General features: G+C 50.5%; 7 protein-coding genes across 18 annotated transcripts in view; 1 reads left to right on the forward strand and 6 right to left on the reverse strand.

Annotated features, from left to right (window-relative positions):
* Positions 1–42,613, reverse strand: part of REC8 (REC8 meiotic recombination protein) — a 61,886-nt gene extending 19,273 nt beyond the window's left edge. For 2 of the 3 annotated variants that reach the window (XM_029581980.1, XM_029581979.1), the window contains exons 1-14: positions 40,814–42,613; positions 40,306–40,374; positions 39,865–40,007; positions 31,117–31,192; positions 24,929–25,049; positions 24,659–24,725; positions 24,392–24,471; positions 24,130–24,268; positions 15,344–15,407; positions 15,033–15,133; positions 14,280–14,374; positions 12,139–12,285; positions 5,906–5,972; positions 926–1,074 (exon numbers count right to left, since the gene is read on the reverse strand). In XM_029581980.1, the coding sequence (XP_029437840.1) occupies positions 926–1,074; positions 5,906–5,972; positions 12,139–12,285; positions 14,280–14,374; positions 15,033–15,133; positions 15,344–15,407; positions 24,130–24,268; positions 24,392–24,471; positions 24,659–24,725; positions 24,929–25,049; positions 31,117–31,192; positions 39,865–40,007; positions 40,306–40,374; positions 40,814–40,869 (1,374 nt within the window). In that variant the 5' untranslated portion in view covers positions 40,870–42,613. The remainder of the gene's footprint in view (positions 1–925; positions 1,075–5,905; positions 5,973–12,138; positions 12,286–14,279; positions 14,375–15,032; positions 15,134–15,343; positions 15,408–24,129; positions 24,269–24,391; positions 24,472–24,658; positions 24,726–24,928; positions 25,050–31,116; positions 31,193–39,864; positions 40,008–40,305; positions 40,375–40,813) is intronic. The other variant, XM_029581981.1, reaches the window with a different exon arrangement.
* Positions 42,614–52,108: 9,495 nt separating this feature from the next.
* IRF9 (interferon regulatory factor 9) lies at positions 52,109–62,730 on the reverse strand. Of its 2 annotated transcripts, none has more exons than XM_029581983.1 (9): positions 61,930–62,730; positions 60,821–61,001; positions 60,437–60,620; positions 59,861–59,979; positions 59,371–59,467; positions 59,181–59,231; positions 58,112–58,495; positions 55,479–55,594; positions 52,109–55,367 (listed from the first exon to the last, which is right to left on the reverse strand). In XM_029581983.1, exons 2-9 carry the CDS (start codon positions 60,998–61,000, stop codon positions 55,254–55,256), a joined length of 1,245 nt encoding a protein of 414 aa, XP_029437843.1. In that variant the 5' UTR covers position 61,001; positions 61,930–62,730; the 3' UTR covers positions 52,109–55,253. The 2 variants fall into 2 exon arrangements, with proteins under 2 accessions (XP_029437843.1, XP_029437842.1); XM_029581982.1 differs by having other exon boundaries at positions 61,505–62,718.
* A 1,304-nt stretch (positions 62,731–64,034) lies between these two features.
* RNF31 (ring finger protein 31) lies at positions 64,035–88,706 on the reverse strand. 5 transcript variants are annotated; one of them, XM_029581968.1, is made up of 23 exons: positions 88,280–88,702; positions 87,425–87,533; positions 86,612–86,878; positions 85,942–86,088; positions 85,547–85,702; positions 85,027–85,086; positions 82,534–82,609; positions 80,760–80,949; positions 80,135–80,618; positions 79,690–79,956; positions 77,406–77,669; positions 77,083–77,265; positions 76,640–76,846; positions 76,190–76,363; positions 75,996–76,094; positions 75,564–75,653; positions 75,347–75,461; positions 73,353–73,471; positions 66,331–66,444; positions 65,134–65,191; positions 64,911–65,007; positions 64,582–64,750; positions 64,035–64,383 (listed from the first exon to the last, which is right to left on the reverse strand). In XM_029581968.1, the coding sequence occupies exons 2-23, from the start codon at positions 87,476–87,478 to the stop codon at positions 64,321–64,323; spliced, it is 3,453 nt and encodes a 1,150-aa protein (XP_029437828.1). In that variant the 5' UTR covers positions 87,479–87,533; positions 88,280–88,702; the 3' UTR covers positions 64,035–64,320. The 5 variants fall into 5 exon arrangements, 4 of the variants coding, with proteins under 4 accessions (XP_029437828.1, XP_029437827.1, XP_029437829.1 ...); XM_029581967.1 differs by having other exon boundaries at positions 87,425–87,654; XM_029581969.1 differs by lacking the exon at positions 87,425–87,533 and having other exon boundaries at positions 88,280–88,701.
* Positions 88,707–88,911: 205 nt separating this feature from the next.
* Positions 88,912–91,524, forward strand: EMC9 (ER membrane protein complex subunit 9). 3 transcript variants are annotated; one of them, XM_029581641.1, is made up of 6 exons: positions 88,912–89,041; positions 89,971–90,191; positions 90,348–90,430; positions 90,555–90,624; positions 90,721–90,815; positions 91,134–91,524. In XM_029581641.1, exons 2-6 carry the CDS (start codon positions 89,994–89,996, stop codon positions 91,315–91,317), a joined length of 630 nt encoding a protein of 209 aa, XP_029437501.1. In that variant the 5' UTR covers positions 88,912–89,041; positions 89,971–89,993; the 3' UTR covers positions 91,318–91,524. The 3 variants fall into 3 exon arrangements, with proteins under 3 accessions (XP_029437501.1, XP_029437499.1, XP_029437500.1); XM_029581639.1 differs by having other exon boundaries at positions 89,030–89,152; positions 91,134–91,514; XM_029581640.1 differs by lacking the exon at positions 88,912–89,041 and having other exon boundaries at positions 89,181–90,191; positions 91,134–91,521.
* A 4,005-nt stretch (positions 91,525–95,529) lies between these two features.
* On the reverse strand, positions 95,530–106,056 carry PSME1 (proteasome activator subunit 1). Its single transcript, XM_029581190.1, has 11 exons — positions 105,903–106,056; positions 100,806–100,838; positions 99,023–99,085; positions 98,814–98,921; positions 98,592–98,634; positions 98,298–98,395; positions 98,016–98,084; positions 96,339–96,406; positions 96,032–96,086; positions 95,847–95,933; positions 95,530–95,750 (listed from the first exon to the last, which is right to left on the reverse strand). The coding sequence occupies exons 1-11, from the start codon at positions 105,939–105,941 to the stop codon at positions 95,670–95,672; spliced, it is 744 nt and encodes a 247-aa protein (XP_029437050.1). The 5' UTR covers positions 105,942–106,056; the 3' UTR covers positions 95,530–95,669.
* A 2,019-nt stretch (positions 106,057–108,075) lies between these two features.
* Positions 108,076–110,010, reverse strand: FITM1 (fat storage inducing transmembrane protein 1). The gene is made up of 2 exons (XM_029582033.1): positions 109,614–110,010; positions 108,076–108,935 (listed from the first exon to the last, which is right to left on the reverse strand). The coding sequence occupies exons 1-2, from the start codon at positions 109,802–109,804 to the stop codon at positions 108,317–108,319; spliced, it is 810 nt and encodes a 269-aa protein (XP_029437893.1). The 5' UTR covers positions 109,805–110,010; the 3' UTR covers positions 108,076–108,316.
* Positions 110,011–112,242: 2,232 nt separating this feature from the next.
* DCAF11 (DDB1 and CUL4 associated factor 11) lies at positions 112,243–120,511 on the reverse strand. Of its 3 annotated transcripts, none has more exons than XM_029582018.1 (14): positions 119,534–120,511; positions 118,991–119,118; positions 118,611–118,729; positions 117,976–118,040; positions 117,679–117,779; positions 117,452–117,598; positions 116,443–116,497; positions 115,768–115,836; positions 115,519–115,576; positions 114,964–115,149; positions 114,675–114,828; positions 114,404–114,556; positions 112,651–112,757; positions 112,243–112,567 (listed from the first exon to the last, which is right to left on the reverse strand). In XM_029582018.1, the coding sequence occupies exons 1-14, from the start codon at positions 119,560–119,562 to the stop codon at positions 112,427–112,429; spliced, it is 1,512 nt and encodes a 503-aa protein (XP_029437878.1). In that variant the 5' UTR covers positions 119,563–120,511; the 3' UTR covers positions 112,243–112,426. The 3 variants fall into 3 exon arrangements, with proteins under 3 accessions (XP_029437878.1, XP_029437877.1, XP_029437880.1); XM_029582017.1 differs by having other exon boundaries at positions 119,511–120,511; XM_029582020.1 differs by lacking the exon at positions 118,991–119,118 and having other exon boundaries at positions 119,511–120,511.
* Positions 120,512–121,896: the final 1,385 nt, after the last annotated feature.

Raw genomic sequence — 121,896 nt, forward strand, 5'->3', positions numbered from 1 at the left:
AGTACAAAAGAACGATCTTTCATCATTGCTGGATCAACTATATGGAACACCATGCCCTCTGAATTACGCCAGGAACTCTGTCACAAAAAATTTAAACAAAACCTTAAAACCTGGCTATTTAAAAAAGCCTACTATCAATGATCTGTATCCTCAACTACTCTTCCTATCCGCCACAATCTCTCATATATTGCTTATATTCTTTTAATACATAGTTATATACTGTATTGTATTTGTTCAGTTACCATGTTAAATTGTAAAGCGCAATGCTGAATTACTGTTTGAATGTAAACCGAGGTGATGTTATTTACGTACCCCGGTATAGAAAAATCTATAAATAAATAAATAAATAGTAATATTTACAATCAAAGATCTAGTAACTGTCCAATCCATAAAACAAATTCCTGCTAGCAACATTTTGCTGGGTGAGGAGTCTTCCTGAAAATTCAGAAAATGCTGCTTGACTTGCTTTGCCTTTGGACTTGGCAGCAGAAGCAGTCCTGTGCTTTTCCCCTTAAATCTGCATATCAGTGCCGATGGCCACCGACTCCCCCAACCCCCCACTTGTTCCTAGCTCAACTAGGGGAGTATCTGAGAAACAAACTCCCCAATTTCCAGACTCTACCAGCTGCTAGAGAAAGAAATACTGAAGAGTTGCAGGTGGCACAGTATCCTTGATAGGGAAATGGCAATGAAAGTTTGTTCTCTGACCCATCTGCTGGTAGGGGAGAAAATCCCCTGTGCCTGCACTGGTCTGGTGGGATGATAAGGAAGAGTTCTGCAGCTCCTCATGCCAGCAGTCGCATCTTCATTAAAGAGACACCGTTAGTTTGGTTGTTTGGGTCTCTGGAGGGAGAGGAAACTGATTTTCCCCTCTCTCAATCTTCAAAGCTGTTGCAGAGACAAAGCGCCCCTCCTCAGTTCCCACCTCTGCCTCGCTAATTGTTTCCCGCTCTCTCTGTTTTTCTTCTTCCTCTTCCTCCTCGGCTTCTGCTGCCCTCCGGCGAGCATAATCCACGCGCTCCACTATAGCACAGCGAGCCCAAAGCCTGTGCAGTTCAGGTGGAATCCAGCGATCTGAGACACAGGGCAAAGACAGAGAGGATAGAGAGAGAGCTAAAGCATATGGGGAATATGAGGTTGGAGACTGTAAGCTCTACTGAGAAGGGACGATTTCTTATGGGGTTTTGTTCAGCACTGTGTCTGTCGAGAAGTGCTACAGAAGTGATAAGTAATAGTAGTATTAAAAAAAAAAAACAGGAAAGAAAAGGAAAATTGGTTCTTACCTGCTAATCTTTGTTCCCATTGTACCACAGATCAGTCTAGGGTTTTGCCTCCCTGCCAGCAGATGGAGACAGAGACATTTTCACGGACCCTGTACTGATCTGTACCCAAGCCAAGATGACAGCAACCATAAATTTCTAAGCAAACTCCCTCCCCTCCAATGAGCCGGAAGAAGGTGAAGTTGCCCAAAAAGACAATTGAAAACTCGTTTCCCAAATTTAACATAAACAATCAGCATTGAAAACCTCCAAAAACTCTGGCCTATATAGACAAAGCAACAATACGAGTGGCAGACTCTCCCTCCCAGTAAATGGGCGAGTCTCTGGACTGATCCGTGGTACTACAGGAACAAAATTTAGCAGGTGAGAACCAATCTTCCTTTCCCTGTACGTACCCGGATCAGTTCAGACTCCTGGGGTGTACCAAAGCTTCCATTAACTCAGGTGGGACCTGGAGAGTTCCACTCAAAGAACATTTTCACCAATGCACAAGGAAACCGGAGCCCTGACATCCAAGTGATAACGTCTAGAAAAGTGTGCAACAACTTCCCAGTAGCTGCCCTGCAAATTTCATGCACCTGTTGTGACTCGGCCCAGAAGGTCTGAAAACACGTCAAGTGTGCCCCTAAACCCTCAGCACCAGGCGCCCTTTAGAAAGGTAAGTAGATTCGATCACTTCCTTCAGCCACTGTGCAATTGTAACCTTAGAAGTCTTACCTTCCTTCTTTGAACCACTCCACAGTACAAAAAGGTGATCCGATCTACAGAAATCCTAGGTACCTTTAGATACCTCAGTAATGCATGTCTCCTAAGAGCCTAAGTTTCCTGCGTGAGGTATAGAGGAATCCAAATCCGGAAAAGCTGGAATTTCCACTAAGATGGAATGCCAACACTCCCTTAGGCAGAAAAGAAGGCACCATACATAAAGATACCCCCCCCGAATCAGACATCTGTAAGAAGAGATTCTTGACATTACAGTGCATGGAGCTCCAAAATTCTCCCGGCTGAACAAATAGCCACCAAGAGTCAAGTCCTTAAACATAGCCCTCTTTATAGTGGTTCAATCCAGCCTCATAAATCCTCTAAGGACTAGATTCAGATTTCAAGACGGACAAAAGTTCCACACCTGATGACACAAGTTCTTAGCTCCCCGAAGAAACTGTATAACATCCAGATGTGCGAACAGAGGATACCCTATCAATTTACCCTAGAGACAAGCCAATGTCTCTACCTGGACTCTCAGAGCGTTAAAGGCCAATCCCCTTCACCAGAAACTTCCTGTAGAAAAGCCAAAATATGCGACACTGTAGTCTGAACAGGCTGAGGCTGCCCTCGGTCAACAGCAGGCCAGGACAAAGACCCTCCAAATTCACATACATGCCAAGAATGCAGAAGGTCGCCTAGCCTGCAAGAAGGTGGAAATAACTGCTTCAAAATATCCCCTCCATCTCAGTCATCTCCTCTCAGAAGCAAAACTGCAAGACAGAATTGAGCCATCTGACCCAAAAATATTGGGCCCTGATGGAAAAGAGTTGCCAGATGTCCGAACCTCAGCAGACCATCTATGGCCATGTTGATCACATCTGGGAACTGTAGTCAACGTGGCCACTCTGGAGCTACCAGGATCACATTGCCTGGATGTTTCTCTATCCGTCGTAGTCCTTTGTCCACTAGAGCCATGGAGGGAAGATATAAAGAAAAATCCCTTGAGTCCATGGCAGAACTAGAGCATCGATTCCTTCCGTACCGTGTTCTCTTTGGCAGCTGTAAAACCGTGACACCTTTGTGTGCTCTTTGGTCACCATTAACTCCATATGGGGATACCCCCATATTCTGTGAATGAGACACATCGCTGCCTCCGAAAGCTACCATTCCCTGGGGTCCTTCTTTCGCCGACTGAGAAAATCTGCCTAAACGTTGTCCACCCTGGCGAAGTGAGACACCGCCAGCTGCTCCAAGTGCTGCTTTGCCCAGAGCATCAACTCCCAGGACTCTTGAGCCATCACCTGATTCTTGGTTCCGCCTTGACAGTTGATGTAGGCCAAATCGTCACATTGTCCAATAGGATCTGTACTGGATGGCCGCGTAACTGTGGTAGACATGCAAGCAATGTGAAATGCACCATTCTTGTCTCTAACTAATTTATATACCATGAGGCTACCTGTTTCGACCACTGGCCCTGCGCCAACTGATCTTGACCCCACGCCTTCCATCCGGAGAGGGTTGCATTGGTGGTGACTATTACACAATTTGGAACCTCCAATTCGGTACCATGCTCGAGATTGGTCCAATTACACCACCATGAAAGACTATCAAACGGGAGGCCCAGACATGTGATCCCTACATAGTAGGTTGCTTCACCTTTGCTGGGCACCCCTGCAGAAAGATCTGCAGGCCCTGGAAACATTCCACCCAGGAGGAGGATGGATCTATACTGGAGCCCATAGGCCCAACCTTGCTCTCTAACCTTTCTCTTTCAGGGAAGCTTCTGCCGTTGGAAACAAGGGAGGACGAGAACTGACCATTGCCTCGCCTCCCACTCTACTCTCCTCCAGAGACACCATAGGCCGAGGGGATGTCCCAACATGGGCAAAAGTTGTAGTAGTCAAATCGCTTTGAGAATCTGAACAGCGCTGACACGGACAAAGAGAGAATGAGGACTGACTTTCTCTCAGACAGTAAGCCTCACAGATAGCAAGACGCTTGGATCTGTTTGTCCCCTCCAGGATGCACGCAAATACGTGCTCCAGCCCAAGTCGCGGCCTTATTTGCACAAGTACCTATGCAAATATGCACTCTAGTACTTGCACAAATATGCGCTTAAGTCTAGGTCACAGGCGTACACACTCAAATCTAGGCTGCGGCCTTTGGCGCACAGGTCCCTGCACATGCAACTGCCATGAGGCAAGTATGTGCGCACATGCCTATTTGTGTGGGAAAAGAACTGCCGCTGCAGCCTACCACGAGGCTAAGCAAAGACTACCTGCACCTTCAGCTCGTTTAGGTCTGGATCCATTCAATATCTGGCACTGAAAATCACCCAAAGCCTGAAGAATTTCTCAACAGCTCAGGCTTCTTGACCAGCTGAGAATCCCTGGAGACGGGCCGAAAGCCAGCATCCCCCGCTGCCTGTTCTGCTAAACAAGCTTTGTGCATAAGTACATTACAACTGGCAGACGACCTCTACCAGTACCAGAGACTCCTCGGTGGAAGTGCCTCTCTGCACGTCCGCCTGACAGAGATAGTCTAGGGGGATTCCCCTGCTTCTTCTGCCGACACTGTTAGGAAATCTGAAATGGCCGCTGTTCCTGTGCTGACGGGGAAAGTCTCACTGCTAGACTCCGTTAGTCGCGAGACTTGTTTAGCCATCAGTCCAGCAATGGGCTCCTCCCGAACTGCCTTCCCCACCAGGGATGCACACAAACTACAAGCTGTCTGACTGCGAGTGTGCACACGAATGGCACTGTCTGCCTCACGCCATTGCCATGTGGCCTAAGCAGCGCGCTGTTATCACCACCCTGTCTACCTGAACCTCAGGAAACCCCCGGGTGACCAGTTCTGAAGCAGCGATCAAGGCCCCAAGTTTCTGGCACAACCATTCCGCTGCCTCTCAGAAGCTCTTGCTTGCTTTTTTTTTGGTTTGCTTGTTTAAAAACAAGCTTTTAAAACTGCATCCACTGCTGTAACTAGCCCTGGAACAGAAATTCAATGCTTCCCTGCTCAAACAAGACCTGAAATGAAGAGCTTCCAGCAGAACCAACGCTGTCTCGTGGCGGATAAAGGATATGGACCACCAGATATACACCCCATGGAATCTCGGAGCGAGCTGCCATCAAGGGTCACCAACCCCCTGCTCGTCCACCTCAAACCAAGGGGGTGGCCCCGCCAGGACCTAACAATCCCCTGGGAAGAACTGGAAATGTATTTTTATTTTTTTATACATGCCACACTGAGGGTTTTAACACCATCTGCTGGAGACAGACAAATACCGAGGGACCGCAGGTGCCACACTGGGTTATGTACAGGGTCAGTGAAACTTTCTCTGTCTCCATCTACTGGCAGGGAGGCAAAACTCAGTAGCCTGGGTACGTACAGGGAATATTTGTTATAACGTTTATCAAGTGATATTAGTAACACAGTAATGCACAAGATATATATCACAAAGTCCCTTCCAAAAAGAGCTTACAATGCAAGTTTCAGCACAAGGAGGTCTGGAAAAGGAGAGTATCACACTGATTTTGGTGGTACCTGTCAGATTGTAAATTAGGTCTTAAGATGTCAGTTAGTTTGTGGCAGCTGTAGGATTAGGTGAATCTCAAGGTCTCACAGTGAGTTGGTGAAAATGGTAGAAGTGGGAACTAGATCTCAAGTGTTATAATGAGTTGGTAGCAGCAGTGGGATTAGAAAGTAGCTTGTTATGTCTCACAGTGGGAGGTAGTGATGTTGGTGGGATTTGAAGCAGGTTCTCCCGCAAGTTACAGTTTGATGCATCAGGTTGCACTGTAAGCCAAAGAGACCCAGAGAAGAGAAGGAAGGATGAGACAGCGAGAAACTGCAAGCGGAAGGGAGAACAAATATGAAACAGGTCCCGAGAAGAACATGAACACTCAGCAGAAGTGACCCACCATAAGTTGGATTGTTCAGCAGTTCTGCCGGGGTCTTTCTCTGTCTATGAGGCAACACTATTGGGACCTGCAAAAGACAAACAATAATCTAGTGCTGGTCTAATGGCACAGAAGTGACAGTCACTCACCAAACATGCATTTTGTTAAGGGTAGTAACTGCCGCTCCAAGCAAGTTATCCCCATGAATTCTGTTAAGGGTAGTAACTGCTGCTCCATGCAGGTTACCCCCATGAATTCTGTTAAGGGTAGTAACTGCCGCTCCAAGCAAGTTACCCCCATGCCGCAGCCTTTCCCAGCCCGAGCTGGTGCAAGAGTATAGGAGCTCTAGGTGAGTTTTTAATCATGCAGCCTGCTCCCCCAGCACAACACTTCCTCTTAGCAGGGGCAGTTCTCCAGCACAGCGCTCCTTTCTTTGGTGTTATTGGCTCTGGTACAGCACCCCTCTCGGCCTCATGCTAAGCTTTATGCATTATGAATGATTTTGCAGTGCATATCCTTATTTTTTTTTTTTATCAGTTTTCCACATTTAGAGAAGCTTGTGGGGGTCTGCAAAACTTCTGAAGATTGAAAAGTCTATGTTCCCAAAATGTTTGGGAATTCCTGTTCTAGGATATACATCTGTCTCATTTCATAGTGATTATGGTGTTAACTCTTATCTAGACTGTCTGTAAAGGAAAATTAGTTCTTACCTGCTAATTTTCGTTCCTGGAATACCACAGATCAGTCCAGACAAGTGGGTTTTGAATCTCTACCAGCAGATGGAGGAAGAAAATAAAAACTTTTCAGGCACTGCTACATAACAGAGACTGCCACCTGCAGTCTCCCAGTATTGATCTGTACCCAAGCCAAGATGTCCAATCCAACAAACCCAAAAAAACTCTGGGCAAGCAGAGACTCAAAGCTGGAGTCCCATAAAACTAGTACCCCCTGTTTCAAACCAAGGGTTATAATAATTAGCAACCCTAAGGTATAACCCTATGTACAATCTTAGTAAATTTACATATGATTACAAACTGCCTTAGCAACATCCAGAAGTGAGGAAGTCTTTCAAAAAATCAAAAAGGGATGGGTCTCTGGACTGATCTGTTGTATTCCAGGAACAAAAATCAGCAGGTAAGAACCAATTTTCCTTTCCTGTTCATACCCCAGATCAGTCCAGACAAGTGGGATGTACCCAAACCCCTCTACACTGGGCGGGAACTCGAAAGACCCTCGCACAACTCACTCTCCCCATACGCAGACTCCTCTGGCACCCGCACATCTAGATAGTAATGTTTGGTAAAAGTGTGAAGTGAAGACCATGTCGCCGCTTGACAAATTTCCTGTAGAGAAATCAGTTGACACTGCCTAGAAGGTTGCTTACATCCTAGTAGAATGCGCTCGCATCCCCTCTGGAACTGACCGACTTTTGCAGATATAGGCTGAAATTATCGCCTCCTTCAACCATCTCACAATCATGCTCTTGGAAGCTTTATCTCCCTTTTTTTCCTCCACTAACAAAGAGATGATCTGATCTCCAAAAGGCATTCGTCAACTTAAGACATCACAAGAGAATTTGCCGCACATCCAATAAATGAAGTTTCTTCCCAAGTGGAGATTCGGAGGACAAATGTGGGAAGGCCGGCAGCTCTACCATCTGGTTGAGATGAAATGAGGAAACAACCTTGGGCAAAAAGGAAGGAACCATACATAATGATACACATCCTCCGAAAAGGGTAGGAAAGATTCTCTACATAACGCTTGAAGCTCTGATATCCTTCTAGCTGAGCAAATGTCAACCAAGAAAACGGACTTCAAGGTGAGATCCTTCAAAGAAGCCCTTCTAATCGGTACAAAGGGAGACCCACAAAGAACCTGGAGGACCAGATTAAGGTTCCAGGCTGGACACATCCTCTAAATCGATCTATGAAGAGTGCCCCAATGAGACTGGATAAGGCCAAAGGCCTCCTTCGATAGCTCCCATTCTCCCGGTCCAACTGTTGCCTGCTGAGATAGACCCCTTGCACATTGTCCACTTCCGCAACATGTGAAGCAGCTATCCCCTGCAATTGTCGCTCCGTCCAGACAAAAAGGTCCTGGGCTCCTTGAGCAACTGCACAACTCTTCATTCTTCCTTGCCGATTGATATAAGCCACCGTTGTTGCATTTTCCGAAAACACTCTGACCATTTGACCTCGGACTTCTGGAAGGAATTCCAACAACAGCCTGCACACTGCTCTCATTTCCAAGCAATTGATAGACAAGGATGCGTCCACTGGCGATTACAGTCCTTGGGCCATCCATTCTTGATCGATCACCCCCCCAACCCTTGAGGTTGAATCCGTGATCCCTATAACCCAGTCCAGAACCTCCAGGCCCATCCCTTTCTCCAAACTGGGCCAACACAGCCACCATGAGAGACTGGACCTGGAAGTACCTTGCAGCAGTAAAGGCCGATGAAAATCCTCCGACAATGGATCCAGCGTGACAGCCATGCCCCCTGTAGAGGGCGCATGTGGGCAAAAGCCCATGGCACCAAATTCAATGTAGATGCCATTGAACCTAGGATCTGAAAATAATCCCAAGCCCTGGGCACTGGTATCCGCAAAATCTGTACTACCTGGGATTGTAACTTCCAAATCCTCTCCAAGGTGAGAAATACTCTGCCTAGCTGAGTATGAAACTTTGCCCTCAAGTATTCCAGCATCTGGGTAGGGCTCAGGTGACTCTTCGCCAAATTCACCACCCAGCCCACGAACCACGACATATCCATCACCATGCACACAGACTGCCAGCATTCCTCCTCTGATTTCCTCAGATAAGCCAATCGTCCAGATAAGTATGAATTAGGATCCACTCCCTGCGGAGAGCCACAGCCACCACCACCATCACCTTGTGAACGTACGAGGTGCAGTCGCCAAACCAAACAGGAGGGCCCAAAACTGGAAAAGTTATCCCAGAACCATAACACGAAGAAACTTTGATGTACTTCCTGAATGGGTATGTGCAGATAGGCTTCCGTCAAGGCCTGAAAAACTCCACATGACAAACTGTAGCTATCACAGTCTGCAGCGTTTCCATATGGATAAAGGGGGAACTTGCAATATCATTTTTCACCATTTGCATATCGAGGATGGGACGAAAGGCTCCTTCATTTTTTGGCACGACACAGTAAAGGAAAACTGGTTCTTACCTGCTAATTTTCGTTCCTGTAGTATCACGGATCAGTTGAGTACCTCCGGCAACCACAGTCGCTGGCTGCCACCAGTACTATCATGCCAGCAACTGAAGGCTACACAACATGTCCTGAATTGCTGCTTGCTTGCCTCGGACACTGCAATGAGACACCATGAAAGCTTCCGTGATGGGCAAAAAATTCGAAAGCACAGCTGTACCCCGTTATTACCTCTAGGACCCATTGTCCGAGGTAATCCTAGTCCACTCTTCGTAAAACTGTGATAGACGGCCTTCCATCATCTAAAGAGAGTGGACCAGCCTGGCTTCATTGTGAAACCTTACTGCTGCCGGCCCCCAGGGCAGAGCCCTCTCAGGGAAGTCTACAGGTTCCTCGAAAGGACTGCTGCCTACTGGATCCCTGGTTCTGCCCCAAAGACAGTGCAGAACCCTTACTGGGAAGAAAATCGCTGCACCTTCCGAAACCTAGAGCAAGGCAGAAAAGACTTCCTGACTGTCATCTTATCCTCCGGCAGTTTATTCCCTTTTAGACTCCCCTCAAAACCTTCATCAACTGTTTCAGGTCCTCCCTGAACAACAATTTTCTTTCCTTTAAAGGGAAGATGACAGAGCTGAGACTTGGACCACATAGCAGCTGACTAATTCCGCAACCACAGCAGAAGTCACACCGAAACTGCTGCAGCCATATTCCAGGCCAAGGTCCAGCTCATGTCATATAAAGCACGTCAGCCTCATATGCAATCCTGGGCTCACCTGAGTTGCCTGGCTGTTAACCGAAGCGCATGCTGAAGACGTCTCCTGAGACTTCTGCATCAGACTTCCCTAGATTGCCGCTTGCAGGCTCAGCGCCAAGGCTTCAAACTTCCTCTCCCGATGAATCTCTAACTTACGGTCCTGTGCATCCTTTAACGCTGCCAAACCCGCAACCAGAATGGTTGCCTTGTTAGTGAACGCCGAGACCGAAGCCTGCACCTTCAGCAATACCAGCAGCTGCAGATATCCTCCGGGAGGGAATTCGGCTCTAGCCACCTTGGGGGCTTGCTTCTGGGAAGTCCCATTCCTGGGTCATCAGCTTCTTCATCCTTTTAAGGACAGGAAAGGCTTTTGGTGGGCCCTAGAGTCTAACCAACACCTCCTGGACCATCTTAATACCCAGGTCCTTCAGAACTTAGGAAATAAGGGGCCTCAACTCCTCCTTACAGAACAGACAAACCACCTGCGGTCATCTCCCTCCGTTATCGGGATCACTTCCGGATCAGCCATGTCCTCATCCCCGTCCTGATCAACATCCGCTGTGAGAGCTGCTGGATCAAACTGAGCCACCCCTGGCCCAACCCCAAGACCATCTTCCGGGTCATCGAGGTCTGAATCATCTGAGCTGCCAGGTCCCTTAAGATGATCCAGGCCCAGCTGGCGAAGGAGGACCCCTGACCCCCTGGCCAAGGAGCCCCTTGGTCTCTTTGCAGCAGGATGAGACAGCTGACAGAAATGCCCTTTTATAGCCAGAGCTTTTCCTGGTTAAAAAGGCCTTAAGCATAAGCAAGGCTAATACTGAGGAAAACTCCACGTCATCCTCTCCCCTGTCCGGCCCAGAGCTCGTGTCTCTTCCACCCCACCCTCAACGCGATCGCCAGAGTCATCGAGTGAAGGGAGTTCCTGGGCTCCCGGGAGTCCAACACCTTCTGAGCTGCAGCCCTTCTCATGCCTGACAGGCTGTCTAGGCTCCCAGTACTGATCCTGACAGGGCCTTGGGAATCTGTGACTCTCCTATCAGCCTCGTTCCCCGCCTTGGAGGGCCCCTCCCCTCCCAGCCCAACAAGCTTTCCCACATTGAGAAACCACTGTCTGCGACATCTTGTCTCCACGCGGCCGGGCCTGCTGCAGATGAACAGAAGCCACGTAATCACGGCGCACAGGAGAGGAGGGGAACACTGTCTAATGACGCCTCCAGCTCCCTGAGCAGCCCGAAGCTTTCTCACGCTGGGATATTGTTGTTGGAGCTATTTGTCTCCATGTGGCCGGACCTGTTGCAGAGGAACAGAAGCCATGTGATTGGGGTGTGCGGGAAAGGAGGGGAAGACTGCCCAACGCAGCCTCCGGCCCCGAGCAGCCTGAAGCCACGAACAGAGGAGCTACACTGCTCCCTTCCCCAGCCCGGACCTGCCCTGATGATCAAACCACTGCTGAAAGAAAAATGTAACACTTTGACCCCTGGCTGTCAGACCCTTGGATCTGCTGGGGGCTAAAGCTGATCAGGGATTACCCCCCCCCCCCCCCCCGCTCGTCCAGCTCAGCCTGAGGGGTGGCCCATGAAGGAACCTAACACCTGAGGGAGTGTCTTCCAACTTCTCTTCTTCTGTCCCTTCTTTCTTTCTGTCTTCTTAACTGCAGGTTTGCTCCTCTACCATCTACTGAGGGACTGCAGGTGCCACTCTCGGTTATGTAGCAGTGCCTCATCTGCTGGTAGGGATGCAAAACCCACTTGTCTGGACTGATCTGGGGTACAAACAGGAATAAGGGACTGCAGGTGGCACTCTGTTATGCAGTAGTGCCTGAAAAGTTTTTATTCTCTGCCTCCACCTGCTGGTAAGGATGCAAAACCCACTTGTCTGGGCTGATCTGGGGTATGAAGAGGAAGTTGTTTGTTTATATAATTTTGGACATTCAGCCTCTAGAACTGGATACCGCCATCCATCAACCCATCCACCCATTTACTCGCATATCTATCCATCCACCAAATGTTTATCAACCCTATCATTTACTGATTTATCCATCCACTCCCTCACTAACCTATCACTCCACCCCCATTCATCCAGCCAACTATTCATCATCCACCCATTACCCATCCACAGAGCCCTCATAAAACAGAATGGCAGACAAAGACTATAAAACCCAGAAAGTCTGCCCATTTTATTCCTTCTTTCTACAACACCAGAACTCTAATTGTCTCTAGGTTTACTCTCTCTTTCCTTCTGCCAAAGGATCCCCATCTTGTCCAACACTTTCCTGAATTCAAATACTTGCATTCCACTTTCTCCCAGCTTTGCTCACAAACTCACCCTCTGCTGACACTGCGTGAGCACGTCACTAATCTGCTCCTCCATCTCTCTCTGTGGGATCTGCAACACCTGGTCTATGAAGCGGAGCTGGCGGCGGCGCCTGCGTGGCATGGCCGGCGGCAGCTCAAAGATTTCCGGCAATAGCAGCTGTTGGGGACGTTAGACAGGTTATATCTTGTGCTGCATGAAACACTTGGGAAGCAAAATACTAGTGGATATAGCAAAGTTGCTTATCCATAGCAAGGTGTTCTCTGTGGACAGCAAAAGAAACAGCCACATAAGATGGGTGTCGTCAACACACGTTTTCTCTCATAACTCAGAAAATGAAAGTCTGCCTTCTCAGCAAACGTGGGCCTCCCCGTGCAAGCATCCCTGCGTGTGATTCTGCTTCAGTCCTTTCCCAAGCCATGTAAACTTCCCAGGAAGGTGGGCAGGATGTTGGATTTGCTGTCCACGGAGAACACCTGTTACAGGCAAGCAACTTTGCTTTCTCTGTGGACAAATAAACAGCCAAACAAGATGGGACTACCTGGCTGAGGGTTGCTTTTGACTTTTAGCTTTGAATGGTTTTTTGCAACCCGTCTGGTATGTTGTAGGAAGTTTGTTTTGATTAAGCACTGCATGTCCAAATACACTGTCCTTGCGCGAGTCTTTATCCAGGCAGTAGTGTTTGGTAAAAGTGTGCATTGCTGACCATGTGGCTGCCTTACAGATCTTGATCACTGTGGAGTTGAGATGTGCCATCATTCCTGTTAATGCATGTGGTATGCTAATACCAGTGGTAGAAGAGCAATGAGAAATACATTGGCAACCACCTTGATAATGTTTGGTTTTTAAGCTGTATCATAGGACATGAAAAGTTGGGTTGATTTTGAGTGTTTATGTTCTCCTCTTGTGGTATGTGGTTTTGGAAAGAAAGTTGGAATTCCAGATCTTAATTGTGCATTAAATAAAAAATATTTTCTCTTAATAGTTTTAAATGTGTCACCTAGTAACTTCATTATGTGTCCCCTAGTCTTTGTGCTCTTTGTGAATCATCTGAAATGGTTTCTCTAAATGAAGCTGAGTCTGACTTTTGTTTTTTCTGTATCCTCATCTCTTCTTTTTGTTCAAAAAAGGAAGGTGGAAGTCTTGTTTGAAGGAGCTCTCAAACGTTTTAGTATTGGTTGAGGGAAAACGTCTCGTTTAGGCATTTGCCTCATGTATGTCTTTACAGGTTTTGAACGAAGGCGCATAGCATTCCTGTGTTGGTTCTTGAGGTAGGATGCCCGGATCAAAAGGTTTGGTTGATTCTGAGGATCCTACAGAGGAGGTAATGACGTCACTTGATGACTCCATATGGTTTCCTTATCTCAGATATAGTTGATGTTGAGCTTGCGCTGGAAAGCTTACTAATGGTGTTGAGTCAGCGTTGGGGAATGTGCTGATAGTTCTGCTCCATGTCTCCTCAGCACAGATGTTTTGGCACCACTGGTTCTGCACTGTTCCTCCTTGGCAGGGCGAGGTCTCCGTTCTGCCCTATCGATGTCAATGGTTCAGCATTATGTCTCTTTGGTGCTGAGAAGACTTGGCTCAGATGTTTCAACGCTGATAGTTCCTTGATGCAATCTTTCGGTGCTGAGGATTCTCAGCATTTTTCTTCACCATCTGACAAATTTGATTTTTGATGCTTTTTTCAATTTACTCCAAGCTGATGAGCTTGGTTGCTCATACTTAAGGCAGAGTTCTCTGTAAGCTAATGCTCTAGGGAACATTCACCATAGAGGCCATTGTTAGTTATCATGGTCCGCCATGAGGCATTTAAGGCAAAAAGAATGCAAATCCAAAATGGTTATCTTGTGTCCACATTCATTACATTTCTTAAATGGGCTCTTCCCTTTCCTCTCAGAAGGATTTTTTTCTCTTAACAACTTTCACACTTGACCTGGTGATGCTGAGAGAGAATTTTCCTGACCTTTTGCTGAGTGGACAAAAAAAGACGGAGTCCGAATTGTATGGAGGAAGTCCCATGCATGCTCAGAAGGCAAAGTTTAACTTTCTGAGCTATGAGAGACAGCAGAGGACGTCCCTCATCTTGTGTGGCAGTTTTGCTGTGCTTGGCCAACAGCACTCACTAACAGGGAGGTGGGGGGGCCTCTTACCTCAGGACTTCTAGGAGGTGCTCTTACAGCTTTTGGAGAGATGGAGACAGAAACTGAAGGGGGCGGGGGCATTCGCACCTCAGCAGGAGTTGCCTCTGCCAAGAAAAGAAATAGTTATTAGATGAACGAGAGAAGAAACCCACCCATCTCCCTGTTAGTGTGCCTAAGTCTCCCAACACCTCACACGCGCTGGCAGATCCCTTCACTTTTTTTTACACAACAATAAAGTAGTAAAGCAGTACACTGAGAATGAACAAGACGGTAACGGGAATGCTTCCCGGAGTCTTGCCACCAGGATCCAGAGGGACCGAGGGAGCCAGGACCCCTGGCTTTCAAGTACGCTGATGGCTTCGGCCGAGACAGCCAGGGATCTCCAACCCCCCCATTCGCCTTTATCTTCTTCCTTGCTTTCTTCTTTTTTTTTAAACTCCAGACTGCAGGTTTGCACCTCTACCATCTGCTGGAGACAGAAAGACGGAGGGACTGCAGGTGGCGCTCTCGGTTATGTACTGTCTGGCCTGATCTGGGGTACACACAGGAAACTCCTGTTATGCTACTTGAGTCTTCCTGTTGGTGACAGTCTCTCAATTACAGTAATAGTCTCCCTGTTACAGTGAAGATGTTTTCTCACACACTGACCACAGACTGATCATTGCAGGTTATTTAATAGAAACGATTTGGCTTGATGAAGAGGAGTGAACCTTTATCCTGCCTCAACACTGTCCCAGAGGGAGGAAGAAGGATATCACTCACCAGCGGGAATCTCTGGAATAGGAGGCACAAGAATGGGCTCCCCGGTGATTTCATGCAGCAGTATCATAGAGTCAAACTCTGGTCGCAGCTCTTCTGGTATCCTGAAGAGGGAGACCAACAAGCCAGAGACCAGTGAGTGCACGTTTCTGGCAGTATTCAAAGCAATGAACAGTGCACGTGCACATCAGTGAGTAAGTACAGTGTATGTGCACTATATGTAGAGTGGTACGTATGTGGGGTCCTGTCAGTAAGCAGTGTACAACAGTGTGTGTGCTTATAGCAGCACATGTGAACCAATGCTTCTCTTGTACCTTGATGGAGGTGACAGTACCACTGGGACCTCCATTTCCCGTCTGCGCACCTCCTCCACGGACTCTGAAAGAAAAAGCCGTTGGGTGACAGTGAGTGATAGCAAGGCCTAATAACCTTTTGGTTGGGGGAGGGGCAGGACGTGCCCAAAAAACAAACAAACTCTGTCCATGCCCCACAAACCTCCCTAGTTGCTAATGCTGTGTGGGGAAAAATGTTGGTCAAGCCATGGCCCCAGGGGCCAACCCTGTTCTGCTGCCTGTGATTTACAGCAACTGAATGTGGCCTGTGGTGTATATGGAAATGGGTCATAGTGACATGTGACAGAGATTGCACCCAGTATGCACCTAATTCTGACAGTTCTGCTAAGTCACATTATTTGTAGCTGTGCTTGGAAAATTTGGAAAAAGGAGAAATTAGTTCTTACCTGAAAAGCAGAATATAAATCAAATAATTTATTTGCCTGCAGTCCAGTCCAGACAAATGAGTTATGTTCACACTGACCAGCAGATGGAGACAAGAGACAGAAGTTTGCTGATGTCATGCCTTGTGTGTATCGATGCTTAACTCAGCCTGCCAATATTATCTGTAACAAGCTAAGGGCCTCATTTTCCAAGCACTTTACCATTTGCGAATGTAAATTAGTCATTTGGTATTCAGGGGGCGGAGTTGGGGCGGAGCATATGTAAAGCGGGAACCTGTGCCTATGCCCTACATAGGTATTTTAACCCCTATGGGAGGGCCACCTACTAACTCGGGGTGGGGATTAGGTATGAGCGTCGGGGGTTGGGGGCCACTTTCGCATTCCACATGAGACCTACGGACTGAACAGTGGTCTCTAGTGCAGATTTGCTGGCCGTCGGAGTGAGGACGCTCACTCCAAGCGGAGATTTGGCCAACATTCTCTCCACCTAGCATGTTGTTGCCCAGGTAGAGTGTCCATCAAGCTAGGTAGAGAGAACGTTGCCCAAACCACTTCTTGGAGTGAGCGTCCTCACTCCGACAGCCAGCAAATCTGCACTAGAGACCACTGTTCTGTCCGTAGGTCTCATGTGGAATGCGAAAGTGGCCCCCAACCCCCGACGCTCATACCTAATCCCCACCCCGAGTTAGTAGGTGGCCCTCCCATAGGGGTTAAAATACCTATGTAGGGCATAGGCACTATAGTAAGTCTCTCTCTCTCTCTCTCTCTCTCTCTCTCTCTCTCTCTCTCTCTCTCTCTCTCTCTCTCTCTCTCTCTCTCTCTCTCTCTCTCTCTCTCTCTCTCTCTCTCTCTCTCTCTCGTGCACCGCAATAAAAGACTGAAAGAATCATCGTGCACTGGGAAAACATCACGTGCGGCACTGTTTTCATGAATGGCGAAAACATCGCCGCACGTGATTTTTCCCCACTGCACGAAAGAAGCCTCATTTGCATTGGTAACGCCCCCTAATGCGTTACCAATGCGATATTGGAAAATAAGGCCCTAACTATGGACAACATCAATTTAAACTAATCAACATTATATATTCTTTTTTTTTCAAATATTAATTGAAACTGCCAATGGACTTCCAGAAGAACAAGGACATAAAAGAACTGAAAGATTCATTATCAACCAGGAAATCACTCACCTGCACAGAAGTAGAAATGTGCTGTTCTGTAATATTTCAAATTGAGATTGAAGAGACATGCAAGCTGGCAACAAAGGGAAGGTCATGGACTGGTCTAACTGGACTCAAGGAAAGGAAATTATCAGATAAGAACTATGTTTTTCTTCCTTTTCATCCAATCAGACCAGCCCAGATGAATGGGATGTACCCAAGCTACTCCTGAATAGGGCTAGAAGCTGCCAAAGTTGCTCTCAATACCTCAGAGGCAATGGAGGTTCCCTCTCAGACACTGACGTTGAAGCGGAAATGCTTAAAAAGGAATGCAATGAAGACCAAGTCGCTGCCTTACAAACCAACCTCAGTCCTGCCTAAGAATTAGCTTGAACTGTCATGTTATGAACCCTCACCTGTTTGGCAAGCGACTACCAGAATCTAGTGGATTAAAGAGGCTACAGTAGCGAGATGGATTAAAGAGGCTACCATAGCTTTAGGCACTACCTCACCTTTCCGCACTGCACAATAAAATGATCGGACCTCCTGAAAGCATTAGTGACCCTGAGTTTAAATCAAAAGAAGTCTCCACACATCGCAGACATGAAGCACACTGCACTCAGCCAAGGCTTACACGATTGCTGAACCAAAGCAAGCAAATTGTCTGATTCAAATGAAAGATCGAGACCACCTTTGGCAGAAATAGAAACATAGAAATATGACAGCAGAAAAAGACCATATGGCCTATCTAGTCTGCCCATCTGTCCAATTAAAAGAAATGAAGGAACTGTACACAACGTGACCACATCCGTCGAAACCAATAAAAAAAGCTCTCTGCCAGAAAGCACTTGTAAGTACGAAATTCTCTGGGCTGAGCAACAGCCACTAGCAAAAACACAGTTTTCAATGTAAGCAACTTCAGAGAAATGTCCCTAATAGGATTGAATTGTGACCCCCACCGAAAAAGACAAACTAGATTTAGGCCCCATGATGGAACAGGAATCCATAGTAGAGGCCTAATATGTTTGACTCCCTCCAAAAAATGAGATAGAAAATTATTCCTTACCTGCTAATTTTTGTTCCTGTAGTTCACTGGCGGGCCGGTGAGCACCTGAAGGACCAAGTTGAGACGCCAAGAAGGACAAAGGAGGTGAAACGGTGGCCTGACATGCTTTACTTCTTTCAAAAATCGGACAATATCCGGATGTGCAGAAAGAGGAGCTGTCTCCTGATGACGAACCAGAGCCCCAAGTGCTGCGACCTGAACCCGCAGGGAATTTATATGCCAAGCCCTTGTCCAGGCCATGCAGTAGGAAAGACAAAACATGTGCAATGGAAACCCGGCACAGAGAGGTGTCCATGAAAGCGCACCAAGCCTCAAACACTTTCCAGATCCGGACATAGGAAATGGAGGTGGACGTCTTTTGCGCCTTGATGAGCATGGAGATGACTGCTTCTGGATAGCCACGTCTCCTCAACCTCCGCCGTTCAAAAGCCATGCTGCAAGACAGAAGCAATCTGCCCGGTCTAAAAATACTAGCCCTTGGTGCAGAAGGTTTGGTAGGTGTCCGAGGTGGAGAGGACCGTGGACCACTAGGTTGACGAGGTTTGCAAACCATGGTCTTCGAGGCCATTCCGAGGCCACCAGAATGACAGGCCCCTGATGAAACTCTATTCTGCGCAGCACCTTGCCCACCAGGGGCCATGGCAGGAATACATAGAAGAGGAGATTTTGCGGCCAGGGAAGGATGCGAGTGTCCACGCCCTCTGCGCCGTGTTCTCATCGGCGGCTGAAGAAGTGGGGAGCCTTCACGTTCTGGAGCGTCGCCATCAAGTCCAGCTGTGGGGCTCCCCATGTGCTGAAGAGGAGCGACACCGCTTCCTCGGAGAGCTCCCACTTGCCTGGATCTATGCGTTGTCGGCTTAGGAAGTCCGCCTGAACGTTGTCAACCCCGGCTATGTGGGATGCGGCGAGGCGAGTAAGGTGCAGCTCCGCTCAAGCCATCAGCTTGTCCGCTTCTCGCGCCACATGTTGGCTCCTCGTCCCTCCTTCACGATTGATGTATGCCACCGTGGTTGCATTGTCTGAGAGGACCTGCACCACTTGACGATGAACCAAAGGGAGGAATCGCTGCAAGGCGAGATGGACCGCTCTGGTCTCCAGTTGGTTGATCGGCCATGAGGCCGGGAATGATGTCCAAAGCCCCTGAGCCGACTGCCGCTGGCACACTGCTCCCCAACTGGAGAGGTTCGCATCCGTTGTGATGATCACCCACTGTGGGACCTCCAGATCCACTCCCTTCAGCAAGTGGTCGAGGCTGAGCCACCAGCCCAGGCTGTGGCTGGCTATGTCTGGCAGCGGACGTAGGCCTGGAAAATCCTGAGATACCAGCTTCCAGCGAGAGAGTAATGCCCTCTGTTGGGGGCGCATATGTGCAAAAGTGCACAGCACTAAATCTATAGTAGAAGCCATAGTGCCTAGGACTTGGAGGTAATCCCACGCGGCGGGAAGTTGGAGGCTCCAGAAGTGCTGGACCTGCATTAGAAGAGACTGAGCCCTATCCTGGCGCAGGAAGACTTTCCCGGCATTGGTATCGAAGCGTGCGCCTAAGAAGTCTAGGGTCTGAGAAGGAGTAAGGTTGCTTTTGGGGAAATTGACGACCCAGCTGAGGGAGCGGAGAAGGTGCAAGACTCGTTCCACCGCTTGAAGACACAGTTCTTTTGACTTTACCTGAATGAGCCAGTCATCCAGATAGGGATGGACTAAGATTCCTTCCCAACGTAGAGCAGCTGCCACCACTACCTTGATCCTGGTGAAGGTGTGGGGAGCCATCGCCAACCCGAATGGTAGGGCCTGGAACTGGAAATGCTGGCCGAGGACCTTGAAACGCAGGAAGCGTTAATGTGCTTTGAAAATGGGGAGGTGGAGATATGCCTCAGTCAGGTCCAAGAAGGCCAGGAACTCCCCATGGTGCACCGCCACCACAACTGACCGTAAGGTCACTATACGAAAGTGAGGCACCTTGAGAGCCTTGTTGACCAGCTTGAGCTCCAGGATGGGACGAAAGGAGCCTTCTTTCTTTGGAACCACGACATAGATGGAATAATGGCCTATTCCTTGTTCCCTCGGTGGCACTGGGAGAATGGCCCTGAGGGCCAAGAGGCGGTCGAGCGTTTGTTGGACCATGGCCTACTTTTGAAGGCTTCCGCAGGGAGAGAAGAGGAACCTGTCCCTGAGGGGTCGAGCAAACTCCAAAGTGTAGCTGTCTCGTAGAATGTCCAAGACCCATTGATCCAAGGTGATCTTGACCCACTCCTCGTAGAAGAAAAACAGGCGGCCGCCTATCCTGGGAATGGAAGAGTGGGTCGGCAAGCCTTCATTGGGAAGACTTGGCAGGAGCCCCGTGACGGAGGTTGTCTCGAACTATTCTTCGGCCATGAAAGGGATGAGACCAGGACTGAGAGCGTAAGGAAGGTGGCCTTTGTGCAGGAGGCCTGGTCTGATGAAACTGTCGTTGCCCACGGAAGCGAGATCTGGAAGAGCTGAAGGTCCGAAAGGTCCTTGGCTGATCTTCTGGCAGCTTATGGACTTTGTTCTCCCCGAGGGACTTGATGAGCTGTTCCAAGTCCTCACCGAAAAGCAGTTTTCCTTTAAAAGGAAGCGATCCCAATTATGCCTTGGAAAATGAATCCGACAACCAGTTGCGAAGCCAAAGGAGCCATCTGGCTGAGATCACTGAAACCATGGACCTGGCAAGGACCTGGAGGAGGTCATAAAGAGTATCCGCTCCATATGCCATGACTGCTTCCAGGCACTCAGCCTGCTGAGCTTCCTCGGGCGGCAAATCCTTGGCGCCGAGTAGTTGTGTATCCAACGAAGCCCTGCTCGCTGCATGAGAGAGATGCAGACGGCAGCCCGGACCCCAGAGTAGGCACCTCAAAAATCCGTTTGAGGTAGACTTCCAACTTATGGTCCTGCAGATCCTTTAGGGCTGATCCGCCATAACCGGAATCGAGGTGAGATTCGTAACTACTTTGGGGACCCTCAGGAGCTCCAGGTACTCTTCAGGTAGAGGGTAGAGCTTATCCATAACTCTGCCCACCTTGAGAGAAGACTCTGGCGAATCTAGTCAACAGTTGCAGTAGCATCGGATGGAAAGGGAAAGTTAGAGAAGGTGGGCGCAGACCGGCGAGGAGCTGGTCGCCCTTCTGGGATGATGCAGTAGGAGCAGGAGGGTCCTGTGGGGTATCTATGTCCAGTTCGGCTAGAACATGAGGAATTAGGGGGTCCAACTTGTCCCTTTGAAAGAGACATAGGACCCTTGGGTCATCCCCTTCCACCTGCATGGGAGAAGAAAGGTCATCCTTGTCTGGATCATCCGGAGTTGTTACAGGTGGTACGACCCGTATCCTGGGAGCTGGCTACTGTCCCCCTCCTCCAGGGGGGGCCGGGGGCTGACTGGCTCCTAGCATACCTCCCCGTTGGGAGATCCTCACGTCATCCTGAGATCCAGAAGGCTGACCAACGAATTACTTTGGGAGGTAGAGGTCCCGCAGCAGAGCCCTGCTGGTGGCTCATGCTGGCCAAATATGCACTGTGTAACAATAAAATGAAATCAGTGGAAAAAGGACCAGGGGGAGGAGCAAACACCGGGGTGGGGTTTCTCACGGGCTGCGCTGAAGGAGGCTGCGGCTCCAGGTCCGTCACTGGAGAGAGGTCCGGTGGAAAATAGAGGTCCAAGTCAGGGCCTGGCAGTGCGGGAGCTGGCGGCAGGGAATCCAAAATGGCCGCTGTTCCAGCGCTGGGTGGGAATGGGGCTGGGCTCGCTGCGAGACGCACCTGCGAATGAAGCCGCCCAACCACTCGTGAGGGATCCTCCCCGCCGGGAAGACATCTCACGCAAATATCCTCCCTGGAAAGCCGCGAACCCGGCTCTCCACAGGCGCAGCAACGAGACGGGTGTGGCATGGCTGCTCAGCAGAGCCGCCGACTGCAGGCTGACTGGAGCAGGAAGCAGGCTTCTGCTAGCAGAGCAATGACAAGGCTTAGAAGCCTGAAAAAAACAGAGGAATAACGCTTCTCTGGAAACACTGCCCCGAGGCAACGACCTCTCAGGGCAGGGCACTATGTCGTTGGGGGGGGGGGGGGGGGGGGGGGAAGAGGCTGGACCACCAGTGTGCACCCCTGAGCCCTTGAACTCACTCCAGAAGAAAAAGCTGGACCTAAAAGTAATAAAAAAGGAACAGCACTTACCCCCAGAAAGAAAAGAAAAGAACCACTGGCTCCACTTGCAAGTTGGAGCCTAGAACTAAGGGAGTGAATACCTGAAAATTTGCTGAGAGTAAAATTTGTTATAAAGTTTTTTTTTTGTTTTGTTTTTTTTTTATTAAAGAGATCCATCCAAGAAAGAAATACTTCAAGAGAAATAAGAAGGAAAAAGAAAAGTTCCCCTATGTAAGCTAAATGGAGGACCGAAGGGACTGCTACCTTTCACCTGCTGGAGTCAGAGAAATACTGAAGGCACAGAGAGGGCACTCAAGCTTATAAGAGGCCAGCCTTTGAGTTTTGCTCTGACTCCACCTGCTGGAAGAGGGAAATAACCCAATGTCTCGACTGATCCGGGTACGTACAGGGAACAAGGGTCTACTCAATACACGTTCCCCATAAAGAGAAAGAGCCACAATCTGCATCTTCAAGCATTAAGAGCCAAACCCTTGTAAAAAATCCAGAAGCACTGACATCAAAGCTTTAGGAGAAAACTGCTCTCTGATGCCCCAATAACTCTCCAAATCACACACAAGCTTTAGAAGTGTAGCCACCACAGCTCAAAAATTCGTCCTTTTGCTAATTGTGCCCTTCCAAAGGACAATTCATAAGACAAAAAATGTCCTCTAATCCTCATTGGATTCTGTGGGAGGACCTGACCTTCCTCTCATGGTAGAAAAAAAGGATTTACCCACTGAAGCAGCTCCCTAATGGGTCCTGCCCTGAGAAATGGCAGCTGCTCTGCTTCAGATAGCCTTTTTTTTTTAACTTTATTATACTACAAGTGTAAACCAAGTCTCAACTCTTATTCTTAAAGAGTAAAAATATAGTGAAGCTTCAAATTAGCCAAGAAGGAGCAGCAGCCAGGACTGCTGGAGGAAACGGACAAAATAATACAAAGTCCTACCCGCAATGCTGGAAACCCCTGGCTCCTAGCACTGCTGTACTGGAAAAGAGACCAACACTCTTCCCTGCGGGAGCCACTAGAAAAAGAGCCTAGGACCACACTCAACCTCTGGAGCACCCCCAAGCAATTTTCCACTACTTCTATCCAGCCTTCAATACACAGCACGGATGCTTGTCTACCATCTACTGGAGACAGAGAAAACTGGAAGGCTGAGGTCAGCACGGATGCATATAAGGAGTAATCTCTGGAGAGATTCGAACATGGCGCCTGGCTTGATATCCAAATGCTTGAGGAAGCTGTACAATAACGATACCCCTGACACAGAGCTGATCTTTCAAAACACGCATGTCAGGTTAATACTATTGAGAAGAGAGAGTGGCTGTGATGCAAATATCGTTCAAGTATTGAAGAAAAAGGAATGTCCACAAATGAATTTATTCAGCACAAAAGATAAGTCAATTTGAAATGCTGATTTATATCAATTTTATTTTCAAAAAGAAAAATATATAAAAGACTTTGGACCGATGATTAAATATAAAGCAATGAAGATATGCTGACAAATACCGGTAGTGCTTATTAGGATGGCCCTTTCCTAAAAGCACATAATTTATTATATTAGTGGTTTTTCTGATATTTTGACACTACGTATATCCTGTATATAAGGCATGACATCAGCAAATCCACTGGGCTCTTTCTCCATCTGCTGGTCGATGAGCATAACCCATTTATCTACTCCAGACTGAATGAAAAGGAAACTTAAGTTACAAAAAAAAAGAAAAAGAGATAGTCCAAAGTGCTAAATATGAGGTTAGGGCATCCCACGAGAAGCCATTCCTCTAACTCAATCCACCTTTAAGAATAGGTATCAAGACAGACACTTAACTCATGCCTTTAGGGGGTGCATCTGGTATCTAATAGGATCCTTTACATATCTTTATTTAAATGTCTCACCAAAACACTGCAGGCCTTTCGGAGCCAGGCACTATTTGTAAGGAGATCCAGAGTCTCCCCTTTCCACCTTCTCCCCTGCCTCACCCTCCTCCATTGGTAGCTCCTTGCGTGGTTCTCCTCTGATACGACGCTCACGAGGAACCTCTTCCATTGGGAATGGGGGTTCTACAGCCATCAGGAAATCAAGCTCCTCAGTGGTGATCTCTGGCAGATCTCGTCCAAGCTAAGGGAGGATGTACACAGATGTGATCACTGATTATGGAAGGGGAATTGGTGTCCCCACCCCACACAGCATGATGCACTAACATCTCCCCTACTAAAAGAACTTATAAGGTAAGTCACCCACCTCCACCTCTGGCAACTTAATGGGCTCTATTTCCCTCAGTGTGATCTTCTCAGGAGAGGTGAGGTGCTCCAGGGCTGGTGCTAGTAGACAGAAAGAGAAGTCGCACATAGGGACAGACAACAGGCAAGTGTGCGTCTATGTCACAGTGGATGCTTATGTCAGTAGGTGTAGCCTGTGTGTGTTTCTCTCACTGTACACGTGTCTGTGCCATGGTGTGACTGTGTGTGAGGGAGGGTGGTGGTACTAGGGTACTGTGATTGCTCTCACGAGGTTTTGGAGGAGTCCGTTCCAGTCGTCTCCACTCTGGACTTGGAGTCTTCAGGAGAGAGCGCACCTTTCAGAGACAGAGGGAAAGTGAACTCATTAAATGTTCAGAACATTCCAGCAGAGAAATAAAAAAAAAAGAGAAGACAGAAAAAGCAAAAAGGTACAGAAAGAGAGACTGAGATGCGCTGAGAACACACTGACATAGAAGGAATGATGTCTCAGTGACAGATAGCAGTGTCTGCCCCTCTCTCTCTTGGGCGCACTTTCTACCTGTGGGATGTCCATTGGGCTGGGAAGATCAGGCTCCACATCCATAATCCCAAAGAAGGGATCCAGGGCACCTTCTGTCATCAGCATGAGGGACAGGGGATCTGGAAGCAGCAGACCAGGCCTGGAGAGAGCAGAGCCAGAGGTGAGAGGGAGATACATGAAAATTATACCTTACCTGCTAATTTTTGTTCCTGTAGTACCATGGATCAGTCCAGACCGTGGGTTATGTCCCCCTTCTAGCAGATGGAGTCAGAGCAAAAACTGAGAAGGCGGACCCCTATTAGCTGGTGCGCCCTCTATATTCCCTCAGTATTAAGAATATCCAAGCAAGAAAGAAAAACACCTTGGATGGATCTGTCAAACAACTTGAACTGTGGATGGAACAAGCCAACCAAACAATCAGAAACATGAATAACCAAATAAGCAAAAACTTGCAAAATGAACTCCTAGTCAGTTACACGTCTGTCATGAGACAGGAAAAAGACAGTCGAGCTGAAATGTATTCCCACAACCCCCAATATTCCAAGGACAGGTATCTGGACTGATCCATGATACTACAGGAACAAAAATTAGCAGGTAAGGTATAATTTTCTTTTCCCTGTACGTACCAGGATCAGTCCAGACCGTGGGATATATCAAAGCTTCCCTAAGTAGGGTGGGGTCCCTGAAAGCCCAGCTCGAATGACCTGAGCACCAAAAGAACCCAAAACCGGTGGCTGGAGGTTCAACCAATAGTGAAGAGTAAATGTGTGCAGAAACTTCCAGGTAGCCGCTCTGCAAATTTCCTGCGGCGAGACCGCCTGGGATTCAGGCCAGGACGCTGCTTGAGCTCGAAGAGAGTGAGCCTTAATGTCCACTGGAGGCTGTTGACCAGCACCAATGTATGCGACTGAGATTGTCTCCTTCTGCCAGCGAGCAATGGAGGTCTTCGAAGCCTTGTGTCCCTTCTTGGGACCACTCCAATTGACAAAGAGGTGGTCTGACAGATGAAAATCATTAGTAACTTCCAAATAGCGCATGAACACGCGCTTGACATCGAGTCGCCGCAGTTCTCTTGAATCCTCGTAGGAGAAAGATGGGAGTTCCACCGATTGATTTAAATGAAAGGCTGAAACCACTTTTGGCAAAAACAATGGTACTGTGGTCAAGGATACGCCGGAGTCCGTGATGCTGAGGTAAGGCTCCCCGCACGACAGAGCTTGGAGCTCCGACATCCGGCTTGCTGAACAAATGGACACCAGGAACACCGTCTTCAAAGTGAGATCCTTGAGTGTGGCTCCTCTTAAAGGTTCGAAAGGCAGACCCCCCAGAATCCGAAGCACCAAGTTTAAGCTCCACGAAGGGCATAAACTGTGAATCAGCGGCTTAATATGTTTCACTCCTTTTAGGAACTGAACAATATCGGGATGTGAGGAAAGCGAAGTCCCGTCCAGGTGACGCAAGAAAGCTGCCACCTGAAGCCTCAGGGAACTGAAAGCTAACACCATGTCTAGACCCCGTTGCAAGAAATCCAGTATCTGGGCTATAGATGCCTGACGTGACGATATATTCGTTGACACACACCAGGACTCAAAAAATCTTCCAGACCCGGACATAAGCTACCGAGGTGGACGTTTTCCGAGCCTTTAGAAGAGTAGAGATAACCGCTTCATGATACCCTCGCTTTCTCAGCCTGGGCCTCTCAAAAGCCAGGCCACAAGACAAAAGCATTCTACCTGGTCGAAAAATACTGGACCCTACCGTAGGAGGTTCGGTAGATGACCCAGACGCAGAGGACCATCCTCTGCTAGGTTGATGAGGTCTGCAAACCATGGACAACGTGGCCACTCCGGAGCCACCAGGATGATGGGCCCCTGGTGAATCTAGATTCTTCTGAGTACCTTTACCACCAGGGGCCAGGGCGGAAATACATAAGAGAAGGATGTGCTGTGGCCAGGGTACTACTAGGGCATCTACACCTTCTGCGCCGTGCTCCCTTCTTCAACTGAAGAAGCATGGGGCCTTCGCGTTTCTCTGAGTGGCCATCAGGTCTAGATGGGGACTCCGCTACCTCTGGAGGAGGAGCGATACTGCCTCCTCGGACAATTCCCATTCTCCGGGATCAATGTGCTGACGACTCAAGAAGTCCGCTTGAACATTGTCCACTCCCGCAATGTGCGAGGCCGCCAGGTGGGACAGATTGAGTTCCGCCCACGGTATGAGCTTGTCCATCTCCTGCGACACATGGAGACTTCTAGTTCCCCCTTGACGGTTGATATAGGCTACTGTCGTTGCGTTGTCTGAGAGTATTCGAACCGCTCGACCCTGAACCAGCGGAAGGAAATGCTTCAGCACCAGGCGGACTGCTCTCGTCTCAAGGCGGTTGATAGGCCAAGCTGCTTGCTCCGGAGTCCATTGTCCCTGCGCCAACTGCTTTCCACACACTGCTCCCCAGCCGGAGAGGCTGGCATCCGTGGTAATGACCACCCATTGTGGGATGTCCAACTCCACTCCCCCGCAGTAGTGATCCAGATTGAGCCACCTTGATAGGCTGGCTCTGACTAAGGGTGGTATCGGCAGGGGAGTCTGAAATTCTCAGGATATCGGCTTCCACCGGGAAAGCAAGGCTCTTTGCAAAGGACTCATATGAGCAAAAGCCCACAGTACAACATCTATAGTGGCGGCCATGGTTCCCAGGACCTGCAAGTAGTCCCAGGCCGTGGCTGGTGGAAGGTCCAGAAAGCACTGTACCTGCGACAGAAGAGAGTGAGCTCACTCCACCCGAAGAGAGACCTTGCTCACCTCTGTGTCGAAGTGTGCCCCCCAAAAATTGAGAGACTGTGATGGAATCAGCCTGCTTTTGGCAAAATTGATCACTCAGCATTGCGACAGGAGGAGGTGCAACACCCTGTCGATCGCCCTCTGGCACAGGACTCTGGACTTTGCTCATATGAGCCAGTCGTCCAGATAGGGGTGAACCAAGATTCCTTCCTTCTGCAGCGCCGCCACCACCACCACCATGACCTTGGTGAAGGTGTGAGGCGCGGTCGCAAGGCCGAAAGGCAGGGCCTGGTATTGAAAGTGCTGGCCCAAGATCTTGAACTGCAGAAGCCACTGATGCTCCTTCAGGATGGAGATGTGTAGAAAAGCTTCCGTCAAATCCAAGGAGGCGAGAAACTCTCCTCTGTGCACTGCTGCTATAACAGAGCGCGGAGGAGTGAGGAAGCCGGAGGGCCTTGTTGACCGTCTTGAGGTCCAGGATCGGATGGAAGGCGCCTTCCTTTTTGTGCACCACGAAGTAGACGGAATGGTGGCCGAGCCCATGCTCCGCGAGAGGCACCGGAAGAATTGCTCCTAGGGCCAGGAGCCGATCGAGGGTCTGGGGAACGGCATTCTGCTTCCTGGTCGGGCCACATGGGGAGAAGACAAACCTGTCTCAAAGGGCTCGAGCAAATTCTAAAGCGTAACCGTGTTGTAGAATATTCAAGACCCAGCAGTCTGAGGTGATTTTGGCCCACTTCGTAAAAAAAAGGGACAGGCGTCCTCCTATTTTGGGGGTCGAAGAATGGACCGGCAATACTTCATTGGGAGGATTTAGCCGATGCTCCTTGGGAATCTCATGCGGGCCGTCATCCTCGAAAGGAATGCGACCAGGACTGCGACCTTGAAGAAGGTGGCTTGTGAGAAAGTGGTCTAGACTGTCAAACGCCGTTGACCTCTGAAACAGCTTCGCATGGAGCTGAAGACTCTCGGAGTTTGAGGGCGATCTTCCAGCAGTTTATGTACCTTATTTTCTCCCAGCGATTTAATGAGCTGGTCCATCTCATCTCCAAACAGTAATTTTCCTTTAAAGGGAAGAGAGTCCAGCTGAGCTTTGGAAGAAGAATCCGTCGACCAGTTTCAGAGCCAGAGGAGCCGCCTTGCCGAGACCACTGACACCATGGACCGAGCCAGCACCCGGAGAAGATCATATAAGGCATCCGCCCCATATGCAATGACCGCCTCCAGGCGCTCCACCTGCTGCACCTCTTCCAGGGGACGATCCCAGGTACTAAGCAATTGTTGGACCCACCGGAGTCCTGCTCTTTACACTAGGAAACTACAAACTGCTGCCCGAACTCCCAAGGCGGACACCTCAAAGACCCTTTTTATATAGACTTCGAGTTTGTGGTCTTGCAAGTCGCACAGGGCAGCCCCTCCTGTAACCGGAATGGTGGTCCTCTTCTTGACCGCCGACACAGAGGCATCCACGTTAGGTACCTTGAGGAGTTCCAAGTACTCCTCCGGAAGCGGGTACAGCTTGTCCATGGCCCTGCCTACCCTCAGAGACGCCTCTGGAGTCGCCCACTCTCTGGACAATAATTGGAGGAGCATGGTATGGAAAGGAAACATCTTCGCTGGCGGGCGGAGACCTGCAAGAACAGGATCCCCCTTCTTAGTTGCAGCACTGGGTCCTGAAGACTCCTGGGGAGGCTTGATATCCAATTCATGCAGGACATGCGAAATGAGAGAGTCCAGCTCGTCCCTCTGAAAAAGCCGTAGGACCCGGGGATGTCACCTTCTACCTGAGACAGGGGAATTGGGTCATCCAGGTCAGGGTCACATAAGGGATCCTGGGCAGGCTTAGGGTCAGGAAGGGGCAGGCTGGGAAACCACCATCACTCGAGAGCCTGAAGAAACATCTGGCAAGGTCCCATCTCGAGGAAATCCCGATCCCTGAGGAATCCCCGCTGCACTTCGCTGGAGGAGGGACGAGAATAGGATCCTGCTGCTGTTGCTGCTGGCTCAGCCGAGCCAGGTAGGCATTATGCATCAATAATATAAATTCAGTCGAAAATGGCCTGCGGGGGGGGGGGGGGGGAGGAGGGGCAGGAGGATCCCCCCGCGGTGGGTCTGCATCCGGCAGGGTAGCCGGGGTAAGAACCGGAGGCGAGGGAGCCTGGCCGTGGTCAGAATCAGCGCTGAACTGCGTGAGAGCAGGAGCCTGAGAAACCAAAATGTCCGCTGTTCCCTCGTCTGACGGGAATGGGGCCGACCCCTCCACAACCAGACGCGCCTTTGCGCGCGAATCGGAGCTTCCCTCCAGCCTCGAGGTGCCCTCCCCGCCGGGGAGGCACCCTGCACGAAGTCCTTCCCTCGAAAGTCTCCACAAGCGGAGCATCGCGCAGAGCGCGGCATGGAGGTAAGTTAGAATTCAAAAAATAAACCTCCGGAGGCTGCCGGCAGCGGACAATTATCAAATCAACGCTGCTTCTAACCCTCGCGACCCAACAGTGCAGGCGTGAACCTGACTGAGTAAATGTTGGTTTGTTGTTTTTTGGGTTTTTTTTCAATCAGAGGGATGTCGCGTCTCTGACTATGAAGCTGCTCCTGAGGACAACGACATCTCAGGGCAGTAGGTCGCAACAATGGGGGAGAGGCAGGACCACCAGCTTACACCCCAGGCAGCAAAAAAGGGCAGTGCTGAAACATAAAATCACAACTTGCCCCAAAATATAGAAAGGAGAATAAAGAGACAGATTGATAGGAATGTCCCTGACAGGAGCCCTGCCTGCAAGTGCAGCCTGAACTAACTGATCCGGAGTCCCTAAAATTTCTCAACTTCTTTTTTTTTTTTTTTTTTTTAAAGATCCATCCAAGTAAGAATCAAAGAGAGAGGATAAAGAAATAGCTGTAGAAAAATTATCCTAAGGTCAGTGGGGAAACCGTAGGTGCAACCCGCATCTGCTGGAGACGGAGGAATACAGAGGGCGCACCAGCTAATAAGGGATCGCCTTCTCAGTTTTTGCTCCGACTCCATCTGCTGGAAGGGGGACATAACCCACGGTCTGGACTGATCCGGGTACGTACGGGGAACCTCTGTTGTCCACTTTCTCCCTTTGTATCTGGTGCTATGCAGTGCTGTGCAACCCTATGGCGCTGAATAGTACGGTTATTAAGACGTGTTCCTGCTGTATAGGGCTGTGTGACTCCATGGCACTATACCACCTCCTGTAAATCTTCTCAGTTGTGGCTTTGCTGTCTTAGCCAGCTAAGTAGCATTCAGTATTATTATTTTTTTTTTTTTTGGTGCACTTCCCTGCATGAGAGGTTATCTGTGGCTCTCCTCCCGGTTTTGAAGGTGTGAGGATTTCCAGGGATTCAACCCCCCCCCCCCCCCTCCCAAGTTCAGAGCCTGTGGAGGTCTGCGGTGCGCCAGTAATACTCACTGCTCGGGCTGCACCATGTCAATCCGGATGTGCTTCTCTGCACGGTGCAAGCGATCCAAGGTCAGCTTAATTTCTTCTGCATGGAGGTGGGGGGAGGATATTAAGGGAGAGGAATAAGAGAGCAAGAAAGGGAACCAAAAAAAATGCAGTTAAGGGACAGGGGGAGGCTTTTGTGGAGCAAATTACAAACCCTGCAAAGGCCACGGGTATTTTTATAGCTGCAATCTTTGCATCAATTTTGAAAGGGAACTTCTGCAACGACTTTTGTTTTGAAAACTTCTGTGAGATCAAAATATTTCAGAGAAAATAATGTGTGTAAGATGTGAAAATGCAACCTACCTTTATTTTCCTTGCCCCCCCCGCAGTGCCTCCCCCTAATGCACTAGAGATGTGGCACAATAATGGTTCAATCGATTCATCGCTAATAGCTCTGCCTGAGTTTCCCTTTCCAGGGAAGGATGGTCTGTAACCCGCCGGCATGTTCAGGGAGGTAGGGGGGAAGGACGGCAGAGACTGCACGAGAACATTGGCGGGGGGGGGGGGGGGAGTAGCTGCAGGCCACTCTTCCCGGTACATATCACTTCAACAATTAAACATTTACATCGTTAGCATACATGCTGGGGGATCTCTGCGGCTACTTTCAGCCACATTTAGGGTAAGCAGCTTTTAGATGGTTCTTTTATCTGGGTAAATTGGTCTTTGGCTTCTAAAAATCAGAGAAATTATTTACCTGATAATTTTGTTTTCCTTAGTGTAGACCAGAGGTTCTCAGCCCTGTCCTGGGGACCCCCCCAGCCAGTCGGGTTTTTAGGATATCCTCAATGAATATGCATGAGAGAAAATTAGCATGTTATGGAGGCAGTGCATGCAAATTTTCTCTCATGCATATTCATTGTGGATAACCTGAAACCCTAACTGTGCTCCCCTGCCAGCAGATGGAGACAGAGGCAGGTTTCAAAGCTGATGTCACCCTAGATTCACCCCTGCAGTGACCTCAACCAATCAATATTCTCTTCAAAAGCCATTGTGGACATAGTATTGAAAAAAGGAAAATTAGTTTCTTACCTGATAATTTTCGTTCCTGTAGTACCAAGGATCAGTCCAGGACACCTGGGTTGTGACTCCGCACCAGTAGATGGAGACAGACCAAAACTTGTGGGCGGAGCATATATGCTACTGTGCCAGTCACAGCCCCTCAGTCATACGTAATGTCAAAGTAGAAAACTCAGTTAGTCAACCAGAACCAACTAGCAAAACACTCCACTTAAACGGAAATGATTCCAAATCCCTTCGGGAACCAGGCTCCCCAGCCGAGAGAGCCACAACAAACAAGCGGATAGATGAAACAATCAACATGAGCGGACTCTCCGTTACTTTAGTGTAGCACTGCGGGCGGGATCCTGGACTGATCCTTGGTACTACAGGAACGAAAATTATCAGGTAAGAAACTAATTTTCCTTTCCCTGTACGTACCAGGATCAGTCCAGGACACCTGGGATGTACCAGAGCCAACTTACCGAGGGTGGGAAGCAGAGAGTCCCGCTCGGAGTACCCTCTCTCCAAACCCTCCGGCCTCAGAGGCCTGAACATCCAACCGATAATGTCTGATGAAGGTAAGTATCGACTTCCAGGTAGCCGCCCTGCAAATCTCCTGAGGCGACACCGGAGAAGTTTCCGCCCAAGACGCAGCGTGGGACCGCGTCGAGTGAGCCTTGAGACCCCCAGGCGGAGATGTTCCCCGCACTAAGTACGCAGAACCAATGGCCTCCTGGAGCCACCGAGCGATCGTCGTGCGAGACGCCGCAGAACCTTTCTTTGGACCCGAAAACAGGACAAACAGATGATCTGATACCCGAAAGGATTAGTGACCTCGAGATAGCGAAGAAGGGACCTCCGCACATCTAGGTTTCGTAATTCTCTCGATTTCGTGTCTGACGACTCCCCGACCACGAAAGCGGGAAGCTCTACCGATTGATTCAAATGAAAAGCCGACACTACTTGAGGCAGAAAAAGAAGGAACAGTCCGCAAGGAAACCCCTGCGTCGGAGATCCGCAAAAACGGCGCCCTACAAGACAATGCCTGCAATTCCGACACACGGCGTGCCGAGTCAATCGCCACCAGGAATGCGGTCTTCAACGTGAGATCTATGACCGTAGCGCGCTTCAAGGGCTCAAACGGTACCGAGCATAAGTCGGAGAGAACCCAGCTGAGGTTCCAAGACGGCCAAGGGGAACGCAAGGAAGGACGGAGGTGTTTAGCCCCCCGCAGGAAACGGGCGATGTCCGGGTGAAGAGCCAGGGAGGTTCCCCGGACCTTACCCCGCAAACAACCAAGTGCCGCGACCTGGACCCGGAACGAACTGCACGCTAAGCCTTTGGCCAGCCCGGATATCGGAAACGGCGGCGGAAGTGGGGTCCAAACCCCGCTCCACACACCATACCTCCAAATTACCCAATCCCGGACAAGCCCGGGACGTAGACTGCTTCCGGGACCTGAACAGCGTAGCTATTACCGCGACCAAGTAACCTTTCCTCTTCAACCGATTCCTCTCAAAAGCCATGCCGCGAGACAGAAGTGATCCGCATCCTCCAAACAGACGGGGCCCCGACGAAGCAGCCCTGCAAAGCCCTGGAGACGAAGGGGAGCCGTTACCGACAACTGGATGAGGTCTGCGAACCACGGGCGGCGCGGCCACTCCGGTGCCACCAAGATCACGTTGGACGGGTGCACCTCTATGCGCCGCAGAATCTTGCCGATCATTGGGCATGGGGAAACACGTACAGCAGCACCTCCGTCGGCCAGGGAAGCACCAACGCATCGACGCCTTCCGCTCCCCTCTCGACGCCGACTGTAAAATCGCGGAGCCTTCGCGTTGCACCATGTGGCCCTCCGATCCATGTGGGGAACCCCCCACGTCCTGCAGATGAGGAGAAACGCTTCGTCCGCCAGCTCCCACTCTCCGGGATCTAGTCGGTGACGGCTGAGATAATCTGCCAGGGCGTTGTCGACCCCAGCAATATGAGACACTGCGATGTCACTGAGGTGGTGTTCCGACCAGGCCATCAAGGACTGCGCCTCCTGCGCCCACAGTGGACTTCTTGTCCCGCCTTGGCGATTGATGTAGGCCACTGTGGTCGCCTTGTCCGATAGAACTCGGACCGCCTTTCCCCATATCACCGGTAGGAAGGCTTGAAGAGCCAAACTCTGACGAAGGGCCTTGCACCGAATTCACTAGGCAAACTGCTCCCCCGCCGGAGAGACTGGTATCCGTCATCACCACCGTCCAGTTGGGCACAAGAAGAGACACTCCACAGGACAGAGTAGTCTGGATCTCGCCTGGCCTGCGAGTGGGAGCGGCAGGTAGAAATCCTCCGAAACCAGCTTCCAGCGGGACAGTAAAGAAGACTGCAAAAGTCGGAGGTGAGCGAAAGCCCAGGGTATCAACGCGAGCGTTGAAGCCATCGATCCCAGGACCGTCAGGTAATCGCATACTTGCGGACGGCTGAGAGACAGCAAACACCTCACTTGAGATAGCAACTTGCATATCCGATCTTGAGATAGGACCACCTCGCCCTGCCTCGTGTCGAATACGGCTCCAAGATATTCCAAGGATTGAATGGGTGACAGGTGACTCTTGTTGTAGTTGACCACCTAACCCAGGGACTGCAAGAGCTGTAGAACCCTGGCCATCGCTTGCCGACACTGACCCTCTGACTGCGCGCAAATCAACCAATCGTCCAGGTAAGGATGAACCAGGAGTCCTTCCCGACGAAGCTGCGCTGCCACTACCACCATCACTGTCGTGAATGTCCGAGGAGCCGTCGCGAGACCAAACGGGAGCGCTTGAAATTGGGAATGCCTTCCTAGAATGCAGAACCTTAGGAATCGCTGGCACGATGGCTGGACGCCCCCATGAAGGGACGCTTCTGTGAGAGCTAGAGAAGCCAGAAAGTCGCCCGGACACACCGACGCGATCACCGAGCGAATCGTTTCCATTTTGAAGTGGGGGTTTTGACGTGCCGTCCTTCTTTGGACCCACGACGTAAATGGAGTACCGGCCCCTGCCGCGCTGATCGACCGGGACGGGGGAAACGGCTCCCAAGCTCTCCAATCGCCGGAGAGTGTCCAGCCCCGCCACCCATTTCATGGGATACTTGCCGGGCGATACCAGAAACTTGTCCGCTGGGATGCGAGCAAAACTAACTCGCAGCCGTATCTTACCACGTTAAGGACCCACTGGTCTGACGTCACTCTGGTCCATTCCTCGAAAATTAAAGTTAACTGCGCTACCACATTTGGAATGACGTGCAGCAGGTGCGGCGAGGGATGGACCGGCCGAACTTCATTGCGAAGACGTAGACCCCGTGTTCGACGGGGCTCCTCCTTGCCTACCGTAACGTTTCCACCCAACGGACTGCTGCCACTGAGGGTTCCGAGAGGAAGACGGCCTATACGAAGGGCCGGAGGATCTTTGAGGGCGCGATTCCCTGAAAAACGGGATTTGGCAGGAAAGAAGGGGACCGTGATCTGGCTCTAGCCTTGGGCAGCCTAAATGTCCTGTTCTCCCCCAGAGAAACTATCAAGTCATCCAACTCCTTGCCAAACAACAGTTTCCCCGTGAAAGGTAGCGCCCCCAGGAGAGCCTTGGACGAGCCATCCGCAGCCCAGTCGCGCAGCCATAGGAGACGGCGCGCCGACACCGCTGCCACCAAGGACCTAGCGGATGTGCGCAGAAGATCGTGCAGAGCGTCTGCCCCATACGCTATTGCCGCCTCCAATTTATCTGCCTGAGAAGTCTCCTCTGCAGAAGACCCGCATGCGCCTGAAGGACCTGGGCCCAGCGCAGACTAGCTCTCATAGCGAAGGTAGTGCAGAATGCGGCCCGCACCACTAGGGCGGATACCTCAAAAATCTTCTTAAGTTGCACCTCTAACTTCCTGTCTTGGATATCCCGGAGGGCCGTCGCACCCGTGACCGGGATAGTAGACCTCTTCGTCACCGCGGAGACCGCTGAATCCACCTTTGGAAGTCGGAGAAGCTCCAGCGCCTCCTCCGGGAGCGGGTAGAGCTTATCTATGGCCTTGCTGACTTTCAATCCCAATTCCGGAGTATCCCATTCCCGGAACAAAACATCCGAAGAAAAGGAAATGGGAAGGCGACTGCCGGCCCTGTAAGGCCTAGCAGAACCGGATCCATGTTGGCCCCTTGGCGGACCACCACAGGTGGGGCCTCTATCCCCCGCTCCTGGAGGATGGCCGGAATGAGGGGCGACAGTTCCTCCCTACGGCACAGGCGGACTACCTTGGGGACATCCCCTTCCACGGCCTGTGCTCTCTTTCCCTCAGGAATCCCCCCTCGGCTGCGCTTGCACCTAAATATCTTGCGCAGCAAGCGCAAATCCTTCGAGAACGAACCTGACTCAGAGGAATCGGCCCCAGAATCCTCCCTGGACCGAAGCCCCTCTGAGGAGACCCCTCCCGCCGCGCCCCGCTGCGGGGAAAGCGCGGGAGGCAAGGCCGAATCCCCCGCCGCGACCCGCGCGATTTCATGTCAGGCGGCCAAAATGGCCGCCACTCCCGCGCTAAGCGGGAACCGTTCCTGAGGCCTACACAAGGAGCCTCCACCCCGCGGCGGCGATCGCGCGATCCAGGAGCGAGACCCCCGAGGTGCCCCGGACGTCCCCTCGTCCCGGGACGCAGGACGAGCAGAGGCCCGCACGGGAGAGGCGCGCGCGCGCCGAGCCGCAGGCCCGACATGAAGAACCACGCGGCATGTCGGCGAACGCGAGCAAACCAAGACGCGCCTCAGAAAATTAATTTAATAATTCGGCGACCCCCCCAAAGCAAGCGGCGACCCCCCCCTCGTTTCGAACAGAGCGGCGACGCAAGGTAACAGAGAGCCGGCCGAAAACAAACAACAAAAGCAGAAACGCTTTTTTTTTTTTTTTACAAAAAAACAAACGCTGTCCACGGTTCTGGAGCCCTATGTCCTGCAGGGGTGAGTGAACCGGGCTCCCCGGTGTCACCCCTGACGCTGCTACTAGCCCAGCCGGGTCCTCGACCCTAGCAGCGGCCTCAGCCGGGGGAGGGTAGTCCCCTCAGGACCTCTCAACCCCCCTGGGAGGCAGGGCAACCGGGATCAAAGAATTGAAAAAAAAAAAAACCCAATTTGAAAGAAAAAAACCAACGAGGCCTAAGAACAACTAACCCAAAATCAAACCTGACTAACACCAAGAATCAGGTCAGGCAGGGCTGTGACTGGACCTGCACCATCTACTGGAGACAGAGTAAGACTGAGGGGCTGTGACTGGCACAGTAGCATATATGCTCCGCCCACAAGTTTTGGTCTGTCTCCATCTACTGGTGCGGAGTCACAACCCAGGTGTCCTGGACTGATCCTGGTACGTACAGGGAACTTGAATACAATTTAAGAACTTGATTAAAAACTGGTGACCGTAACTGTACTTAACCAAACATAAGCGCTGAATCCCAGCAATATTACAGATGCCCGGATCTAGGGATAGGGTGATGGCTTACCCATAACCTCTTTGGGATCGAGATTCATGTGCCCCTGAGCTATCTGCCTTTCTGAAGAGAAGCAGACTCGAATGAGCCACCAGCGCACATCAGGAAGAGATCTGCAGTGTCACTTCTGTCACATCAAAGGCTTGCTTAAGGATGGACTCCAACTGCCTATCGTGTGCATCCTTAAAGGCCGCTCCTCCCTCTACTGAGATAGTTGTTCGCTTCGAGACGGCGCAGACCAGGGCGTCCACTTTCGGGAAACGCAGGCGTTCTCTGGCCGCCGGGTCCAGAGGGTACAAGGCCTGACCTCCTTTAAAGCTGGCTTCCGGGGCATCCCATTCCAGATCAATCAACTCCTGGATGGCTTCCAGCATCGGGAAATATTTCCGTAGACACACCAGGATGGGGATTCCTCTTTGGTTCCAACATAGGCTCCATGCCAGAAACTCCCAAAGTCTTCAGGATCTGGGAGACCAGGGCCGGCAATTCATCTCTGTGGAAAAACTGTAGCATGGTCCAGTATGGCTCCAGGTCTGGGGAGATTTGCCCTTCCTCCCATGAGTCTGCATTCCCATGGTCGTCCGTGGTACCTGGGTCCCTGTCGGGGATACCCTTGGTGAGGCGAGGCAGGTCCCGAGGCCTGCTGATGGGGCTGGGATGAGGCCTTCCCAACTGGGGCTCAGACCGGGGCAGGGGCAGCAGCTGATTGCACCTCAACAAAGGCTTGAAGGCCCTAAAAGATTCCACCCAAGATAAGGTCACTGAGTCCATGCCTAGGCCAGGAGGAACTGGGGTAGATGCTGCTGAACTGCCCTCTCCTGGGGAGGACGCAGCCCCGAGATTGCTCAGATCAGGGGTACTACCAGATAAGGTCGTGGCTGACCTGTCCTCTGACTAGGAGGGGCCGAGCTTGGGGAAGTTCTGAGAGTGCAGCCCTCCCTGGGCCTCCTCACAGTGCTGACACAGGAAGGATTCAAGGTCAGACTGTGCAGCCCTAAACTGGCAGGCAGCACAAAGGGAGTGTCGCTTGAGCTTCTTTGTTGCCGGAGCCATAGTTAACTGTAGCTTGTGCGTTCAGCTAGTTAGCGCCTGAGCTCGAGCACACACAAATCCGCCCAAACACAAGTAAGTATTAAGCATCCGGTTGTGCGCAAATGCATGCATGTTCTTATGCGCACAGATATGTGCGCACAACAGGGCTGGCCCACACTGCATGTACCGACGGTCAATGGGGGAAATGGCACCACACCAAAACATGCTCAAGACGGCGCCGACGCAGCCTGCCATGTGGAGTGCCCACCAAGTCTGAAGCGGGGCCTAGCCCATCGGGGGGGAGCGCTCAACCCGCTTGGAAACCTTCTTCCCTTACCCTAACGGGATCGGGAATGTTGTTGGTACGACGCGCCGAGCAAGGAGACCGGAGGAAAGACTTACCGGAGCTCTTCCACGTCTCTGAATAGGAGGAGTTCTTCTTTACTTACTTGGGGTCAGCGCTTATTGGCTGAGTACAGAGAATGTCTCCGGCTGCGGGGGGGAGAGGGCTAAGGCCGTCACCGTCGCCCTCAGCTTCCTGCACCCGCTGCCTTTCAGCTGCTTCAGCAGCAAAGTCCATGCCTGGAACCGGCTACCGGACCAAGGCAAATCTGAGGGATCTCGGAAATCATCTCAGGAATTCTCAACTGAGGGAGGGACCTTTAGGTATCACCGCAGGGGAGCGGGGCTCAATCTTTCTCCAATTTAAAGGTAAAATTTCCTCTTCTAAATAGTACGGCGATCCCGATAGGGAAGGCACGTCCACATCTGCTAGGAGACGGAGAGATACTGAAGGGCTGAGGTCACTGTAGGGCTGTATCTAGGGTGACATCAATTTTGAAACCTGACTCGGTCTCCATCTGCTGGCAGGGGAGCACATAACCCACTGGTCCTGAGTCCATCTGGCTACTCGCTAGGAAATGCTCTCTTGGATAGCTACATACTGACAGGAAAACCAGTCAGGATCAAGGAATCCCACAATGGACAGACTGCTACTACTACTTATCATTTCTATAGCACTATTAGAAGTAGGGTACACAGTGCTGACAGAGAGACAGGCACAAGTGAGAGCCTCATAGTCAGACTTAACAGCGGGACATATATTGAGGAAAGAGAGAGAGAGACAGACAGACTCCTTGGCAGAATGCAGACTGATAAAAAAAAGAGACAGATACATGGTGGGATACGTACCGATGAGATAGTCACATTGCTTGTGGTAGACACAGATGACGCCATACCCGAGCTGTGCTGACAGATAGAGGGAGAAGCGAGGCCGAGGACCCCCGGGATAGGGGGGCTGAACCCGCACCAGTACATACTCAATGATCTCTTCACTGCCACGGGATGAGAGGGCAAGAGGAAGGACAGAAAGACAGAGGTTCAGAGAAAGGAGAGGGAGGGAAACAGAGGGATGCAATGAGGGTCATACAAGCACCAACAGAGGAATGCAGACCCCACATAAGCAGAAAGAGGGCGAGAGAGAAAAAGAGATACAAAGATGAAGCAAGAGGACAAGAGAGAGAGGGAAGAGAAAAATATGTAGTTACAATGTGAAGCTTGTACATCTTTATAAACTTCTGAGAACCACCAGCCCCCAGAGGAAAAAGCAGGGATCCTTCTATCATAACATACCAGGTCTCCGCCACATTCACCTTCAGGTACTCCCGCTTCACGATCTTTGTACCACGGGTTGCTGCCAACCTGGAAAAGGAAAAGCTTTTATAAAAGATGTCAGTATTGACCAATTTCCAGCCCCCCCACCCCCAGAATTGCACACCAGGAGCCCACCCTCATACATGTGCTTTTGCAGTGTGATGGGCAGAGAAGAGGACAACAGATTTCTTCTAAAGAAAATGTTACTGTCAGGATTGGGGAGGGGGAATCAAAGTTGCCACCAAAATTGTAATCCTTCCCACACCATTATGTCCTCTCTCTCTCTCCCTAACCTCATCCAATGGATGCACACCCCAGCCTGGACAACGCCTGAATGAAACATGGGCATCGGAGTACATCCTACCCTGCCAGTGCCAACCCCTCCTTCCTGGGGTAAGTAAGACTGGCATCCAGAGGCTTTCACTAGCACAATGCCAAATGCTAACTAAGCCACCCCTAACTGCCATGCTAGGTGGCATTTACTTACCAAATAGTGGCAAAACGCCCAGTGTGTCGCTGGAGCACATTGGGATAGTAAAACATCTTCCTTTTTCAGGCCCGCACCTGAAACCTCTGAAATCCCTCTACTTCTCTCCCTCTTTGCTTGTCCTCCTAGGGGTTTTTCTCTCCTGTCCCTTTTTTACCCAAGGAATATTTTGTTTTAATCGAAGCCCCAGCTGAGAGCGAGAATGCCAGTGCCTACCACCCACCCAGGGAGAGGCTTCTCTTGCTTCTCAACAAACCAACAAATAATTACTACATCCAATAAATTACACTTTTACCCAAACAGTAAAAGCAAAATTCCTGATGCCCTAAAACCTTTTTTATTTTCAGTACAAACATTAAAGTCAAACTTAAATTGTTCCCAAATCATTTGAGACTGTAGGAAAACAAATGATCTCTCTTTATAGACCAGACTGAAACATCGCACCTGATTTTCTTCCTAAAAAAAAAAAAAGGTTTTCCCACCTACTTCCAGGGAAAGTAAATGTAATTCATACATTGTTTTTAATCACTCTTCTAATCATAATCAGAACTATAAAACATGTTTGAGGGTAAGATTAAAGCTGCTATCTCCCACCCTTTGATCAGTAAATAAATAAGCAGTGAAGACAGGAGCAGTAAGAGGAGGATGAGGATGAGAAGAAGAATGCCAAGGTGCTGAAGAAGGAAATCAAGGAAAAGGTGGAAGACGAGGTCGCGCAGGCGCAGGCGGCGGTGCTGGAGGCGCTGGCGGCGGCGGTTCAAGACCACGCGGAGGACAGAGCGGAACAGCTGGTACCGGTGGAAGATAGCCGAGAAGATGCGGAAACGCTGGAGCTGATGGAAGAGATGGACGGTGCTGCGGAGGCGCTGGCTGAAATGGAGGAGGCAACGGCAGGCAAGGAACAGGAAGAGCAGGCAAAAGAGGTACAGCAGGAGAGAAGGGAAGAAAGGAAGGAGGAGAGGTTGAGTACCGATGCCCCTCTCCTGCTTGCTCCCTTCCTTTTCCTGCTGAACAGTGTTTTCCTTTGGGAATGAAATCTTCCTAGCCAGAGAAGGAGATGACAAGAGAAAACAAAGGGGAAGGAGGAGGAGGGGAGAGATCGTGTCTCCCCCACCTCTCCTTCTTTGGAAACTTATGGTCCTAGGCCGAGGAAAGAAAGGTGAAGAAGGCCACTCTTCTCTTCGTCCCACCGTGGCCGGAGACTGAAATGAGATGGAGAAAAGGAAAACGACAACTGCCCTTCTCTTCCTGTTGACCGGTAGCTTCGTTGGAGGCTCAAATATTCCTAATAAGAAGAACAAGAAGAAGATGACCAAGATAAAGGAGAAGACCACTATCCTCCACTTTCAGCTAATGAGCAATGTCTTCAGAGACCAAAATCTTTCTGTTAGCCTCCCTGGACCCTTTCAAGGGCCTCAGCTTCTCAACCTTGGTCAGAGGCACAGGAGACATCGACCAAGGCCGCTCAATGAAGCAAGCAAACGGCTACAAACTGCAGGGGCCTCTGGTTTCTTAACTGAGGGGTCAGCCTGGCTAGGGGAGCAGGAGGTGTCAAGCCCGGGATTGGTCTTGCTGAGAGGAGGGGGGGAGGGGGGAGCTGTCAAACTACTGCAACCCCTGGACCAGCCCCACCGACGGAATCAGGTCACAAAGCTGCTAAAATAACACAATGCTAACTATCCCCTCCTAGAAACATAGGTGCTCTTAGCTCTCTCTATTTACTAATTTAAATGATTTGGTCAAAACTTATTTTTTCTTTCATCTATTGCAATGATGTGATAGCTGCCTGACTCCACCCCAACACCCCATTCCCGACCCCACCCCACCGCCTCGGGCCGGAGATCTGAGAGGCCCAGGACCCGCCTCCCGTCATTTTATACCCATTCCCTCCCCTTTCCACCATCTCAACACTCCCCACCAATCACCACCGATCTAGGGAATGTAGGCCCGGCACTATCCAATCACCGAAGAGGAGGAAGAAAAGATTTTATTTTATTTTCCCCGTCTACAGCGGCCGGAACCAATCAAATCGCGTCCCGCCTGAAGGCACGCGCTGTTCCTCTTCACCTCCCCTGTTTTTTTGCCAAAGTAGGCAGTGTTCCCGCCAAATTTAGAGCAGGATTTTTTTTTTTAACCAGACAGCAGGTTTTTGACCATGCCGTCGCCGAAAATAAGCCACGGACTCGTTCCATCCCTGCCTCCACATTCAGTTGTGGCTCACATCGTGGAAAGGCGGGGGTGGGGGAAGGGGGGAGGAGAGAACAGGGTGCTCCGCGCATGCGTACCAACACGGAGACGACACGGGCTGCCTCCGGTAATTCGACGGCCGCTTCCGGTCTCGCTGTGACGTGAAACGCAGCGCATGCGTTGTGTTAACGCAATAGCCTTTGTGGGCCGTAGGTGGCGCGCGAGCTTGTTCCTCACACCAAGTAATTTGAGCGTGGTAAGAAATATTTAACCTTCTTATTGCAGATGGTAGGAGTATGGGGTTTTTTTTTTTTGCTTTTAATTTCACTGTCATATTTTGAATGTGCGCACCGAGGGGCTGCCGGAGCGCTGTTCGGAAGGGGGAGACGGGGAGCAGCTGACAAGAGGCCGCTCGGGGATGGAAGATCCCGAGCCGTTGGTGAAGGACTGTGGAGGGGGGGGGAGGGGAACCGGTGCTCGATTCTCGCGCTCGGGATGACGGGCGTTCGGCTCCGTCATCAAAGGGCTGCGGTTGCCGTGGGAACGCGAAGCCCGAGCGTGCGCATAATGGATTTGAGAAGCTGGCGGCACCGAAGTGTAGGAATAATTTGGAGAAGGGAGGGCAGGGCGGCCCTCGCTCCACACCCCAATCCCCATATTATAGTTGCTAGTGCTGAATTTCCCCCGCCAAACGTACAGGCCAATACAGTAAAGGTCGCGGGAGAGCGCGCGCGATTCAGGGGGCACAAACATGCAAATTAGGGCCCGCGGTAAAAAGAGGCGCTAGGGACACTCGCGCCTCCTTATTGACGGAAGCGGCGGCTGTCGGCGAGTTTGACAGCCGACGCTCAATTTTGCCGGCGTCGGTTCTCAAACCCGCTGACAGCCACGGGCTCGGAAACCGGACGCCGGCAAAATTGAGCGTCCGGTTTTCAACCCGCGAAATGTATTTATTTTGTATTATTATTTTAAGCTTTTAGGACCTCTGACATAATATCGCCATGATATTAAGTCGGAGGGTGCCCAGAAAAGCTGAAGGGAAGTCTCGGGATGAGTTAGCACTAGAAAAATAGAGAGTTTAGAGGGCGTCCCTCCCAGAGAGAACCCTGTGACCTCGCATTCCCACGGATGTTAATCTGGAAGGGCTCAAGAAAAAGGGCAAAGAGCAGTGGGGAAAGTGGACATCCCTGGGAACATAGGAGAGTACCCGCCATTAATTTTAAGACGCGCCTTGGGGGTGCTATAGAGTTACCGAAGCCATGCAAGATAAGGAGCCCCAAATCCCATTTTCTCCAGCGTATGAAATAGATATGACCAATGCATCATGTCAAATGCTTTTTCAGCATCCATAGAAAGACCTATAGCAGGAATCTTATGTTGCTTTGCGTACCAGATAATAATAATCTTGTGGACAATGTCTGCAGTGGTCCGTCCAGGAATAAACCCCACTTGATCTGAATGTACCAATTGTGCTCTGAATCAGTTCAGGCGGTTAGCAAGGATCTTTGCCAACAGCTTAACATCGATATTCAAAAGAGAAAAGGGGCTGTATGATCCGCTTAGTGTCGGATCCCAACCAGGTTTTACCAAAATAGTAATCCCTGCCGAATTGGCCTGGGATGAGAGGGTAGTCCAGATCCATAAAGAATTAAAAAATGTTTAGAGAATAGGCACTAATGCTGTGGCAAATTGTTTATAAAACTTTGGGGTGTAACCATCGGTGCCCGGGGATTTACCAGGTTTCAATGACTTAATAGCGTCATGTATTTCCCCCAAAGTAATATCTTTACCTAGGAATTGCCGTTGAGAGGTAGTCAATTCCGAGAGTGGCGTATCAGATAGGGATATGGTAGATTATCTATCTTGAATGTGCGGGTCTCCACTATATAGCTTAGTATAAAACTGAAGAAATTGTTGTCTAATGGAGGTGTTATCAGTCAGGAAACGACCCTCTGTATGTTTTATTTTCGGGATGATGGTGAGCGTTTGCCGTTGCTCAAGCATGTGTGCTAAGTGCTTCCCAGCCTTGTTCCCCCCCCCCCCCCCCCCCCCAATTCTAGCTATTTTATCCCGAGTCTCCTGCATTTCCCTCAATAATAAAGAATTGGGAGGGTCCCGCATGTGAGCTAATTCAAGCCGGTGTAGCATGGTCATTAATTGTAACCTTTTCCCCTTTGTTTATTAACATGTGTGGCTCTAGCGATAAAGGAACCGCGCAGTACACTCTTCAGGCATTCCCAAACAGTCCCCGGATTCACCTCCCCAATATCATTAAGGCGGAGGTATTCCTGAACTTCCATATGTATCTGTTTTTGAAACGTGCTATCTTCAAGGAGGGAGTCATTGAGTCTCCAGTATCGCTGGCCAGTATCATAGTTCTTTAGTTGTAATTTATTTATTTATGTATTTTTATTTATTTAAATTCTTTTAATATACCGATGCTCAAGACCAGGTCTTATCCTACCGGTTTACAATAAACAAGGGGGGAAACCAGTTAACACAGAAAACGAAAGTTATATTAAAACAGGGAAGTAGAACAAGGCTGTTTGAAGAAAAGGGATAGTTTAACAATGTCTAACAATTTGTATTCTAACTGTAGAGGAGAGCAGGTAAGCAAAGAGCGGTTGCTTATCTGGTAAACTTAAATACAATTTACATAGTGGAGTCGATTTGAAAAGTTAATATGCAAGAGCGGTTCTAGAATAGCAGATCCTTAGTGAGGCTGAAAGAGGACGCAACCGAGGGGTGGTGGTCCGTGCAGGATACCATAGGTTTCTTCAGCGATAAGCTTGGGCGAAAAGCCATGTTTTCAATTTTTTTCTGAAGGTGAGATGACAATTTTCCTGGCATAAGTCTGGCGGGAGAGAGTTCCAGTGATGCGGTCCAGCGGTTGATAGGGTTTGTTTTTCGATGGAGTTGTGTATAGCGGAATTGCTAGGGGGAACCTGGAGGGAGCCTCTGTATGCAGATCTGGTTGGCCTTGATGAGGAGTGTAGTTTGAGGGGTATGGAAAGTTGCAGAGGGGATTGCTGATATATGGATTTGTGAATGATGGTCAGAGTCTTGAAGAGTATTCCGTAGTGTATGGGTAGCCAATGTAGTATTTTTAGTATCGGTGTGATGTGGTCCATAATTGAAACCAAATTGGGGCATGGTCGGACCAAACAATGGGTTCGATATCCACCACCTGTACCATATTGATCCTAGTTTTATCTTTGAAGAACATGTCTAGGCGAGAGTAAGAATTATGCGGGTGAGAATAAAAAGAGTAACACTTAGAGGTGAGGAAGCGCGATCTCCATATGTCCATCCCAGCTATGAGGGTAATTATTTTTTTAAGAGCCTTTCTGGTCACTGAGGTGTCTGAGCTTGTCCCAGTAGAATTATCAATATAGGGGTTGAGAGTAACATTAAAATCCCCTCCCAAAATGACACTCCCCTCCACCGTGTCAGCTAGGATATTGTACAGATTGGTATAAAAGGCTTCTTTATGAGAGGTTGGACCATATAGGGCACAGAATGTTAGAAGTCCCCCCCCCCCCCCCCCCTAATTTCACATTTAGTATTAGATAGCGGCCCTGAGAGTCATAGTATGAATTCAATAATTCAAATTGCAAATCTTTGTGGATTAAAATACTTACCCCAGAATATTTAGTATCTTTTGTTGCGGCTGCCCAGAATTGGTGCGGATATTTATCTGATTTCATAAGGCCCTCCTATCTCTTTCGGAGATGTCTCCTGTAAGTAAATCACATCTGCCTTTAAGTGCCCCATTTCCTGAAAGAGTAATCTCCGTTTATGACCTGAATTTAAACCCTTCACATTGAGAGAGACAAATTTAACCGTAGCCATCGTGTCCATAACCAAATCCCCTCCAAAGCTCAGAATACCAAGGGTTAATGAATCTCCCGTGCTGTTGTAGCCCGAAAGGACCCCCACCCCCGGAACCAAAAAACATAGTTGTCCCCTGACCCCTTTGAAGTAGAGCTGTACTGATAGGTAGCGGAACACCGAAAGCTCCCTAGCATAAGACCTTGCATATATTCAATAAAAGAGAATACCCATCCCCCCCAACCCCTCTGCACCCCTTGGGAAGGAATCAGTCGTTCCCAGATTCTACTGGAGGAAGAGCCGGCCGCCCCCTAGGGCAAGCTGTGGCAACTCATCAAATGTGAAATACAACAACGGGTACTGAAAAGCTCTCTTAAACCAAACCAGTCAACATAAGAAACAGTAAGTATGGGGATCACAGTGCGTCCATCCTTCATTAACTCCCCAAGAGAGAAAATTAGGCAAAAGCTCCGCAAGGAAATCCCTCAAAAAGGCAGTTCAGGTATGGACGGGAATTCGTGTACTGTCACTGGGATTCCATCGCAGTCTGCGGTCGCCTTTGTTTACTCATGGCCATCGTGGCATCTCGGGTCTAATTTCCGCCGAATTAGTAGTGCTGGTGGCAGGAATCTCCACTGGAAGGCCCATCTCTTTCATAGCGTGCGCTGCTTCCGCAAGCATGCGGACAGTATGCGATTTTCCCCCTCGATCTGAAACCAGAGTCCAAATGGAAATAGCCGCCACTAACGCTGCGGTGATGGGTTTAAAGGCCAAACGTTTACGCAAAGTGCTGGCAGCAAGATCTGCATAGATGGCAACGTCATTCTCTTCCCAGTTCCATAGCCGCTTTTGTCGTGCTGCTGTCGCAATCCTCTCTCTGTAAGCATACGAATGGAAGCAGGCAACAATGTCTCGGGGCTTATTCCCTAGTTTGGGACCCAGGGATCTGTGAGCTCTTTCGATATGTGGAGGATTTTGGAGGTCCTCTCCGTCTGTAGATGATCCAGGCAGTATCATGGCGCAGATCTTTTGAACTACCAGGGTACAGTTAGCATACTCATCCTTTAAATCGTAGGTTGCAGCGCCTAGATCTATTTTCTAGGTCTTCAATCTTATCTCAGATTGCAAGCTGGTGAGAGATTTTTTGCTGCTGCTTCCATTTTTCCTCGTGGTCCTCCAGCCGGATATCTGCTTCATCGATCCTCCGCACCAGCTCCGTGTGGTCATCGCTCATTTCCTGTAGCTTAGCTGCAATGTCAGTTTGGAAGTTCTTAATGTCCTGGCGTATCTCCATAAACCACGATCGCATTTCGGAGCGGGAGGGGGGCTCTGCGTCTGAGCAGTGCGAGTCACTTACTTCTGCCCCGATCTCCGCCGTGCCATCCAGCTCCGCCATTTTGCCTGCTTCCAGGTCCGTTTCTTCTCCCCCTTTGGAATAGGAGAATTTTTTAAAATCCACCGGCTTTTTTTTTTTTTAATTTTTGCTGGTCATGTTCCCTGGGTGTTCCGTACCGGTAGCGAGTTATAGCGCCGAAAACCGCTCACTTTTACCCTGAATATTCACTGAAATAGCCCCGGGAGGTGAGGAACCCCGATTTCAGCCGACCGGCATGGGAAGTGACATCACTTCCTCTCCCACGTTTCTGTATCAGCCTGTAAGTTTGTACCTGAGGCAATGGAGGGTAAAGTGACTTGCTCAATGTCACAACAGGCTTTGAACCTTGGCTTGCAGCCTGCTGCTCTAATCAATAAGCTATTCCTCCATTTATTCTATGGTAGCATGTAAAGGATACAAACCTCACACAAATCCTGAGCTACACCTAGGCATTACTGGGGTCTCTCCTACTGATGGCAGTTGCTGGAATTTGTGAATTTTTAGACCATGTCTGTCTTTCTACCCACGTCTGAATATAAAACTGGTAGAAAATGGCACAGTTACAGGCCTCTGCTAATCAGAGAGACATACCAGTGCACTAACCTTGAAAGCTAGAGACATGGGAACCAGCAGGGGAGTATCTTGCTTTAAGATAAGGACAACTGAGCTATAGCCAGACTTCTCACGTTATGTGAGCATGGGAAGAATCAAAGGAGCTCTACACACAGATGTACCAATATAACAAACAAACAATAATTTTGCACTGTTAATGGTAGAGTAGATATGGGCAAAAGATCAGGAAAAGTGTTGCAATAACTTATGGTTGTATTTCTTTACATAAGTTGTTAATACCATAAAATCTTTAAACCTTATAACTAGTAACAAGATTTCTCATTTCAGTGCAAATGAGGTAAAAATTAAAATGAATTGAATTTTTTTCCCTCTAGCTGTAATAATTCAGGAAACATTTTAACCTGGGTTTGCTTGCTTGAAGTGCATCTCTGAATTATTTAAATTCTGTAAGCTGTAGCTCTGCAGTTCTCCAGAGTTTTAATGGCATAGCCAAGTTCAGAGCATGGCAGTGCTAAAGAGGCTTCCGAATTAGGGGTTGCTGGAAGGATTTAACTGTTAATAATAAAGATATTTACTCATTGAAGCAGTGCAACATGCTTGAGTGTGCACCATGTGAACTTTCGATATTTTGATGTACTGGACAGTACATAAGAACATAAGATTTGCTATACTGGGTGAGACCAAAGGTCCATCAAGCTTAGTATCCTGTTTCCAACAGTGGCCAAGCCAGGTCACAAGTACCTGGCAAGATCCCAAGGAGTAGAGATTCCAAGCTGCTTATCCCAAGAATAAGAAGTGGATTTCTGCAACTCGAACTTAATAATGGTTAATGGACTTTTCCTCCAGGAACTTGTCCTAACCTTTTTGAAAAGCAGCTACACTAATAGCTTTCACCACATCCTCTGGCAACGAATTCCAGAACACTCTCTCCTATGCCCTAGAAACTCTAGTGTTTGCGAGGAGTCTAGACTGCTCTTTGAGAAGTTTACCACCCAGCCTAATAGCTGAAGGAGGTGCATTGCTTTAGAGGCATCTGTCCTCCTGAGCAGAAATCCACTTCTTATTCTTGGGACAAGCAGCTTGGAATCTTTCTACCCCTTGGGATCCTGCCAGGTACTTATGGCCTGGATTGGCCACTGTTGGAAACAGGATGCTGGGCTTGATGGACCCTTGGTCTGACCCAGTATGGCATGGTCTTATGTTCTAATTTATTTATTTATTTATTTATTTAAGTTTTTTTATATACCAACATTCAAGATTATATATCAACATTTTATATACCATATGGTATATATGATATACCATATCATATATACCATATCATTTTATATAACATATCAAGATTATATATCAACATTTTATATACCAACATTCAAAACATTCAACATTTACATTTTAAACTCAAGGCATTGGAGACACACTTGCCTCTGAATCTTCCAAACATGGCTATTAACCCACATGTAGTGTGTAACATTTTTAAGGTTTATTTTTAAATAGTCTCAGTGCATGCAGACCTGCAAACACTATGTGGGCCATCATGTAGCAGGACTGCACTCTGAGCATGAGCCCACAGAAAATCCATGAGGACTTTCTCTCCTCTAACCTTATCCTGCCCCTTTTTCTGATGGGGGAAGGGGGGGGGGGGGGGTAAAAGTATCCACGCTATGAACAGCAGTGAAAGATGGGTAGCATTCAGTGAGGCTTTTCCTACAACCTCCATATAGCCATTGCTTCAAAAAAAGACCCCTTAAATTGTCTGCAATCATTGAATATACTCATTCTTATCCCCACAGTACCAAAAATACCGGGTCGTGATAGCCTCCATTGCTATAATTATATTATAGTGCGGTTTGCCTTGGCTACATCTTCTCTTGGTGAAGGAAATCTGTGGCCCTGTTGCCACTAATCTTGCTGCCCTCATTAGCTATCTTGCCTGATTTTGTCTCAGTGCCCTTGTGTGGCTTGCTCACAGGGCATGCGCCAACATGACCGGATTGATTTATTTAAAGGTTTATATTCCACAACTTCCCACAACACAGAATTCAGTGCAGGGTACAATCTAGGTTAAAACAGACATAAAAATGATAGAAAATACAACTGTTACGTATTAAAACAAACAAGGGATAACACATTTGATGAGCTGGCATGTCAATGGTACACATCTTTAAAATGGACAGCCTTTAGCTGCTTCCTGAACACGTGTATATCCTCTTCAACCCCGAATGTTGCTGGCAGAGAGTTCCAAAGAACTGTGACAATGCAAAGCCCCTAGATCTGCTCTTCTGAAGCCTAAAATGTTGGTACTGACCAGTAGATCGTAAAGAACAAGAAGGCGGGTACCATCCAATCAGATTCTTGAATCTACACGAGGAGTCAGAACATAACAGTTTGTGAAGCTGGACTAGTAGACAGAATACACCGGATATTTAACTGGCAACCAGTGAAGGTTCTCGAGTACCGAAAAAGACCCTCAAAAGCTTATCAGGTAAGCTTATATACAGCCCGCTAGAGTAGTCTAAATGAGTTAAGACCAAGGGACTGTAACACAGTCCTAAACTGCTTAAAGGCTTCAGCAATTAAAGCTTATAAAAGGCAATTTGTGCCAGCCACTGAATTTGAGGACTGTGGTTCACCTGGCAGTCACTAGTGTGTCAGCTGGCTTTTTCTTTTTTTTTTTTTTTTTAGGACAGGCAGATTCAGGTCCTGCCTCAGATTCACTCTGTCGTGTAGTACTGGATGAGGAAATCATTAACAAGGAGTACCCTTATAGGTCACTTTCTCCCCAGGACCCCATCATTGCTTCAACTACAATCTTCTAACAAACCAACCAGAAGGGCATACCAGAATAGAATGATCACCCAACCTGCTAAATCTACCCTGAGGAAACGTGCTCTATCCACAGCAGGCCCGTCTCTCTGGAACTCACTACCACCGGACCTCCGCCTTGAACCGTGCCATACTACTTTCAAAGTGAAACTCAAGACTTGGCTTTTTCATCAAGCTTTCCCAGAGAGCTAAAAGCAAGAAGAACAAACTTTCAGCCTTGTCTTACAGCATTATTGTAATGTTCATATTGTGTCAGTTATATGTTTCAAGTTGTTTTCTAAGTTGTTCTCTAAGTTGATCTTAGCTGTTTCATAATAGATTTTACCTTGATTATTATCCGTTCATTATATTCGATATGTTCCATGTAAACCGCCTCCCCGGCGATAGTTATTTCTGTTAAATGTGAACCGGAGTGATATGTATTGTATACAGGAACTTCCGGTATATAAAAACCAAAAATAAATAAATAAATAAATAAATTAGTATAGGACAAGGCTCAATAATCAGACAAAAGAATATACTTATTTATTATATATGAGTCTATTGATAAGCCTTTTATAAAATACAGATATGTGCAATGGAGGCAAAACTGGGACTGAATGAGCTTGCCACTGTTCCCTCTAAGCTGTGCACAACTTTTTTCACACACATCCACACTCCTACCCCGTGCAGGGAACAGGGATGTGGCATCACATCTTCCTACACCTCATCCTGGGCAGCAGGAGTCACATTTATCCAAACATCATTTCCTGCTGCAATGGGAGCCAGTCTTGCAGCTCTTACAAGATCAGTCCCAGAGCAGCAGAAAATGACATTCAAATAAACATGAGTCCTTCTGCCGCCCACCCCACAACTTGGCAGGCCACCACAGAACCTGTTCTACAGAGAGAGGACACTGAGGCCACCAGCGGACCCCATGCTGCTGGCGGCCGAAGAGAGGATGAGAACATGATGGCCACCAGTGAATCACATCCCTCTGGTAGTTGAAGACAAGGCCCAGGCTATGTGTGTATGTGTATGGATGGGTGTGGGGGTCAAGAACATGTGTATGTATGGGGGTGGGAGAGATCCTCTGGGGAGGATAAGAGCCTGTAGGTCAGTGAGAGGCTCTGTGTGTGTGTGTGGACATGAGGTTTGAGAGCCTATGGGTGTGGATGGAGGGAGGAAGGGAAGAAGACAGGTGGAGAAAGATTAAAAAAAAAAAAAGAGACCTTATAAAATGAATTGGGAAAAGACTGAGAAAGGGAACATGGAAAAAAAAACCTGGGACCAACTGATTACAAAAATAAGATCAGACAACAAAAGTAAATAAAACAATTATTTTGAGTGATTGGCACATGCTATCTTTGGGGATGGGCATTACATATTTGTATTTTGTTCTTTCTTTAATATTCCACTGTTCAGAGTTTGGTTTCTCTGGCTTTCCATTTTATTTTTGTCTGCATGTTTCTGTTTCTAATTTGTAGTCCCTTATTCTGTATTAGGTAAGGGTCTATCTGTGTTCTGCATGTGTAACTGAAGTGCTGAATTTCTGCTGGCATGTAGTTTTCTGTAGAGTTGTGTTCTGTTAACCCCAGGAGGTGGTGTCTTAGTGTTCTAGGGCATGTCATAGTTGTTTGAGTCCTGAGGAGTTTGTGTTACTTCTCAAACTGTTTGGCAGAAAAGGGGTTGCAGTTACTGAGATGAGTTTGTAGAAGAGCATTGTGTGCAAGAGTGTCAGGGAAGTGAATGAGAGTGTGTGTGTGTTTGTGAGAATGAGCATGTATGCGTGTGAGAGTATGAGAGTGAATAGGCAAATGTGTTTTGTGAGTATGTGGGAGTTTGTGTGCATGCTGCTTCACTGATGCCTCTAAGGATGGGTTGCTGTGAGCATAAAATTGATAGGCTATTTGCATCAAAGTAGTGCTTGCAGAGTAATCATATTTTTGCACATAATCCATAGAGGGAACATTGGAGCCTGCCCTTTAACTCACGCACAGCATCAGCATGTCCAGCGCGTCTGTTCTGCACTTGAACATAATAGTTTCAAAAAAACCTTCTGCAAAATAATGCATCATACAGTACTCTGGTGGATGCAGTGAAGGCAATGAGGTAATCTTCTTGTGACAACACGTGAATTGTGGCAGAATTGCTGTGACAAAGGCACTGAATGATATGCCTGCAATAATGCTCTGTCTAAGGTAGTGTAGTGATATTCCTTTAAGGATTATTAGATGTAGTGGTATTTCTGTGATAAACTGGGCACTGTGATGATATTCGTGTGTGTGTGTATTACCAGTGCCTTTGGTGGTATTCCTGTGATCAGGAAGGTACTCTGAGCTGTTGGAGAGGCTGGTGCTACTCCTGTGACAAAAGGGACAGTGGTGAGGGCACTGTGGTAATTTTATCAGACCTTATCACAGATCAATAAAGGTAGAGAGTTATTTTAGATGATGCAACAATGACTGCTTCTGATGTCTTCCAATTCTATATTTCCTTAGGAGCAAGAAAAGGATGCTACAGCTCTGAAGAAAACTTATTTGCCATGGTGTTTTCTACTAATGTTTATTTGAAAGAGTAGAAATTACATATTTTATTTGTGCAAACCTATGTGCTAAGGGCAAATAGTGTCTACTACTGCACAAAGAATGGCTGTGACAGTCTCTGTCACCTTTAATGGCACAATAAGGAAGTTGTGCGCAATTTAGAATGTCGTGTGCATGCCAGAAGAGTTGCGTAATCTAAATATATTACATAGTGCGTTATTACTACTACTCTGCTGTCATTAAGTTATGTGTTGGTGTTATGGTAGTTCATCCCCAGACCCAGGTTCCTCTCTGTATCTGTCCCCCACTGTTCTCTTTTACCATTTGCTAATGCATGGAGGGGATGGGCTTGGTAGCTGGATCACTGCATGTGATTGAATATAAAAGTGGGTGGGGTGAGCAGCACCACTGTAAGCAGGACAGGTAGAAAAAGTGGGTATGGCCTATAGCCAGGGCATCTAGAAAACAACAGAAAGTGTTAAGAGGCACAACCTGCAAGCAGGACATCTAGAGAAAGTTGGCAAAATTAGCGGCACAGCCTACGTAAAGGCCACCTAGGAAAGAGTGAATGGAATTAGAGATGTGGCCTCAATATGTGCATTTTTAGCATATCTTGGTCACCACCTTCAGTAGCTGCTATCCAGAGTAGTTGGTATACTTGGAGTTTCTAATTACTTGGAAAATAGTGATTCTTATACTGCATAAGATGACTGTTCCAGTATTACATAATAACATTTTATTTTAACAAGATAATTTTGTACAGGACAAGACAGCATGTGCTATGGGAAAAGAAACTAGGCCCAAACTCCAATGAAAACCCAACACCACACACCTCCTGAAAGTCTAGGGAGGAGGTGACATATATTTACAAACCTGAGATCCCTTTTCCATGTATATTTAAGAGCTTCTGTCCTAAATCTTAGAAAAAGAGCCAGGTGTATTATCCTTCAGCAGCGGGGTGTCGCCTCACAAAAGAAACAACTTTGAGAGTCCTCATCATTTTGAGCTCATGATCAAAAGCTTCTCCGAAGGCCCCTGCTGCTGCCAGCCCTTGGCCCCTGTGAGACTCAGCGGTGAGGTGGGAATGATGTACATCTTCCTCTGTCCAAAGGGTCTCAGCTCTTCATTCATAGAGGAGAAAGGTGGAGGGGACTGCACTACTGAGGATGAGGGCTGCAGCCCTAGTGCTCAGTTCTTCCAGCTCATGCATGTGCTGCTTGGCCATTACCTGTTCAATCTGTAAGAGGAGAAAGAGACACTGCTAGAGGAAGGAAACAAGCAAAGGCAAACAGCTCTCTCCCTCTCGGGGACTCTGCACGAGCACCAGTCCCAGAGCCTTAGCACTGACCTGCAGGCTAATGAGCTTGTCTGTCACTGGGTCGGCTGCAGAGAACTCCTCACCGAAGCACAGTGTCACTCGATACTCGGGGGCAGGAGCAGCCAGTGTCCGACACAGATCCAAGTCTGCACAGTAAGAATAAGAGTCAGCAGGTTCCAGAAACAGGTGCAGAAGTGTATAGAACAAAATCTGCCTGTATAATGACAACACTAACAATCAGCACAATCACAGTCTGTCCCAAATGTCACCCTGACCCAGGAATCTGCTGTGCAGTGAGGAGGGGTGGGTGCTGTGAACCTTTTGCTGTCTGCATTTTATGTGATATTCTGTTGTGAACCGCCTTGAGCTGCTTTTTAAGTCTGGTATGTGCAGTATATAGGTATTAACTTAAGTGAAAACATTACCTCGTATCAAGTTGACTCTAATAACAGAGCTACAGGCTTGGCCTGAATGAATGATAAACCTTAATGCGCTGCAGCATCATGGCTCAGCTTTGAAGGCGCGCACGCACACAACGCAGAGGTGAGGAGCTTGTTGCTAGAGGCAAACCCACAGACCGATGCAATATCGGCACGCATTAAAACGGGTTCTCGCTCCATCTCTCCTGGGTACCCGATGACTGTATGATGGCTTTTGCTTTCTTATCTTTCTTTCCGCAAATATTTCCTATAACTGACACACCCCTACTCATAAAGAAAAACTAAACTAAGCAGATCCTCTCCTGAGCTCTGAGGAAAAGGATCACACAGGGGAAACGTAAGGGGCCAATATTTAAAAAAAACAAAAAAACCCAAAACAACAATTTCTGAAGCAGACTAGCAACTGGTTAATACCGCTTGCCTCCTGAGATGATACCGGTGGGTCCCTCCCTCATTTGAGAGCCTGAGACTCGGCAGTGAAGGCTTTCGCCCTTTTTTCAGGGAGCCAGAGACTCATTCCTGCTCAGTCAGGGAGGCTGATCACAAGTAAAACAAAAACCATTTAATGTCAAGAAGATTTAGTGAGCCTCTCCTCTTTCCTACTGCGTCTCCTTCCTTCTCCGCCTTGGTGTGTGGCGACCCCTGCTCATGTGGCTGGGAGGCAGTGCAGGCTCTGTGGGTTGAGCATGCATTTGCTTGGGCTTTGCTTCCAGGCTTCCTTTTTGCTTGCCTCATGATAGGCCACAACGGTCCTTCATGGGTTGTGATCGTACTCAGACGGCCTATCAGTATTGGCACCTTGAAGAGCATGTATTGCACTCGTGGGCCTTTGCATATATTTTGCACAATTGGCTGAGTGTGTATTGGGCACATAGTTGACTGCTGAAGGTGTATTGGCGCATGGGGCTGGTGTCAAAGAAGGCTAAGTGCTTAGCTATCTGTGCCGCATGCTACATAAGAGCAATACACCCAAAGCTTTCTGTGAGTCTGTGTCAGCACTGCCTGGATGCTCAAGGTGATTTGCCTCCTGATTTTGCCAACACTGGTCCATCCCCTCGGTCTGAGGGGGCAGGAGATGACACAACAATTCCATTGACCTTCTGGCAGAGCCCAGCGTGAAGTCTCGCTCCCAGGATGTCAGGTTTGGACCTATGGGGCGGTACTTGGACATTGCTAAAGCGATGTGGAAGTCCGATCGCCAGTTTGTGCTCTATGGTGATGGTAAACAAGGTGAACCAGTGACACGGGCAACTAGAGCCTGTGGAGTCATCACAGCTGCTTATGTGGATGCCAAGATTCCTTTGCCGAAGTAGATTAGACTGCATTCCCTGAGAGCTGAGGCGCTATTGTGGGCGGATATTTGATTGTTTCCTGATGAGATTTGCTGAGCAGCAACCCGGTCATCTTTACACACCTTTTCCAAGCATTACCACTTGGGTGTTCAAGGATGCCGCGTTCACATGGGCGGTGTTGACTGGTTTGCGGTAGCCTCCTGCCCTGTTCGGTGTAGCTTTGGAATATCCCCCTGGCATGGATTGGCCTGCTTGAGTGCAGAGGAAGGAGAAATTACTACTTATCTGATAAGTTTCTTTTTCTCTAATGAAGGAAGGCCAATCCCTGACCTGTCCTCTGCTGCCGCTTTGTGCCTCTGGTTTGCCCTTCAGGTGTGGACATTGCAGAGTGTCGTTCCTGCTCATAGTGTGAAGACTGGTAAATGGCTTAATATTCCCTAATATTGGCCTGCCTTCATTAGAGGAAAGAAAATTATCAGGTAAGTAACAATTTCTCCTTTCATGATATCCACAATGAACATGCATGAGAGACATTTGCATACAACGAAGGCAGTGCATGCAAATCTATCTCATGCAGATCGAGTGCGGATATCCTGAAAACTTGACCTTGTGGCTCTTAGACTGTAGTTGACCACTCCTAAACTCTGCCTATACAGAGACCTAGAAGATGTGGCAGATAAAGACTGCTTAGTACACACACACGCACCCACACCCCTGCCCATTTGTGCCTTACTCTATCTGTGGTCATTTCCCTCCATATCACCTTGTATCTGCTCCATGCATGCTGAATTTTGCCATTAATTCACCTCCTCTAACCTGTGCTAGAAGTCTATTCCAGAGATCCATCACCCTCTCACTGAGAGAGTGGCGTAGAGTGTAGTGGGTTTATAACATGGTACGTTGACTTTGTACGTGGTGGGCTGGTTCTCACCTCTCAGGAACTGCTTGCTGTCAAAGAGTTTGACCAAGGTATCTCTGTCCAGTTTGGTGGACTGCCCGCTGAGGGGGGCGCATGGGCCAGTCCAGAATACACGGCCCTGGCAGGATCGCTGGATGAAGATACCCTGTGAGTTACTGGCCAACATCACACCCTTCTCCAAGAACGTAAGCAGCTTATCTGCAGCCTCCCGCTTATTGGCATCTGCAATGGTGATGGTGGATGGCATGAAGACTTGTTGCATGGTCCTGGGAACCATGGTCTGGCCCATGTCTGTCCCGGGGGAGCCCGGTAGGATTCTACAGTCGTTGCTTTGCACTGTCTTTGTGCAGACCAGCTGTCCTCCATAGTAAAAAGTGATGAGCATGGAATAAGGTCCTGCAGAGAGAGGTGAGAAAGGTGGAGGAAGAATTAAACTTACAACTCCAAAGCAGAGCTATGTTACTCTCAAGACCCCCCCCCCTCCCAAGGACCCTCTCCCATGACCCCCAGTATAAACTGTCAACCATGTAACCTACAATCCCCAGCATAAACCATCTCCCTTGTTACCCACAATCTCCAGCACGGGCCACCTCTTGCATTATTCATGATCTCCACCATGGGCCATCTCCATGTTACCTATAATCTCCAGCATGGACCATCTCTTGCATTATTCATGATCTCCACCATGGGCCATCTCCATGTTACCCACAATCTCCAGCACGGGCCACATCTTGCATTATTCAAGATCTCCACCATGGGCCATCTCCATGTTACCCACAATCTCCAGCACGGACCATCTCTTGCATTACTCATGATCTCCACCCATGGGCCATCTCCATGTTACCCACAATCTCCAGCACGGACCATCTCTTGCAACATTCATGATCTCTACCATGGGCCATCTCCATGTTACCCACAATTGCCACACCGACCCTCTCCCATGTTACCAGCACAGAATATCTCCTGCTTTAGCCATATCCTCCAGCACAGAGTGACTCAGGTGTTACACACACAACTCCCAGCACCCATAGTCTTCCGTGTGGCCTGCAATGCCACTCTGTGGCAGTGATGGAGACTATACCTGGAGCGGGCTGGGATTCCACTGCCATGTTTGAAATTGACTCAGTAAAGCCTGGATTGGAAGAAGAAAACACCGTATTATTACCATGCACTCTAAAGAGCCCAACGCAGTCTGCAACATTGTAAGTCTGTGCCTTTATGTAGGTCTAGGTATCTGAAGACCCAATAGAAAAGCAGGCTCCTTTCCTTACTCTCGCTGTTGCTGGGACTATTGGCACTGCTGCTGATGCCGGAGTCCTCCAGAGACACAGAACTGCTGATGTCAGACTCGCTTTCCAGCTTCAGCCCCTGTGATAGGGAAAACAGCATACACACACAAACACAATGAAAAGTGCACCGCCCCACACAAACACAATGAAAAGCAAAGTAGGCGGAACTTCACACCAACACAATAAAATCACAGCCTCATATAAACACAAAGCCACACCAATCACAGCACACATGGCTAACACACAAGATCAGAATATTCACCCTCCCGTCAACACAACAAAGTCACACCCACCTACCAACAACCTCTCATCGACACACACCCATAGACCAAGACCTTAGTGCACAATCTCACACCAACACAACGGCATCACAGTGCACAACTACACAGCCTTCCCCCAATACACTAAAATCACAGCACACACATTCACAATCCAGACTCAGCACATATAGATATCTCTGCCAGGATCTCACCAGATTAAGGAGGTCCAGAGTAAAAGCGGGTTTGGCCTCCATCTCCTCCTCAGATGAGGTGCCCCTCTGTTCTTCTTTTATGCTCTTTGTCCTCCCTATCTGGCCAGGTAAGGGTATTACTGCAGAGAAACAGAGAGGTTAAGGGAGAGTAAAGATGCACCTAGTGTGCACTGTTGAGCTCCATGGGAAATATGATGCAGGACACCTTTAACCTCCTTCCTGCACATGCTCAGCAACCCCCCCACACCCACCCTGTATACCTCCACTACCTCTGATCCCAATGCCTCCACTGCCTGTGCACCCTTGGCCTCTCCCATGCCCTCAGTACCTCCTCCCCTTGCATGCCCTCAGCAGCTCCATCCACTGCACGCCCTCAGTGATTCCACCCCAGCATACTCTCAGTGACTCTGTCCCCTGCACCCCTGCTACGGGTTCAGACCGTGCACATTGGTACTCTGACCTGGGGGGCTTATCCCATATAAACACATGCAGTTACTGGGATTATACCTGGGGGCTTGAACCCAGGAGCTTATCCCCACACACAGACTTTGATTCAGGACAACCCCTATCACTCACTGTTCTGTTCTGCAGGAGGTACGATACGGTACACCTTGTAGGGCTCAGATATATCCAGTTGGGAGCGCTCAGAGACCACCTGGAACTCGGGGCTTTTGTTCAGGGCACAGCGCAGTCGTGTCTTCCATGCGGCTGGGTCTGTCTTGTCCCCTTTCTTGTATTTATTCTTAAACACAGCCCAAGCCTGAGGAGACAAAATGCATGCACAATATTCTGAGCCCCTCCGCACTCACAGACCTATACACATACTCTGCTCCAGCAATGGAGCATCACATCACCCCAAAAAGACTCCCCTCTCATACACACTCTGCTTGCAATGGCCTCCAACCCTGCCCCAGAGCGATCACACACACGACACTTCCACAGGGACCACCTCACAATTACCTTAAAGATGGCAGCATCCTCGTCATGGCGGAAGTCCTGCTTGCCCGCATGCTTCCAGGGGATGCGGAACATAGTCTTGCCAGGATTGTCCCAGATCAGCCCAGGGTACCTGCCACTCTCCACCTGCTCTGTCATCCACTGCTTCAGTTTCCGTGTGGATCGGACCCGTCCTGAAGCCATTCTGCGTGGGGGAGAGAAATGGTCATCTCCCTGTCAGTACCCCAAGCTTCCACTAACTGATGGGGGGGCAGCATGAAGCAGTATTTTCATGAAGGGTGTGAGAGTTAAGAGGGACAGAGTGAACCCCTTCATGGACCTTGTACTTCCTCACAGGCTGTAGAACTACAACTCCCAACATGCAATGGGATCTAAAGAGGATGATAATGAGAAGATTTATTTTTATTTATATTTATTTATTTTTAATTTTTATAGACCGAAGTTCTTGTAGGAACTACAAATCAATCCGGTTTACATACAACTTTTAGATGCCCAAAAAGAGTAGTGGGCTTTACATAGAACAGTTGAACAATAATAATGATAATAATAATAATAATGACCTGAATAATGTTCCTGTGTGGTATTAGAGCTTGCCAGGAGTCCAGGGACAGCCATAACAAAACCCACAACATTTCATGCACACACTTCCTGATGGGGGAAAAAAGATTGGAGTGCAGGACAACTCACCTCAATTCGTGGAGGGTCTCAGCTCTTTCGGGCACCGGCTGTCTGAAGTTGAAAGCTTCTAGGGGTCTTAGTCCTGGGCTTCTAAGTCTCCCCAGTCTCTCTTGCAGTCTTAGTGCTGGGTGTCCCAATCGCTCCAATCTGTGCAGAGAGTTTTGGGATGGGGGTTCTTAGGGATCTCGCTCCCTCCTGTCTCTGTGCTAGGAGTCCTGAGATGGGATTCCTGAGTATGTGTGTCCCCGACCTCTCCTGCTGTTTCTGTGCTGGCAGGGGACTCCCAGGGGTCTGTCTCCCTCACCCCACAGCTGGGAGTCCTGAGATAGGATGCCTGGTGTCTGTCTCCCAATTTTCTCCTGCCGTGTCTGTGTCCTGCTCTCGCCTTTCTATTTCTGGGATGGGGCTTCTAGGGGTCTCAGTCTCCCCATTACCTGGGTTGGGATTCCTGGGGGTGTGTCTCCGTGCTGTTTTCTGCTGTTTCTATGCTTGGAATCCTGGATGCTTCAGTCTCCCTGTCCTTCCTCTCTGGGTTCCTCCTGCTTCTCTTTCACTCAGTTCTGTTTCTCAAATACCTCACACCCTTTCCCAGAAATCATGTGACCACACAGAGAAGGTGACTTCAGATATCATTCTCCACCACTGGAGGGCGCCAAAGAAATTAGTTAAATCACTTACAAAAGCATTTACACAGGTGCACGCTTTCACGGAGAATATGGGCTGAAAATACCAGGAGGGAGACGCCAGCAAACTGCAGAGAGCTAAGGGATTGAAAATACCCAGGGAAGACTTCACAAAAACACAGAGCACTAAGGGGCTGGAAATACCAGAAGAGATTCCAGCAAAATGCAAAGAGTGCAGGGGCTGAAAATACCAGAGGAGACTGCAGAAAAGCACAAAGCTAAGGGACTGAAATACCAGAGTCCAGCAAAAGGTAGAGAGCGCATGCACTGAAAATGCCCAGGGGAGAAGCCAAAAAAAAAATGCAGAGCGCTCAGGGACTGAAAATACCCAGTGCAGATTCTAGCAAACTGCAGAGCGCAGGGGCTGAGAATACCAGAGGAGACTCCAGCAAACTGCAGAGCAGAGAGGATGTGGACGAGTTCCAAAATCTGGGAATTGTCTTTGCTATTTCTCTTCTGTACTTTGCATATCTTTCTTTTTACCACTTTGTGTATTATTGTGGCAAAGCATGAACTGTCAGACTAAGAAAGTTTACTGAATCTTGAGGGAGAGACAGAGATGCACACAGCTGATAGGATATTTTCAGATCCTCTGAAATCTTGGGCTCCTTTTTCTTCAGCCTCCTGGATTTCCAGATCAGATTGTACTCTCGTTAGTATAGAAGTACAGCCCAGCACTGACAGCGTACAACAATCTCAGCTGTCTTATCCAGGACTGTCACTGTGCCAGCCTATGGAGAAAGCACACTAGGACCAGGATTCACATTTGCAGCCTCTGAGCAGAAAGATCCACACACTCCTGAGCATTAGTGCCAGAACTCACGCTCCCAGCCTCTGAGCACACCAAGATCCACATACCCCAGTGCACTAATCCCAGGATTCACATTCCCAGCCTCCAAGCACAGAGATCCACACACCCCGGTGCATTAGTGCCAGGATTCACACTCGCAACCTCTGAGCAGAAAGAGCCACACATTCCTGCGCACTGGTGCCAGAACTCGCGCTCCCAACCTCTGAGCAGACCGAGATCCACATACCCCAGTGCACTAATGCCAGGATTCACACTCGCAGCCTCTGAGCACAGCAGGATCCTCACAACCCACCCACCCTCATGCACAATTTAAAATATTACCAAAATAATTTAAAGCTCTTCAAGCAAAAAACCTCTTCCACCTTCTGTACCAAGGTTCTCACGTGAAGTCACCGATTGCCCCTGCATGGACTCTCATTGGACTTACTAGAAGACGCTGCCACCGTGCTTTGTCCCAGGTCGGACCTTTACCTCTGAGGGTCTCCCTGCTGACCTTCCTTGTACTTCAGATTTAACTCCTTTTAAGTGACTTGGCTTTTCGCACTAGGCTTTTGGCGAATAACTCACAGAACTTTTATCAACTGTCTCTACCCCACCTATTAGTAGTATTCTTTGACTTATTTCACTTATTGTTTTTATATGTATTTAAGTTTCTTTTCTTGTGTTAAAATATAACCAATAAAAGCAGGTGGAAATTCTGCAGTTGACTGAATTTGTTCTAGTTTGATCGTTTTTCTTATCCTCTTGTTGATTTTTTTCTGGACTGAAGTTGCAATGTACTGTTACAGTGCAGACATTTTAAATTATTGGTTTTATAATTTACCACCCAATTGGTTTGCATTGGCTTGTGAGGGGTTCTGCCACACTCTGAGCACTAGGGCAGGAAGATGTGTTATAAATAAAAATCCTATTAAACCATTTTTTTTTGTTTGTTTGTTTTAATAGTTTGATGGCAGGATTCACACTTTCCCTGCTTCTCAGCACACTTGGATCAACACCGCCCGTCAATATGCTGGTGCCAGGATTCACACGCCAAGCCTTGAGGTGGGCTGTCTGCATATTTTACATATTTTATTTGAACAATAAATGTACAGAGAACAGAGGGAATTCATACAACTGGAAAAATAATAATATCTGAAACTACCATTTTTAAACTGACTTTGTGAGAAAAGGTTAAAAGGGAGGGAGGATTTTCAGGCACATAAGCCCCTTCGCCAAAGGTCCTGGGCCTGTCACGATTCTGGGGATCTTCTGATTAATGCTCGGGTTCACCGTCCATCCTTCCCCAGCCAAGGGCTCCTGCACCCCTGGAGGTGGCCTGAAGAGGAGAGTCAATTCCAGTTGATCCTCTTCCGAGGGATATTATCTCCAAGGGGGACCTCCTCCATCAGCTTCTGCCCATCGAAAGAGGGAAAGAGACAGACACAGGAGGCAACTGTAAGCAATAGTTCCTGCACAGTGACCCCCAAAGAATTCAGTCATCCTGTCCCTGCAATCACTAGAGAAATGACCGACGCCGAAGGAGATGCGTCCTCGCTGGGGCTCATCCCCCCCCGGCAGGAAGCGCTGCAGGACCGCTCTCTCCTCCTCACCTTCAGCATCCGGTTCCGGTAGGTCCGATCATCCTCTCCAGCTGCTCGCTGGGGCATGGCAGGGAGGTAGCGCTTACACACAATCTCGGCCTCTGGCAGGTCATAAAGCACCATGGGATCCAGGGATTGACTGTTTATGAGTCTCACCAGATACTCCTTATAGTGCGACCTGTGGAGAAGAGAGAGGGGCTGGGGTAAACCGGACTCTCAGCAGGGGAAGGATGGGTGTGGGGTGCAATAAGGGGAACCGAAGATAGGGACTTATAATCAAGGAAGGGAATCGGGTGGAAAAGTCGAGTCTCAGCAGGGGAGGAGAGTGTATCACTTACTGGCACAGTCCTGCATATCCTACAGGTGTCTCTTTCCCACAGGGCTCATCTTTCAATCCTCCTAAAACCTCTTTCTGCTCCATCACACGACAGCCCCCTAAAAAAAAAAAAAAAAAAAAAGAGAGAGATAGAGGTAGGGTATGTGCGATACAGACAGAAAGAGAGGGACACACAGAGTGAGAAAGAGAGACCCATACACACAGTTACACCCATGTGCTCTCACCTCCAGGCGCTGCCTGAGTCCCAGCTGGGGGGTCGGTGTTAAACGGAATATTTTTAGTCTGGAAGAGAGAGTGAGGTCTGTCATGGACAGTCTCTCCAGAGCAGAGAGAGCGCGCGCACGTGACCTGTAACCCTGTGACGTGTCCTCTGATTCTCTTTCTACAGTAAGATACCAATACAGAGCAGGAACTGTAACCCTGTGTCTCTGAGAGACAGAAAGAAAGAGAGTCCTCGTATCTGAGAGAAGAGAGACCCTGCTGGCTTCCAAGGGATGCATTATGGAAACACTCACTCCTCCTGCAGAGTCCCTACTTTTAAATCGACCCAGTCCTCCTGCCGTGCCTGCTTTATCACTGCCTTGTGACTCGACTCCCCGTGCTCTCTCTCCTGGAGATGCCTTAGTACATGTCAGTGCAATAATCAAAAAAACCCAGAAGTGAAAGAAGAATAGCTGTATCAAAAAAATAAAAATCTCACTTCATATCCAGGTGTGGAAACCAAGTGACAAAAAAATGAACTTAATCAATTTTTTACATTTTTGTAAAATGATAGGATGATGTCTATATTATCAAAAAGCACTTCACGCTGTAAACATCAAGCAGCGGGAGATAAAGGTAACTGTGAAGCATCAAAAAACATCCAAACGCATCTCTGCTGCTAAGCTTGAGTTCATCTCTCTCTCTCACAAGCTTAAATGAACTTCTCTCTTCAATCCCCTTCAATTTGGAAGAGGAGGACATGCAACAAATCCGGAAGACTGTATGGGGATGTGAAACTCTCCTCGGAAGTGGCTAATAGCCATCCTTTCAAGCACCCCATTATACCAGCCATACCATAGAGGTCAAGACTGGGAAACCTGGACCCCTTCATCCTTAGGAACCAAAAAAAAAAAAAAGGGGGGATTGAAGAGAGAAGTTCATTTAAGCTTGTGAGAAGGAGAGAGGAACTCAAGCTTATCAGCAGAGATGCGTTTGGATGTTTTTTGATGCTTCACAGTTACCTTTATCTCCCGCTGCTTGATGTTTACAGAGTGAAGTGCTTTTTGATAATATAGACATCATCCTATCATTTTACAAAAATGTTAAAAATTGATTAAGTTCATTTTTTTGTCACTTGGTTTCCACACCTGGATATGAAGTGAGATTTTTATTTTTAGTGCATGTCAGGTCATCCTCCCCCCACCGTGGCCCCTGCTCACCTGGAGCAGCTTCTGCAGATGTTCCACATCCCAGTCGCGCAGGTAGAAGAGACAGTCCCGGGGGTGGTGTGCGTGTAGAGATTTTCGAATCGTGCAGGTCTGCAGCGAGCATTTCTGTGAGGCAGAAAGAGAGGGCAGAGGGTTATGGCTCATGGCCCCCCGGTCTCCTGCGATTCCACAGCCACGGGAGAGGCTGCATAATTCCCATCTCACCACAGATCCACCCCGCCCCCTTCACGCCACAGAATCCGTTCCGTCCTGAACATACCCAGATCAGGCCAGAGAAGTGGGTTTTGCCTCCCCACCAGCAGATAAGGAGTCAGCGAAACAAAACTGTGAGGCGCTGCTATATAAGAGAGAGCGCCACCTGCAGCCTCTTCAGTATTTCTCTGTCTCCAGCAGATGGTGGAGCTGCAACCCTGCGGTCTGAGATTAGGAAAGAGAGAAACTGAAGTAGGAGAACTTCGGAGGAAGCTCCCTGAGGTGTTAGGCTCCTTGGTGGACCATCCCTCAGGTTGACCCGGAGTGGTCTAAGGATTCCCCTAGGGGCAGGGAGCCGAATCTTTTGGATGTGAGGAGAACCCTGTTGCGTTATCTGGAGCTGTCTAATAGTTCCGGCGCTCTGATCACTTTTTTGTCCTGTATGGGGGCAGGAAGAAGGGAGAGAAGGCCTCTAAGGCTACCATTTCCCGTTGGTGGAAAGCGGCTATTTGCACTGTCTATATTTGTAAGGGCTGTCAAGTTCCAGCGGGGCTGAAGGTGCACTCCACAAGATTTTGGTATAAGGTGGCTCTGCTACATCCCACTGGTCTGGACTGATCTGGGTATGTTCAGGAAAGGAAAATTGGTTCTTACCTGCTCATTTTTGTTCCTGTAATACCACAGATCAGTCCAGAGACCCATCCCGTCACTGCCAAAAGACTATGTTTTTTGCCAACTGGTGGTTCAAGTTGGTTTGCCTTTCAGGGAATTTGGGCAGTTGTTGATCATGGTTTGGATTTTTCAGATTTAGTTTTTGGGCATTTCCAACCCTATAGTTTTACCTGTTAGCCTGAGAAAGGGGTTTTGTGGTTAAACCAGGTAAGTGCAAGGGACAAAACACCCACGCAAACAGAAATCACTAAGGGTGTATGTATTTGTTTTTAATAGAATTCATCAGTAAAGGATAAGTTACTTATAGAATGAGTCCTTGACTCAAAACTGCTATAGAATCAAACGGGACATGATAGCATTCACTCACATTTAACAACTAACATTGATTAAAACTATGTTACCGAACATTATGGCACCTGTGTAAACTGATAGAGGTTAATAGCATTTCTTTTGTGCCTTACTGTAAACCGTTGTGACGGTACCCACCTTAACGACAGTATAGAAAAAGTTTTAAATAAAATAAATAAAATAAAATACATCTTGGCTTGGGTACAGGTCATTACTGAGGGACTGCAGGTGGCACGCTCTGTTATGTAGCAGCGCCTCAAAGTTTTTGCTCTCTGTCTCCATCTGCTGGCAGGGAGGCAAAACCCACTTGTCTGGACTGATCTGTGGTATTACAGGAACGAAAATTAGCAGGTAAGAACCAATGTTTCCTTTACGTCCCAGGATCAGTCCAGACCGCTGGGTTGTGTCTCCCTTCCAGCAGAGGGAGTCAGAGGAAAAAAACTGAAAAGGCACCCCTCTTAACCTGGTGTGCCACCTGCGATCTTACAGTATTTTCTCTGACTCTTAGCAGAGGAGGTCAACAGAGCCTGCGGTCCTGATCCTTTACATTTTTTCTTCCCAGAGTTGTTAAACTCTGATTTTCTTCTCTCTAACACCTTTGGTTACGTCAAGTTAATTTCTTTTTTTTTTTTTTTTTTTTTTAATCATAATGTTTTTGGTTTTTACCGGTAAGAACATAAGAACATAAAATGCCATACTGGGTCAGACCAAGGGTCCATCAAGCCCAGCATCCTGTTTCCAACAGTGGCCAATCCAGGCCATAAGAACCTGACAAGTACCCAAAAACTAAGTCTATTCCATGTAACCATTGCTAATGGCAGTGGCTATTCTCTAAGTGAACTTAATAGCAGGTAATGGACTTCTCCTCCAAGAACTTATCCAATCCTTTTTTAAACACAGCTAAATTAACTGCACTAACCACATCCTCTGGCAACAAATTCCAGAGTTTAATTGTGCGTTGAGTAAAAAAGAACTTTCTCCGATTAGTTTTAAATGTGCCCCATGCTAACTTCATGGAGTGCCCCCTAGTCTTTCTACTATCCAAAAGAGTAAATAACCGATTCACATCTACCCTTTCTAGACCTCTCATGATTTTAAACATCTCTGTCATATCCCCCCTCAGGTAGTCCAAGACTTCCACGCCAGCTGCGGTAGAGGTAAGGCTGGGGCAGGATGCTCCGATAGCCTTGTTCCCGGAGGCGCGCTCCTCTCTGGAGGGGGATTAACCGGTGGGCCGGTCCCTCCCCTCGGCACCCCAAGAAGAGGTTTTCCTCGGGTGCTGCATGCTATGCTGAACTCCCCTCACGCAGTTTCCAAGAGCTCCGGAAGGCCGTAGTTCGGCAGGGCTTATTTATTTATTTATTTTTTGGCAGGTACCTCTTAATTATTTCCTACCACGCTGCTCAGATGCCTCCGTGATGCATGTGGGGAGTCGGGGCCGCATCTTTCACGGGATGGGGTGTGCGCCCGCTGCTTCCCCGGGGGGGAAGGCTCATCAGGGGGTGGTTTCGGGGCGATTTTGCTGCAAGACTCAGGCCGGCGCTCCTGTTCGCGCGCAGCTTCGTCTCCGGCTGGCGCGGGAACGGCGGCCATTTTGTCCGTTCCCTGCCTGCCTTCCTGCTGGGGGAGGGGAGTCTCCTCATTCTCCTCCCATTTTAAGCCCGGTCCTGCCGCCCGATCCGAGACCTACCCCCTCCTCGAACTCTAGCTCGGCCCTCCCCTGGCAGAGCCCTTAAAGGGCCAGGCAACACTTTCGTCGAAGTTTGTTTTATTAATGCATCAAGCCTTTTTGGAGGCGAAGGCGCATCAACAGGATGCGGAGCCTCCTCCCGCCAAGGTCGCGAAACGTGCCATGGCCCTAAATACCCCTTCAGTCCCTGATGTGACTCCGGACCCTGGTCCTTCGGGGTCTTTCCTGGATCCGTTCCTCCAAAATATAGACGGGGTTGTTGATGAGTCCACCCCAGTAGAGGGGGATGATCCCCGGGTTTTCTGCTTATTTCGGCGGGAGGAGTTGGATCCTTTGATTCCCCATGTTCTGGCTGAGCTGGACGTTGATGCACCACTACCCAGCTCAGAGCCTGTTAAGGGGAATCTGTTGCTCTCAGGGCTATGGGCCCCTCCCAAAACCTTTCCCTTTCACCCGATGCTCATGCAGTTAGTAACTCGTGAGTGGGAATCTCCTGAGGCGACCCTGCGAGTGGGAAGAGCGATGGAAAAACTCTATCCCTTGCCCGATGAGTCCTTGGACATCCTCAGGATCCCCAAGGTGGACGCATCTGTTTCCACAGTCACTAAGCGGACGACCATTCCCGTAACAGGAGCGACTGCTCTTAAAGATTTGCAGGATAGGCGGCTTGAGGTTCTCCTCAAGCGCATCTTTGAGGTATCCACGCTGTGTGTTCGGGCGGCGGTCTGCAGTAGCCTCATGCAGCGAGCGTCATCAGCGGTTGTTCCGGTTCATGGTTCTGGGGGAGCATCATCAGTTCCAAGCACTCCCGTTCGGTTGGCAACGGCTCCCCGGGTCTTCACCAAGGTGATGGTGGTGGTAGCAGTGGCCCTCCGGCAAGAGGGGATCTTGGTTCACCCCTACCTCGACGATTGGCTCATCCGGGCCAAATCGGAGTGCCTCTGTTGGTTGGTGGTATGCATGGTTCTGCTCCGGCTCCAGTCTCTTGGTTGGGTGGTCAACTTGGCCAAGAGCCAGTTGGTACCATCTCAGGTCCTCAACTTCTTGGGCGCACGCTTCGATACTTTGGTCAGCAAGGTCTCTTCACGCGGGAGAGGATGCACAAGTTATGGGCGCAAATCCATCGGCTATTGTCACGGCCTCTTCCTATAGTGTGGGATTATTTACAGGTACTTGGTTCCATGGCGTCTACCCTGGAATTGGTTCCCTGGGCGTTTGTGCATATGAGACCATTACAATGGGCATTGCTTTCTCGTTGGGATCCGAAGTCGGAGGAGTTCTGCCTCCTGTTGCCCCTCTTGGAATAAGCCAGGTCCAGTCTCGATTGGTGGTTGATCCCGGCCCACTTGCTATGGGGGATGGACCTGGAGGAACCACAGTGGGTAATCATCCGGTTGCGGGGCGGTTTGCCAATCACAGTCTGCTCAGGGTCGTTGGACGAGTTATCAGGCTACGTGGTCCATAAATTGGTTGGGGACCAGGGCATTATGCCTGGCGTTGCACGACTTTCTCCCTATGGTCGGCCAGCATTCGGTACGAGTCTTGTCGGACAATGCGACAACAGTGGCCTATATCAACCGTCGGGGGGAACCAGAAGCAGACTGGTGGCCTTGGAGGCCGACCGGCTCATGGCTTGGGCAGAGCACCATCTGGTCCAGCTAGCGGCCTCGCATATAGCCGGGGTAGACAACATACAGGCGGATTTTCTCAGTCGACAGCGTCTGGATCCCGGCAAGTGGGAATTGTCCGACGCAGCCTTCCGGCTTCTCCCTCATTGCTGTCGGGGTTCCGCACCTCGATCTGATGGTGACTGACAAATGCAAAGGTGGCTCGGTTCTTCATTCGTCAGAGAGATCACAGGTCAGAAGGGGTGGATGCCCTCATCCTTCCGTGGCTTTGCGACATTCTGCTATACGTGTTTCCTCCCTGGCTCCTAGTGGGCAAGGTCTTGAGTTGGATAGAAACCGACGTGGGGTCTGTCATCCTTGTGGCTCCAAAGTGGCCACAAAGGCCGTGGTTTGCGGATCTGATCACCTTGGTGATAGACGGTCCAGTGTGTCAACCATTTTCCGAATCTTCTTTGACAAGGTCCAGTATTTTTCGATCGCGTGGATCGCTTTTGACTAGCGGCCTGGCTTATGAGAGGAGGCAATTGAGAAAGAGAGGGTATTCCGATTCTGTTATCTCTACCCTTCTGCAAGCACGGAAAACGTCCACATCGTTGGCCTATATTCGTGTTTGGAGAGTTTTCAACTCTTGGTGTTGTGGGTTGAATGTGCCCCTGCGTCAGGCTTCTGTGGCGCATATTCTAGCCTTTTTGTAGGATGGCCTGAAGAAAGGGTGGACTTGCAGTTCTCTCCTGGTGCAGGTCGCGGCCCTGGGTTGTCTGCGGGGCAAGATTGACGGGGTTTCACTGGCAGCTCATCCGGACGTGTCCCATTTTTTGAAGGGGGCCAAGCATTTGCGTCCTCTGGTCAGAAAGATTTGTCCTCCGTGGAGTTTGAATGTAGTTCTCTGTGGCTTATGTGGACTTCCATTTGAGCCCCTCCGGCAGGCCACGTTGAAGGACTTGACTTTCAAGACAGTTTTCTTGGTGGTGATTACTTCGGCACGACGGATATTGGAGATTCAAACTTTGTCGTGTCGCGACCCGAATCTCCGTATTTCTGATTCGGGGGTTTCTCTATGAACCGTGCCATCTTTCCTGCCTAAAGTGGTATCGGGGTTTCATTTGAATCAGATGGTAGAGTTGCCGGCTTTCCCCAATTTGGATCCTGCTTCTTCTATGGATAGGGATCTGCATAAGTTGGATGTGCGCCGGGTTCTCCTTCGCTATCTTGTGACCCTAAGAAGGGTCACAAGGCGTCCAAAGCTATGGTTGCTAGGTGGTTGAAGGAGGCCATTATCTCACTTATATTTGTGCTGGCCGGGCCATACCTGAAGGCTTGAAAGCACATTCCACCAGGTCTCAGGCGGCTTTTTGGGCGGAGAGCCAGTTGGTCTCGCCGCAGGAGATTTGTAGAGCAGCCACTTGAAAATCCTTGCATACTTTTGCAAAACATTACCATGCCCACCCCAATTAGGGCAGCTTGGGTACATCCCAGCGATCTGGACTCATCCTGGTACGTACAGGGAAAGGAAAATTGGTTCTTACCTGCTAATTTTCGTTCCTGTAGTACCAAGGATCAGTCCAGATGCCAGCCCTTGGAACTTAGAGTCCGTTCTGTATGTTGTTTTTTCCGCGGCAGAATTCTTTACAGAAATAGGAAGGAGCCTTCCTTATACATATGTTATGCGTTTATACAGTTTTTTTCTTGACTGAACGTATTGTTGTAGCCATTGGTTGTTATGTTTGGGGTTTTTTTATCCTCTAATTGGTTATTCTGCTATGGTATCGTTTATACTGAGGGATCGCAGGTAGCACACCAAGAGGGGGTGCCTTTTCAGTTTTTTCTCTGACTCCATCTGCTGGAAGGGAGACACAACCCAGCAGTCTGGACTGATCCTTGGGACTACAGGAACGAAAATTAGCAGGTAAGGTCCAGTTTTCCTTTCCTATTGTCTGTCGATTGGCTCTCTCATCAGATCAGATTCCCACCAGCAGATAAGAGCCAATTTGTATTGGTAGTTGAGGGAATGCAAAGTAAGGGAGCAACCACTCAAATATGGTGAGTATTGCTGCTGACATCTAGAGGCTGGAAGAGAACTGCAGGCTATCAATGGAGGTTCAGTGTCCGATTTACCCACAGCAGTTATATTATTTTGAATTGCTATTGTGTTATGCATATTTTGTAATTAATTATTTATGTATGCAAATGTAGTTATGGTATTTTTTTAAATTATATTATTTTTTCAGTATTTTCTCCTGTTTTTCTTCCCTTTATATTTGGCTTTTTTTTTTTTTTATCTATCGAGTAATGTAAAACTTTATGCCAAAGTATGCAAAATGGTCACAGATTTTGCTAACCCTTGCCACAGAATCCACTTATCTACTACAGGAAACTGGAGGGTTTTGGGGGGAGGTAAGAGAGGAGTCCTTGACTATAACAAAGTACGAAATGTGTAAGTGTGGAGCCAGATAACTTACAGACATGCACACACAGCTACTTACGTTTTTGGCATGGAAGGTGCTGTAGCAGCCACTGCAGAACTCGTGACGACACTGGGAACACTTGAAATGCATGCATCCTCCCCGGGCCAGGGAGTAGGAGAATTTACAGTTTGGACAAGCTGCAAAATAAGAGCCGGTATTCCATCAACTCTGGAGAGAATCCATCTCCAGCAAGTCAGCACCTGAGGAGTTAAATCTTTTTTTCACCCTCTCAGACCTCGAGGGGTCGGTTCCATTCTCCTCTCCCACTCAGAGCACCAGCCGCAGCAGCGTAGGTGTTACACTCTCCCCTCCCGGAACCCCAGAAGCATGGATGGGGGATTTTACATTATCTCCCTCCCACAACACCAGGAGGGAATGGGGTTACCCTCTCCCCTCCCAGAACACCAGGCCAGGGGTTATTTATTTACCTATTTCAATTTGATTTTCTTAACCTCAAAGTGAGTTACAGTAAAACAGAAGATAGGCGATAATAAACAGAAAAGGGAATAACGTACAAATATACAATAGTTCACACGCTCTCCTCAGAGGAGGACGGGGGAGTTACACCTTCCTCTCCCAGGATAGCAAAGAAGGGGGGGGGGGGTGGTAACACATTTCCCTTCCAGAACAGAATTTGGAAATGAAGTTGGCTGTAGAGGCAAAAACTCATAAAAACTTTTAAAAATATATCCAAAGCAGGAAACCTGCGAGGGAATCGGTTGGACCGTTAGATGACCGAGGGATTAAAGGGGCTCTTAGGGAAGATTAAGGCCATTGCGGAAAGACTAAAGGAAAATTAGTTCTTACCTGATAATTTTCGTTCCTGTAGTACCACGGATCAGATCCCAGAGACTGTGGGTGGACCTGCCCCATCTGCTGGAGACAGAGAAAGACTGAGGGGCTGTGGGTGGCACCTTACTATATGTAGGGAGCCCGTCGAGTTTTGCTCTGTCTCCATCTGCTGGTGCGGAGTCACAACCCAGGTGTCTGGACTGATCCGGGTACGTACAGGGAAATGAATTCTTTGCCTCCGTGTTTACTAATGAGTATGTTTGGGAGATACCAGTTCTGGAGATGGTTTTCAAGGGTGATGAGTCAGATGAACTGAACCAAATCACTGTGAACCTGGAAAATGTAGTAGGCCAGATTGACAAACTAAAGAGTAACAAATCACCTGGACTGGATGGTATGCATCCTAGGGTACTGAAGGAACTCAGAAATGAAATTTCTGATCTATTAGTTAAAATTTGTAACCTATCATTAAAATCATCCATTGTACCTGAAGACTGGAGGGTGGCCAATGTAATCCCAATATTTAAAAAGGGCTCCAGGGGTGATCCAGGAAACTACAGACCGGTTAGCCTGACTTCAGTGCCGGGAAAAATAGTGGAAACATAGGAAAATTGGTTCTTACCAGCTAATTTTCATTCCTGTGGTACCAAATATCAGTCCAGACTCCTAGAAGGACTAGGGGGCATTCCATGAAGTTAGCAAGTAGCACATTTAAGACTAATCGGAGAAAATTCTTTTTCACTCATTGCACAATAAAGCCCTGGAATTTGTTGCCAGAGGATGTGATTAGTGCAGTTAGTGTAGCTGGGTTCAAAAAAGGTTTGGATAAGTTCTTGGAGGAGAAGTCCATTAACTGCTATTAATCAAGTTTACTTAGGGAATAGCCACTGCTATTAATTGCATCAGTGGCATGGGATCTTCTTAGTGTTTGGGTAATTGCCAGGTTCTTGGGGCCTGATTTGGCCTCTATTGGAAACAGGATGCTGGGCTTGATGGACCCTTGGTCTGACCCAGCATGGCAATTTCTTATGTTCTTATGCTCCCAGAAAACAGGAGGGGATGGCATTCTTCCCCTCTCCCAACACCAAAGCCGGGGGTTATTCTCCCCTCTTCCAGAACACTAAAGATGCTTCCCCCCCAAAACATCAGGGTGGAGGGAGTAGGGGAGTAGTCCTTCAGCATGGAAGACTAGTGAAACACAATATCCTCCAGCAACTCACCTATCCCGTTCTCCTGCAGATACATTGCAAGGCCTTGAACCTGATACTGGGGGTCATTTTCCCGCTTCCAGCTTTGGAACTCATCACAGCTGATACCCTGGTGCTGTTCCTCCCACTACACCGGATATACGGGGGAGGGAGAGAAATTTGAGTCTCTGTTAAGGCATAGCTGCACCACTGACCTATCCCCCCAGCACATCTGGTCTTTAGCACTTACTGGGCGTTTGCAATTAATACAGAAGCTTTTGCGACACTGTGGGCATTTCACTTCCATCTGTTCTCGTTCATAGATAAACCCGAAGGAGCACTGGAAGGAAGAGAGAGGGAGTCAGATTAGTAATGAGAGCTCTACCGCACTGAGAATACGCATGGGAGTGCATATCGTAGCCGCTGCCTCGTATGTCCACACTGCAGTACTGAAGTGGGTGCCATAGCTTCTGTCTCACTCGCCTGGCTGCAATGCAGTAACATTATGGTGTGGCTAAGTGTGCCGTGGGAGTGTGTTCTGCGGCCTCTGTCTCACTCTCCTGAGTGCAGTGAGCACCATGGTGTGGCTGAGTGTGCCACAATCTCTTTCTCACTCGAGTGAGTGCAGCACAGTAATAGTAGAGTAGGGCTGAATGTGTGGTGCGCTCTCTCGCTCACTCACATGAGTGCACCACAGGAACTTGGGGTCTTTCATAAGCACTCGCTCTGTCAACTTCTTGTGGAAGAGATTGTAAGCGTCAGGGTCCAGGCAGTCACGGAGCTGTCAGAGAAAGCATAAAATAGATTAGCCTGGGTACAGCAGTGAGAGACCATCCCTGTCCTCCCTGCCTGCCTCCCCACTCTCCAGTCCCCTACCAGGATGTCCAAGGTGGAGAAGTAGTTAAGGAGTTCTGCCTCGTCGCTGATCTCCGGCTCATTACAGCTGGGACACACCATGTCCTTAATGTGCTTCTCCTTCACTGCAATGGTGAAGTGCATCTTAAAGCATTCCGGGCAAATGGTGCACTCGCACGAGGTGAGAGACTGCATCTGCAACCAGAAAGGCAGTCGCTTGCATCAGAGACCACATCTGTGACAGGAGAGAGCACAGGCCCTTGCATGAGGTCAGAGACTGCAGGCATGGTTTTATCGTGCAAGAGACTATTCCTGCGACCGGAATCATTCCTGCTAGGAGTTACCCCCTTCCCCCCATGAAGAGACAGGCAGACGCTATGAGAGACTGCTCCCTGCCACCAGAAACACATCCAGTGAAGCCACTGAATGCGGGTGGGAAGAGGCAGGAGTCCCTGTGCAGAGGCCACACACCCGGTTTCTGGGAAGCTCCAGGCTGCACACCGCACACTCCTGTGCCAGCATCCTACGGATGAAGTCCTTGTCATGGGACTGACGGACAGCTTCCACAATATCCTGCAACTCGTAGCTGCGGTTTGGCTCCTGCATGAGGCTCACCACCAGCTCCGCCCGTCCCCAGCTGGGGAGGGAATACACCGCCAGCACACGGCGCACCAAGGCCTGTCAACGAGAAACAGACATTCAAGAAGAGCATCACACAGGGCGAGGGCAGGGAAGCTACAGAAAGCAGAGGATGCAGTAACTGCCAGAGCGCTGTGGGATGATGCAGTGAGGCGGGATGGGAGGGCAATGGAGAATGGACCAGAGGGGTGCAGCGATGGGGTGAGAGGACATTGATTTTCCAAGTGCTGTTGGATCTAGTCAGAAGGTATTGTAGGGTCAGCTGGCAGGGGTACCTGCTTATCCGACATGGTGAAGTTGAATTGAGGCTCCTGATCCTGCCAGAGGCGGATGTGGAAGGGCGCTAGGAGCTGCCGCTGTAGGTCTGTCACGGCCTTTGTCACATCTCCAGAATTCATGTACAGGGTCTGCAGAATCTGCTCCTGGTCCGTGAACCCCAGCGCTCGGATCTCCCGCACCTCAGGGGAGAAAGGTGAACACCAGCTCTGACCCAATCTGCACATCCTGCTCCCCTGCCCCGCTACCATTCTGTCTCCTCTTCCCAGCTCCCCTCCTTGCTGTGAAAGCCCAGCCTCCCTCCCCAAGCTGTGATATTCACCTTCCTCTTCCTCTCCCGGGCGCAGAATTGTGCCGCCTCCTCGATGTTCCCATCACAGGCCAGCCAGGCCTTCTTGGCCTCCTCCTGCGTCACTGCCCCCACAGCACCCTCATCCCTGGCCTCCCTGGTTTGGGTGGCCAGTTCCACCACCGTCCCGAGCACGAACGGAAGCTCTGTCTGCAGCCAGTGCACGGGGACCTCGGTGCCGGAGTACTGGACCGCGCAGAAAACCTCTTCTGGCTGCAGCCCGTTTGCCTCTCCCACCTGTGGAGATTGACAGCAAGGACTGCAAGTTACCTCCTTTGCGGAGCACCATGTTCAGCCAATAAGTGAGGGTCTTTTACAATGCACGACACCCAACCCTTAGCCATAACCACAGCTCCCCAGTTTCCTGTGGAAGCTTGGGGCAGATTCTACGGCAAGCAAAAATCTGCGGCACATTTGCATACATTCGAATTATTTTGCATATTAAGTGATGTACATTTATTTTGCATAATAAAAATGTAATTTTCCCAACTTGCTTTGTCTTTAATTTACTTTGTTCTTTTGGGAGTTTTTTGGGGGAAGGGTAGAGGAAGGGAAGAGATCTCACAGATGAGAAGAGAGAGGGAAGGAGGATCAGGGATGAAGAGAGGAAAAAGGGGGATGGGAGGCAGGAAGGAAAGAGGATTAGGAATAGGATGAAGAGGAGGGAAGATTGTGGAATAGAGGGGGCAGAAGAGGAGGAGAGACCTAACCTTAATCCCAACTCCAACCATGAATGTAACGCTCACCTTAACTCTCTAATGCTTAACTATATCCTGACCCTAAACCAAACCCATAACTAACCTTAACCCCAACTCCAACCATGAATGTAACGCTCACCTTAACTCTCTAATGCTTAACTATATCCTGACCCTAAACCAAACCCATAACTAACCTTAACCCCAACTCCAACCATGAATGTAACGCTCACCTTAACTCTCTAATGCTTAACTATATCCTGACCCCAAACCAAACCCTCAGTGCAAACCCATAACTAACCTTAATCCCAACTCCAACCATGAATGTAACGCTCACCTTAACTCTCTAATGCTTAACTATATCCTGACCCTAAACCAAACCCATAACTAACCTTAACCCCAACTCCAACCATGAATGTAACGCTCACCTTAACTCTCTAATGCTTAACTATATCCTGACCCTAAACCAAACCCATAACTAACCTTAACCCCAACTCCAACCATGAATGTAACGCTCACCTTAACTCTCTAATGCTTAACTATATCCTGACCCCAAACCAAACCCTCAGTGCAAACCCATAACTAACCTTAACCCCAACTCCAACCATGAATGTAACGCTCACCTTAACTCTCTAATGCTTAACTATATCCTGACCCTAAACCAAACCCATAACTAACCTTAACCCAACTCCAACCATGAATGTAACGCTCACCTTAACTCTCTAATGCTTAACTATATCCTGACCCTAAACCAAACCCATAACTAACCTTAACCCCAACTCCAACCATGAATGTAACGCTCACCTTAACTCTCTAATGCTTAACTATATCCTGACCCCAAACCAAACCCTCAGTGCAAACCCATAACTAACCTTAACCCCAACCCCAACCATGAATGTAACGCTCACCTTAACTCTCTAATGCTTAACTATATCCTGACCCTAAACCAAACCCTCAGTGCAAACCCATAACTAACCTTAACCCAACTCCAACCATGAATGTAACGCTCACCTTAACTCTCTAATGCTTAACTATATCCTGACCCCAAACCAAACCCTCAGTGCAAACCCATAACTAACCTTAACCCCAACCCCAACCATGAATGTAACGCTCACCTTAACTCTCTAATGCTTAACTATATCCTGACCCTAAACCAAACCCATAACCAACATTAACCCCAACGCCAACCATGAATGTAACGCTCACCTTAATCCACATAATCCAAACGTCTCAATTTAACGCCACCCTAGCCCAGACCCTAACTCAAGCCCAAACCAAATTCTCTTATAGCCTGAACTCAAACCTAATTCACCCTCAACTCAAATTATCTTAATCCTAACCAAAACCCCAACCTCAAGCCAAACACCTTCCACAAACCCTCACAATAATCCAAATCCTCACCCTAACCCCTGTCCTCTGGTATTTGCCTTATAAAATGTTCAAACTGCGTTGAGCTACGTGTGCATGACAAATGTACATGCAAGTGCAGATGCGAGTTGTATTATGTCCAAATGCGTATTATGCATGTGGAAGAGAGGCTCATCCACGTGCTGGACTCTGACCCGTATCATGTTCACCAGCTGCTGCCCGTCTTCTCGCAGTCTCTCCTGCCGCAGTCTCTCCGCGTCCTCACAGGGTGCAGGTGACAGGGACAGCAGCGGTGCACTGAGCCGCCGGGAGTCGGGGCCTTTCTCCTTGGCAGAGTTTACACCCGGGGTAGAGGGGACTGCGTTGCTGTTGGTGCCATTGCGGCTTCGATCACACATCTGGCACACCCGCCCTGGCCTGCTGTTCCAGAATGTGCAGTGTGCACACTCCCAGCCACCGGCCTGCAAAGAAAGTGGGGAGAGAGGTTACCTACAAGCAGTATATTGCACTGCAGAGGAAGGAGGGGAGAGCAGTTCACACACACACACACAAAAATAAATCACAGTCCCAGCCACACACATTTTGGGGGAATGAGAGACAGAGACGCACACAAAGTATCCCCCAAGTCCCAGTGTGTACCTCCTCTCGCAGCATCCCCACAAGAAGGATGTCCTCCTGTTGCCCCTCCCCTGGTGGCAGGCTCGGCTTCCTGGCAAGACGTGGACGGTCACACATGGCGCAGAGCACAGCTGCCGCCTCGTTCTCGAAGGTGCAGGCCTGGCAGGGCCACCTCCCTCGGCCCCCCCCAGATCCCTTCTCGTCTTGCTCCGGCGTCCCCTTGCAGCCCCGGGGCCTGTCACAGCCTGCACACAGCACGGCCCGCGCCTCGTTGAGAGTCCGGCAGCACGCGCAGTGCCAGGGCAGCCGTGCCGTGCGAGCGGTGGAAGCGTCCCGTACCGGAGAGGCCCTCGCCGCATTCCCTGAATGGATTGGCAGTGCCTCAGGGACCAGGCTCCTCCAGGAGAGGGCGGGCTTCTCGGAGAAAGGCAGGGGACCGGCAGGTTGCTGTGGAGGACTCCAGAGAGAAGGGGTCATGGAGAGATTTCCTGCCAGCGAACCAGGGCTGTAAGAAAGGAAACAAGGAGGAAGACGGAGCCAAAAAAAGGGGTTACCCTGCAATGGCCAGGCAGTGCAGCCCCCAGCCCCCCTCACTGCAAAACCACTGCACCATTCGTTGGAGGGGAGGGGCAAGGGTAGGCTTTACCTGGTGCTGTACGGGGAGGAGGGCAGACGACTGCGGGGTCTTGGCAAGGGCAGACGGCGATGCTGGCACCTCAGAGGGTGCCGATGCAGGCGGCTGTCGCATTCCCGGCACAGGATCTCATTACAAGTGGGACAGTGCACAGAGGCGTGCTCCTCTCCACACAGCATGCAGGGCCCCTGGGTCAGAGAACCTAACGAAAGAGAGCAGAGGTGAACAGCTCCTCTCCACACAGCATGCAGGGCCCCTGGGTCAGAGAACCTAACGAAAGAGAGCAGAGGTGAACAGCTCCTCTCCACACAGCATGCAGGGCCCCTGGGTCAGAGAACCTAACGAAAGAGAGCAGAGGTGAACAGCTCCTCGCCACACAGCATGCAGGGCCCCTGCGTCAGAGAACCTAACGAAAGAGAGCAGAGGTGAACAGCTCCTCTCCACACAGCATGCAGGGCCCCTGCGTCAGAGAACCTAACGAAAGAGAGCAGAGGTGAACAGCTCTTCTCCACACAGCATGCAGGGCCCCTGGGTCAGAGAACCTAACGAAAGAGAGCAGAGGTGAACAGCTCCTCTCCACACAGCATGCAGGGCCCCTGGGTCAGAGAACCTAACGAAAGAGAGCAGAGGTGAACAGCTCCTCTCCACACAGCATGCAGGGCCCCTGGGCCAGAGAACCTAACGAAAGAGAGCAGAGGTGAACAGCTCCTCTCCACACAGCATGCAGGGCCCCTGCGTCAGAGAACCTAACGAAAGAGAGCAGAGGTGAACAGCTCCTCTCCACACAGCATGCAGGGCCCCTGCGTCAGAGAACCTAACGAAAGAGAGCAGAGGTGAACAGCTCCTCTCCACACAGCATGCAGGGCCCCTGGGTCAGAGAACCTAACGAAAGAGAGCAGAGGTGAACAGCTCCTCGCCACACAGCATGCAGGGCCCCCTGGGTCAGAGAACCTAACGAAAGAGAGCAGAGGTGAACAGCTCCTCTCCACACAGCATGCAGGGCCCCTGGGTCAGAGAACCTAACGAAAGAGAGCAGAGGTGAACAGCTCCTCGCCACACAGCATGCAGGGCCCCTGGGTCAGAGAACCTAACGAAAGAGAGCAGAGGTGAACAGCTCCTCGCCACACAGCATGCAGGGCCCCCTGGGTCAGAGAACCTAACGAAAGAGAGCAGAGGTGAACAGCTCCTCTCCACACAGCATGCAGGGCCCCTGGGTCAGAGAACCTAACGAAAGAGAGCAGAGGTGAACAGCTCCTCGCCACACAGCATGCAGGGCCCCTGGGTCAGAGAACCTAACGAAAGAGAGCAGAGGTGAACAGCTCCTCGCCACACAGCATGCAGGGCCCCTGCGACAGAGAACCTAATGAAAGAGAGCAGAGGTGAACAGCTCCTCTCCACACAGCATGCAGGGCCCCCTGGGTCAGAGAACCTAACGAAAGAGAGCAGAGGTGAACAGCTCCTCGCCACACAGCATGCAGGGCCCCCTGGGTCAGAGAACCTAACGAAAGAGAGCAGAGGTGAACAGCTCCTCGCCACACAGCATGCAGGGCCCCTGCGACAGAGAACCTAATGAAAGAGAGCAGAGGTGAACAGCTCCTCCACCCTTCTCTGCAGGTCCCCTCTCTCCCCATCCCCACAGTCAGTGCTTCTCCATTATCCCCTACCGTTTCTCCCCTCCCAGCAGCCGGCGCTCCTCCACCAGTGCCACAGCTAGTGCTCCTCCACCATCCCCTCCAGTTTCTGCCCTCCCAGCAGCCGTCGCTTCTCCACCGTCCCTGCTCCTTACCTTGCGGAGCAACAGACCCTGGGAGGGTCTGTGGAACCTCTTCATGCACTAGGACAGAGTCAGAAGTCAGCAATGCCTGGAAGCCAAAAGTAAATAACTTAATTACTGCAGCTCTCTTACTCCAGTCTGTGGTCCCCCTCCCAGCCCTGTGTGACTGCAGTGCTCGGCTCTCCCTCCTCCCTCAGAGCCTATGAAACTGGAGCAGGGACTAAAACTCGGGTCTCCCTCTCTCTCTTTGATCCTCCCAGTTTCACCCTGCAGCTTTCTCTCCCCATTCCTCCTCTCTCAGAAGTAGCACAGATAACAGGACCCCCCCCCCCTGTCCCCCTCCCCCAGATAAAAAGAATCACAGAGACCCCCCCTCTCACATTCCCATGGTGTACTTAAAAAAAAAAAGACCGCTCCCTTCCATAGCATTCCTCAGAAAGTAAAGGGAAAAAGACGTTGCAAATACAGATCTGAGAACTTTACACATTACAGAGAGTACTTCTTAAAGTTTAAATTTGGACCCTCGTGGCACCCTGCGGATGCTGAACCTTCCTTCATTCGCTTTTTCACCGCTGCAGGTCACTTATAATCATCGGTCCTGAGATTAAGGCTTTTTAATTTTTCAAATGCTTATAAAAAAGAAGAATACCTCCCCTTGAACGGAATCACCGAGCCGGACATGATATCACGTTCCCTGACGGCTGCCTCGGGGCCTCCCCATTCATTCTTAGCTGGCGAGGAAAGAATATGCTTTGAACTCAAATGCAACAGTTCTCTGCAATACAAACGTAAAGGTAAGGATTATGGCAGAAGAAGATACATGTTTAGAAGTACTTACCAGACGCTGTGAACACTCAGGCGCGTCAGCCACTAAGGGAGAGAGAAAGCTCACGCTGCATCCGCTTTATGTGCGCACGCATGACTCGCGTCACGTAGGTACGTAAGGGACGTATCGAGTGACATGGAAAGGGCAAAACAAATACAAAAAGGCTGACCGCTCGATCTCTGTTTAAACCAGGGGAGAGACAGTCTGGACGCGGTAAATCCATTTCTGTTCTTGCTGCGTACGTTTGTTTTTTGTTTTTTTTTTTAACTCTGTCACCTCCTCTCCAGTGTGCACAGGCGTCTCAATACTGGAAAAGTAGAAGCTCATCTTGTGTCTCACTTTCTAGAATTCCATCATGATTTCGAGGACATTAAATGGACAATTTTGGAAACTGTACCAGCACATTTAAGCAGCAAGAACAGAAATGGATTTACCGCGTCCAGACTGTCTCACCCCCGGTTTAAACAGAGAGATCGAGCGGTCAGCCTTTATGTATTTGGTTTTGCCTTTTTCATGTCAATCAATACGTCCCTTCAGCCATCTGCTGGAGACAGAGAAATAATGAGCTACTGCAGGTGGCACCAGGACTTTCAAGCGAGGCTTTTCTCTGTCTCCATCTGCTGGCAGGGATGAATAAACCCAGGGGTCTGGACTGATCCAGGTACGTACAGGGAACGCGAGTCATGCGTGCGGCACATAAAGCTGTGAGTGTTCACAGCTTCTGGTAAGTACTTCTAAACGTGTATCTTCTTCTGCCATAATCCTTACCTTTATGTTTGTATTGCAGAGAACTGTTGCATTTGAGTTCAAAGCATATTCTTTCCTCGCCAGCTAAGAATGAATCGGGAGGCCCCGAGGCAGCCGTTACGGAACGTGATACATGTCCGGCTCGGTGATTCCGTTCAAAGGGAGGTATTCTTCTTTTTTATAAGCATTTGAAAAATTAAAAAGCCTTAATCTCAGGACCGATGATTATAAGTGACCTGCAGCGGTGAAATACAAATGAAGGAAGGTTCAGCATTCGTGTGGTGGTGCGAGGGTCCAAATTTAAACCTTAAGAAGTACTTATACAAACATAGAAATGACGGCAGAAGAAGACCAAACGGCCCATCCAGTCTGCCTAGCAAGTTTCGCACTTATTTTTTTCATACTTAGCTGTTACTCTTGGCCCTTATAAGTAACTTTTTGGTTCTATTTCCCTTTCACCCCCGTCATCAATATAGATAGCAGTGCTGGTGCTGCATCTATGTGAAGTATCTAGCTAATTGTTTAGGGGTAGTAACCACCGTAATAAGCAAGCTACTCCCACGCTTCTTTACCCAGCCTGTGCAATTCAGTCCTTGTTGGTTGTTGTCTGAATATAAATCGTCTTTTCTTCATTCCCCCTGCCGTTGAAGCAGAGAGCTATGCTGGATGTGCATTGAAATTGAAGTATAGGACTTATTTGGTTTGGGGTAGTAACCGCCGGAACAATCAAGCTACTCCCCTGCTGTTTTGTGGATGCAAATCCTTTTTTCCACATTTCCTCTTGCCCTTGAAGCATAGAGCAATGTTGGTGTCTCTGTAATGTAAAGTTCTCAGATTTTTTTCCCTTTCTAATCACTTCGTTTGCATTCTGTTTTGGACTTTAATGTGATTATAGCTCAGAAAATAGCCAGCGCTCCCTTCCCATGGCATACCTCAGAGGAGGGACCCTCCTGCAGGAGTCTGCTGAAGTTCTCTGGGTGAGGATGCAAATTCTGAAAGGCGACAAATAAAAAAAAAAAAGAATGAAGTTACTTCCCTGCCTGCAAGGGCTGAAGAGGAGAAATGGATAAAAGGAGGCAGCATAACCCTGGTGCTCAGTCCCATCCAAGAGGAACCCGCATGAAAGAGAGGAATCTAAGGAGGAAGGAAAAGATGCAGACCTTGGAAGAAGAATCTAAAAGAAAGAAGGGGCTAGGAAGGGGCACGTGGGTGGGAGGTAGAGATGTAGAGGAACCTAGAAGGAACAGAAGATGCATCGCGCCCCTCTGAGATTCCTGACAACTTCTTCAGCCAGGATTTATCCTCCCCCTACCCCATTAAGTTCCCAACCCCCTCCCCCAGCACCACCATGGTAACTACGGCTCCCATTCCTTTAAAGCCTCACCCTGTAGTAGCAACTACCCGGCTCAAGCCTTACCCCCCTACATATCAAGCCATGGCCTGGCTCCCTACCGAGATGAGAAGGTTAAGCTCCAACCGCAGCAACATTACATCCACTGTCACGGATGCCACCCTGGGAAGATCCGGTGCCTCCACCTCCTGCGGAAAGCTCATGCCGTCCGCCTGCTCCTCTGTGTATCCGTAGAGCCGCAGGACCCGGCGCCCACCCTACAGGGGAAAATAACAGCCCAGAACTGAAACAGAACGCCAGGGAAGCGGCCTTGCCTTCTGCCCCTGTACGGCTGGGGAGGTATCCCCTTCACCTCTGTAAGAGATCTGATGGGGAAGGGGGAGAAATCCTCCAAGCTAGCACTGATAGGTTTCCTATGCCCCCCCCCCACGAGAGATCCGACAGACATGCCATGCAGACCCCGGCCCCTGGCTGTGCTCCCTGCCCTTCAACACACATTGATGGCATCCACGGTGCTCCGGAAGACTGGGTTGTTGAACTTCACCGCTCTCCAGAACTTGGGTTTCTGCGGGTTCAGCAGGTTCCGCCCGTACTTCTCCAGGATGTTGAATGCAGTGGAGATTCTCCGCAGGAAGACGGCGGGCTGATGGGGAATAAACAGTGATCACCAAGAAGCAGACCAGAAACCATCTAACGTCCTCGCCCTTATGAGGGCAACGCAGCACTGATCTTGCCTCTCCAAAGGAGGTGCAGCTGCAACTCTTCACCCTCAATAACAGTGGGGCATCCTTGATCCTGGCCCCCTCCTCTCTCTGAAGAAGGCACAGCTGTGAACCATGGCCCCTCATCTCTCCAATAGTGATATGCCATAATCCCAGCCTCTATGATGGTGATGTAGCTGAGGCCCCTAACCCCTCACCTCTCCAACACGTTGCAAACCGGCTCCAGATTCATCCGATAGAGTTGATCTAGTTCCTGGGTTTACCCCCATTGCATGCAGGGACTTGTAGTTCTGATTTGCCTATTGCATTGCCTAAGAAAAGTAAGACTACAAGTCCCTGCATGCAATGGGGGTAAACCCAGAACCAGATCAACCTCCTGTTGGGCAAATCTGGAACCAGCTGGCAACCCTACTCCAAAAGCAATATAATCATGATCTCTCTCACCTCTCCCATGGCATTGCAGCGAATGATGTCACGGGCATCAATGTCATGGTACTTCTCCTCCAGTGGCAGCGGGCTCTGGATAAGGGGCTGAAGGCACTCCTCAGAGATCTCTGAGGGCTGAGCGCTTAGCACAGCCAGCGCAGCCTCCCGTGCCAGTAGAAACTGGTGCCTCATCTCCGACCCTGGCTCTTCCTCCATCAAGAACCCTGGCTTGTCCTCCGCTGGGGGCGGGGAGGGGAGGAGACGCAATGCAGCACCAGCAGAAAGCTGAAGAGGAAAACCAGGGATGTTGGTTAAATCCATGGGGAAATCCACAGCAGCACAGCCCGGGAAGCGCCTGATCCAGCACCTTTGCCCGAGATGAAATAGTCTCATTTACAATGTATATGCTATATACCTGTTCACTAGGTACATAAAGTTAGTTATCTTTATAAACCTTAACTGTAATAACTTATCTATTGCATAAACACACCCCAATGAATGCAAACTACATGCAATATTATATCTCCCACTGCTTTCTAACCTATAACTTAATGCAGTGTTTGCCAACCTTTTCATATTCAAGGCACACGTGCAATATAAAAAATGTGCGACACCTCAGCCTCCACAGAGCAGGCAGTGAGGACATGGAGAGGCCTCATACAGCCAGAGGAAGAGATAGGGAAGCACTGTAAGCCACCCCAGGCTCTCTTGCAAATGTTAAAACAAAGGGAGAGAGGGGGCGAAGACACACATGAACCAGTCATGATGCACCAGCTCCCACAGGAGAAGGGAAAAGTCAGTGTGGTGTGGACAGCTTGCTCATTTAGTTACCTTGGCTGCCACATGTGGCTGCCAGAGCTCCTTCACTGTTGCTGCATCCAGCATTCAAAGTGAGTCACATCCAGTGCTCAGTGCACACTTTCTCCCTGTCCTACTCAGCCTAGGGACAAAATAAAGGCTTGAAGGAAGATGAGGAGGTGCTGAACAAAGCAGGTACCAGTTATCCATGCCCTGCATGCTTGCTGCCCATCTATTACCACACTCTAGGGCTCTTGCTGTAACTAGGAAGAAGAGACATACATGATTACACAAGTTATTAGAAAGGAATTCCTATCAGTTAATAAGCTACCACGGGGTGCTGGCCTGGATCTGATTGGGAAGCACTGACCTGATTAACAATTATGTAAGCTGCCCTGAGGTGGCAAAGCAGCTAAGAAAGGTTGAATAAAAATTACATTAAATGATTGTAAATCTACTAACTACATATCAATGAGCACCAACAATACTTACAAAGTGTATAATAATAGTGCATATAAAACGTCCTGTGACGGTACCCAATAAACACAGTCACTGTGCAGAAGAGATCAGAGAGTCATAAGAAGTGCCAGACCAAGGTCCATCAAGCCCAGCACCCTGTCTCCGGGCCAATGCATATAACGCGGGCCAGCAGCCCATAAACAGCAGTGTATGGACAGCTTATATGGCAGGACTCAAGACAGGAGCACAGAGGAGGAAGTCCACAGTAAGCAGAAACAGAGTTCCTTCCAATCAGTGTAGGGCAGGTGTGTCTATAAGAGCGTTTCAACCATGCAAGAAAAGAGCAGAGCCATTGACATGCACGCGATCGCAGTACAGGGTAGGCAGGCAAGGATCCCTTCCTCCCCCCAAGTCTGGCGAGTCACCCACCTGGCAGCAGCCGTCCTCTCTCCCCACCAGCGACCAGCGTCCCCCTCTGAAAGCGAAAGCTCGTGTCAGTCTCCAGTTGGGGATCCTTCCAGGAAGTGCTCCGAGGAGGACACCCAGAGCCAGGGAGGAGGCACTGCACCGGTGCTCCCTTCCTCCCCAGAACTACAAGTCCATGCATGCAATGGGAGAAAATCGAGGTCTGGATCTGCCTGCTCGGCTGACCTGGGGAGGGGGGAGGGGGAGAGAAACCTCAGCAGGACTATTGGAAGAGCAATGAACGCAAGCGCGTGATAACCTGCGTGTGCAGGGAGGAAACAACCTGCCCCTTTTTGCTGCTTTGCTTTCTGCTCCCAATTGATAAAGTTTCTTAGTTTGAATGAGGGGAGGAGGAGGCTGGAGACGCTCTAGGCAATGGAGCCAGACTCGATTCCCTTTCTGAAAAAGTGATCTTGGTTCCGGGAAAGGGAATTAAAAAAAAACCCCCACTATCAGCTGACCAATCGCGGCCCTCGTGTCTCGTGACGCGTACGTCAGCTGCCACTGGGAAGCGAAACTGCCCCGAAGCGATTGACCAAAAAAAAAAAAAAAATCGGCCTGGTTTTACCCAATCAGAATAGGGCAGGCGGGGAAAGAATAGACGAACGCAGACACATGATCTGTCTACCAATCGGAGCGCTTTGCGCGAAGAAGGCGTGGCTCCAGGAAAGCGGAGGGGAAGGGGGTGGAATCTGTCTCGACCAAACGCCGCCGGGCGCGCGGCAGGTGGGCGGTTTGTTTTTTTCGCTCGTTGGGTCTGGTTGAGGCCAGAGTCCAGTCGGAGCTGCGGAGCAGGGCGGACGGTGTTGACGTCATTTCCGGCCTCAGATTAGCAGGGTGTATATAATAATATAGAATAGATAGTAATTAGATCTAAGGAGCATGATGATATATTATGTAGCAGAAAAATTAATGTAAAAAAATATATGCATAGTAATGCAAACGTAACCGTAACCGTACATAATGCATAATACGACTAGCATTTTAATAATAAAACTAAAAATATACTAATGCGAATAATACAAATTTGCATCTGTTAATGAATACTAACATGCTAAATACTGATATCAGGTCATGGAGCTCCAAGAAAATAAAGTAACTCCCCCAGGATCACCCACAGAGAGTCTGGGATTAGAACTGAGGCACAGGGGAAATAAAAATAACTCTGCTAGGGTCATACAATGACAGAGCGAGGGATTAGAGCACAGGGACAGAAGAAAATTCACCATACTGGCTCAGAGCACAGGTCCATCAAGCCCAGCAGCCTGTTTCCAGCTGTGGCCAATCCAGGATGCAAGTGCCTGGCCAGATCCCAAACAATAAATAGAACCTATGCTGTTATTGTGCAGTGATAAATAGATAAAAGAGGGCAAAATGACTGCTCTAGGGTCACACACAGTGACAAACCGGGGATTAGAGCTCCCCCTGGGGTCTCACACAGAGAGCCAGTGACAGAGCTAGGGTTTAGAGCAGAAGCACAGGGAAATAAAGTCACTCAGGCAGGGTCATACACAGAGTCGGTGACAGTGCTGGGGATTAGAATTGAGGCACATGGAGAGAAAGCGATTGCAGATTTTAGGTGTTTCCTATGGAGATGATGAATAGGCAAAGTCCTTGCCCTGCTACTACCACCTCTTTTTCTTCTCCACGGCCAGGTTGACTCCCTGCCTCTGGAGAGATGTGCGAGGTGGAAATCTCCATGCGGGCCTATGTGAAGATGTGCCTGCATGCAGCTCGCTACCCACACATGGCAGTGAACGGAGTCTTGTTGGGATACGGAGGCAGCCAGACGGGCTGCTTATACCTGACGGACTGCGTCCCCCTCTCCCACGGTCTCCTGCCTCTCTCCCTCCCGCTGGAGGTGGCACTCAGCCAGGTACTGTGAAGGGTATTCTCGGCCTGACTTTAACTCCTGCTCTCCACCCTTATTGAAGCTCTAGACCAGTTCCCCTTTCCTCTATGGCATGCTGTCTCCTGTCTCACTCCCCATCTTACCGCTGGGTACTAATCTGTGTCTTCCCTTCTTGAGCAGATCGACCTGTGGCGTGCAGAGAAGGAAGATGGTCGAGTCCTGGCTGGTTATTACCAGGCTAATTCCAGCTTGGATGAGAAAAGGTGAGTGCACTGCAGGAGCTTGTTGACACCAGCACACAAACACAAGCACACATGGTGTTGTCTGATACACACAGATACAGATACCCCCTTTTATACTCATCCCCTCTCATGGTCTCCTTCTCAGTCCCAGCACTGCTGCTGTCCGGATAGCTGGCCGAGTCTCTGAGTATTTTGAAGATGCTGTTTTAATAATGGTGAGGAGAAAATATTATGTTTCTCCTTTATAATGACACAGGCAGGGGCAGGAATTGTTCTCTCATCCCTGGAGATTCTCCTCTCTCTCTTCTCAGCTGGACAACCGTAGTCTCTCTGTGAATGCCGGGGTCCCTCCAGTCATTGTTCTACAGCAGAAGGACAGACGGTGGATACCCAAGGACAAGAATCTGTGAGTGACTGCAGAATAGGTTCTGGGGGGCCATGGTGACTCTCCTTTGCTTGAGAGAGTAACTTGGTGACAGGGTGGGATTTATAAGCGGCTCAGCAGTTTATTCCTCCTCCTTTTGGACCTCCAGCTCAGTTGGGAAAGGCCTCTGTGGCCGGGAGTATCTTCTCCACCCCCCTCCCCATAGTTCTCTTTCCGTGCAGCCAAGCCAATGCAGCCACAGTCCTTCCCCAAAGACACAAACCAAGGTCCCCGGCGTGGCAACATGCAGCACTGGATGTTGTCGCTTTCCCGGTGATCGGTTTCCCTTTGCATTTCCAGGGTTATGTGGCGGAACTGGGAGGAGATGCGCAACGTGGTGAAAGTGCTGCTGGAGTCCAAGGCGTACAGACGACTGGTGGATTTTGATGCCCACTTGGATGACATCAGGAAGGACTGGACCAATCAAGGCATCAACGCAGAGATAGCCCAGCTCACCTCAACAGCCAATGGGAGCACGGGATAGACGTGACGCCAATGGACCCTTCCTCCCCACAGTGACACGTCTGGCGCCCTTGGGCAAGTTACTTTTATCTCCCATTGTCTCAGGTACCCACTTAGATTGTAAGCTCTTTTGGGCAGGGACTTATTGTATCTGAATTCTAATAATGCTGTAAGCTGCCTTGAGCACTATTTGAAAAATCCAAAAATAAAAATGGAACAAGTAGACATGAGGTTTCATTGGCCAGTAAGGCTGACATAAAGCCAGGACCCCAGCTCGCTTCCTGGGTCTCTGGTCAGTGGGAACTATTTGGAAAGTTATTTTGGTTCTGATTGGCCAGTGGGAAGGAACTAGATAATTCTTACTGGTTGCTGAGTTTCCGCATATTTGAGATTAAACATTTAATCAGCGTCTCATTGATTTACATTGAACAGTGATAACTTCTTTCAAGCATACGGGTGATTAATGTCATAAACCAAAGCGAGATCTGCAGGGTGTCTTTTCCTGTCAGACCAGAGAGAGAGAGCTGCAAGGGTGTCCTGTCCCAGTGAGACCCACAGGGGCGACCTTTCCTGGTGAGCTACAGAGAGAGTCATGGGAGCATTCAATCCTACTGAACTAGAGAGAGACCCATGGGGACTTCCCAGTCCAGGGTACAATAGAGAGACCCATGGGAGGCGTCCCTATCTTTAGGTACTATAGAGAAGATCCACAGGGGCATCGTAACCTAGGATACAATAGAGAGACCCATGGGAGGCGTCCCTATCTTTAGGTACCATAGAGAAGATCTACGTGGGCATCCTAACCTAGGATACAATAGAGAGAACCATGGAAAGCATCCCTATCTTAAGGTACCATAGAGAAGATCCACAGGGGCATCGTAACCTAGGGTACAATAGAGAGAACCATGGGAGGCGTCCCTATCTTAAGGTACCATAGAGAAGATCCATGGGGGCATCTTAACCTAGGGTACAATAGAGAGACCCATGGGAGGCGTCCCTATCTTTAGATACTATAGAGAAGATCCACAGGGGCATCCTAACCTAGGGTACAATAGAGAGACCCATGGGAGGCGTCCCTATCTTTAGATACTATAGAGAAGATCCATGGGGGCATCTTAACCTAGGGTACAATAGAGAGACCCATGGGAGGCGTCCCTATCTTTAGATACTATAGAGAAGATCCACAGGGGCATCGTAACCTAGGGTACAATAGAGAGACCCATGGGAGGCGTCCCTATCTTTAGATACTATAGAGAAGATCCACAGGGGCATCCTAACCTAGGGTACAATAGAGAGACCCATGGGAGGCGTCCCTATCTTTAGATACTATAGAGAAGATCCATGGGGGCATCGTAACCTAGGGTACAATAGAGAGACCCATGGGAGGCGTCCCTATCTTTAGATACTATAGAGAAGATCCACAGGGGCATCCTAACCTAGGGTACAATAGAGAGACCCATGGGAGGCGTCCCTATCTTTAGATACTATAGAGAAGATCCATGGGGGCATCGTAACCTAGGGTACAATAGAGAGACCCATGGGAGGCGTCCCTATCTTTAGATACTATAGAGAAGATCCACAGGGGCATCGTAACCTAGGGTACAATAGAGAGAACCATGGGAGGCGTCCCTATCTTTAGATACTATAGAGAAGATCCACAGGGGCATCCTAACCTAGGGTACAATAGAGAGAACCATGGAAGGCATCCCTATCTTTAGGTACCATAGAGAAGATCCACAGGGGCATCGTAACCTAGGGTACAATAGAGAGACCCATGGGAGGCGTCCCTATCTTTAGATACTATAGAGAAGATCCATGGGGGCATCTTAACCTAGGGTACAATAGAGAGAACCATGGGAGGCGTCCCTATCTTTAGATACTATAGAGAAGATCCACAGGGGCATCGTAACCTAGGATACAATAGAGAGACCCATGGGAGCCGTCCCTATCTTTAGATACTATAGAGAAGATCCACAGGGGCATCGTAACCTAGGGTACAATAGAGAGAACCATGGGAGGCGTCCCTATCTTTAGATACTATAGAGAAGATCCACAGGGGCATCGTAACCTAGGGTACAATAGAGAGAACCATGGGAGGCGTCCCTATCTTTAGATACTATAGAGAAGATCCACAGGGGCATCGTAACCTAGGGTACAATAGAGAGACCCATGGGAGGCGTCCCTATCTTTAGATACTATAGAGAAGATCCACAGGGGCATCGTAACCTAGGGTACAATAGAGAGACCCATGGGAGGCGTCCCTATCTTTAGATACTATAGAGAAGATCCACAGGGGCATCCTAACCTAGGGTACAATAGAGAGACCCATGGGAGGCGTCCCTATCTTTAGATACTATAGAGAAGATCCATGGGGGCATCTTAACCTAGGGTACAATAGAGAGAACCATGGGAGGCGTCCCTATCTTTAGATACTATAGAGAAGATCCACAGGGGCATCGTAACCTAGGGTACAATAGAGAGACCCATGGGAGGCGTCCCTATCTTTAGATACTATAGAGAAGATCCACAGGGGCATCGTAACCTAGGGTACAATAGAGAGACCCATGGGAGGCGTCCCTATCTTTAGATACTATAGAGAAGATCCACAGGGGCATCGTAACCTAGGGTACAATAGAGAGAACCATGGGAGGCGTCCCTATCTTTAGATACTATAGAGAAGATCCACAGGGGCATCGTAACCTAGGGTACAATAGAGAGAACCATGGGAGGCATCCCTATCTTTAGGTACCATAGAGAAGATCCATGGGGGCATCTTAACCTAGGGTACAATAGAGAGAACCATGGGAGGCGTCCCTATCTTAAGGTACCATAGAGAAGATCTACGCGGGCATCCTAACCTAGGGTACAATAGAGAGAACCATGGGAGGCGTCCCTATCTTTAGGTACCATAGAGAAGATCCACAGGGGCATCGTAACCTAGGGTACAATAGAGAGAACCATGGGAGGCGTCCCTATCTTTAGGTACCATAGAGAAGATCCATGGGGGCATCTTAACCTAGGGTACAATAGAGAGAACCATGGGAGGCGTCCCTATCTTAAGATACTATAGAGAAGATCCACAGGGGCATCCTAACCTAGGGTACAATAGAGAGACCCATGGGAGGCGTCCCTATCTTTAGATACTATAGAGAAGATCCACAGGGGCATCGTAACCTAGGGTACAATAGAGAGAACTATGGGAGGCGTCCCTATCTTTAGGTACCATAGAGAAGATCCATGGGGGCATCTTAACCTAGGGTACAATAGAGAGAACCATGGGAGGCGTCCCTATCTTTAGGTACCATAGAGAAGATCTACGTGGGCATCCTAACCTAGGATACAATAGAGAGAACCATGGAAAGCATCCCTATCTTAAGGTACCATAGAGAAGATCCACAGGGGCATCCTAACCTAGGGTACAATAGAGAGAACCATGGAAGGCATCCCTATCTTAAGATACTATAGAGAAGATCTACGCGGGCATCCTAACCTAGGGTACAATAGAGAGAACCATGGAAAGCATCCCTATCTTAAGGTACCATGGAGAAGATCCACAGGGGCATCCTAACCTAGGGAACAATAGAGAGAACCATGGGAGGCGACCCTATCTTAAGATACTATAGAGAAGATCCACAGGGGCATCCTAACCTAGGGTACAATAGAGAGAACCATGGGAGGCATCCCTATCTTAAGGTACCATAGAGAAGATCTACGCGGGCATCCTAACCTAGGGTACAATAGAGAGAACCATGGAACGTGTCCCTATCCTAGGATAGCATAGAGAACACCCATGAGGCATCCTAGCCTGTGAGGTTGTCCTAGCACAGGGTACCATAGAGAGGCTTGTGGGGACCTTCTATCCTGGTGAAATAGAGAAACATATGCGGGCATCGTATGCTGAATGAAAGAGAGATCGGTGGAGGTGTCCAAACTCCAAGAGGGGTGCGTGGGGGGCACCTTATCCCGGTGAATCGGAGGAAGACCCATGGGGCATCCTATCCTGGAGAACCAAAGAGGCCCGTGACGGCATTCTATCCTGGTGACCCATGGTGGGAAGGGGGGAGAGGCACAGTTCTTATTATGTTGGCCCAGCCAGAGAACTAGGATGCATGTCCACTGTTCTTAGCCCAGTCCCCTGTACCTCTGCTCGCCACACGTGAGTCTCTCTCGGTGCAGTGTTCCCCCCACCCCCAACTCACCTCAGCAGAATTAAATACCAGGAAAGAGACAACAGTGGCATTGTCTCTGGCATAGCCTTTTTTTTTTTTATTTCCAAACAAAAACTTATCAAAAGAATAGAACTGAAGAGCAAAACAGTCCCCCATCCCGTGGCTGCTGTGGCTAGAGGTGTAGGTTCCGGCATTACAGGCCCGTTCAGTAGATGAGGGCCTTCGTCTCGCTGCGGGGCTTCTTGATCTTGTCCGAGTTCTTCATGACGACGTCGTACAGGATGGCCTGAGAGGAATCAGAAACAGCAGAAGAATAAGTGCAGTGGCTGACTCCCCAGAACCCGGGCACCGCTCGTGGCCGAAGGCCCTTGGCATCACTTACGTAAGCGTTCTGGATCTCGGCGACCATGGCCCGGATCTCGGCGTATTCCGCCTCGTCTAACTCGTGCACCAGCTGCCGGTAATCGCCCTGGGGGGGGAGGGAAGGCGGGAACGGGAGTGAGGCCACGAAGGTACGGCAACGTGCGCCCCAGGAAGGGCTAGAAAGAGAGGGGACTCTTTACTCACCACGTGCGGCTGCTTGGCGGCTTTCGCCACGGCATCCCCCCTCTCGGAGAAATACCTGCAGGAGGCAGAAGAGACAGCAGGGACTGCGCTGGCTCACGTTAAATCTGTCCCACCATTGTTTGCCTTACCTTCACCGTGTCCCCGCTGGCCCCCCCCCCTCTCTCCCCCGCGTCTCTGCTTCTCGCCGATGCTCCCCTCCCCTCCCCTCGGCTCTTTGACAGTGCTCCCTCCTCTTCCCTCACTTTGTGAACGCATTGGTTTCCCGCACGCCTTCCTGACACGGCACCAGCCGCCGCCAGGCCCTTACTTTGAGATCTGTGTCTGGAATCCTTCCAGTTTCGTCCGCATGTTTGTCATCAACTCAAAAACTTTTTCCTAGATCAAGAAAGGGGGAAAAAAAAAGACTCATCAAAAGTTCGAAAAGAGACAGACCGAGAGGAAGAGAGAGCAACGTTGGATATGCGGAGGAGAAAGAGGATACCTAGTGTAAGAACATAAGAAATTGCCATGCTGGGTCAGACCAAGGGACCATCAAGCCCAGCATCCTGTTCCCAGCAGTGGCCAATCCAGTCTACAAGTACTGGCAGGATCCCAAGGCGTAGAGAGATTCCAGGCTGCTTATCCCAGGGATAAGCAATGAATTTCCCCAACTCCATCTTAATAATGGACTTTTCCCTCAGAAATGTCCAAACCTTCTTTAAACCCAGCTACGCTAACATCTTTCACCACACCCTCTGGCAACAAATTCCAGAGCTTAATTATGCATTAAGTAAAAAAACATTTTCTCTTATCAGTTTTAAATGTATTACCCAGTAACTTCATCGTGTGTACTTTGGTCTTTGTACTTTTTGAAAGAGTAAACAACCGATTTCCGTTTACTCGTTCCACTCCACTCATTATTTTATAGACCGCTATCATATCTCCCCTCCAAGCTGAAGAGTCCTAACCTCTTTAGCCTTTCTTCTTAGGGGAATCGTTCCATCCCCTTTATCATCTTGGTCCCCCTTCTCTGTACCTTTTCTAATTTTTCTATCTCTTTCCTGAGATGTGGTGACCAGAACTGCACACAATACTCAAGATGAGGTTGCACCATGGAGCAATGCAGAGGCATTAGGATATTCTCTGTTTTATTCTCCATCTACCATTTTGCCTGGCAGAGACATCTCACTCACTGGTCCGTAGTTTCCTGCATCACTCCTTGATCCCTTTTTAAAAATTGGCGTTACATTAGCAACCGTCCAGTCTTCAGCTACTATAGATAATTTTAATGATAGTTTCAAATTACTGTTAGTAGTTCTGCAATTTCATTTCTCAGTTCTTTCAGCACTCTGGGATGTATGCCATCTGGCCCAGATGATTTGCTACTCTTTAGTTTGTCAATTTGCCCTGGTACATCTTCCAGGTTCAATGAGATTTGTTTCAGTTCTTCCGAATCATCACCTTTGAATATAATTTCTGAATAGCGAAGCAAAGAATTAATTTAATCTTTCTGCGATGGCCTTATCTTCTCTAAGTGTCCCTTTTACCCCTCGATCATCTAACGGTCCAACCGACTCCCTCACAGGCTTTTTACCTCACATGTGCCTGAAAAAGTTTATTTTATGAGTTTTGGCTTCCATGGCAGCTTCTTTTCAAATTCTCTCTTTACCTTCCTTATCAATGCTTTGCAGATAACTTGCCCGTGCTTATGCTGTTTCCTCTTTTCTTCGGGACCCCAATGAAAAAAACAGGAAGCAGCATAAGCACGGGCAAGTCAGATGCAAAGCATTGATAAGGAAGGCGAAGAGAGAACTTGAAAAGAAGCTGCCATGGAAGCCAAAACTCATAAAATAAACTTTTTCAGGCACATTTGAGGTAAAAAGCCTGTGAGGGAGTCAGTTGGACCGTTAGATGATCGAGGGGTAAAAGGGACACTTAGGGATGACAAAGCAATATCATTCCTGCCAACACGGAGGACACAGAGGGACAGACAGACATTGCCTACCTGTACGGCCACCCCAAAGTTATTTCCGTCTTCAATTTTGGGGACCTGCAGCTGCACCCACATGGAGACCTGGGGTGAAAAACTCAGAGTTATGACGTCTTGGATTTGAGAGGAGGGGAAGCTCGGGATGCATGGAGGGAGGGAGGGAGTCTGCCTGAAGAGGGCAGAGGCAGAGAGGCATGCGGAGCCTATTCCCAGCCAACCCATACGTCCCTGGTCCTCCTCCTCCTCTCCCCCGCGTAGCCAGACCTTGGGGCGTTGGGGGTAAGGGGCTGCGCTTACCAGGTTCAGCTTTTCTTTCACCTCCCTGATTTCGGGTTTCACCCGGTTCAGCAGAGCTACGATTCTCTCGTTGCAGCTGACGGGCCCGCATGGGGGTGCTGAGAAGGGAATAACAAAAATAATTTCTCCGTTAGAAACCGGATTTACAGAGCCGGGCGGAAGGAGTCTCGGCTGAGTGTCAAGGGCCAGGCCGAGGTGCAAGAGGTGAAGGGGAATGTGCAACCCCTCCACCCCCACGGTGCTGTCGCCCTACAGAACCGGGGAGCCCTGCGGGGAGACAATTCCACCTCTCACCATTCTCCTCCTCCTCGTCCTTCTTCTTCCCTTCCTTCTCCTTCTGCGGAGCAAGAAATAGAAAAGTGTTTAAAATGAGGCCGAAATGCTTTCAGCTTTCCCTGCAGGCTGCTCCAGCCCCCTCGCTCCCCAGCTGCCGCTCCTGCCCTCCACCCAGCGCCTTTACAGCGCTCCCGCTCCCCGAGTCTGTTCCTGGGCGGGGGGGCCGGTTCCCCTCCGCACCTCCTCCTTCTTCTTTCTCTCCTTCTCCTTCTCCTTCTCCGGGTCTGGGATGGGGATGTCGAGCTCGGCCCTCAGCACCGACGGGTCCGGGAGGTTCAGCTCCTTCTCCTGCAAGCCAGGACCGGGGGAATTAGTAACAGGAGTCCCGCAACCCCCTCCCCCAACCCCCAATCACACCCCGAGGGGCGGCCACCCCCCACCCGCGGTACCTTCAGAAACCCATCCAGTTCCAGAATCTTCTGAGGAAAGTGACTTCCAACGAGGCTCTCGGCCTGCAAAACACAGAAACCGGAAGAATTGAGAAAGAAAAGCAGAGAAGGGCTCACGCTGTCAGGGGCGTCTGAGACAGGGCACTGCTGTGAGGAAGCTCACATTACCAGGGCCCTGCTGACAGGGGGCACTGCTGTGAGGAAGCTCATATTACCAGGGCCCTGCTGACAGGGGGCACTGCTGTGAGGAAGCTCACATTACCAGAGTCCTGCTGACAGGGGGCACTGCTGTGAGGAAGCTCACATTACCAGGGCCCTGCTGACAGGGGGCACTGCTGTGAGGAAGCTCACATTACCAGAGTCCTGCTGACAGGGGGCCCTGCTGTGAGGAAGCTCACATTACCAGGGCCCTGCTGTCAGGGGGCACTGCTGTGAGGAAGCTCACATTACCAGAGTCCTGCTGACAGGGGGCCCTGCTGTGAGGAAGCTCACATTACCAGGGCCCTGCTGACAGGGGGCACTGCTGTGAGGAAGCTCTCATTACCAGGGCCCTGCAGACAGGAGGCACTGCTGTGAGGCAGCTCTCATTACCAGGGCCCTGCTGACAGGGGGCACTGCTGTGAGGAAGCTCACATTACCAGAGTCCTGCTGACAGGGGGCACTGCTGTGAGGAAGCTCTCATTACCAGGGCCCTGCAGATAGGGGGCACTGCTGTGAGGCAGCTCTCATTACCAGGACCCTGCTGACAGGGGGCACTGCTGTGAGGAAGCTCTCATTACCAGGGCCCTGCTGACAGGGGGCACTGCTGTGAGGAACTTCACATTACCAGGGCCCTGCTGACAGGGGGCACTGCTGTGAGGAAGCTCACATTACCAGGGCCCTGCAGACAGGGGGCACTGCTGTGAGGAACTTCACATTACCAGAGTCCTGCTGACAGAGGGCACTGCTGTGAGGAAGCTCACATTACCAGAGTCCTGCAGCCAGGGGGCACTGCTGTGAAGAACTTCACATTACAAAAGTCCTGCAGACAGGGGGCACTGCTGTGAGGAACTTCACATTACCAGGGCCCTGCTGACAGGGGGCACTGCTGTGAGGAAGCTCACATTACCAGAGTCCTGCAGACAGCGGGCACTGCTGTGAGGAAGCTCACATTACCAGGGCCCTGCAGACAGGGGGCACTGCTGTGAGGAACTTCACATTACCAGAGTCCTGCTGACAGGGGGCACTGCTGTGAGGAAGCTCACATTACCAAAGCCTTGCTGACAGGGGGCACTGCTGTGAGGAAGCTCACATTACCAGAGTCCTGCTGACAGGGGCACTGCTGTGAGGCAGCTCACGCTACCAGAGTCCTGCTGACAGGGGGCACTGCTGTGAGGCAGCTCACGCTACCAGAGTCCTTCTGACAGAGGGCACTGCTATGAGGCAGCTCATGCTACCAGAGCCCTGCTGACAGGGGGTACTGCTGTAAGGAAGCTCACACTACGAGTCCTGCTGACAGGGGGCACTGCTGTGAGGAAGCTCACATTACCAGAGCCCTGATGACATGAGGCATTGCTGTGAGGAAGCTGCACTACCAGAATCCTGCTGACACAGAGCACTGCTGTGAGGCAGCTCGCACTACCAGAATCCTGCTGACAGGGGGCACTGCTGTGAGGCAACTCATGCTACCAGAATCCTGCTGACAGGGGGCACTGCTGTGAGAAAGCACATGCTATTGAAATTTTAGGGTACACTGGCTAGCTGAGATTCCCTGGGTGAGTGAGGTAATATCTCTCTGTCTTACCTCGGCACACAGTTCCTTGCGAAACTTATCCACCTGCAGAAGTTATAAGAAAGAGTAAGTCAGCAATAATCACCATAAGCCTCTCATCCATTCATCATTCCCAGAGTTCAGGTCCTTGGAAATTGTTGCTGAAATGATCCACGCTTCTCCCCAAAATCTATACTTCTATTATCCCCTTCAGTCTGAGTTTACAGCCTGGCCCTGTTACAGATGCATCTGTCCATCCCTTCTCCAGGTGTATTCTATCCTGGATGTTTATCCTGGATGTATCTCTCTGTCCTGCTTCCCTGCTCCTCCAGGTGTTATTCTATCCTGGATGTATCTCTCTGTCCTGCTTCCCTGCTCCTCCAGGTGTTATTCTATCCTGGATGTATCTCTCTGTCCTGCTTCCCTGCTCCTCCAGGTGTTATTCTATCCTGGATGTATCTCTCTGTCTTGCTTCCCTGCTCTTCCAGGTGTTATTCTATCCTGGATGTATCTCTCTGTCCTGCTTCCCTGCTCCTCCAGGTGTTATTCTATCCTGGATGTATCTCTCTGTCCTTCCCTCCTCCAGGTGTTATTCTATCCTGGATGTATCTCTCTGTCCTTCCCTCCTCCAGGTGTTATTCTATCCTGGATGTATCTCTCTGTCCTGCTTCCCTGCTCCTCCAGGTGTTATTCTATCCTGGATGTATCTCTCTGTCCTTCCCTCCTCCAGGTGTTATTCTATCCTGGATGTATCTCTCTGTCCTTCCCTCCTCCAGGTGTTATTCTGTCCTGGATGTATCTCTCTGTCCTGCTTCCCTGCTCCTCCAGGTGTTATTCTATCCTGGATGTATCTCTCTGTCCTTCCCTCCTCCAGGTGTTATTCTATCCTGGATGTATCTCTCTGTCCTGCTTCCCTAGGTGTTATTCTATCCTGGATGTACCTCTTTGTCCTGCTTCCCTGCTCCTCCAGGTGTTATTCTATCCTGGATGTACCTCTTTGTCCTGCTTCCCTGCTCCTCCAGGTGTTATTCTATCCTGGATGTATCTCTCTGTCCTGCTTCCCTGCTCCTCCAGGTGTTATTCTATCCTGGATATATCTCTGTCCTTCCCTCCTCCAGGTGTTATTCTATCCTGGATGTATCTCTCTGTCCTGCTTCCCTAGGTGTTATTCTATCCTGGATGTACCTCTTTGTCCTGCTTCCCTGCTCCTCCAGGTGTTATTCTATCCTGGATGCATCTCTCTGTCCTGCTTCCCTGCTCCTCCAGGTGTTATTCTATCCTGGATGTATCTCTCTGTCCTGCTTCCCTGCTCTTCCAGGTGTTATTCTATCCTGGATGTATCTCTCTGTCCTGCTTCCCTGCTCCTCCAGGTGTTATTCTATCCTGGATGTACCTCTTTGTCCTGCTTCCCTGCTCCTCCAGGTGTTATTCTATCCTGGATGTATCTCTCTGTCCTGCTTCCCTGCTCCTCCAGGTGTTATTCTATCCTGGATATATCTCTGTCCTTCCCTCCTCCAGGTGTTATTCTATCCTGGATGTATCTCTCTGTCCTGCTTCCCTAGGTGTTATTCTATCCTGGATGTACCCTCTTTGTCCTGCTTCCCTGCTCCTCCAGGTGTTATTCTATCCTGGATGCATCTCTCTGTCCTGCTTCCCCGCTCCTCCAGGTGTTATTCTATCCTGGATGTATCTCTCTGTCCTGCTTCCCTGCTCTTCCAGGTGTTATTCTATCCTGGATGTATCTCTCTGTCCTGCTTCCCTGCTCCTCCAGGTGTTATTCTATCCTGGATGTATCTCTCTGTCCTTCCCTCCTCCAGGTGTTATTCTATCCTGGATGTATCTCTCTGTCCTGCTTCCCTAGGTGTTATTCTATCCTGGATGTACCTCTTTGTCCTGCTTCCCTGCTCCTCCAGGTGTTATTCTATCCTGGATGCATCTCTCTGTCCTGCTTCCCTGCTCCTCCAGGTGTTATTCTATCCTGGATGCATCTCTCTGTCCTGCTTCCCTGCTCCTCCAGGTGTTATTCTATCCTGGATGTACCTCTTTGTCCTGCTTCCCTGCTCCTCCAGGTGTTATTCTATCCTGGATATATCTCTCTGTCCTTCCCTCCTCCAGGTGTTATTCTATCCTGGATGTATCTCTCTGTCCTGCTTCCCTGCTCCTCCAGGTGTTATTCTATCCTGGATGTATCTCTCTGTCCTTCCCTCCTCCAGGTGTTATTCTATCCTGGATGTATCTCTCTGTCCTGCTTCCCTAGGTGTTATTCTATCCTGGATGTACCTCTTTGTCCTGCTTCCCTGCTCCTCCAGGTGTTATTCTATCCTGGATGCATCTCTCTGTCCTGCTTCCCTGCTCCTCCAGGTGTTATTCTATCCTGGATGCATCTCTCTGTCCTGCTTCCCTGCTCCTCCAGGTGTTATTCTATCCTGGATGTACCTCTTTGTCCTGCTTCCCTGCTCCTCCAGGTGTTATTCTATCCTGGATATATCTCTCTGTCCTTCCCTCCTCCAGGTGTTATTCTATCCTGGATGTATCTCTCTGTCCTGCTTCCCTAGGTGTTATTCTATCCTGGATGTACCTCTTTGTCCTGCTTCCCTGCTCCTCCAGGTGTTATTCTATCCTGGATGCATCTCTCTGTCCTGCTTCCCTGCTCCTCCAGGTGTTATTCTGTCCTGGATGTATCTCTCTGTCCTGCTTCCCTGCTCCTCCAGGTGTTATTCTATCCTGGATGTATCTCTCTGTCCTGCTTCCCTAGGTGTTATTCTATCCTGGATGTATCTCTTTGTCCTGCTTCCCTGCTCCTCCAGGTGTTATTCTATCCTGGATGCATCTCTCTGTCCTGCTTCCCTAGGTGTTATTCTATCCTGGATGTATCTCTCTGTCCTGCTTCCCTGCTCCTCCAGGTGTTATTCTATCCTGGATGTATCTCTCTGTCCTGCTTCCCTAGGTGTTATTCTATCCTGGATGTACCTCTTTGTCCTGCTTCCCTGCTCCTCCAGGTGTTATTCTATCCTGGATGCATCTCTCTGTCCTGCTTCCCTGCTCCTCCAGGTGTTATTCTGTCCTGGATGTATCTCTCTGTCCTTCCCTCCTCCAGGTGTTATTCTATCCTGGATGTATCTCTCTGTCCTTCCCTCTTCCAGGTGTTATTCTATCCTGGATGCATCTCTGTCCTGCTTCCCTGCTCCTCCAGGTGTTATTCTATCCTGGATGTATCTCTCTGTCCTTCCCTCCTCCAGGTGTTATTGTGTCCTGGATGTATCTCTCTGTCCTTTTTCTCTGCTCCTCCAGGTGTTATTCTATCCTGGATGTATCTCTCTGTCCTTCCCTCCTCCAGGTGTTATTGTGTCCTGGATGTATCTCTCTGTCCTTTTTCTCTGCTCCTCCAGGTGTTATTCTATCCTGGATGCATCTCTGTCCTGCTTCCCTGCTCCTCCAGGTGTTATTCTATCCTGGATGTATCTCTCTGTCCTTCCCTCCTCCAGGTGTTATTGTGTCCTGGATGTATCTCTCTGTCCTTCTTCCCTGCTCCTCCAGGTGTTATTCTATCCTGGATGTATCTCTCTGTCCTTCCCTCCTCCAGGTGTTATTGTGTCCTGGATGTATCTCTCTGTCCTGCTTCCCTGCTCCTCCAGGTGTTATTCTATCCTGGGTGCATCTCTGTCCTGCTTCCCTGCTCCTCCAGGTGTTATTCTATCCTGGGTGCATCTCTGTCCTGCTTCCCTGCTCCTCCAGGTGTTATTCTATCCTGGATGTATCTCTCTGTCCTTCCCTCCTCCAGGTGTTATTCTATCCTGGATGTATCTCTCTGTCCTTCCCTCCTCCAGGTGTTATTCTATCCTGGATGTATCTCTCTGTCCTTCCCTCTTCCAGGTGTTATTCTATCCTGGATGCATCTCTGTCCTGCTTCCCTGCTCCTCCAGGTGTTATTCTATCCTGGATGTATCTCTCTGTCCTTCCCTCCTCCAGGTGTTATTGTGTCCTGGATGTATCTCTCTGTCCTGCTTCCCTGCTCCTCCAGGTGTTATTCTATCCTGGATGTGTCCCTCTGTCCTGGCTCCCATCCGTCTGTCATGGACCACTGGGAATTGGCGCTTCTCGCTTCTGTCTACGCCTCAGACTTTCCTGCGTTCTTGGCTCTGCTGTTGGCCGTGGGAGCCGCTGGCAGTGACTTGCAGAGCTTTCCTGAAATGCAGAGCTGTGGTGTGGGAAGACCTGTGAGGGGGACCCTGGGGGGCGGGGACGCGTGAACCTGCCGCTTCCTCGGTTGTGCACGGGAGAGCAGGAAAAACACAGCAGCTAAAAAAACTGAAGTCTTCCTTTTTTCTGTGGGGCCCCCAGAACCTCCTAACAGATTTATTTATTTATTTAGCCATATTTATGTGCGGTCGTTCCAAGTGAAGGTCACAACGCTTTACAAAGTGACATGAATGTCATAGGTAAGGATTACATTCACTTGATGGGTTCATATTTCATATCCATTGGTCAGTGTCAGCTTCCCTGCATCCTCGCTTCCCTCACACCGGTGTCCAGACCCCTGCAGGGGCGGCTCTATAATGAGGCAGGGTGAGGCGGCCGCAAAAAACTGGCCCCCCCTCCCCCTCCAAAGGTGGATAGTCCCGGGGGAACTGTGCCCTGCCACGAAGCGCAGAATCCCCCCCCCCCCCCCCCCCCCAGGGTCTCCTCCACCTTTCCTTCTGCGCAGAAAATGGCAAAGAAAGAGGAGACCCCGGCGTGCTGAGCACGTCCTGCCCCGGCGAGTCTGGGGGTGGCAGAGCGTGCACCATCCCACTCCCCCCCCCCCCCAGGCAGCAGATTGCCTTGACCTACCCCTGGATCCCCCTCCGCCCCCCCCAGGGGTGGCCAATTCTGGTCCTGGAGGGCCACAAAGAGGTCCCTTTTCCCGGATATCCACGGTGAATAGGCAGGAGATACATCTCCCGCCTGTTCATCCTGTTTGTGGCTCCGGGGGCGCGGAGCTGGCCACCCCTGCTCTGCAGACCCCTGCTCGTCTGTGACCCCTCCCTCCCTTTGCCTGTCTGCTCCCCCTTCCCCTGATCCGTGGAACCTTTCCTCTGGGGGATGCCCCTGGCTCCTGCTGCCTCGGGGGTTCCCTCCTCCCTCTCTCACCTTCTCCTTGGCCTCGGCCCTCACTGGCAGCGCCGCCATCCTGTGCCCGGGGCAGATGAAAGCGACGGGGGGGACCTCTCCTCGCTGTCTCTCACCCGTGGCTCAGTAAGGAGTCCCCGAAGAGAAAGTGAAAGTGGGGCTGGAGGGACTTCCCAGCCGGAGAGGGCGGGGCCAGCGGGGAGGCGCTCTCCTGCCCTTTGCACTGCTTCCCGTTTCCCCCTCTTTGCATGAGTTTGGCGACCCCCACGCAACCTGACAGAGCAGGCGCGGATGACTCCCTCCGCAGTCCTTTGCAGAGTCTGTCTCAGCCTGGACGCGCATCCACAGCCCCCCGTGCAATAAAGGGGACCAGCGCCAGGCCAGAGGCGCTTAATTCATGCCGATCATGAGGCTGTTTTAGTTATTACCCCCCCTTGTATTACAAAAAATTAAATCTCGGAAATGAACGCCCGCTCCGCAGCCTCTAAAGTTACTGCTTTTCCGTAGCTCCTCCGACTGAACACCCTGGCGATATTAGGTCAGAGGAACCGAGAAATGGAGGAAGGTTAAAAATGTTAAAAAAAAAAACCCCCGTCTTGCCGGCAGTCAGGTCAGGAGAGTCGCTTTTCCTCACCCGCGCTCCGCCACTTCTCCGGGGAGGCGCCAGGGACGCACAATTTCCCCCGACGCCTCCTTTTTAACGCTGCGGATCGTTTGCCTTCTGCATCGCGCGCCCGGGAGAGGTGGGTGGGCGCGCGTTAGGAAAATCGGGCGCCCAGTTTGGATGCACGGTTTTGGCGTGTTGTAGTGCATCAGCCTGTGTGTCTGCGTACAGTGCTGTGTACAGGACCGGCTCTAGGCCAAATGGCATCCTGTGCAAAAGCTGAAATTGGCATCCCCACTGCCCGGCCCCAGCTGTGGCACCGCACTCCCTGCTCAAGGGCACAGGATATCCCTCTCCCCTTTTCTTCCAGCATCCCCTTGTTTTTCTCGCCTCCCTTCACCTGCCAGCACAGTCAGAAGCCTCCTTCCTCCTGCTTGCAGAGATCGGGGGCAGCACCCCCTCTGGGGCAGGGAGCCCCGTGCCGACTCTCACCTTGCACACCCAGAAAGCCGGCCCTGGCTATGTACACCCGGTAAACGCTACATCAATCAGGCTTGCAGAGCCCCCCGGTCCGAGCCCCTAACCTCTCACGGATGCCACCCCTGCCTCAGCTCTGGGAAGTTCTTATGTAGGCCTGAGGCAGGGTTATCAGAGGCCGCAGAGGTGGCTTTTCTGCTGGACTGCCTCGGGATACCAGAGCCACCCCGACTCTCTGGGACAAACAGGTCAGGGATCCCCAAAGGGGGAGAGAGGTTATGCCCCTTCCCCAGCCCATTCGGGCCTAGCCGCTGTAACCGAAGCCTGAAGACAGGGCCAATGCCAGGGATGGGCAGGAAAGGCAAAACCCCCCCCCCCCCCCCCCCGGGCACCAAGCTAGGAGGGGAACATCCCAGCACCCCTTCGAGTCAGGCTGCGGTAGTGGGGCAGGGGCAGAAGGGCCTGCGTGAAGTCATGGGGGAGGTCCATTGGTCCAGCCGAGGCGACTCAGTGACATCTGCCTTCCTGCCACCCCTCCCCAGGCAGGGGGCTGCGGAGGTAGTGCTCACAGCCTCTGGGTGGGGGGGGGGGGGGGGGGTAGGCATTGCATCATGGCAATTATGGGTCCTGGCACCATAAGCCCAAAAGAAGCCAGTTCTGATGGAGCCGGAAGCCCAGCGCAGGCCCAAAAATGCAATGAGAAACAACCCCACAGCCAAGACCTGGTTACTTCATCAGTCGTGGGCTGTGGGTCGGGTCATGGTCCTGAGGACGGGGGCAGCGGCCTCCCCCACCCCACCACGCAGCCGGGGGCCGTCGGTAGGGAGCGGGGACTCCTGCGCCCAGGGACCGATCCTGGGCTGCGTTCTCGCCGTAGCGCGAGCATCTTTGTGCTTCGGGCTGAATTTAATACAAGAAAAGTCGGCCCCAGCCCTGCTGCATCCCTTTGACCAGCAGCCACGCAATGGGGATGGAGAAAAAGAGAGACAGGGAGGAGAGACCCAGAGAAAAAGCTAAACAGAAAGGTCAGAGAGCTGGGAAGAGAAAGAGGAGGAGGAGATGGCGGGATGAGCGAGCGACTCTCACAGGACAAAAATAACAGCACAGCTCTCGTGGAGGCCACAGCATGGGGGCACAATATTTTTTTATTACCCTCACCAGGGACAGCGAGGTGGGGGGGGGGGGGGCTGCACCAGGACTATTCTCACCCTCCTGCACCACCTTTTTCCTCATCCAGGGGGGTCTACATCAAAGTGGCGTGGCCCTACCCACCCCCCCACTTGCACTAGGGCAAGTGACGTCGTCGTCACGCAGACACAAAACGCAGAGCCACGCTGGCCGGCGGGGGCTCCCCTCAGTCTGCTTTAGGGGCGTCCCAGGTCCTGTGGAAGAGCCCCTGGCCCGGCCGGCCGGGGGACCAGCGGCTGCGGTACCAGCGGCGGTAGGTCAGGTGCCAGCAGAGGGTGCCCAGCGCCGCGCCCACCACCTTGTGCGAGTACTCGTGGAAGTAGACCACGGTGCAGAGCAGCATGAAGTTCCAGAGCGCCAGCAGGGCCACGTTCAGCAGGAAGACCACGCGCAGCGGCACGCCCGCCGGCCCGCCCCGCTCCAGGAAGCGCCGGAAGACGGCCGCCTCCTCCGCGATGGTCAGGCAGCAGTAGGTCAGCATGAAGGTGTGGCCCGAGACGTCGTAGCCCCGCCAGCGGTGGCCCGCCCCCTCGCAGGAGCGCTTGTCCAGCAGGTCGGGCAGCAGCAGCAGGCGGCCCCCCGGCACGGGCTGGAAGCAGGAGCCCGTGACGTCCTCGATGAGCAGGAAGAGGTGGCCCGAGCCCGCCCAGACGGCCCCGCCCACCAGCAGGCGGCTGAGGTGGCGCAGGGTGGAGGGGACGCTGCCCGTGGAGATGTAGGTGGTCAGCAGGATGTGGCCGCCCAGCAGGAGGCAGGTCCAGCCCCAGGCCGACTGCACGAACTTGCTGTGGACAGAGAGAGAGAGAGAGGAGAGAGAATCCCATTACCCGGGGTGGGGGGCTCAGGAGGGTGCACCCAAGGCACAGGGGGCTGGCTCAGACAGACAGAAGGAGTTGGACGGACACGGGCCGGCGACAAAGTGGCTGAGCACCGACACGCGGAAGCTCCCCCCGTGGGTGCTGCGGCGTTCAGACCCCCCCCCCCCCCCCCCGGAGGGAAGCTGCAGTCACTACTTAAGGGTGGTTCCGATTCAGGGCCCGCACCTGCAGGGTTCTGGAAGGAGCCCTTGGGTGCATGGCCCCTGACCCGGGGGACTGACACTGCACTGGCTGCAGTGCAAGGGGTGGGGGCTGATATAAAACGAGGGAGGGGAGGGGGGGGAAAGCCCCGGATCCCAGGCCTGGTTCCGACTGAGCTGGAAGGAGAGACCCAAAGACACAAGAGAGATAAGACAGACAGACAGACAGACAGGGGGAAGTAAGGGACAGGTGCACAGACAGACAGAGGGAATCACATTATAATATCCTTATTCTGAAGAAGGGGACCCAGGCAGCGATCTACATCAGTGCAATGCCCCCCCCCCCCCCCCCTCAGTACATTAAATCCAAACACCAGCAGACAGAGGCAAAGCACAAGACACAGGCATCAAAAGTGTCCGGAGAGAGCCTCTGCCCAGCGCTCACATGTTGAAGAAGTTACGGTGGTTGGCGAAGATGGTGCGAGGGTTGACGTAGTACTGCAGCAGTGGCCCGAAGATCACCAGGGCAGCCACCCAGAGGTGATAGACCCGGCGCAGGCAGCCACTGGCCAGCACCCGCGAGCACTGCTCGCTCCAGAAGATCACCAGCCCCCGCAGGACGCACAGCGGGCTCATGGCGGGCCCGAGGTCCCGTCCCTCTCAAAAGTCCCAGGTGCGTCGCTTGCGGGGTGCCGGAGGAGGCCCGGCTCCCTCTTGCAGTGATCCCGGCCGCGGAGGACGAATTCAAGGCCCAGCTGTGACATCTGTGACGGGCAACAACAGCTGAGAGATCCTAAGACAGGCCTCGGCCCTTCCCCTACCCCTGAAGCCTGGAGCGACAGCTGAGACGCACAAACACGTCGGCCACTCCTCCAACAAAGGGGGCCCATCCTCGACCCAGAGACAGAGAGAGAGGGGGGGGGGGGGCATGCAGACACACCCACCCTGCAGAATGAGACCTGGCTGCCTCACTCATGAGACCCAATCCTACCCACACAGAGCTCCAACAAGGAGACACACACACACTGCTCCAGCAATGGGATCCCAACAAACCGTGCTGCAGTAATGACACTCGACCCTGTCCCAGAGACCCCTCGAAAACACACACACACTCTACTCCAGTAACGACACCCGAACCTGTCCCAAAGACTCCTCACACACACACACACTCTACTCCAGTAATGACACCCGAACCTGTCCCAGAGACCCCTCAAACACACACACTCTACTCCAGTAATGACACCTGACCCTGTCCCAGAGACCTCTCACACACACACACTCTACTCCAGTAATGAAACCCGAACCTGTCCCAAAGACTCCTCACACACACACACACACACTCTACTCCAGTAATGACACCCGAACCTGTCCCAGAGACCCCTCGAACACACACACACTCTACTCCAGTAATGAAACCCGAACCTGTCCCAAAGACTCCTCACACACACACACACTCTACTCCAGTAATGACACCCGAACCTGTCCCAAAGACTCCTCACACACACACACACACTGTACTCCAGTAATGACACCCGAACCTGTCCCAAAGACTCCTCACACACACAAACACACACTCTACTCCAGTAATGACACCCGAACCTGTCCCAAAGACTCCTCACACACACACACACACTCTACTCCAGTAATGACACCCGAACCTGTCCCAAAGACTCCTCACACACACACACACACACACACACACACACACACACACACACACACTCTACTCCAGTAATGAAACCCGAACCTGTCCCAAAGACTCCCCACACACACACACTCTACTCCAGTAATGACACCCGAACCTGTCCCAGAGACCCCTCGAACACACACACTCTACTCCAGTAATGACACCTGACCCTGTCCCAGAGACCCCTCACACACACAGACTCTACTCCAGTAATGACATCCGACCGTCCCAGAGACCCCTCGAACACACACACACTCTACTCCAGTAATGACACCTGACCCTGTCCCAGAGACCCCTCACACACACACACTCTACTCCAGTAATGACACTCGACCCTGTCCCAGAGACCCCTCACACACACACACTCTACTCCAGTAATGACACTCGACCCTGTCCCAGAGACCCCTCACACACACACACTCTACTCCAGTAATGACACTCGACCCTGTCCCAGAGACCCCTCACACACATACACTCTACTCCAGTAATGACACCCGACCCTGTCCCAGAGACCCCTCACACACACACTCTACTCCAGTAATGACACTCGACCCTGTCCCAGAGACCCCTCACACACACACACTCTACTCCAGTAATGACACTCGACCCTGTCCCAGAGACCCCTCACACCCACACACACTCTACTCCAGTAATGACACTTGACCCTGTCCCAGAGACCTCTCACACCCACACACACACTCTACTCCAGTAATGACACTCGACCCTGTCCCAGAGACCTCTCACACCCACACACACACTCTACTCCAGTAATGACACTCGACCCTGTCCCAGAGACCTCTCACACCCACACACACACTCTACTCCAGTAATGACACTCGACCCTGTCCCAGAGACCCCTCACACACACACACTCTACTCCAGTAATGACACTCGACCCTGTCCCAGAGACCCCTCACACCCACACACACACTCTACTCCAGTAATGACACTTGACCCTGTCCCAGAGACCTCTCACACCCACACACACACACTCTACTCCAGTAATGACACTCGACCCTGTCCCAGAGACCTCTCACACCCACACACACACTCTACTCCAGTAATGACACTCGACCCTGTCCCAGAGACCCCTCACACACACACACTCTACTCCAGTAATGACACTCGACCCTGTCCCAGAGACCCCTCACACACACACACACTCTACTCCAGTAATGACACCCGACCCTGTCCCAGAGTGAGACACACATACCCCTCCCACATACATTGCCCTAGAGACCCCCCCCCTTGCCTCTACACAAAAGTGCTTCTGATAAGATGAAGTTAACATGATTCACACTCAGAAATTTATTCTATACAGACACCCTGGCATCGCACACAGCGAGGGTGCACCTTCATCACCACAGCATCACGTCCCCCACCCCCCTCTCCCCCCCGCTGCTGCCGCACCTCGCATGGCCGGGACGAAGCAGAGACAAAGCTGATTCTATGGTGCAGAAAGGCAGAATTCAACAGCCCACCCCACCCCTCCCCCAGAGCTGAAACACAAAGTCCAGGACCCTCCATTCCTCGCCGAGGCAGTCCTACGTGGCCGAGCGCTCACTGGCGGTTCAATAAGAGGAAGGTGTCCCTGTCCGAGCAGCCCGGGCATCACGAGACTTCGTGCCCTCTTTGGCGGCGGCGGGCTCACGGAGATCATCGCCATAGTACTCTGCCTGCCGGTACTCCCAGAGCCGCAGGTAACCATCCCACTGTCAGGAGAGAGGTAGACAGGTTAATCGCAGAAACCGTCGTGCATCCCCTCCCCCCCCCCGGGCGACGCCACGTCACTCACGGAGCTGCTGACTATCTTCTCCTCGTACGGGTGCCAGCTGACGTCGCGGACGCAGGCCTTGTGATTGGTAAGTTTCTTCACGATCTTCCCTGTCAGGAGGTCGTACACTGGGCAGGCACAAAAAAAAAACCCAAAACAAAGCGAGAGAGAGAGTAAAGTTTAATCTGTGGTAGCTTCCTCCCGATGTCCCTGGCACAGAGCTCCTGACTGCCAATGAGGTATCCTTTACCTACGATTGCTGGCATCCTGCTGACCTTCCCAGACCAGCAGCGGCTGGCGTGGACATATTACCAGCGTGGCGGGGACTTACCCATCACCAGTGGAGACGCTCTGCCGGAGCACTGGCCGGCGTGGACATATTACCAGCGTGGCGGGGATTCACCCATCACCAGTGGAGACGCTCTGCAGGAGCACTGGCCGGCGTGGACATATTACCAGCGTGGCGGGGACTTACCCATCACCAGTGGAGACGCTCTGCAGGAGCACTGGCCGGCGTGGACATATTACCAGCGTGGCGGGGACTTACCCATCACCAGTGGAGACGCTCTGCAGGAGCACTGGCCGGCGTGGACATATTACCAGCGTGGCGGGGACTTACCCATCACCAGTGGAGACGCTCTGCAGGAGCACTGGCCGGCGTGGACATATTACCAGCGTGGCGGGGACTTACCCATCACCAGTGGAGACGCTCTGCAGGAGCACTGGCCGGCGTGGACATATTACCAGCGTGGCAGGGATTCACCCATCACCAGTGGAGACGCTCTGCAGGAGCACTGGCCGGCGTGGACATATTACCAGCGTGGCGGGGACTTACCCATCACCAGTGCAGACGCTCTGCAGGAGCACTGGCCGGCGTGGACATATTACCAGCGTGGCGGGGACTTACCCCATCACCAGTGCAGACGCTCTGCAGGAGCACTGGCCGGCGTGGACATATTACCAGCGTGGCGGGGACTTACCCATCACCAGTGCAGACGCTCTGCAGGAGCACTGGCCGGCGTGGACATATTACCAGCGTGGCGGGGACTTACCCCATCACCAGTGCAGACGCTCTGCAGGAGCACTGGCCGGCGTGGACATATTACCAGCGTGGCGGGGACTTACCCATCACCAGTGCAGACGCTCTGCAGGAGCACTGGCCGGCGTGGACATATTACCAGCGTGGCGGGGACTTACCCATCACCAGTGCAGACGCTCTGCAGGAGCACTGGCCGGCGTGGACATATTACCAGCGTGGTGGGGACTTACCCCATCACCAGTGCAGACGCTCTGCAGGAGCACTGGCCGGCGTGGACATATTACCAGCGTGGCGGGGACTTACCCATCACCAGTGCAGACGCTCTGCAGGAGCACTGGCCGGCGTGGACATATTACCAGCGTGGCGGGGACTTACCCATCACCAGTGGAGACGCTCTGCCGGAGCACTGGCCGGCGTGGACATATTACCAGCGTGGCGGGGACTTACCCATCACCAGTGCAGACGCTCTGCCGGAGCACTGGCCGGCGTGGACATATTACCAGCGTGGCGGGGACTTACCCATCACCAGTGCAGACGCTCTGCCGGAGCACTGGCCGGCGTGGACATATTACCAGCGTGGCGGGGACTTACCCATCACCAGTGCAGACGCTCTGCCGGAGCACTGGCCGGCGTGGACATATTACCAGCGTGGCGGGGACTTACCCATCACCAGTGCAGACGCTCTGCTGGAGCACTGGCCGGCGTGGACATATTACCAGCGTGGCGGGGACTTACCGATGACCTTGCCAGAGCAGCAGCCGGTGTAGATATATTGCTGGCCGGTGCTGAAGGCTGGAGAGAAGCGACAGCGGATGAGGGTGTGAAGGACACCGTGACCTCGGTAAGTCATGAGGGAGCTGTCTCCAGGGAGCATCTGCTTCCTCAGGGCTGGGAGAAAGCGAGAGAAAAAAAAAGAGAGAGGGCGAGAATGAGACACGGAGAGGGGGGGGTGTAACCTCCCAGTACGGCAGGTGGGCAGGCCGGGCTGGGCGCCAGCTCCCTTCACCTCGTTTTGGCACCTGCTGCCAGCGATAGTCCCAGGTCTGCTGCGTCACGGCCCGGCGACTCGCGTCCAGCCCCTCCTGGCTGGAGAAGCGGCGGATGTCCCACAGCTTAATCGTCTGGTCTTTGGAGTTGGAGATGAGATATCGAGCATCGTTCTGTCGAGGAGACAAGAGAGGCGAGGCCGACAAGTCGGTGAACGGGGCCCCGGACAAGGCGAGAGCATAAGCGATGCGTGCGCGCAGCCAGAGAAAGGGAGCGCGAGCAGGCAGGCAGTCACGTGCCCTCCTCACCTTGCTGTCGATGAAGGTGATGCCATCTTGGTGGCCGGCCAGCACGCCCACGGTCTGGGGGTGGTCTTCCCGCAACGTGCGGCGGTCCCACACCTTGCACACCGCGTCGTCCCCTCCGGAGAAGAGGATGTGGGAGCTGGCATCGGCAAAGGCGACAGCGTTCACGTCGTCCTCGTGGGCGTCAATCTGGGGAAGCGGAGAGATGGTCAGCGCCACAGGGAAGGAAAGGTCAAGGGTGAGGTGGAGAGGTGGCCCTGCTTCATAGGGAAAGGGAGCGGAAGAATCAGAGGCCACAAATAAACTACAAATCCCAGAGCCGGATGGGGAGGTCCTTCCACAGACCTCTCCCTTCCCTGCTCTTCTGAGGGGGGGATCTGTGCCAAAAGGACAGAGAAACGCCGCAGTGCAATTGGCGAGCAGGGGGTTACACACAAAATGCTCATTTCCCCATCGAGCGAGGCTCCAGTCACCCGCAGCGCTCCCCATAACTAACGGTGTCGCAGAGCGGAAGTTAAACCCTCCCCGTCCCCCAGCGCGGGCGAGCAGGCGTCTTACCCTCAGCGTCCGCGTGTTCTGCTCCCGATCGTAGACGTACAGGCAGCCATCATTGGCACTGAAGAGACAGAGAGGGTGCGTGATAAGGGCCTGGCCAGCCTTACAAAGATCCCCCGCCCCCTGCCCACAAGGATCCTCTTCCCATCACCACCACCAACGGGACCGATGGAAAGGAGATCAAAGGACACGAACCACGCGGGAGGTGTCAAGCAGACGGACATTCAGAGCACTGCGGCCATTACTCCTTACCCGCCCAGAACCTCCCGGCTGTCCGACGAGACCGTGATGGAGAAGACGGCAAACCTGCGATTGGAGGGGCTGTGGGGAAAGAGAGAAAGGAGGGGGTGGGGAGTCAGTACCAGGAGAGACACGCGTGTGCAGGTGCGCCGCGGAGAAACAGAGCGAGGAGGGGGGGGGGGGGGGGGGAGGCAGCGCCAGGAGGGGTAAGACAGAGCTCACAAACCTTAAATCCAGGGCGGTGTGGGGAAAGAGAGAAGGAGGGGGTGGGGAGTCAGTACCAGGAGAGACACGCGTGTGCAGGCGCGCCGCGGAGAAACAGAGCGAGGAGGGGGGGGGGAGGGGGAGGCAGCGCCAGGAGGGGTAAGACAGAGCTCACAAACCTTAAATCCAGGGCGGTGTGGGGAAAGAGAGAAGGAGGGGGTGGGGAGTCAGTACCAGGAGAGACACGCGTGTGCAGGCGCGCCGCGGAGAAACAGAGCGAGGAGGGGGGGGGGGAGGGGGAGGCAGCGCCAGGAGGGATAAGACAGAGCTCACAAACCTTAAATCCAGGGCGGTGTGGGGAAAGAGAGAAGGAGGGGGTGGGGAGTCAGTACCAGGAGAGACACGCGTGTGCAGGCGCACCGCGGAGAAACAGAGCGAGGAGGGGGAGGCAGCGCCAGGAGGGGTAAGACAGAGCTCACAAACCTTAAATCCAGGGCGGTGTGCGTGTCATTGTCCCCAAAGATATTGCAAATGTGAACTAGGGATGAAAGGAAGAGAACAGGATCAGGCCTCAGGTAAGAGGCTGCCCAGAACCCAGGGAGATCAGAACGGGGGGGCTGCAGACCGGCGAGTCTCATGAACATACACCGATGCGTTTATTCAAACTTGACTGCCACAATCACACATAAAGTAGAGAAAGACTAGGCCCCTGGAGCTTTAGTCGCAGATGGAACAGGGATATGATGGAGATCTTTAAGATCATGAGAGGTCTAGAACGGGTAGATGTGAATCGGTTATTTACTCTTTCGGATAATAGAAGGACTAGGGGGCATTCCATGAAGTTAGCATGGGGCACATTTAAGACTAATCGGAGAAAGTTCTTTTTCACTCAATGCACAATAAAGCCCTGGAATTTGTTGCCAGAGGATGTGGTTAGTGCAGTTAGTGTAGCTGTGTTTAAAAAAGGTTTGGATAAGTTCTTGGAGGAGAAGTCCATTAACTGCTATTAATCAATTATACTTAGGGAATAGCCACTGCTATTAATTGCATCAGTAGCCTGGGATCTTCTTAGTGTTTGGGTAATTGCCAGGTTCTTGTGGCCTGGTTTTGGCTTCTGTTGGAAACAGGATGCTGGGCTTGATGGACCCTTGGTCTGACCCAGCATGGCAATTTCTTGTGTTCTTAACAGCACTTGTACCCTTCCTGCAAGGGACTGGCAGCCAGTGCGGCTCTTTTAAGGTAGGGCTCACGTGATCCCGGGCTCACCAGCCATAATCTGTACAAGCTGCAGCTGCTGGATAAGCCTCATGGGAAGACCCTGATAAAGGGAACCGCAGTAATCTCGAAAGCCAAGCCAGTTTGTGGCACTGGGAGACTGCCACGGCTATCCACGACTCGATACGAGACAGCGAAGGTCCGAGAGCGCTCACGTGCTCGGGACAGCCCACACGCTCTCTGCCTCACACACACACACACACACTTGCACACTCACTGTAATCGGACCAACTGGAGTAGAGGAAGTGACCCCCGTCGGGTGTGAATGCCACATCCAGCACACTCCAGCCCACGTCACGCGCCTTCACCATCTTAAACTTCTTAAACCTCCCGGAGCGGCAGTCATAGAGGCGGATGATCTGATCTGCAGGACGCAGAAAATGGGTAATTAATGGAGAAACGTGCCCTGAGGGCATACGGCACCCAGCAGGTGGCTTCCTGTACCTTGACATGCAGACATGAAGATCTGTCCATCCCGGGAGTAGATGCCACAGAAAGCCTTCTGAGCATACGAGTCCGTGTAACCCAGGTGGTTGGGCAGGAAACTGCAAGAGGCCGAGGGCAGTAAATTAGCAGAAACAGGAAAATCCCCAACCACCCTCCACAGGCCCAAAGCCCTGGCCTCTCACACACCAGTATCAAGACACCCCTCCCCCCCCCTGACAAAACCAAGACTCTCCCTCACCCAGGCAAGGCCCCGGTCCTCCTCCTCCTCCTCACGCGGGATTGCAGAATACTCACTGGGACACCATGCGGGAACGCTCCCCCGGAGAAAAGCTGTGGTTCCTGCAGCGACCTTTCTCCCTCTGAAAAGTCGAAGGAGGGGCGTCAGCGGGGGGCTCGGCGTCTTCCCACCCTCCTCCCCCCCCATCCCTGCAAGCGCAGCACCCTTAAAACCCCGGGAAGAATGGGACGCGCACACACTGCCGTCTCCCACGCTTGTGACTCTTCCGGAAAGCCGGATCAACGGCCCCTGCCCTCGCCCGCTCCAGCTAAAAGCAGGAGCGGGTTTGCACAGCGCCCGGAGCACGGGGGGGCGCCTTTCCGGGATCGGGGCCGGATTGCATTTTCAGATCTGCGCACGTTGGTCTCAATCTGCAGGCTAAAAAAAAAAAAAAAAAATATGCAGTTGCAAAGTCCAAAGGTCCTTTGGATCTCTAAGGACTTTTCAGAAGAAAACCTTTGAAATCTGCGGACTTTGCACTGAGCACCCCCTATGCTTTGCTTTGGCAGCACAGCTACAAACCATCAGGCCGAACGCATCGCCTTCCGTCTGAAGCTGAGAGCACAGAGAGAAGGCGAAAGGTAGCGGTGGAGAAACCTAGAGGAAAAGAGACGGGGGGGAGAGAAGGGGCACACAGAGTGAGCGGAGGGACCTGGAGCAGAAGACGGGGGATGCTGCAGTCTGCGCTGGAGCCCAGTTTTCCCGCAGCCAGGAGGATCTGCGTCTTAATCTCGTTGTGGTCCAGCCCTGCGGTGTCCGGCATAGCGTCCACTGTGGAGAGAGCATTAGGATGGTCACTGGGCAAGCAAGGCAACTTCCACCCCCCCCCCCGTGACCCGCCCAATCTGACTTCCCCACCCTGCGGCATCCGGCGCCCTATCTACCACAGAGAGAAGAGAGGGTCTGTCACCCGGCATCATAGGGACACGTCCCCCCCTGGGATATACGCAGGGATAGGTGGGTGTGGGAACACCTCCCCTTCCCCCCCCCCCCTGCAGGTAACCTCCCTACCCCCTTCCTCCTCGGACATACCTGGTGGGGTGTAGCGATCCCCCAGGCAGCCCTCCCAGGCACTGTCATTGTCATCGTCTGAGTCCGAGAGAGCCTGAGCCAGCTGCAGGCTGGCAGACCCTCCTCCCTGGACCAGCCTCACCTGGCCCCTGCGGAGAGAGGATAGAGTCGTAACCTCCACATGCAGCGCTGAGACACAGTTTGTGTGAGTGTGAGACTCTGCATGGTGGGGGGACACTGCCTGCTCCCATCTGACCCACACCTTATAAAAGTCTGGACAAGGGGCACTCCCAGAGGGTCTCTCTCCCCCCCGAGCCTGCTTATGCCCTCAAGGGACCCCAGCAGGAACACCTGTTATCATGTAAGAGGTGTTGACTTCATTGGGCGACTCATCTACCCTGTGGGATATTCTCCTGTTGACAGCGGCCACGGGATGGGAGATAGAAAGCACGTCCTCAACCATAAGCGCTGCCATGGAGTGACTGCCCCCACCCCCCCCCCTGCACTGCTGAAGAGGCAATGGGTGCAACCGGGAAATTACCTGCGCAGGAGGTATGCCAGTACCTGGGCCAGATCCACGTTCTCCTCCTCATCCTCGTCCTCCTCCCGGCGGAGACCTGCGCCCCGATCCTCCCGAGACTCCCTCCCACCGTTGCCACCGCTGCCACGCGCACTACTACTACTGCGGGATCCCATCTTCCATCTCTGAAGGCAAGGCCGCAGGCGCTGGCAATCACTAAGCCTATGCACCAGTCACTGGGACCCAGGCAGTAAACTGCCCATTCACAGCCCCAGAGATCCACCCACGGCAGTAACTTCTAATAGGCAATCCTCAGCAACCAATCACAGCCCTAGAGATCCACTAGCTGCATTAACCTGTGACATACAATCTTCAATTGCCAATCAGGGCTTTGATGCCAGAGAAAAATTTTCAATTAAAGTTCACATAGCTAAGATGGAACAAACTCCTATTCACCAATCAAAAGCCTGTGCTAGTGTTGAATCACACCAACCAATCACAGCTCAAATATATGGGAAAAAAAAAAAGTCTATCCCAGTGACCAACCAAAATTCAATCACCTGAAACAAAGAAAACGCAACCAATCAATCAGCATTCAGAGCCAATCCAGGCTCCTATTGACTAATCAGTTTTCATTGACCCGTATTGTTTATGAATTCCAACAACCAATCAGCTTTCAAATATAAGGGAAAGTATTCAACCACAGCAACCAATCACATAGCAGGTATCCCGAACAGTTTATAGCATTCACCGACCAATCAGCGAGGAAGGAACCCTACCAACAACCAACCAGACGCCGCCGGGAAGTGAGAGACTGCGGAGGAGTGGGGTTGTTTATATTGAGGCCGCGCGACACTTGAGCACGGACAAGAGGCCAATCCCGGGGCGCGAAGAGCGGGGCGCGCGGGCAGACGCCACGAGCCGGGCCTGACACTGACTGATTCGAAGCTCCACCCTCGCTCCCCTCAAGCACAACTACTTGTTTACAAGCCAGCAACAGCTTCCTCTTCCGGCCTGCTGCGCAGCTCGGCGCGCAGGTCACGCGACCTGGCGAAGGCGGGACGTTCCGAGTGCTTCCACCGCGCTGATTGGACGCTGGAAGGTAAAGGGCCGAGGAAAGAGTTCTCCCCTTCGATTATTGGGTAAGCGGGCTGTCGTTTGACGCGGAGGAAAATAAATACAGCGATATAGGCGGGATTTACGGGAGTCCCGCCCCTGTTGCCTGGTCGGAAAAGCGAGAAAGAGGTGTGGGTGGGGGATGAACGCGTGCCAGCGCGGAGCAGTCGCTGATTGGTCCGCGCCTCCGTCGGCATGGTAATGGGCGGACGGGTCGTGCCGTTCAAAACCTTGCCCTTCAGTTTTCAGGGCGGCAGTTGCTGGGGGCGCTGACGTCACGGGATTTAAAGGGACCAGCGGCGCAGGCGCACTTCGCTGCCTTTGGCCATTAACCCGATCCCGGGGGCAAGCAAATCCCCCTTGAGACTCGGGTGCTGCCTGCACTGCCTTGGCCGCAGAGGGAGCAACCAAGCGCCCCTTCCTTTCGCGCTGGTTTTTCTTTTTCTTGATTAACTGCAATCCATTTAAACATCAGAGTGGTGTACATGTGCCAACATAAGTCTTGCAAAACCAAGAAGCCGATAAAAGCTAACAAAAATTAGTTTCATAAAAAACGGCATTGAAGTAACGCTAGTAATCCTGATAAAAATGAATCAGGAAACCTATATGCGGAAAACGAATTAAAATGTCATTAATAAAAGCGCGTTTTAGCAAGGGTACCACGATCTCTGGTACTCAGACAGGGCTGGGAGGAGGCCTGCTGGCATCTCACCCAGAGTCAAGAAATGGGTTATTCTGAGCACTATAAGGGCTATGCAACGAGGCTGAAGAGCAAGAAGCCAATGGAAATGTTTAGCACTGAAAGAAATCAAAGAATATAAATATGGAGGTAGCTGGATGGAAAAGCATGGCCGGTGGGCTTTCCAATAAGTTATTGGTCCTTGACCATAGGAACACCCTAAAAAATGCACAAATATGAACTAGATTATATCCTTACTATTGTGGTATCCTGGAATATACATGAATATGAACTAGAACATATTTATTGCGGTTTTAACCTAGAATGTGAACACACTGTACCTGATGGTTGACCAAGAATATGAATGCTGATATTGTAAACCATTGTGATCTTCATTTGGAACGACGGTATATAAAATGCCTAAATGAATAAATAACTTGGCTATAATTCAGCACTTGAATATATATAGTGTTTTACAGGTAGCCCAGGATAAAGCTATAAAGTTATGTAAATGCTATTATCTCCCTGAGTTGGGAAGGGAGGTAAGGGTTGAAGGGAGTTTAGATTTGCTTGTGCCTATAGATAGGCAAATTTATCTGATTTTCTTCAAGC

The sequence above is a fragment of the Rhinatrema bivittatum genome, chromosome 16 (assembly GCF_901001135.1).
Source record: "Rhinatrema bivittatum chromosome 16, aRhiBiv1.1, whole genome shotgun sequence".
Lineage (NCBI taxonomy): Eukaryota > Metazoa > Chordata > Amphibia > Gymnophiona > Rhinatrematidae > Rhinatrema > Rhinatrema bivittatum.

What these genes read in the sequence shown, in the direction of transcription:
- FITM1 (XM_029582033.1), bottom strand. Translation starts at nt 109,804, where the DNA reads ATGAGCCCGCTGTGCGTCCTGCGGGGGCTGGTGATCTTCTGGAGCGAG. An exon ending in CACCGTAACTTCTTCAACAT is followed by an intron (nt 108,936 to 109,613) that starts GTGAGCGCTGGG and finishes CTCTGTCCACAG; the next exon opens with CAAGTTCGTGCAGTCGGCCT.
- PSME1 (XM_029581190.1), bottom strand. Translation starts at nt 105,941, where the DNA reads ATGGCGGCGCTGCCAGTGAGGGCCGAGGCCAAGGAGAAG. An exon ending in TTCCAGACACAGATCTCAAA is followed by an intron (nt 96,087 to 96,338) that starts GTAAGGGCCTGG and finishes TGCCTCCTGCAG; the next exon opens with GTATTTCTCCGAGAGGGGGG. An exon ending in CCGCCAAGCAGCCGCACGTG is followed by an intron (nt 95,934 to 96,031) that starts GTGAGTAAAGAG and finishes CTCCCCCCCCAG; the next exon opens with GGCGATTACCGGCAGCTGGT.
- EMC9 (XM_029581641.1), top strand. Translation starts at nt 89,994, where the DNA reads ATGTGCGAGGTGGAAATCTCCATGCGGGCCTATGTGAAGATGTGCCTG. An exon ending in TCCAGCTTGGATGAGAAAAG is followed by an intron (nt 90,431 to 90,554) that starts GTGAGTGCACTG and finishes TCTCCTTCTCAG; the next exon opens with TCCCAGCACTGCTGCTGTCC. An exon ending in ATACCCAAGGACAAGAATCT is followed by an intron (nt 90,816 to 91,133) that starts GTGAGTGACTGC and finishes TTGCATTTCCAG; the next exon opens with GGTTATGTGGCGGAACTGGG.
- DCAF11 (XM_029582017.1), bottom strand. Translation starts at nt 119,665, where the DNA reads ATGGGATCCCGCAGTAGTAGTAGTGCGCGTGGCAGCGGTGGCAACGGT. An exon ending in CTCCAGTTGGTCCGATTACA is followed by an intron (nt 116,498 to 117,451) that starts GTGAGTGTGCAA and finishes TTTCATCCCTAG; the next exon opens with TTCACATTTGCAATATCTTT. An exon ending in GCAGCAGGTGCCAAAACGAG is followed by an intron (nt 114,557 to 114,674) that starts GTGAAGGGAGCT and finishes GCTTTCTCCCAG; the next exon opens with CCCTGAGGAAGCAGATGCTC.
- RNF31 (XM_029581968.1), bottom strand. Translation starts at nt 87,478, where the DNA reads ATGCTGGATGCAGCAACAGTGAAGGAGCTCTGGCAGCCACATGTGGCA. An exon ending in GCACCGTGGATGCCATCAAT is followed by an intron (nt 85,703 to 85,941) that starts GTGTGTTGAAGG and finishes TTTCCCCTGTAG; the next exon opens with GGTGGGCGCCGGGTCCTGCG. An exon ending in GCACCTTCCATGCCAAAAAC is followed by an intron (nt 66,445 to 73,352) that starts GTAAGTAGCTGT and finishes TCTGCCTCACAG; the next exon opens with AAATGCTCGCTGCAGACCTG.
- IRF9 (XM_029581983.1), bottom strand. Translation starts at nt 61,000, where the DNA reads ATGGCTTCAGGACGGGTCCGATCCACACGGAAACTGAAGCAGTGGATG. An exon ending in AGGATGCTGCCATCTTTAAG is followed by an intron (nt 60,621 to 60,820) that starts GTAATTGTGAGG and finishes TTGTCTCCTCAG; the next exon opens with GCTTGGGCTGTGTTTAAGAA. An exon ending in TAGTCCCAGCAACAGCGAGA is followed by an intron (nt 59,232 to 59,370) that starts GTAAGGAAAGGA and finishes CTTCCAATCCAG; the next exon opens with GCTTTACTGAGTCAATTTCA.